The 121,896-nt window shown below is 44.6% G+C and overlaps 2 long non-coding RNA genes across 5 annotated transcripts; both read left to right on the top strand.

Moving 5' to 3' along the window:
- Nucleotides 1-1,212: 1,212 nt before the first annotated feature.
- On the top strand, nt 1,213-64,076 carry LOC144333633 (uncharacterized). Of its 2 annotated transcripts, XR_013402559.1 has the most exons (4): nt 1,213-1,769; nt 21,070-21,163; nt 60,240-62,827; nt 62,998-64,076. It is a non-coding gene; the product is annotated as an uncharacterized LOC144333633 (long non-coding RNA). The 2 variants fall into 2 exon arrangements; XR_013402558.1 differs by having other exon boundaries at nt 60,240-64,076.
- Nucleotides 64,077-65,873: 1,797 nt separating this feature from the next.
- On the top strand, nt 65,874-76,232 carry LOC144333632 (uncharacterized). Of its 3 annotated transcripts, none has more exons than XR_013402557.1 (5): nt 65,874-66,605; nt 66,724-67,366; nt 67,638-67,790; nt 68,783-69,091; nt 73,967-76,232. It is a non-coding gene; the product is annotated as an uncharacterized LOC144333632 (long non-coding RNA). The 3 variants fall into 3 exon arrangements; XR_013402556.1 differs by having other exon boundaries at nt 65,874-67,366; nt 73,967-74,024; nt 74,585-76,232; XR_013402555.1 differs by having other exon boundaries at nt 65,874-67,366.
- Nucleotides 76,233-121,896: the final 45,664 nt, after the last annotated feature.

Genomic DNA, 121,896 nt, shown 5'->3' with positions numbered 1-121,896 from the left:
TGGGGGCTTGCCAGCCAGCGGCTTTTTTTTTTTTTTTTATCATCTTTAATCCTGGGAGAGTTGTTACTGAAAGAGGTAGCATTTGTGCAGCTCAGAAATGCATAACAATCCCCCACTTCAGTGAATCCAAAGAAAACACAGATTACAAAGCACCGTTTGAGGCGGGGATCAGGAGGCAACTAAGACAAATACGTTTCTGTCCATTTGGACAGGAGCTTTGGGGGCTTGCCTGTACTTCCTCTCTCACTGGCTTTAGGTGACTAAACCTTGGGGCTATTCGGTCACTGCTGTGTAGAGCTGGCATCAAGACTGAACCTGTTTCTTCTTCGAAATCTCTTGAAACAACTGCTGCTGACTGGGAAGGTGTGGAGAGGCTTGGCTGCAGTGGGAGCGAAAGGCCGTCTGTCTTGATGGCGTGGCTGTTTCCCAAGTTGAAAACATTGAGGCGTCTGTCTGCAGCCCAGGCACCAGGGGTCCCTCACCACTGCGGCCAGACCCTCCTGTCTTTTGACCCCCTGTCCTGGCGGCATCTCACTGCCACGAGGAAGCTTCTCTGGGTGCGCGGGGGCAGTGGCCCCTGGACAGCTGACCTGTGTCAGGCTTAGAAGTTGCTTTGGTTTTGATTTTTAGTGTATTTGTCTGTGATATGGTTTGGCTCTGTGTCCCCACTCAAATCTCATCTTGTAGCTCCCATAATCCTCACGTGTGTGAAAGGACCTGGTGGGAGATGATTGAATCACAGGGGCGGCTCTTTTCCATGCTGTTCTCGTGAGGGGCGGCTCTTTTTCATGCTGTTCTCGTGAGGGGCGGCTCTTTTTCATGCTGTTCTCGTGAGGGGCGGCTCTTTTTCATGCTGTTCTCGTGAGGGGCGGGTCTTTCCCGCGCTGTTCTCGTGAGGGGCGAGTCTTTCCCCCGCGCTGTTCTCGTGAGAGGCGGGTCTTTCCCGCGCTGTTCTCGTGAGGGGCGGGTCTTTTCCATGCTGTTGTCGTGAGGGGCGGGTCTTTCCCCGCGCTGTTCTCGTGAGAGGCGGGTCTTTCCCGCGCTGTTCTCGTGAGGGGCGGGTCTTTTCCGCGGTGTTCTCGTGAGGGGCGGGTCTTTCCCGCGCTGTTCTCGTGATAGTGAATGGGTCTCACGATATCTGATGGTTTTAAAAACGCGAATTGCCGTGCGCAAGCTCTCCGTTTGCCTGCTGGCATCCGTGTGTAATGGGATGTGCTCTTCCTGGCCTTGTGCTATGATTGTGAGGCCTCCCCAGCCACGTGGAACTGTAAGCCCAATTAAACCTCTTTCTTTTGTCCAGTCTTGGGTATGTCTATCAGTAGCATGAAAACAGACTAATACAGTTTCTACTTGCATTTATTTAACACTTCACTAATTTTCTCACTTGGTATTTATGAAGCAGATGTCTTTAAATTGAGGAGGGGAGAAAGAAGAGGAATGTTTTTTTAAAAACCATAAAACAGGTTACCCAGTGCCTTCAAGACTGAACTTTATCATAGTTTCCACAGCAAGTAGCTGGAGAAAGTGCAACCAAGGCTGCAAAGTGGACGGCCGTGCAGTGCCCAGGGTGCAGGAAGGAAGAGGGGTGGCCTCATGGCTCCTCAGCCCACGAGTCTCGAGCCAGTGGCCGTTGGGGCTGTGGGTTGAAAACAGGCCAGCAGCTTGTAGCACGTCCCTCGCGATACTCTTAACGTTCTCCCGAGGACGCGTCCCTCGCGATTCTCTCCCGAGTTCTCCTGAGGATACACGGCTTTCGGCCATGGCAGCAGGTCAGTACCCATAGGCTAGGATGTTAGCAAGCACCTGGGGGGCTGTGGGGTCCGAAAGGCCATGTGGTGAGACTGGAATGCACCTACTGTGTTTCTTATAGACTCCTCTGTTTAGCTGAATGTTTGAAACATGATAGATAATAAGTATTTTTAATGGTTAAATCAATTCATTTACTTCATTTGACCAAGAGTGGAAATTTTAAACAGGACATTGGGGAAAATTTTCAGTCAGAAAGGCTTTTAATTCTCTTTAAATCAAAACGGTTTACATAGGTGATATTGAAGGCCCTGTCTTAATACAAAAAGCTATTGAAACAGTGTTACAAAGGTTATTGCAGAAAGATTGCTCAGAAGAGCCTAATTAATAAAAGTAGCAGTTAATATTCCAAGAGGAATGTTCTCTTTGATTAGGACAACCAGCAAGCACTCACCAAAAGACAGGATAGGCCCAGAATGTTTATATTTGTTATAGGAGACCAGACAGTGTTTCCTGTGTGAATACTGAATAGTGCTTGCAACTTAGGGCATATGCTTTGCATAACATGTAATAGAGTTCAGATGGGACTTTTGTCTCATGCTGAATAGATGGCTATGGGGCGGAAATGGGTGCAGGAGGGTCACCGCCTACCTTGATCTGAGAGCATCCACGGAAACTCGAATGTAGGTGGCCTGAGGGAGGCCTGGATGGTCCTGAGCTGCCCGGCATGGCCAGTGTGGGAAACGAGTGAAAAGAAATTTAGTTTAAATCCCAGAATAGTGGTAAATGGACGAGTTTGGTTGAGCTGAGTCAAGGAGGAGTGTTATAGAAGGCGGTGCTCGAGCAGCACGAGAGACGCAGACTCGTTTCCTGAGCGCAGCGGAGCCAGGTCCTGACCCAGCGGCTCTGCACAGCTCGCCTCATTCAAGGCAGGTTTTGGTCCCGGCTGTTCCACTAATTAGCATATGACCCCGGCAGCATGACCTCCTTGACCTCTGTCCTGCAAATGTGAAACGGGTGGATCCTGTAGGACCCTTGCAGGCTCTGTGCAAATTCAGTTAGAATGACTCACCATTCCCCCAAGTAAATGGTATTTTTCACTTTTCGGCAACACCACTTTCTCTTGTACAGTCAGAGCTGTCAGCCCACACAAAAGAGGAGAGTCTGAGGCTTTAGTTTGATGAACACGTTTATTATGATGGGATGAGCATCAGAGCCCGCAGCTCTTGGCCCTGCTAGTGGCAGAGGCTTTGTACCGTGTGACAGTGACCTGAATATGGAAGCAGAAGGGAGCTTCTAAGGAACGGATGCTGAGAGTCTCTTGTCCTGGCCTGGACACTGGGGTTCAGGTAAGAGGGTGGAAGGACGTTGGCCAGATCAGTGCTGTGATCCCTACGGCTGCTTCAAGGTCTGGCAGGAGGTAGGCTTCGCCTGGAGGCTCCTCACAGCCCCTTGCACCAGCTTTCAGCAGGGGGATTGCAGGAGAAACACTTGGTGAGTCAGAGACAGGATGTGGTGTCAGGGTGACACACACACTTTCTCAGTTTCAGGAGAACTTTTCTGTCATTTTGGCAAAAAGTTTTTCTATGTTTGTAAAGAGACTGGTTCGTTCTTGTTATACCCGAGGATCCAGTTTCCTGTTGCCCTGCAGCTAATCAGCTTCACCAGACATGGACCTTCAAGCTTAGGGATACATGAATCTGAAATCCAAGCCATGGTTGTAACAGCGATAATATGAGGAAAGAGTAAGAAACCAGATTTTTACATTGCTTTCAGAATAGAGCAACAAGCAGATGCTTGTACAATCTGGTGTCAGCCAAAAAAGAGCCTGTTTCAATAAGCAGAAATAATAAAGTCCTGATTTCTCCCTTTTTGAAAAAGAACTAACCAGTTACAGTGTAATATCAAGACACGTTTATACACTTGCTCTGAATAAACGCGAGTGTGAATGTGAATGAAGGTGGGGAGCTTTGCTGCTGAGCCCACCTGGCTGAATGGCCAGGGAGCCCAGCAAGGATGTGCCCTCACGTGTCCACGTTTTAGGAACGCAGGAGACAGGCCTCGCCGCCCGCGTTCTGCTGCTGGTAGAAGACATCTGCTGGGCATGTGCGTGTGGGCGCGTGTGTGTGAGGGCATGTGTGTGTGGGCATGTGTGTGCAGGCGTGTGTGTGCGGGCATGTGTGCGCAGACGTATGGGCGTGTGTGTGCAGGTGCGTGTGTGGGGTGCGTGTGTGTGCGGGTGTGGGCTTGTGTGCAGGTGCGTGTGTGGGATGCGTGTGTGTGCGGGTGCATATGTGTGCGGGTGTGTGGGCGTGTGTGTGCGGGCGTGTGTGTGCAGGGTCGTGTGGGGTGTGTGCAGGTGCGTGTGTGTGCAGGCATGTGTGTGTGCAGCAATGTGTGTGGGTGTGTGTGGGCACGTGTGTGCGGGCGTGTGTGTGTGTGGGGGCATGTGTGGGTGCATACGGGCGTGTGTGTGTGTATGTGCGGGCGTGTGTGGGGGCACGTGTGTGTGGGCATGTGTGTGGGTGCGTGTGTGTGCGGGCAGAAAAGCACCAACATGTAAATAGCTGGCGCTCACTTATGCACCACCAGGGCTGGAGTGTTTCATCTCCCCTGGTGGCTTAGTAAGTGACAGAACAGCACCAAGATGTGAACAGCCGGCGCTCTGCTTGCAGAGAGGTGGGAGGGGCCAGCCCTCCCCGCGCCACAGCCCTCCCCGAGCCTGCCACAGGGTTGCTTGATTTGAGCCAGCACATCCGGGCCCCATACCCCCTTCCCCTTGGACATCAGGTGCAATCCACGCAGCATGTGCTTGTTATGAAGCAGGAATTAGAACGCAGGTTCCACTTTGGACTGGACTTGACACTTCCAACATCCTGAAGAAGTTGTTCTTTAAGGGTGCTGTGCAGTGGGACTGAGGTTTTAATTAAAGGCAGTTGGGGTCGCCGCCTCCTTCATGTTTAAATTTCTCAGCTACACGGTGGAGGAGGAGAGCTCAGGGAAGGAAAACTTCTGGGTTTTTTTTTGAGACAAGGTCTCACTCTGTCGCCTAGGCTAGAGAGCAGTGGTGTGGTCACAGCTCACGGCTAAGTTTTTAAGAGGTAAATTTCCGGTGGAAACTCCTGATCCACGCTGGTTACCGCAGGACCTAGAGCCTGGGATGCTCTTCCTGGATTTAGGATTCAGGGAGCAATGCCTGGTCCGGAGGAAAAGCGCCAGGCAGTGCCGTGGTGACTCCAGGGAGGGGTTGGCCCGCGGAGAGCTGTGCTGAGAAACTGTCTGCCACACCGCTTTGTACCTTTCATTCCATCCATGGATATATTTTAAAAGTTTGATTGTTATATCTTTTATAAAAGAAAGAAAAAAGAATTAGCAAGCCCTTAGGTAGTAGGAATCCCAACTCTTTTCTGTAAACGTGGGCCACTCTTTTTCTTCCCCCATTTGTCATCAAGTAAAACGAAACAAAAGCAGAAAACATTTTTTCCGCAAGCTTCTACGTCTTTTTTCCAACTTGGTTTGCTTGGTGGGCCTGGGGCACTGTATCTGTATTCCTGGGTGGGCAGATGCCTCCTGACTTCACAGAGTGATGCCAGTTGCCATGGGCTGCTCCCCACACCCTCTCTTCATCTCTGAGCACTTTTCACAGCGAGATTTCATGCTGGAGTTCATGCTTTCACCCCAGTCAAACCTAGCCTGCTGGTCCTGGGTGCAGTGTGACATCTGAATTGCACCTGCCTGGTTGTAGGTTCCAACTAATGGATGCTCATCTTGACCACATCCTTCTCAGAAGTGGCTCTGGAGAGGCTACTGTGGAAATTGTCATCAGGTGATGTGAGATGAGTCAAAATGGGCGATCAAAACTGTTGCTGGCTTAGACCCATATCCATCTCTTAAGCCTGTCAATTCAGAAGTCTGCACATTGGCTGAGAAAGGCAGAGGAAAGGCCACAGCAAGAGAGAAAAAGACCGGGGAGAGAAAACCTCCAGACATTCAGGTCTCCCTGAGGGCCAGTGTGAGGTAGCCCATGTGGAGGTGCTCTGTCCTGCAGCACAGAGTCAACTTCTGCTCCATCTGCAGCAACGGGGACCATGTCTGCAGCTGGAGCAATGGACCAGGCTAAATGGGACAGATTTCCGCTTAGCTCCGAGCCCTCAATAGACAAGGATCCCATCTCACTTCTCATTTTTCTGGTGACCAGCACAGCCCAAGACACACAGATGTATCTCCCATGGGTGCTGGATAATTAACTCCAGTTACGCAGCTTTGAAAGCCCAGGGTCCTGCTCACCCGTGGGTGCTGGATAATAACCGCTAGTGACATGGCCCCGAAAACCCGGGGTCCTACTCACCCGTGGGTGCTGGGTAATAAACCCCAGTGACATGGCACCAAAATCCCAGGGTCCTGCTCACCCGTGGGTGCTGGGTAATAAACCCCAGTGACATGGCCCTGAAAGCCCAGGGTTCTGTTGGAGTCACAGAGTCCCTGCAACTTGGAAATCACCCAGCGCTGACGTTTTAGACAGGATTTGAGACAATCCACTCAGCGCTGATGTTTTAGGCAGGAGTCGAGACAATCCATGAGGTGCTATGGCCTACGTAATAATATCTTTGGTAGAATATTTCCTATATTTATAGACAATAGGATAGCCATGCTATAAAAGAAATTTAAAAGTATATTGAGCATCTAAAATAATATTAATGTTTAGACATTAAAACACACTTACTTTGGATCTCAAAAGATAAGGTAAAAAGTTGTGTAAAAGTCTTTTTTTTTTTTTTTTTTTTTGAGACGGAGTCTCGCTCTGTCGCCCAGGCTGGAGTGCAGTGGCGCGATCTCGGCTCACTGCAAGCTCTGCCTCCCGGGTTCACGCCATTCTCCTGCCTCAGCCTCCCGAGTAGCTGGGACTACAGGCGCCCACAACTGCGCCCGGCTAATTTTTTTGTATTTTTAGTAGAGACGGGGTTTCACCGTGGTCTCGATCTCCTGACCTTGTGATCCGCCCGCCTCGGCCTCCCAAAGTGCTGGGATTACAGGCGTGAGCCACCGCGCCCGGCCCATAAATGAAAAATGTTTAACCTGGTGTCTGACCTAAAGGAACAATTGGTAGTAATTTATCCTCTTTTCCAATGCAACTGGTAGAGTGGTGGTTCTCTTTCAGGCTAGTAGCCATGCCATAAAAGAAATTTAAAAGTATTTACTTCGGATCTAAAAAGATTAGTGTAAAACCTGTCTCTGTCATCACGCCCACCTTCACCTGCTGCACCTCCAGGAAGCAGCCAGGTGGCAAGAGAGGCGAGAGGAGCCATGTGACAAAGAGGGTGCGTGGGAAAGTGGGCCCAGCTTGAGGACTGGCCATTATAAATACCGCTGTAAGACACGGGGCAGGCTCACCAGGGCTGCCCTGCTGCAGAGAGCTCTTGGTCGAGAGCATGCAGAAGGAAGGGCGTTGTGCATGTGATACTTGATTTTGAGATCACATGAAGCAAACAGATAGGGAAAACATGTTGCTACTTTGGCAAACTGGTGAGAAGGATGAGAATCTGAAGATGGAGTGGCAAACCTACTTAAAGGGACGACCAGCTATGGGAAGACTGTCTTCCTGCTGTGGGGCCCTGCGGACCATGCTGTCACGCTCATGTTCCCTCACCTTTTCTACGCCACACCCGGGCAGCGTCAACTCGCCACCCACACCTGGCCTGGCACCACTCCTGTCACCGGACTCCCAGGAACACTCCGCTCAGCAGTCGGCTCTTTGGGATCTCCAGGTGCCCTGTGCCTCTGGTGTTTCAAGGCCGACACTTGAGGGCCTTTTTGTTTGTTTTTCCCCTTATAGCCCTAGGTTTCTTCAGAAGTCAAGTACCATGAATTTCAACTAGAATTCTTAGATTCTCTTCAACAAACTCTCCTTGGTGCTTTGCAGAAAGAACCTGTGAGTCAGCTTCCCAGATGAGCCTCTCAGTGACAATGATGGCGTCTCACGGCTCCTCCAGTTAGGAACGGCACTAAGCTGTTCTGGGCTGAGGGGTAGGCTCCTCCCAGGCAGCCTTCTGAACCCTGAGGCAGGCTGGACACAATAGGCATTGAGAACGGAAACCTTTAGTGCTACAAGGAAAGCTTAGAGACTTCTATTCCTTTTTGGAGTCTTCTTTTGTTGTTGTTGTTGTTGTTTTCGAGCAGGGTGTGGCAGGCAGATGGAGGCTCGGACGTGATCTCCTTCTCTGGTGCAGTGCTCATACCAATGCAGTGTGCATGCCCCTCCCCCTCCCCTCCCCTCCCCTCCCCCCTCCCCTCCCCTCCCCTCCCCTCCCCTCCCCTCCCCTCCCCCTCCCCTCCCCCCTCCCCCCTCCCCTCCCCTCCCCTCCCCTCCCCCTCCTCTCCCCCTCCCCTCCCCCTCCTCTCCCCCTCCCCTCCCCTCCCCCCTCCCCCCCTCCCCCCTCCCCCCTCCCTATCCCCTCCCCTCTCCCCCCTCCACCCTCCCCTCCCCTCCACCCTCCCCTCCCCTCCGCTCCCCCCTCCCCCACTCCCCCTCCCCCACTCCCCCTCCCCCTCCCCTCCCCCCTCCCTGTCCCCTCCCCTCTCCCCTCCCCTCTCCTCCCCCCTCCCCCTCCCTCCCTCTCCCCTCCCCTTCCCTTTCCTTCTTTTCTTTCTTTCCTCTCTTTCCTTTCTTTCTTGCTTTTCTTGTCCTTCCTTCCTTCCTTCCTTTTTCTTTCATTTCTTTTCTTTCTCTTTCTTTTTCTTTCTTTCACTTTTTAAAAATATATTTATTTATTTTTGTGTGTGTGTGTGTGTGCTCAGATTCTGTTTTTTTATTTCAATAGGTTTTTGGGAACAGGTGGTGTTTGGTTACACGAATAAGTTCTTCAGTGGTGATTTCTGAGATTTGGGTGCACCCATCACCCAAGCAGTGTACCCCATACCCAATGTGTAGTGTTTTATCCCTCACCCCCTCCCATCCTTTCCCTCATTTCCCCTAAGTCCATTGTATCATTCTTATCCCTTTGCATCCTCATAGCTTAGTTCCCACTTATGAGCGAAAACAAATGATACTTGGTTTTCCTTTCCTGAGTTACTTCACTTAGAATAATGGTCTCCAATTCCATCCAGGTTGTTGCAAATGCCATTATTTCATTCTTTTTTGTGACTGAATAGTATTCCATAATATATACACATATATACAACATTTTCTTTATCCACTCATTGATTGAGGGCATTTGGGCTGGTTCCATATTTTTGCAATTGTAAATTGTGCTGTCATAAACATGCATGTGCAAGTATCTTTTTCATATAATAACTTCTTTTCCTCTGGGTAGATACCCAGGAGTGGGATTTCTGGATCAAATCGTAGTTCTTTAAGGAATTTTCGTTCTTTAAGGAATTTTCACACTATTTTCCATGGTGGTTGTACTAGTTTACATTCCCACCAACAGTATAAAAGTGTTCCCTTTTTACCACATCCATGCCAACACCTATTATTTTTTGATTTTTTGATTATGGCCATTCTTGCAGAAGTAAGGTGGTATCACACTGTGGTTTTGATTTGCATTTCCCTCATCATTAGTGACATTGAGCATTTTTTCATGTTTGTTGGCTATTTGAACATCATCTTTTGAGAATTATCTATTCATTTCCTTATCCCACTTTTTGATAAGACTTTTTTTTCTTGCTGATTTATTTGAGTTTGTTGTAGATTCTAGATATTAGTCCTTTGTCAGATGCATAGTTTGCAAAGATTTTCTCCCACCTGTGGGTTGGCTGTTTACTCTGCTTATTATTTCTTTTGATGTGCAGAAGCTTTTTAGTTTCATTAAGTCCCATCTATTTGTCTCTGTTTTCGTTGCTTTTGCTTTTGAGTGCTTGGTCATTAAGTCTTTGCCTAAGTCAGAGTCTAGAAGGGTTTTCCCAATGTTGTCTTCTAGAAATCTTACAGTTTCAGGTCTTAGATTTAAGTCTTTGATCCATATTTAGTTGATTTTTGTATAAGGTGAGAGATGAGGATCCAGTTTCATTCTCCTACATGTGACCCAATTGTTGGGTGTTTTAGAATCTATGAGGGCAAATATGAAAATGAATCTCTGCTCACTGAACTTAGCTTAAGTTCTAAAGTTCCATAGTTATGCCCAACAGCTATCATGAGAAGAAGACGGACGAAGAGATAGTTCTTCATAGAGCCAAATTGGCTGGCATAGATTACTCATAGTCCTCTGTCAACTTCTCCACCCCTGTCTTGCAACACACAGCTCAGTGTTTCCAGATGTACTCAGTTTCATAGTTTCTTATTTTCCACACCCTTGGGATGCCTCCTGCTGAACCTGGAACTCTCTCTTGCTATGTCAGGTCCAAGAGAAACATTTTATGGCTCAAAAGTGGAGTGATGGTGTGGGATTGGTGGCATGTGTTAAGTATCTTTGCCATGTCTATCATGATACTGTTTTAGAAGATGAGAGTCATGAAGGTCCCATGAACACACTGTTGAGCTGGTAATTTTTGAACTCCCATGACTCAGAATCAAACCATATCTGTTTGTTTTTGTTTAATTTTCCAAGTTTTATATAGAGTTCCCATAAATAAAACATTGTGCTGTGAGAATGCAAGGGCATGAAAACAAATATAGTTTAGCCAACAGCAATACCTCATTCTGGTCTTTGGAGCTGTTTCTCAGGCACCCTGAATTTTATAGTAAAAAATTATTCTGGGGCTCCAAATATGTTAGTAACATGGAAATTTATATATATATATATATATATATATATATATATATATAGTGTATATATATGTATATGATATATATAAAATAAAATGTTAAATATGTTTTTGTGCAAAATCTTGTTTTATGCCATAATCAGCAAGAACATGGGACTCTCACCAGTATGGATAGCGTGTGACTGCAGTTGAGTGCCCTCTGCACTGGCTGTGGCAAAGTTCTCAGTTTATGTCCTGATTTATCTGCGGGATGGAAGTAAGCTTGAGAGCTAGTTTTTCTCATCAGTGACATATATTGATGACAATGTGCCTATGACCTATATCCACAAACTTACTATGTTTAGACGTATTTGTGGGTTGATGACCAGCAACACTTTTAAAAGGGTCTCATTCTTTCCCTTGGATATTTTCAGGATGACCTTATATTAATATACAAATATTCCCATGTATTTTGATTTTCAGGGCCATTAATTCTTCTCAGCAACACCATAGTCCCTACCTAAGTACTGATTCAATAGTAGACATGAGTGAGAGTTTTGCTTGCCTACGTAAGGTGCTATAATTGATAGAATATTGAAGATAAGTTTTTGAAAGAACGGGAAAGGTAAACGATGAGTAAATATAGTAAAAGAAAAATAGGGCTCCTAATTATCAGAATGAAAGCTTAGGTAGGTGAAGTGGGATGATCTGAGAAAACATGTCATCTCTCAAAGATGGGAAGAAGTCTTAGACATCAAACAATCTCAAATCATCCACTAAGTGAAATTTAGGAAAAATTTATTTTTTTAATCAAAAAGTGGGCTTGACAGATTTTTTGATAGATCCATAATATGGGAAAGTATCAGGCAAAAAAAAATTTTGGACTAAATTAGAGGTGGGATAATCAGAGGAAAGTATAATTAAATTCATTAAACAGTAGTCAGTGAGATAGTGTATCAGTTAATTTTGGTTAAGTAACAAATGACTTCAAAACTTAATAGTTAAAATAATAGTCATTTTATTCAGCTCACAATTACGTAGGTTAGATGGGTGGTTCTTTGGCCACTCTCTGGAGGGCTCTTTCATTCAGTGGATAGTTGGCAGGTCTGTTGGTGGCCAGCGGGTAGCTGATGCATGATGTAGGTTGACCTCACTTAAGAGTCTGCTGTTTGGCAGGGTGTTGGCCAGGGGTTAGCTAATTATTAGCTGAGGTTTTTATTTATTCACCATCTGTTTTTTCACTTATCGGGATAGCTTAGCTTCATTCACATGCCAGTCTTAAGATTCCATTTTGGAAACCCAATCATATCAATAATTATGTTAATTGTAAATGGGCCAAATATTACAATTAAATTGCAGAGATTGTCAGACTGAATAAAAATGTAAGACTTAATTACCTGCTGCCTGCAAGAGACTTTAAATGTAAAGAAACATAAGTTGAAAGTAAAATGATGAAAAAAATATACCAGGCAATCAAAATAAGAAAGTTAAATTGGCTATGTTAGTACCAGACAATGTAAACTTAAATGCAGGAATTATTACAAGAAATAAAAAGGAGTATTTAATAGTTATAAAAATTTCAAGTTTGTAGGAAGACCAAATAATCATTAGTAATGTAGGTAGCTAAATATAGTGCCTCAAAATAAATGAAAGAAGCATGATAGAATGAATGGGAGAAAAAGCCAAATACAAAATTATAGTGAAGATTTTTAACATCATTTCTCAGAAATTGATATAACTGCCCCCAATCTGGAAAACACCCAAATTCTTGGAAATTAAATCAACACATTTTTTAATAACTCATGGGAAAGGGGTGAAAGCACTAGAAACATTTTTACAAATATTTGAACTCTATGAAAATAAACATAGCAATATCAGTGTTTATAAGAAAATCTAGAGATTTTAATGCTGATATTAGAAAATAATAAATGTATTTTTACATCTAAGGAACTAGAAAAAGAAAAAAATTAAACCCAAATAAATAGAATAAGGTAAATAATAAAGAGCTGAAGTAAGTAAAATAGAGAAATGTAAACATTAAAGACAATTATAAATGCTATAAGTGGCCGGGCGCGGTGGCTCAAGCCTGTAATCCCATCACTTTGGGAGGCCGAGACGGGCGGATCACGAGGTCAGAAGATCGAGACCATCCTGGCTAACATGGTGAAACCCCGTCTTTACTACAAAATACAAAACACTAGCGGGGCGAGGTGGCGGGCGCCTGTAGTCCCAGCTACTCGGGAGGCTGAGGCAGGAGAATGGCGTAAACTCAGGAGGCGGAGCTTGCAGGGAGCCGAGATCGCGCCACTGCACTCCAGCCTGGGTGACAGAGCGAGACTCCGTCTCAAATAAATAAAAAAATAAATAAATAAATAAATAAATGCTATACGTTGGTTCTTTGAACAGAAAAAAATACAAGCCTCTAGAAATACCAATCAAGAAAAATGGGAAAACACAAACTTACTATCATCAGAAATAAAAAAGCAGATCTCACTGCAATTTCTACAACATTTAGAAATATTATGAGGGAATATTATGAACAAAGTTATTTGATAATAACTTTGATAACTGGGAGAAATTTGATAACTGGGAGAAAATGGAGAAATTGTTTGACATACAGTTTAATAAAAATGACACAGAAATAAGTTAAAAATTTGAATAACCATATATCTAGTAAAAAATTTGAACCTTTGTGTTAAAAGATATTGAAGTTTATAAAAACAACCTCGCCACAAAGATGCTTTGAGTCTAGATGGCACTATCTAGAATAACGCTGGAAGGAATAACAGAAACTTTAATAAACTCTGATGGAAAGTAGAGGACAGTGCAGGACATGTTGCAGTGTATTCTGTGAGCCCACACAGCCCTGATACCAAACATGACAAAGGCATTATTCTCCAGGAACATAATCTCAAAAGCTTTGTAACAAAATACTGACAGATAAAAGGATAAAAAATATACCAGATAAAAAATATACCACATTATCAAGTGGGATATATCCCAGGAATACAAGGTTGATTTAACATTTGAAAATCTATCAATAAAAATCAGTATGTTAACAGAATAAAGAAGAAAAAAGACATGATCATTTTAATATACATGGAAAACATTTGATTACATTAAACATGCATTCATGTTAAATAAAACTTTCAGCAAGTGTAAACAGAGAATAAAAAGAAACATCCTTAATCTGTGAATGGGAATCTATGAAAAACCTACAGCTCATTTAATGGTGAAATGCTGAAGGCTTTCCTCCTACAGGCGGAAACGAGACAAAGATATTCTTTCTGATTATGTCAAGTCAACATTGAACCAGAGCTTTTAGTCAGTGCAATCACACAAGGAAAAGAAATAAAAAGGTATATAGATTGGAAGAAAGAAACAAAACTATCTTTGCTCACATACGTCACAATTGTTTATGCAGAAAATTCTCAGGAATATACAAAATAACTATGAGAGTTAGTGAATTTAGCAAGGCCGTAAGATACAAAAAAATATAAAAATTGATTGTACTTCCATATGATAGCATCAATCATGTGGAAAATGAGATTAAATGTTATTTATAATAGAGTGAAAAAACAAAGTAATAGGAGCATATTTTATAAAAATGAGCAAAACATATACAGTGAAATTAAAGGAGACTTAAGCAAATGGAGATAACACTATTTTCATTAATTTAGACACTCAATTTTGTTAAGAATTCAGATATCCACAAATAGATTTTTAGATTCAATGCAATCCCAATCAAAATCTCAACAGTATGATTTGAAAAAAAATTACAAGTTAAATCTAAAATGTACATGGAAAGCAAAGGAATAAGAATAACCCAAATACTTCTGATAAGGAAGAACAAAGCAGCAGGACACATTCTACCTAATTTCAAGACTTACTATAGAGCTCTAGCAATGAAGACAGTGTGATATTAGTACACACATAGACCATTCCATCAATGAAACAAGGAGAAGGATGGAATAGACACCCACATGGGAGGTAAATTGAATTCTGGCAGAAGTTCTAGAGAAGTTAAATGGAGAAAGGAATATTTTCTTTTATATGATGCTGGGATAATTGAAAAAAAAAAGTGGAGATAAAACAACCCGTATCCTTACTTCTCACTACACATGTAAACTATGGTTCATAGATCAATACAAAATATAAGCTATCACTATAAAGCTTCTAAAAACATAGGAGAATGTTCTGGCAACCGTGGAGTAGGCAAAAGTTCTTACAGTGAACAAAATAAGGCATTTACCTAAGGAGCAAATTGGAACATTAAGCTGTATTGAAGTTAAAAACTATTCTGTTTAAAACAGATCATTAAGACAACACGAAAGCAAAACAGGCTTAGAGAAAATATTCATAATACACATATCAGGCAAAACATTTCTGTAAAGAACATATAAAGAGCTCCAACAAATAAAAATAAATACAAATGATTCAATGACTTATACATATATTCCACTAAATATATTCATGTTCAATAAAAACATCAAAATATCAAAAATATTAGATATGAGGATAATGTAATTAATGTCAGATGATACCACTTTGCACAGTGTATACCATTTGCTAAGATTAAAAATTCAACCACACTGATTGTTGAGGTGACTGCGAAGCGCCTTGAACTCTTAACAGGTGCTCAGGAAGGGCCATAGACCAAGCACTTTGGAAACTGGAAGTTTCTCATTAAGGTAAAAATACACCCGCTCTATGACTCTTACACTGCACTGGTATTTACCCAAGAAGTATAAAAATAACCATCCACAAAAATACTTGTATAAGAATGTTTGTAGTAGCTTTACTCATAATTGCCAAAGCCTTAACCAATCCAAGTACCCATCAACAGGAAAACAGATTTTAAAGAGATGATACAATCATACAGCAAAATGCTACTGAGCAATTAAAAGGAATTGGACACAACAATACAATCTGAAAAACATGCTGAGTAAAAAACCCAGGCGTAAGTGTAAGTATTGCATGATTCCCTTGATAGGAAGTTTAAGAACAGACACTGTCTTAACAGGAACCAGAACCTTGGTGCCTGCAGGAGTTGCTGGCTGTTTCCTGATGCAGTTGGAGCAGAATGGGATGTTCTGGGACAACAGAGATGTTTACCCATCTTGACTCGTGTGGTCTTCTGAAGAATGGCCTTCAAAGTTATCCAGATCCTAATCCCTGGAAACTGAGAATGTTGCATGGATGAGGGAATTTGCAAATGTGATTGCGTTAAGGAGCTTGAAATTTGTAGATCATGCTGGATTACCCCAGTGAGCCCTAAATGTAATCACGTGTGTCTTTATCAAAGGGGAGCAGAGGGAGATTTGCAGACAGATGAGGAAGAAGATGAGAAAACAATGGACACAAGAAAGAAAAGGTGATGCAATTCAGGGACCCAAGCCAATAAATGAGGGTGACCTCCAGATGCTGGAGAAGGGAAGGAAGCAGATGGGCTCTAGAGCCTCCCCAGGAAGCAGGACCCTGCCATCACCTTGATTTTGTCCCAGTGAAACCATTTGTTATTTAGTTGCCAGAACTGTGTGGGCATAAATGTGTGTTGGTTTAAGCTATCAAATTTGCAGCAGTTTGTTAAAGCTGCCATGGGAGACTAATACAACTGGCGTGGTAGTTCCATGAATGCACACATTCACCAAACCTTAACATGTAATCTTTGGATACTGGCATGATAGGTCCATGAATGCATATGTTCACCCACATACTAACTTGTACCCTTCAAATACTGGTATGATAGTTCTATGAATGCATTCTTTCAACACACACTAACGTGTACCCTTCAGATACGGGCATGGTAGTGCCTTGAATACATGTGTTCACCAAACCCCAACATGTACCCTTCAGATACTGGTATGATAGTTCCATGAATCCATGTGTTCGCCAAATCCCAACATGCACTCTTCAGATATAGACATGGTAGTTCCATGAATGCATGTTTTCACCAAAGACCAACGTGTACCCTTCAGATACTGGCATGATAGTTCCATGAATGCATATGTTCACCAAACTAAAATATGTACCTGATATGGTTTGGCTGTGTCCCCACTCAAATCTCATCTTGAATTGTAAATCCCATAATCCTCACGTGTTGTGGGAGGGTCCTGGTGGGAGGTAATTGAATCATAGGGGTGGATTTTTCCTGTGCTGCTTTCATGATAGTGAGTAAATCTCACCAGATCTGATGGTTTTATAAAGGGCAGTTCCCCTGAACGTGCTTTCTTGCCTGCTGCCATGTAAGACATTTTTTGCTCTTCCTTCACCTTCTGCAATGATTGTGAGGTGTAGCCAGCCATGCTGAACTGTAAGTCAATTAAACCTCTTTCCTTTATAAGTTACCCAGTCTCGGGTATGTCTTCACAGCAGTATGAAAATGGACTAATACAGCAAATTTATAGTGGGAGTGGGGTGCTGCTGTAAAGATACCCAAAAATGTGGAAGTGACTTTGGAACTGGGTAACAGGCAGAGGTTGGAACAGTTTGGAAGGCTCAGAAGAAGATAGGAAAATGTGGGTAAGTTTGGAACTTCCCAGAGAGTTGGAGAGCTCAGAAGACATGAAGATGTGGAAAAGTTTGGAACGTCCTAGAGACTTATTAAATGGCTTTGACAAAAATGCTGATAGTCATATGGACAATAAAGTCTAGGCTGAGGTGGTCTCAGATGGAGGTGAACAATTGTTGAGAACTGGAGTAAAGGTCACTCTTGCTATGCTTTAGTGAAGAGACTGGCAGCATTTTGCCCCTGCCTTAGAGATCTGTGGAAATCTGAACTTGAGAGAGATGATTTAGGGTATCTGGTGGAAGAAATTTCTAAGCAGCAAAGAGTTCAAGAGGAAGCACAGTATAAAAATTTGAAAAATTTGCAGCCTGATGATGCAGTAGAAAAGAAAACCACATTATCTGGGGAGAAATTCAAGCTGGCAGCAAAAATCTGCATAAGTAATGAGGAGCCAAATGTTAATCATCAAGACAATGGGGAAAACATCTCTTGGCATGTCAGACACCTTCACAGCAGCTCCTTTCATGACAGGCCTGGAGGCCTAGGGGGAGAAATGGTTTCCCTGGCTGGGCCCAGGGCCCCCCTTTTGTGTGCAGCCTTGGGACTTGGTGCCCTGCATTCCAGCTCCTCCAGCCATGGCAAAAAGGGGCCAATGTATAGCTTGAGCCATGGTTTCAGAGGGTGAAAGCCCCAAGCCATGGGAGATTCCACGTGATCACAGCCCTTCAGATGTGCAGAAGACAAGAATTGAGGTTTGGGAACCTTGGCCTAGATTTCAGAGGATGTATGAAAATGCCTGGATGTCCAAGCAGAGGGGTGCTGCAGGGACAGAGCCCTCATGGAGAACCTCTGCTAAGTCAGTGCAGAAGAGAAATGTGGGATTTGAACCCCCACACAGAGCCCCTACTGGGGCACTGTCTAGTGAAGCTGGGGTCTAAGCAGACCCCAGAATGGCAGATCCACTGACTGCTTGCAGCATGCACCTGGAAAAGCTGCAGACACTCAGCACTAGCCTGTGAAAGCAGTCAGGATGGTGGGCTGTACCCTGCAAAGCCACAGGGGCAGAGCTGCCCAAGGCTGTGGGAACCAACCTCTTTCATTAGCATGACCTGGATGTGAGACAAGGAGTCAAGAGAGATCATTTTGGAACTTTAAGATATAATGACTGCCCTATTAGATCTCAGACTTGCATGGGGTTTGTGACCTCTTTGTTTTGGCCAATTTCTCCCATTTTGGATGGGTGTATTTACCCAATTCCTCTACTCCCATTGCATCTAGAAAGTAACTAACTTGCTTTTGATTTTATAGGCTCATAGGTGGAAGGGACTTCCCTTGTCTCAGAGGAGACTTTGGACTGTGGACTTTTAAGTTAATGCTGAAATGAGTTAAGACTTTGAGCAACTGTTGAGAAGGCATGATTGGTTTTGAAGTGTGAGGACATGAGATTTGGGAGGGGCCAGGGGCAGAATGATATGGTTTGGCTGTGTCCCCACCCAAATCTCATCTTGAATTGTAGTTTCCGTACCCAATGAGAGGTAATTGAATCATGGAAGTGGATTTTCCCATGCTGTTCTCTTGATAGTAAATAAGCTTCATGAGATCTGATGGTTTTATAAAGGGCAGTTCCCCTGCACATGCTCTCTTGCTTGCTACCATGTAAGATGTGCCTTTGCTCCTCCTTCACTTCTGCCATGATTGTGAGGTATCCCCAGCCATGTGGAATGGTGAGTCCATTAAACCTCTTTCCTTTTTATGTTACCCAGTCTCAGGTATTTCTTCATAGCAGCATGAAAATGAACTAATACAGTACCCTCCAGATACTAGCAACATAGTTCCATGAATGCATGTGTTGTTACCAAACTCAAATACGTACCCTTCAGATACGGGCATGGTAGTTCCATGAATGCATTTGTTCACCAAAGACCAACATGTACCCTTCAGATACAGGCATTTGACTACATGAGCAGTTTACTTCAATGAAAAAGAAAAACCCTGAAAAACAACAATAAATAAAAACAAAAAATAAGTAAAAATATCTAAAAAATAAGTAAAACCACAAAAAATAAGTAACAGCATCTAATCTGTACTTAGATACAGAAATCACACAAAACACACACACACAATAGGAGTCCACAATGTTTGATGCACTCTTTTGAAGGGAATTAAGACATGTTTCTTTTGTGTTTGGTTCTTATGCTTTAAAGTGAAATACACCTTCCGCTAGACCTGTCAAATCTCGCTTTCTTCCAATCATCACATCTTTATTTAATATTCATTCTCATTTTCTGACTCCCCCGCACTGCTGGGTTCCATCCCAGTTTGCATTAACTGGTCAGCTCCCCACCATAGGAGTAGGGGGAACAGTGCTCTGCACCTCCCTCTCCCCTGTACTCCCTCCCCTCCACCCACTTTCCAAACTCCCACAATGACATCCAAATCCACAGCTTCTCTCTTCAGCTGATGCTCTGCAAAGAAGCAGCAGAACCACTGCATCCAAGATGAGTGAAGGTGAAGTTAGAAGGAATGAGATTCTTTGAGAGGAGACCCAGGCAGTGGAGGGGCAGAGGTGAGATCTGAGCACAGCATGGAGGAATTTAAAGGGGAAAGAAGATGCATCCAGGATAGAAGATTCCTAAAGAATGTTTACGAAACAAGATGCTACTCAGTTTTTATTATATGAGAAAGCATGAATAGTGTCCCCTCGCCTACCCCAAATCTAGAAGTGAAGAGGCTCCAGAGTACAGACTGAAACCACCCCCCAGAGGAGGCCAGGCTCAGCACCAAGAGAGAGTGCAGTGGGGCAAACACCAGCAGTGATGCAGTCTGGTTTGTAGGGGGAAAAACAGAGGACAAACTTGAAAAGCTAAGGTGCTGCTACTGTAAGTCACACAGATACAATCACTGCAGGCAGACATAAGCTGGGGCCAGTGCCTCAGGCCAGCATGGGAACAGAATACGAAGGAGGTCACAACACAGGCGATACACTGGGGCCAGGGGCCATGACATCTGGGTCAGGGTCTGGATGGGTGGTGATCCAGGGGACTGTCCACAGCCTTGGCCCTCTCCTGTCTTAGACGTGTCTGTTCCCTGACCCAGGTGTGACCCTCCCCTGACCCAGGTGTGACCCTCCCCTGACCCTGGTGTGACCCTCCCTTGCCCTAGGTATGACTCTCCCTTGTCCCAGGTGTGCCCCTCTCTTGCCCCAGGTGTGCTATCCCTTTCACTCAAGTGTGCCCCTCTCTCCTTGGAGTCAGCTCAGAGGCTTCCCTGCTTGTGGTGGCCCCTTCCTCCTCCATTCACAATTTGCAGTTAAGTGTCCTCTGCATTCCCATAGTTAATGAAGAAGAAAGAGCTTTAAAATAGCTTCTGAACAGTGAAAACCAGAAAAGAGTATAAAAGGTTAAAAATAACCTTGAGCATCTTTAAAAATGTAATTCTATGGATACACAATCTGTAGCTCTCAGCTGGCTCTGCAGAAAAGCCAGTGCTTTGCACTCCACGGCTGTGGTGCCTCCGTTTACTGTGACTGAAGAAAGGGCAGGTGCATTGACTGACAACGCTCCGTGCCAGGCAGCGCAAGGGTCGCTGGACTGATCCTCATTTACAATATTGATTCTGTAGAATGTTCCTCCTGACAGTGATTCTAAAACCCTTTGTGTGCATATGGATTTTATATAAAATTTCATTTTCTCTGAAATCGACCGAGCATCCAAATCTTGTTCCTGTTGGCAGCATCTCCCTGCAGGTGCCTGCCTGGACTTGGGTGGTTGCCAGTGTACTCTGGGTGGGCTGGTGTGGAGGCTTCAGGAAGCTGCATCCTGAGCACAGGGACCAGCCAGCCAAGTCCCTTTCCTGAGATGCCAGCCCGCGCTTGAGCTGTTCTCCACCCCTACACTCTCTCCTCTCCCACCTACACCCACTCTTTTTTTTGTTTGTTTGTTTTTGAGATGGAGTCTTTCTCTGTCATCCAGGCTGGAGTGCAGTGTGCAATCTCTGCTCACTACGACCTCTGCTTCCTGGGTTCAAGCGATTCTCCCGCCTCAGCCTCCCCAGTAGCTGGGATTACAGGTGTGTGCCACCAGGCCAAGCCTCCTACTCCCTTTAGAGAAGTTAAACTTGTATTTTTTCTTTTTTAGCAAGAGAGAGACGCTGCAGGGTGCATCACAGATGATCCTGGGACAGATGGATCTCGGCATCACGGATGGCAGCATTCACTCCACTGGCCCCAGAGTAAGAAAGCTGTGTTTGGAGAGGGGTTAATGACAGCCTCCCAGCCCTCAGGAAGTTGGTCACCTTAAAGAAGGAGGCAGGGAGGGTGTGTTTTCCAAATCTAGTCCTGGAGATGCTTAAAGAGAAAGAACATTGACAGAACTCAGTGTCCAATGAGCAACTGAAGGGAAGTCTATGTTCCACCTCCGAAGGGCTGAATGTGTCCAGGGCCCACTGCAGGGTGGACATGGTGCCTTGGATTGCAGTGTGTCTGTATTTCCTGATCAGTTGGTTGTGTAATACTTCTCAGTTAAGCTAGGAAGAGAGCACCACCAGTCACTGGGCATATTAGGAAAATTCATAGGTGGAAAGATAGAGAACGGAGTAAACAATAAAGAAGAAATACAAAAATTTGAAGACTTTTTAAGCAGAAGAAAACTAAAATACACAATCATTAATATCCTAAGGAGGATTAGAGATGGTATCATAATCATCAAATGAGAAATGTTATTAGAAACATTCAGAGGATAAAGAAGCACTCTTAGAAATTAAAAATCTGTGATCACAACTTAAAATTTGAGTTGAAAAATATTGTTGAAGATATCTTTTGGAAGCCAGAGCTAAAAGGCAAGGACAGAAAATATGAAAAGAAAAACACAAAACTTAGACGAGTAGTATTGGAGCTTCATTATGTTAATAAGGAATCCAGAAGGAGAAGGTAGAGGAAATACAGGGAGTTAAGTCATTAAAATAATTCAATAAAAAATTTCCAGAACTAAAAGACATTATTTTCCTGATTGAAATAAAAAACAAGGGCCCAACCTAAGACACAACACTGGGAAACTTCAGTTTAGTGTGAAAAGTTGTGGAGGCTGCAGGTAAACGCGTGGGCCCAGCAATGAGCCATCTGCAGGGCAGCCATCAGGCCAGCCCAGCATGGCCGTGAAAGGGTTTCCACTTGCAAATTCTACAGCCAGCCCAACTCTCAATCAGCCTACACACATTCTCAGATATTATCAGGCACTTTCAGACAACATTCGCCTCTGTGCCCTTTTTGAGGATGCCGCTGGAGCAGGCATCTCACCAAAGTGGAGGGGAGACCAGGAAGGAAGGAAGCAGGCATTTGGGAAAGGGGAAAGGGCTTTCCCAGGATGGTGGGTCAGGGAGGTCTCAGAATGATGTCTGTGCATCCAGTAGAGGATAGCTTGTCTAGACGCTTCCCTCTTCAGGAAGAAATGGGAGAAATTGCATGTGTCTGAAATCTTTGAGAGAAGATTTAGCATTGTATTAGTTGAGAATAACCAAATTAAAAACAATTATTAACTCTTGAAACAACAAAATCTTTGCTAAATAACAGGCTCATGGTTTATTCCACGTTGTATCTGTCAACTGAATTTGTACAACCACAAAAGTGTAAATGTTGAATATTGATCTAACCCCAGTTACCATGCAACCATTGGAGGATGATGGGGGCTGGGGGCAGGAGCAGGCTGAGTCCTGAGCTGCCTGGGTAGGAGCTCAAGAGAAAAGGGTCATTGCAAGCATGTGATGTAGAAAGAGGGAGCTATTGTCTAAAGTGTTGGTAAAGGGGGAAGAAGGGTTGCCTCTGTGCAAGGATAGCTTTGGTAAAAAGTAAAGATTAAAACTAAAAACACATGAAGACAAATGAAAGATAAACCCTCCTGACAAAGTTGTTTGTGTGTACGTGAGTGTGATTTTATTATAGACTTTGCCTTCTTGTGCTCAGGGATGCTAGACAGCACTTCAGCATCAGGCCTAGGGGAGGCACGCTAGACAGAAATCAGCAACAAAAAGTGCAAAAATATAAAAATATGTCAGGAAATATGCTGCAAAAGTATGCTTGTTTACAGAAGGCAACAGAAGCAAGAGGCAGGCGTGTGAACGTGCATGTGGGAGCTCAGAGTTTTCACCACTCTGCACTTGGCCATGAGTGACCCAGGAAGTGCTTCAAATGTTGATGTTGGGGTTACCACCAAATTCTAGTGAACAGGTGAACTCTCAAATACCTTCTATCCTAGGGCCATTTAGTGGGGTCATTTAGTGCCATTTTCTGATTTCATTTTTCTGTCTGATTCATTTCTTCAGCTTATTTCATACTTGTATAATTTTATGATTTTATTCTATTCTGTTAAAATTTATTTCTCTAGTATATGTCTAAGTAATGCAGAATATATAATATGTTTACATGCAGCATATTGAGAGGAAACAGGCATCACTAGACTAAGTCTCAACGTGTGGACAGTGTTGGTAGAAGCATACTTAGGGAGCTCATCTTCATGAGACACAAATTGGTTTCCTATCCCCGTTACTCCTTTCCCATCCTCTCCTTTAAAGTACTGAGGTTAGTCCCAGGTGGCTCTGTACAACTTCCCACAGAATGGTTATTTTATGCAAGAACAGAATCCTTGTCTGTTTTTCCTTCAAAGTAGTCATTTTAACCTGTGGCATTTATTAGAAAACAAGATTGTCTTAAAAGGAAAATTTTAAAAACATTCAATTTCTATTTATTTATGTTTATGTTTTTATCAAGTTGAAATTCACAATGTATGATCCACCATATTAAAGTGGAATTCAGTGATAGTGCATTCACCATGTTGTTCAGTTTCTAGCAAATTGTATTTTAAAAACGTTTTTATTACCCCAGAGAAACACTTTGTACCTAAGTAATCATGTAATGCAATGAGATGTAATGGGACAGAAACATTCAGAGAATAAAGATGAACTTTTAGAAATTAAAATCATATGATAGTTTGCTGAGAATGATGGTTTCCAGCTGCATGCATATCCCTACAAAGAACATGAACTCATCCTTTTTTATGGCTGCATAGTATTCCAAGGTGTATATGTGCCACATTTTCTTAATCCAGTCTGTCACTGATGGACATTTGGGTTGGTTCCAATAAAAAAAAATTAAAATCATACATGACAAAAAGTTACAACTCAGTGAAAGAGTTGGAAAACATTGTTGAAATCTTTTGGAAGCTAGAGCTAAAAGACAGAGATGAAAAATAGGGAAGAAAAACATACACAAATTAGACAACTAGTCCTGGCACTCCACTATGTTAATAAACCAGAATTCTGCAATGAGAGGACAGGAAAGAGAGGGAATCTCTGCTCCCTGGTAGTCTCTAATCTGCTTTCTGTCTCTATGGATTTGTCTGTTCAAGATAAACCGTATAGAAGAAGTAATTCACTATGTGACCTTTTGTACCTGGCTTCTGTTACTGGGCATAATGTTTTTAAGATTCATCCATGTTATAGCAAAATAATATTTATGACTAAGTAATATTTAATTGCATGTGTACCACAATTTGTTCATCCCTTTATCTGTTGATGGACAACTGGGCTATTTCCATGTTTTGGGTATTGTAAATAATTCTGCTATAAACATTTGTGTGCAAGTTTCTGTGTGGACACATGTTTTTATTTCTCTTGGATATATACCTAGGAGAGTAACTGCTGGGTTATACAATAATTTCGTGTTTAAATTTTTGAGAAGTTGCTGGGGTGTTTTCCACAGCGATTGCATCATATGACATTCTCATCTGCAGCATTCTTGCTCCTGTTACACCACATCCTGTCAACACGTTTTATTCTTCATTTTCTTGATGAAAGCCATTCCAGTAGGTGTGAAGTGGTGTATCATTGTGGTTTTTGATTTGCAGTTCTTTAATGACCAGTGACAGTGAACATCTTTTTGTGTGCTTTTTGACCATTTGTATATTTTATTTGAAGAAATGTCCTTTGCTCATTAAAAAAATTATTTTTGCGTTTTTTGTTAAATTGTTAGAGTTCTTTAAAATTGCTCTAAATATGAAAACTTCATGAGATACATAATTTTGCAAGTGTTTTCACCTATTCTATAGATTGCCTTTTCATATTCTTGATAATGTTCTTTGGTGTTCAAAAGTTTTTATGAAGTCGAACGTATCTATTTTTTTCTTTTCTTGCCTGTTCTTTTCATGCCAAATCTAAGACTTCATTGCCAAATCCAACATCAGAAGGTTTACCTGTGCTTTCTTCTAAGTGTTTTGTGGTTTTGACTCATGGTTAGGCCATTGATTAATCTTGAATTAACTTTTTGTGTATGTTAGGTAGGGATTGAAGAGACTTCTTTCCCTATTCAGTCTTAGTACCCTTGTGAAAAATCATTTGACCATAGATATTTGGGTTTATTTCTGGACTGTAATTCTATTCCATTGGTCCACATCTGTGCCTAAGCCAGGATAACACTGTTTTGATTACTTTCCACAGTGACTGCATCATATGACATTCTTATCTGCAGTGTTCCTCTATCTTGTTCTTGACCTTATGGTGAAAGTTTTGAAATTGGGAATTGTGAGTCTTCCTACTTTGTTTTTCATTTTCAAGGTCGTTTTAGGTATTTGGGACTCCTTGCACTTCCAGATGAATTTGAGAATCACCTTTTGCATTTCTTCAAAAAAGACCATTGGAATTTTGATAGGAATTGCATTGAATCTGTAGATCACTTTGGGGAATATTCTCATACTAACAATATTAAGTGCAGTTCATAAACATGGGATATCTTCCCATTTATTTAGATCTTCTTTAATTTCAGCAGTGTTTGGTAGTTTCAGTGCACAAGTCTTTCACTTCTTTGGTTAAATTTATTTCTAGGTATTTTACTCTTTTGGATACTATCATAAGTGGAATTGCTTTCTTATTTTTCTTTTCAAATTATTTATAGCTGGTGTATAGAAGCATAGCTGTTTCTTGGATGTTGATCTTGATGTTGATTTTGATGTTGAACACAGAAACATCACTGGATTTGTTTAGAAGCCCTAGTAGATTTTTGCTTGTTTGTTTTGTGGGCATGTGTGTGGTGTGTGTATATTCTATGGGATTTTCTGTATACATACTCCTGTCATCTGTGAATATAGTTTTATTTCTTCCTTTCCAATTTGAATGTGATGCTCTTATTTCTTTTCTAACCTATTACTCTTAAGATATCCAGGAAAATATTGAATAGAAGTGTGAAATGTTCATTCTTATCTCGTTCTGGACTTTAGGGTGAAAACTTTCACAATAAAGTATGAGGTTAGTTGTGGAGTTTTCAATTGTCCTTTATCATGTTAAAGAAGTTACCCTCTATTCCTAGTTTGTTGAGTGTTTTTATCATAAAATGCCATTGAACTTTGTCAAATGCTATTTCTGCATCTATTGAGTTGCTTGTGTGTGTGTTTCATTTATTCTATCAATGTGATTACATTGATTGAATTTTTTGTATTGAGCTACCCTTGCATTCTGGGGATAAATCTCCTGTTATCTAATCCCTTTATGGTATACAATCCTTTTGATGTGTTAATGGATTCAGTGTGCTAAGTGATGGTGCTAATCTTTAAAAATGTTGACGTCTTTGTTATGTCAGCTAGATTGAATTGTATTTAAAGACCCAAGGCTAGTTACTTGGATAGCCATTGGTCACACATTTGCTAGTTGGGCATTTCACAGAAATGGATATTAATCAAATTAAAGAAAACAGGCATTGGTAAATGGATTTCTGTTTCTAGACATTTTCAATTCCATAATAGATTATTTACTATACCTGGTCAGCAAGTCTGTAATGCTAGAATGAATACATACTCGGTTTATAGGTTTTAAAAAATGAGAATAGTAAACCATTTATCATTTTTATCTAACTTCTTTTACAGACCATATAGACATATGAAATCTGACTTAATATGAACTGCTACTTTTTCTTTTTTCTAATAGTAATTTCGAATCACATTTAGCTTTTTTCTCATTAAATATTTCCTAATTATTATTTTATTATGCTTTTGTTTTATATGTATGAAGAACATAACATTCATTGACTTTTGATTTTTCTCTGTAACATTATCTTCAGCTATTGAATTAGTTTTCCTTTTGATGTTAGTTTCCATTTATCATTTGGGTTACCAAAGTAACGATTTCTTACAGTTATGTCTTTGTTAATAATATTTAGAGCTTTATAAAAAATAGTATATTTCTTAAAGCAGTTATATTTTCCCAAGATGTTCTTTAAAAAACTGTGGTGCATGCATATATATTTATATCTATTTTCTTTAAGTTGGTATATTCTTCTTTCCTCATATGCTTCTGAAGATATTACAGGGTAAAACTCTTATTTTATACTTTTGAAAGTGATCTCCTCCAATAATAGATGAAAATTGAATACAGTTTTTGATTTCCTTTCATTTTAGGTAATTATCTGTTAGAATTTGATTTATCATACTATACAGTTTTGCTATGAGGACAATTAAAATAATTAAAATGAAATGTGTGTGTATGTAAAGTCTTTTTCCCTCCTTATCACACTGTATCACTGTGAGTTTTTCCAGTGTCTGACACTTGGCTCCAATGTCAGTTTCTTAATTTTAGGGCTGGGTCTTCACCTCTGTCTCCACTTCTAAGTTAGTGCAGGGCTTGGCATGGGGAAATTTCCTTCTTTTCTCTTCCTCATTTTCTGTTTCTTTTCTTCTTATTTTTTCTTTGTTTTTCTTCACCTCTCCCATTCTTTTGCCACCTTTCCTTCCTACATGTTTATTGAAAAATCATGTACCCTTAACTAGTGATTTTGCATCTTATTCCCATCCAGATAATATATTTTAATATATGCCTTTGATTGTATCCTAAAATGCTGTGATATTTCGTTTGCTTGAGTGAATTGAATAATGAATTTTATAAATTCTGCAGTACCCTGGAGGTAGTTCCAGCTACTGTTTGAAATACTTTCCTTTTCATAGTATCCCTATACTTCTCATACAGTATCTTGCAAAATAAAAAATAACATAACTAAGAATATAATAAATGTACCTTGATAATCCTGATTGGTTATCAGAAGAAAATTTGGTAACTGCTTTGCATCCTTTACACTCTGGTTACATCCTCATTCTCAGGCTGAAGCTACTTGTTTTGACAACTGTAATCTAATTAGTTGGGGATTAGAAAACAGTAACATCTCCTTAACACCCAAGAGGGCACCTAGGATGAAATAGACCCTTTCAAACATGATTCCTTGTGGGTGACTGTATGGCTTTTCCATACGTGAGTCAAACACAGCAACAGCATATTTTATCTAGGACATTTCCTTTAGTCACAAAGACCTGTTCGTCTGATGCAAATTTGAGTCATGTGCCTTTGACCTTCAAGAGCCCTTCAATGCCTAGGAGACATCCCTCATTTCTTAAGTTGTTCTTAGAACAAGGAATTCACAAGAGTAACGAATCCAAACCTCAGATGTCAGAGGTCAGACCGAGAGCCAGAGCTGGCTGTATGTTACGCTTGGCCAGACTCTTCCCTCCTCTCCATCCTTCATATTCTCCGAGGATGCAGGCTTAATATCCTCATTATTTTGTCAGCTGCAATTTACCAAAGTCATAAAAAGCCACACCACCCATGTGTCTTTGAAACAGACAAATTCTTTCATAAAAATATACCCTGGAAAATGGGAGCTGTATTTTTGAAAATAAATATGCAAACTCTAAGACTCATATTGAAGTAAAAAATAATATTTTTCCAAGCCTGGCTGAAGATAAATTATCTGATTAATTAAGAATATAATAGCAATTCTTTTTGATGAAGACTATGTTTTCTTTGAATCCTGAAGGAAGGTACAGGTGGAGCGAGAAGAGAAGCCCAGGGAAGAGCGGTGGCTACGTTATAGCCAGACGTCACCATTAGTTCGTTCCCAAAGAATTCAGACGCCAGGCATGGGGGCTCATGCCTATAATCCCAGCATTTTAGGAGGCTGAGGTGGAAGGATCGCTTGAGCCCGGGAGTTTGAGACCAATCTGGGCAACATAGTGAGACCCCCATCTCTAAAAACGTCTATAAAAATTAGTGTTGGTGTGTGCCTGTATTCGCAGTTCTTCAGGAGGGTGAGGCAGGAGGATCACTTAGGGCCAGGAGGTCAGGGCGACAGTAGGCTGTGATCCCACCACTGCCCTCCAGCCTGGGCCACAGAGAGAGACCCTGTCTCAGGAAAAATAATAATTCAAATATATTAAAATACAGAGAACCCGGATCACAGTGCACATAATTTGACTTCCTTTTGGTGACTCAGAGTTGTGCTGCAGGGTCGGCTTCACGCTCAGGAGAAAGCTGGTGTATTTGCAGTGACGTCATCATGCAGCCTAGGAGATCCTGCCTCACCCAAAACCCCAGTGTCCGGTTGTTTACCTAAAATTTATCTCTTCATGTCAAAATAATTTGTCAGATATGCAACGTTAGAAGTAACAGAACTCCAGATGACAAAACCCGGACAAATCAGTTTTTACTGTGTTTTCTTGACTATGATATTATTTTTAAATAACCATTTTATATTGCATTGAAATTAACATTAATTTTTTAATTGGAAAATTTCTGTATTTATGATGGGCAACATGATGTTTGGTACATATTTATATACATACACTGTGGAATGGCTAAATCAAGCTGATTAATACATCCATTGTCTCACATACTTACTATTTTTCTTTTGTGGTTAGAACGTTTAAAATATACCATCTTAGCAATTTTCGAGTATATGTTACATTGCTACTAGTTATAGTCACCGTGCTGTGCAACAGACCTTGGAACTAATTCTTCCTGTGCAGCTGAATTTTGCATCCTTTGACCAACATCTCCCGTGCCCTCTCCCTGGCCCTGGTACCCGCCCTTCCACTCTCTGCTTCTCTGAGTTCAGCTGTCTTGGATTCCACGTTGAAGTGGGATCATGTGGCATTTGTCTTTCTGTGCCTGGCTTATCTGATTTAACATAATGTCCTCCAAGTTCACTCATGTTGTTACAAATGACAGGATTTCCTGCTTTTTCAAGGCTGAATGGTAATGGTATGCCATTGTGTACTATGTTTCTTTTGTCAGTTCATCTATTGGGGGCACTCAGGTGGATGCCACACCTTGGTTATTGTAAAGCATGCTACAGTGAACACAGGACTGAAGATATTTTTTAGATCCTAATTTATTTCTTCTGGATACGCCCAGTAGTGGAGTTGCTGGGTAATATGGTTGTTCTATTTTTAATGTTTTGAGGAAACTCAAAACTTTTCATAATGAGGGCCAGGCGCGGTGGCACACGCCTGTAATCCCAGCATTTTGGGAGGCCGAGGTGGGTGGGTCACCTGAAGTCAGGAGTTTGAGACCAGCATGACCAACATGGTGAAACCTCATCTCTATTAAAAATACAAAAATTAGCCAGATGTGGTGGAGGGGTGCCTGTAATCCCAGTTACTGGGGAGGCTGAGGCAGGAGAATTGCTAGAATCCGGGAGGTGGAGGTTGCAGTGAGCCGAAATCGTGCCGTTGCACTCCAGCCTGGGGGACAGAGCGAGGCTCCGTCTAAAAACAACAACAACAACAACAAAAACACTTTTCATAATGGTTGTATCAACTTACATTCTCACCAACAGCGTGAAAAGGTTCCTTTTCCACCAATTCCTTACTAACACTCATCTTGTTTTTTGATAATAGCCTTTCTCGCAGGTGTAAGATGGTATCTTCTTATGACTTTTATTGTATCTCCTTGATGATTAGTGATGAACATTTAAAAATATATACTCGTTGGCCATGTGTATGTCTTTTTTGGAAAAGTATCTCTTTAGATATTTGCCTATTTTTAAATTAGGTTATTTGTTTTATAGCTATTGAGTTTTTGAGTTCCTTATGCATTTTGGATATTAATGTCTTATCAGATGTATGGTTTTCAAATATTTTCTCTCATTCCATGGATTTTCTCTTCATGCTATTGTTTCCTTTTCAGTATAGAAGTTTTTTTTTTTTAATTTGATGCAATCTCATTTGTCTATTTTTCCTTTTTTTGCCATGCTCTTAGGGTCATCTCCAAAAAATCATTGCCCAGATTAATGTCACACAGTGTGTCCCCCATAATTTCTTTAAAGCAATCTGTAGATTCAATTTGATCCCCGTCTGACATTTTTCACAGAAATAGGAAAAGTAATCCTCAAATTTAATTTGGAACCCCAAAAGACCTCAAATAGCTAAAGCAGTCTTGAGCAGAAAGAACAAAGCTGGGCACATTACATTACCTGACTTCAAGATATATTACAAACCTATAAATATATACATATCAAAACAGCGTGATACTGGTATAAAAACAGACACAAAGCCCAATGGAACAGAATTGAGAGGACAGAAATAAATTCGTGCATTTATAGTTTATTGGTTTTTGACAGAGGTGCCAAGAGTACACAATGGGGAAAGGACAGTCTCTTCAGCAAATGGTGCTGGGAAACTGGATGTCTGGAAGAATGAAGTTAGAGCCTTTTTTTCACACCACAGACAACAATCAATGTAAAATAGACTAAAGATATGAGGCTTGAAGGTAAAAAACTTGGTTGGGATTTTTAAAAAATTAAATTTAGGATGAAAAAGAATCTGGAATTCAATTGTCTTTTTCTCTTTCTTTCCTTCTTTCCTTCTTCCTTCTTTCTTTCTTTCTTTCTTTTTCTTTCCTTCTTTCTTTCTTTCCTTTCTTCCTTTCTTCCTTTCTTCCTTTCCTTCCTTTCCTTCCTTTCTTTCTCTTCCTTCCTTCCTTCCGTCCTTCCGTCTGTCCTTCCGTCCTTCCGTCCTTCCGTCCTTCCTTTCGGATCTGGCTTTTCTATCCAGACTGGAGTGTGGTGTCGTGATCACAGCTCACTGCAGCTTCAAACTTCTGGGCACAAGCAGGCCTCCTGCCTCAGCCCCCCAAGTGGCTGGGACCACAGGTGCCGCCACGCCCAGCTAATCTTTATGTATTAATTTATTGACTGGTAGAGATGGAATTGCTTTCTATTAAAGTAGGGAACCACAACCTTTTGAAAGCAGTGGCCTGTGTCTTAGATTTTTGGTAAGGTATATATTTTAGGGCTAGGTATACATAGTAATCAAACATCAAGGTTTAACATATATTAAAACTTAAAATCTGTCTTCAAAACATCAAAACAGTTTTAAAAATGAATAATGGAGTAATAAAAATATTCATATGCATGACAGAAATGTTAATTTCCATAATATGTAATGAACCATTGCAAATTAATAAGAAAAATTCAAATGAATCACCAAAAATTTCAAAAATAAAATAAATTGCTTTAAAAAGTAAGAAAAAATGTAAGCTTCTTAGAAATAAAATACATTAAAGTTAAAATTTGGCTACATCGCCAAGTGGACGGCTCTCACAGTGTCCTCATCAGTGCTGCAGGACACAGGGAAATGTACCTTCTCATAAACAGCTCGTGGGAATGAAGATTGGTCAAAATTTTGGGAGGTAATTAGACAAAATATTTTTAGAGTCTTAAACATGTCCACACCTTTTGACCTAGTAATTCCATTTTTAGAAATATATCTTGACATGTGCACATCTCTGTGGGTTTATATCAAAGTTGTCCAGTGATGCATTTTTGTAGCCTAATGCATGGAAAATCACCTAGCTGTCCAGGCATAGAAGAAAAAGTAAAAATAATATGGCACAGCTTAAAATGGAATGCTGTACAGACATAAATATTTTTTAAAACCATTTAAAGCCATGTGTAACTGCTCATGGCAGATTGCCTAGTAAAAAATCAGAAAAAATGTATGCAGAGCAATTTTCAGTAAGTTCCAGGATGCCTGCGGGATGTGGCGTTGCTGCTGTGGCTGAGTGAGTCTGTGGTCAGAAAGAGCTCTTAGCGTGGCTCCCAGCCCCCACTCCCTGACTGAATGGAGCCTCGCTCGCCTCCTGGGCCTCAGTTTCCCCATCTGCTACCTGCATCCTCGAATTGCTGTTGGATTAAATGAAATCACAGACCTGGCTTCCAGTGCAGAACAACTCTTCAATGAATGGTAGTTTTTACTGTTATAGTTCTCGTTACTACTATCATTGTTACTCCTAAACCAAAAATATGAATATACCCCAAATATTAGCAATGACTACTCTGAGCAGTTAGCTTACTCTTGTTTACAGTGTTTATTTTTACAATTACACTGTACCTTCTTATTTACATAATCAATGAGTTCTATAATCAATGAGTTCTTTTACTATCAGAGTAAAATTAAAAAATTCTCGTTATGTGTTTCCTAACAGCTCCACAGTCTCATTTTAGACTTTTTTTCTCTTTCAAAGAAATTAATCTTTCTGAAAATAAATTCCTTACAGTGAGTTGTTAGACTCCAGTAGTTATGAATCTTTCTGAAAATAATTTTAAAATTTTTTGTCTATTATACTTAATGCTTTAATTCATGTTATATATTGAGAGAAAGAAATTGTATTAAACATATAAAAACATATATTTCCTTGGGGGTATTTTAAGTGTGTTCTTTTTACATATTTGTCAGTTACTGTACAATTATAATACTTTAAAAATTATTATAACTTTAAAATACATTTCAATATCAGTTTGTATAACAGGCTACTGCTTGCATTTTAAATAATGATTTAGAATTAACTTTTTACCCTGGCCTTTCCTCTGTGCACCTCATCTCCAGCATCTCTTTCTCTTCTTATGAGGACGCCATCCTGTTGGATGAGGGCCCCACCCTTGTGCCCTCCTGGAACCTTTACGCCTTCTCAAGGCCCCGTCTCCAATAGGGCAGTGAGAGCTTCCACACACAAATCAGGGGGAGGCAGATGCAATCCGTTCCTTAATAGACAATCTGATATTTCTCATCGTCTAGTGCGTGATTGAACAGGCTTCTGAAGTCTGAATCTGCCTTCGTAAACAGATTTCTTTAGACATGTCTATGTTAAGTTGTTTTTGATTCTCGCTAGTAATTGTTTCCTATCATGATTTTTTCATTCTTGGTCTCTTCACTTTGATCCATGTCATGGTGGGGGGGAACTTCCCTTAGAGGACACTTCTCAGGAAGGTCCCATGAGTGGGAGCATTTTGAGCAATGCTACTTACGCTTATTGGATGAAACACATCTTGCTGGTTAAAACTTTCTGTAGTCATGCGTTCTCTTCCAAACGTTGGGAGGCCTTATTTCATGACATTTTGACGTTTAACTTTTAGGGGGAAAATGAAGTTTTGGTTGCTGGGTAGGCAGTCGTCCTCCTTGCCCAGTTGCTGGTAGATTTTAGACTTTTCTTGGTTATTATTGTATACACACCTCTATTTGTTGCCAGTCTTCATTGATCTTTTATTTTTGGTTTGTTTTGCTTTTGTCTGGAGTGACTGCACACATTGCTTTTCAGCTCAAGATGGCTGGCTTTTTATTTTCTTATTGATATATAATGTGCATATTTATGGGGCACATGCAATATTTTCACACATGCATAGAATGTGCGATGATCCAATGAGGGTATTTAGGATACCCACCACCTTGAATACTTACTATTCCTTTGTATTGGGAATGTTGTAAATCTTCTAGCTATTTTGAAATACACGATCTGTTGTTGTTAACTATAGTCACCTTACTGTTCTACAGACACTAGAATGTATTCCTTTTATCTAACTGTGTCCATTAACCAGCCTGTTTCCATCCTCCCTCCCCTACACCCTTCCCAGCCTCTGGTATCCATCGTTCTACTCTCTACCTCCATGAGATCGTCTTTTTCAGCTCCCACATGCAAGTGAGAACATGTGATGTTTGTCTTCCTGTGCCTGGCTTATTCCCCTTAACCTAATGCTTCCAGTTTCATCCACATCGCTGCAAATGACAGAATTTCATGCTTTTTTGTGGCTGAATAGTATTCCAATGTGTGTGCATGTGTGTGTCTGCATGCGTGTGCCTGTGTCTGCATGTGTCCTTGTGTGTCCTTGCGTGTGCCTGCATGTGTCCTTGTGTGTCCTTGCATGTGCCCACGTGTTTGCATGTGCCTGCATGTGTCCTTGTGTGTCCTTGCGTGTGCCTACGTGTGTCTGGTGCATGTGCCTGCGTGTGTATGCATGCACCTGCGTGTGTCTGCGTGTGTCCTTGTGTGTCCTTGCGTGCACCTGCGTGTCTGCGTGTGTCCTTGTGTCCTTGCGTGCGCCTGTGTGTCTGCGTGTGTCCTTGTGTGTCCTTGCGTGTGCCTGCATGTCTGCGTGTGTCCTTGTGTGTCCTTGCGTGCGCCTGTGTGTGCCTGCATGCGTGTGCCTGCGTGTGTCTACGTGTGTGCGCCTGCGTGTCTGTGTGTCTGTGTGTGCTTGTGTGTGCGTATGCATGTGAGTGCGTGTGTGCATTTTTTGTGTGTAAATATGTATGTCACATTTTCTTTACCCGTCCATCTCTGATGGACACGTAGGTTGATTCCATGACTTTGTTATTGTGAACGTTGCTGCTATCTTCATGGGGTGCAGGCATCCTTTGACATTCTGATTTCCTTTCCCTGGAGGGATGTCCAGCAGTGGGATTGCTGGATCCTATTTTTTCTAAGTTCTATTTTACTCTTAGTTTCCGGAGAAGCCTCTATAATTCACACCGGACTAGAAACACAGCATCAGATGCAAGATTTTCCCCCACAGAAGGCTAACTAATCACCAAATAAACTATGTGCATTAGGAAAATAAAAAATAAAGGCTTGCAAGTCAGGTGACAACGAGCAGAGCTGTACATTCTCCTAAAGGAAGGGAGGAAATAACTGGGTGCGATCACACAATCCACCCTTCCGAGAATGATTTCAGAAAGAGAAACTGGTTGGGTGTCTTCAAGGGGATAATTTTGCAATAAGAAACTCACCTGTTAGGTTACCACTTTTCTTCTGGCCCAAAAGAGGCTACAGCTGTGGCCATCGGATAGAAAAGTTGCTGGTGCGCCGCCGGCAGGAAGGCGAGTTAATGCCGGGGAGTCGCCCGTCCTTTGTCTGTTGTCTTTCCATGTCTCCAGTCTCTTTCCGTGGATCCCAAGTGATCCTGGGGAAGGTTCTATTTCCTGTTCTTACAGATGCCCACTTTGTTCTCAGGACTTTCTGAGCATGCCTCTTGCTGCTGTGGAATTCTTGCTCGCGATCTCCGCACATCCTACTCCCCCTCTCGTCTCTTTCCACTCCCCGTACACACGTGCACCTGTGGTGACTGTGCCTCCCGGGGTCCGCGCACTGCTGGTCCACACCACCCTCGTGGTTTTCACACACACGCGCCTGCCCAAGGTTTGCTTGAGGTTGTGGCCTCTGAATAGTCCAAGAAAGGCTGTGCAGGCCAGGAGGCAGGTGGTGTTCCGGCTGCTGTGAGAGCTCAAAACACGACAGAATGAGGATGACAGGCAGCTGGACATCGGGAGGGAGATCTGCTGAGAGATTCAAGGCTGCTTTCCTCTCTGCAGCAGCAGGAGTTCTTGGAGGGAGGAGGGACAGCTGGGCATGTTTTCTTTACTGCAGCTCCCTCGGCTGCACGACGAGGAAAGATGCTGTGTGGTCCGTGCCCTGCAGGGTGGACCCTGCCTTCCATGTTCACATTTCCCGCTTCTCCTTTCACTCATGGCTTCATGGGGAGGAGCGGGAGACCTCAGGGAGTGTGGAGAGGTGTCACGATTGCATTTACATCGCTCCGTAAATTCCTACTTGCCACTTCCGTTCACTGTCTTCTGCCCACACCCTTTCTCACTTGCTTGGGATGGGGAATTTAAAGAAGGAAAAGATAATTGAATTAGGTCAAAATTCTATTGATATTTAGGAAAACCTGGGCATGTAATTGTTTGATAAATGTCAGTTCAATATGACAGAACTTAAACTTTTTAAATATTTTACTACATAAAGATTTAAGTGTGTAGAAACAGTAACATTTTAAATTTCTAATGATAAAGAAAAGGCTTTCACTACTTGTTTGAGTTACTTTGTTAATTTGATCCTCCAAGTCTAAAATTTGGGATTTAGTTTACAATCTAGAGAGACCACAGATTCCATGAATAATTTCAACTGGCTGTGTGACTTTTGACAGCTGCATCAGCCTCTCTGGGTTTCTAATTATCTCTCAGGTACAGGCTGCAGCAACTGACTGACTTACATGGGTACGGCCAGCTGCACTGGGCAGCAGGTACTGGACTCATTTCACCTACAATCTGCAACAGCAAGTGGTCTTTTGACCATTCGTGTGGGGGCAAGGACTTGTGTTCACCTTCGTAAGTCTGTGGGAGGGTGAGGAGGGGCTTTCTTCCAAGGGTATGGGGCCTGTGGTCATTCCATGTAAGCCAGGGGTTCCCAACTATGGGCAAGTTTGCCAGGAGACGTCCGGCCCTTTCTGGGGACATTTTGTTTGGGAACACTGGGGGCGGCACTGTCATCTACTAGATGGAGACCAGGGATGCGGCTGAACATCCCCCCACAACAGAGACCCGTCTAGTCCAAATCGTCAGCAGTGCTGAGGCTGAGAGGCAGACATGAGTCAAGGAACTGTGATGTGGTTCTTTCTGCCTTTGATGACTCTGGTGTCTGTCATTTTGCTGAACAACTGATGCCTTTGAATTTATCCTTGATGTAGCTACAAAGCTTCAATAGCACAGAAGACCACTTCAATTTTTTTAGTACGTGTATTTTTTCCACAAATGCTCAAAGTACACGTAATAAAAATGCTTTAGTTGTTCCAAAAAATAATGCAGTTTGTTCCCAAACCCTAATATTATACTTGAAAGTGACCCTAAATCCATATGGTCCACATGGAAAGGGGGAAAGGGCTCTTTCATGAATATTTTTTAGCTTGAGACCTTACCAATATCGTATTTCAAATGACAATATTCCCAGGAATTTCAAAGGGTGGTATAATTAGAATCATGAAAATTTCGAGCTGGAAAAAGATTTAGGGATCATACAGAATTCAAGATGCTCAGCCAGACTGTCCCAGCATCTTAGGTCAAGTATCTGGGTCCAAGAGGTTAAGTCCTAACAGTAAGTCCTAAGGTCAGTCCCAACAGTACCCAGGGCGGAGCCGGGGCCCAGAGCCTGCAGGTCATCTTCATCCCCACCGAGCTGCTTCCTCTGTCCCATCGTGAGAAAAGAGTGTTAGGAAGCAGACTCACTCCTGTGTGTGTCTTCAAAACTAATTCACATTACCTGATCCTAAAATATATGTATTGTATCTGAAAGACACACATCAAAGATGTGGTTGTTGAGAAAATAGAATTTCGTGTCAGGATGCAGTAGGATTTGTAACACAGCTCATTATCGTAAGGATTCCTGGGTTTTACGCGAACCGTTTCCCTGATGTCCTGCTCAGGGGCATTAAGGGAGTGTCGTGTTTGCTGGGGCCAAGATTCAAGATGAAAGGAAGCATTTTTCGGGCTGAGTGGCACATGGCAACGGCATGGAATAAATCTGCTGTGTGAACATTATGATCCAAATTGACACCAGGTATCAGTATTTTAACAGGGCTCGACGACGTGGCTTGTCTCTGGCATTGTATGTTCCTGTACACGTCATTGAGCTCTGCCTTTCCCAGCATCCATGGTGAACCTGGAGCAGCGGTGGCACTGGAGACCCTGGGAGCAAGTCACAGGCTCTGGTCTTAGGGATTCCCAACCCAGTGTTGGTGGAATGTGTTACTCAAATAAAGCCAGAGATCGAGATGTAATTGAAATTTATATCAAGGGCTCTAGTAAACAGGCAGGCGTGATTGGCAGCGCTGATTTAGATCCAGTGGTCAAGGACAGTGCTTGGAAAAAGTGTCACTTGAAACATGAATACAAATTAGTTAGCAAGAGGGGGCCAGAGGGGCACTCCAGGCAGAAGGCATGACATTCCTTGTATTGGGTGACAAAAAATAGAAGCTACTCTTTCACTCTGCAATCAGTGAACACACTGTGATTTAATCAGCATCCTAAAAGTCACTGTGTCCCTCTCAGCTGGGGCTGGTTAGTAGGGCCCAGTGGAAAGAAGTGCAGGCTGTGGAGTGAGGCTGACCTGGGCCCTGGTCCACCTGCAGAATTTGCTCCCTGTGGCATCCTGGCATGACACCAAAGCTGTCAAAGCTGCGTGGGGTGCATAAAGTGGGGTGCTGGAGAATGATGAGAATGACAACCCCTATCTCTCGAGGTCTTTCGAATCAGCTCCCGGGCCCTGTAGGTCTGAACTCTCCCCAACCCCACTAACTCCTTGACCTTGTCTTTGACCTCCCCTGCTGCAGCTGACCTGGCCTGTGCCCTCCCTGAAGCTGCTCTCCAGGCTGTGGATGCCGTGACCTTCCCACTTTCCCTGCTAGCTTTCTCCCAGCTTCAGGTCCACACTCAGAAGCCTCTGCTGCGAGCCCCAGGGCTTGTGTTTTAAACTGCAGCCCCCACTGCCCCACACTCCTATCACCTTTCCTTCGTTTATTTTCCCAGGACTAATTAGCTGTGATTCTCTACATTTTCTTTCTTTATTGTGTCCCCAGCTAGAATTAATCTTCAAGAAACCAGGAATTTTCATTTGCTTTTTAATCAGTGCTAAATCCAGCACTCATAAAAGTAACTGGTAAATAAATTGACACTGAACAGATATTTGTTAAAAGAATAAACTTCCAAGGCTTCTGGGAACCTTAGGGATTATGGGTACAAAGTGTCTGCTGTAGTGCCTGACATAGGGTAAGTGCAGAAAAGTGATAAATATTTTTGTATTTTAATATAAAAATTAGCATTTAAAAACTGGTGACAATGCATCCTTTGAATATTATTTTTTTAAATGAGAACTTTCTGGACAGTCTTCTCAATCAGTGGTGTTGGGAAAACTTGATATCCACATGCAGAAGAATGAAGTTGGAGCCTTACCTCACACCACATACAAAAACGTAATTCAAAATGGATCAAAGGCCTAAATATAAGAGTATATGTCTAAAATTCTTAAAACATAGAGAAAGGCTTCATGATATTAATTTAGCAGTAGTTTCTTGGGTATGACATCAAAAGTACAGGTAACAAAAGAAAAAATAGATTAACTGGACTTTATTAAAATTGAAAACTTTTGTGCATCAAAGGAAATTATCAACATAGTGGATAGGCAATCCATATAATTGGAAAAAATATTGGCAAATTATAAATCTGATAAGGAATTAATTTCTGAAATATATAAAGGACTCCTACAGCACAACAAGTACAGAAAACGACCAGCCTAATTAAACTATGGGCAAAGGAGTTGAGTGGACATTTCTCCAATAAGACACATGGATGGCCAATAACTTTATTGCACATGAAAAGATGCTTAACATCAGTAACCAAAGGAAATTCAGATCACAACCGCCATGAGGATACCACCTCATACCTATTAGGGTGGCTCTTACCAAGCAAACAGAAAATAGCAAGTGTGACCAGGATGTGGAGGAATTGGAACCCTTTCACACTGATGAGAATGTGAAATGGTGCAACCACTGCAGAAAACAGTATCGGGGCTCCTCAGAAAACTAAACATAGACTCCCCACATGATACGGTAATGCTGCTTCTGGTTATATACTGAAAATAATTGGAAGCAGGAACTTGAACAGATGTGTGTACACCGGTGTTCAAAACACTGTTTTGCATGATATTCAAAGGGTGGAAACCACCTAAATGCCCAAAAACGAATGAACGGATAAACACAACGTGGTGTATACACACAAGGGGATATCATTCAGCCTTTAGAAAACGAAGCTCTGATACGTGCTTCAACATGGATGAATCTTGAAGACAATACATTGTGTGTAATAAGCTAGGATAACGTGTGATTCTGTGTGAAGTTCCCTAGAGGAGTCAAATTCACAGAGACAGAAAGTAGAACGAAGGCTGCCAGGGGTTGTGGGGGAGGGGTGTGATGGTTTAACAGACACAGAGTTGTACTTTGGGAAGATGAAAATGCCCTGGGCGTGGATGGTGGGGCTGATTGCACAGCAACGTGAATGAACTTAATGCTGGTGAACTGCACACCTAAAAATGGTTACAATGGTAAATATTATGTAATATCTATACAGTAAAAATGAGGGCTTTCTCACAAATACTATCAATACTTCTGAAGGTATTTTCAACATTGCACTATACATAAAGCATGTGTTTTAAACGTTACAATATTATATGATAGACATTTTGGCAATTCTTTCCTGTATTCCTCTTCTGTATTTTATCTTAATGTATATACAGAAAACATCCAAAGCTTTAGAAAATTTGCCCCTTGGCATCAACTTTGGACTGTCCTAACACAAACTGTTCAATATATTAAAGAGAAAATTGAGTACAGTTATGAGAGTGGGGTAGAACCAGAGGCCAAGAGAGAGGCAGGTGCCTGCCACGGTAGAAACAAAGGTTCACACAGAAGATAAAGGTTCACGCAGAAGATAAAGGGACACGCGGAAGATAAAGGTTGACGCGGAATTTAAAGGTTCACGCAGAAGGTTTCCTTTTACACTTTCTGTCTCCATCTTCAGACATCGTAGTCTGCTCATTCATAACCTGTTCTATTTTACTGACTTGGCTGTTTAATAGGTTACTGAGCTCTACTCGGCATGGTGCCAGGCCCTGGGGGATTTAGTGCAAACCATTCGGATTTTATGCTGTGAGGAACTGAGGACAAGGGCTTGTGAAATGAAGGCCTGAGATGAGTGATTCCTTCTCCGCAAAGCAATTTTAGTATCTACTGAGAAAGACTATTTCAGCCTTCTAAAACAATGACTTCTGTTGGACTAAAACCAGAAAACAATGCCTTTTAATGTGAGCGAAAGTGATGGAAGATGTATTTTAAAGGTACAAGGTATTGATCTTAGAGTCCAGCATCCTAGAAACTTGAAGTTTATTATTAATCTAGAGAGTGGTTTGACAAATCAATGCCTAACTTGCCTAAGCTGGTAATTCTATTTAGTGATTCCACTTTTTCCCTTTAAGGAAATGAAGAGATGAACGTCTGTAATGATTGTGTAGTAGAGATAAACGTGCATAACGATTGAATTGTTAACCATTTTCTATCTTTATATCATGCTGCCTCTGTCTCCTATCCACATTTTGAAAACCGACGACCTAATTTTCAAGCATGGAACGTCCAGAGCATTTAGGATTAGACAGGGAGGCTGATGTGCTTTTTACTCAATTTAGAAACTAAGTTATTGGGGCAGAGTTTTAACCTGAACAATAAGATTAAGAGCAAGAAAATGTCAGAACCTTAAGTCAGCAACTTACTTGCCTCCAAACTGATGTGCAAATACATCATGGGGCTGCAGAAAGTGCATGGATTTGAACAGCTGGTCTCCCGGCTGATGAGGGAACCTGACTTAGAGTGTAGAGATGGGTGGGGAGATGGCTGGAGGAGGACCTCTGTGAGGCTTTCCCAGGCCTCGAACACCAAACCTCACAGCAGATTGAACATCAAATGCAGTAGCATCACATGATAAATACAACTGATGAAGAAATACGTTAGTTGCAATCATGTGGCCAAGATGAAAAAAGTAACTTTTTTGACTAATAAATCAGGTGTTAATTTTAAGTTTGTAGCTTATGTTTCTGGTTTTGAAGCCGTTTTTTAGCTTTGAAGTGCTCATGGTTCTGGGGGTGACGATGCCCATGTTGCCTCCTGGATAAGGCGACCCTGAGGTGAGAGGCCAAATGTTTCCATCAGGTCACACCCTCAGCTATGGGCCCAGTGCCCAGACACTGCCTATCAGTGGATGAATACAAGCCCTGAGAACGGGGTGTGAAATCAATGCTACGTGAGGTCGATTAGCTCCGTCAGTACATCAGACTTCGTTGCAAACATCGTTCGAGCCCTGATCAATGCAGTGCAATCTTAATTAATTATAGAGACAAGCCACAAACAGAAACTGAGAGTCCACAGTTTACAGAGAGAAGGAAACACAGGTAATTTCACCACCAGCAGGGTCTCCAGCGTCATCTTATTCTCTGCCTGGCATTTGAGAAACTCCGATGAGCCTAGAACAGATTTGGAAGCCTGATAAGTCCCACACGGCCGGCCTAGAACAGAGACCTGCGATGACCTAATCCCAGCCCAAGCCGCTCACGTTGCCGATGAGGAAGCCCAGGCCAGGGAGGGAGGGTACGGGGCCCACCTGGGCTAATGCCACATGGGGCACGTCTCTAGGCCTTGGCAGCTCTCTGTGAGTCTTTTTGTTTTCTTGCACATTTATTTCCGTGTGTCGGGAAAGAAGGCATGTTCAATTCCGCATTGCCTCCCCTCTAGGGAAGTGTCAGCACCTCAGTCTCCAGCACTGGTGCTCCAGGCACGCTCGTGTTCGAGGAATTGAGAGTTACAAGAATCACCAGATAGGGGAAGTTAGGGAAAGGACGTAATCGGTATTTTGAGTAAATTGGAAGCGCCGTCCCACCCCAGCAAGCCCTGAGGACGTTGCACGAGGCACTGGCTGCGCCTCCCAGTGGGTTTGTGCTGCTGCGTTCAGCCTGAGGGCAGAAGAGGAAGAGCCTTTGGGTGCTGCTGCCATGAACCGGGTGAGCAGTGTCCCGGCTCCCAGAAATGTTCTGAAAGCAGAGCAACAGTATTTCCGGTCAGATTGGATTTGGGGGGCAGAGAGACAGGAAGGAAGGACGCTCCAGTGCTTGGCCAGAGCACCTGGAAGACGGGAGCTGCCTTGAGCCAGATGGGAGGGCTGCAGGCTGGGGCGAGGTGCGGCCAGGACAGCGTTTAGGTGACTGGATATTCCAGAGCAGAGGCGAGGTGGACAAACGCGTGCTGAGGTCAAGAGTTCAGGGCAGAAGCCCAGGCTGGAGGACCTTGGCTTTCATCACCAGTGGGGGTCCCAGGGGTACCCACTCTGTGCATCCCAATAACAGCAGAGGCTGAGCCAGGGCCGCTGATGTGAGGGGTGGGGGCAGAGGTCAGGTGTGGCGGCTCACACCTGTAATCCCAGCGCTTTGGGAGGCCCAGGCAGGAGGATTGCTTGAGTTCAGGAGTTTGAAACCAGCCTGGGTGACATGGTGAGACCTTGTCTCTACCAAAAATACGAAAATTAGCAGGGTATGGTAGCACATGCCTGTCCCAGTTTCTCAGGAGGCTGAGGTGGGAGGATCCCTTGAGCCTGAGAGGTCGAGGCTGCAGTGAGCTGTGATCATGCCACTGCACTCCAGCCTGGTTGAAGGAATAAAGTATGACATTTACAAAACTACTATATATACAAGGAAGTAAGTTATTTTTAAAATAAAAATAAATTTCAAAAATGAAAAATAACTATGATTTGAAAAATAAATATTTAGTAATAATATAAACAATATGAAGTATGAACAAATATAATAATTTTATTTAACAACAAAAATACTAAAATGTCAAGAAGACACACGAAGTTGAATATTATCAAATCCATATTTTTGGCATCAAAAATGGTCAAACAGCAATTTCATCTGGTTCAACCTAATACATGTTCATATAACTCATATGATACTTCTTGACAGCTGGAGAAACAGCCGTGCTCGGCCTCTTGCCAGCGAGAGCCCCACATTTTCAGTGGCTGGTGAGGAATATTCTCAGCTGACGTGAGACGCCCTCCTTAGCTCTTCCCGCCAAGCCTGTGTGCCCTCACATAGAGGGTCTTGCATGAGCACCTCCTCCTGTGGTCTCGCCCGTTTCCTTTCTAGCTGCCTTGGCTTGTTTGTGTTGCTATAATAAAATACCTCAGATGGGGTCATTTATAAGGAACAGCAATTTAACTCTCTGCTCTGGAGGCTGGAGGTGCACAATCAAGGCACCGGCAGGACCGGGGTCTGGTGAGACCCTGGGGGTTCCACTCAAGATGGTTCCTTGCTGCTGCTGCTGCTTTTGCGGGGGACGGAGGCTGTGTCCTCACATGGAGGGAGGGCCAGAGGGCCAGAGGGCAGGAAGAGTACGGACTCTCTCTGAAGCCTCTTTTATGAGGGCATTAATCACTTTCTCAAAGGCCCCACCTCCCAATACCACCACACTGGGGGTCAAGTTTGATCATGGGTTTTTGTTGTCATTGTTGTTATTTAGTTGTGTAAGTTTCTTATATTTTTTGGATATTAAACCTGTATCAGATATATGGTTTCCAAATATTTTTTCCTAATCTGTAGGCTGCCTTTTTAAAATTGTTTTCTTTATTGTGTGGAACTATTTAGTTTGATGTCTTCCCACTTGTTTATTTGTGTTTTTGTTGCCTGTGCAACAAATAATTGCCAAGTCCGATGTCAAGGAGCAAAACCAGTTGTTTTTCTAGAGTCTTTCAGTTTCAGGTCTTTAATCCATTCTGAGTGTGTTTTCATGTATGTGCAAGATAAATATCTAATTTCATTGTTTTGCATGTGGATATTCAGTTTTCCCAGCACAATTTATTGACAAGACGATCCTTTCCCTATTGGGTCTTCTTGGTGCCCTTGTTGAAAATTAGTTGACCAAGGTTTATTTCTGGGCTCTCTTTTCTGTTCCACTGACATGTGTGTCTGTTTTTATGCCAGTGCCATGCTGTTTACATTACTTTAGCTTTCTAACATAATTTGAAATCAGAAAGTGTGATGCCTCCAACTTTATTTTTCTTTCTTGGTTTGGTTATTTGTGGTCTTTTATGGTTCCATATGAATTTTAGGCCTTTTTTATATCTGTGGAAAATGCCATTGAAATTTTTATAGGCATGGCATTGAATCTATTTATCACTTTGTGTATTATGACTTTTTTTTTTTTTTTTTTGAGACAGAGTCTTACTGTCACGCAGGCTGGAGTGCAGTGGTGCAATCTCAGCTCACTGCAAGCTCCACCTCCCAGGTTCTCCCCATTCTCCTGCCTCAGCCTCCTGAGTAGCTGGGACTACAGGCATCCGCCACCATGCCTGGCTAATTTTTTGTATTTTTAGTAGAAACAGGGTTTCACTGTGTTAGCCAGGATGGTCTCCATCTCCTGACCTCATGATCCACCTGCCTCAGCCTCCCAAAATTCTGGGATTAAGAACATTTTAACAATGTCAATTCTTTTGATCTATGAACATAAAATACCTTCCCATTTATTTGTGTCTTCTTCAATGTCTTTCCATTTTACTAATGTTTTATAGTTTTTAGGGTACATATCTTTCTTTTTTAAATTTTATTTCACTTTAAGGTCTGGGATACATGTGCAGAACATGCAGGTTTATTACATAGGCATACATGTGCCATGGTGGTTTTCTGCATCTATGAAACTGTCATCTAGTTTTTAAGCCCCTCATGCATTAGATATTTGTCCTAATACTCTTCCTCCCCTTGACCCCCACCCCCCAAACAGGCCCAGTGTGTGATGTTTCCCTCCCTGTGTCCATGTGTTCTCATTGTTCAACTCCCACACATGAGTGAGAACATGTGGTGTTTGGTTTTCTGTCCTTGTGATAGTTTGCTGAGAATGATGGTTTCCAGCTTCATCCATGTCCCTGCAAAGGACATGAAGTCATCCCTTTTTATGGTTGCATAGTATTCCATGGTGTATATGGGCCACATTTTCTTTATCTAGTCTATCACTGATGGGCATTTGGGTTGGTTCCAAGTGTTTGCTATTGTGAACAGTGCTGCAAAAATCATACTTGTGCAAGTGTGTTTATAGTAGAATGATTTATAATCCTTTGGGTATATACCCAGTAATGGGTCAAATGGTATTTCTGGTTCTAGATCTTTGAGGAATTGCCACACTGTCTTCCACAATGGTTGAACTAATTTACACTTAGGGTACATATCTTTCAGCTCCTTGTTTAATTTATTCATATTTCATTCTTTCTGACACTATCATAAATGGAATTATTTCCTTGATTTCTCTTTTGGATAGGTCAATATTCATGTAATAAAAATAAAACTGATTTTTGGATGTTGATTTTGTATTCAGCAACTTCACTGAATTCATTTATTACTTCTAATTGTGTGTGTGTGTGTGTGTGTGTGTGTCTGTAATCTTTAGGTTTTCTACATACCAGATCATTTCATCCACAATAGGGATGTTTTTAATTTCACCTTTCTGATTTGGATGTCTTTTATTCCTTTTTCTCATCTGATTGCTCATGCTAGTAATTCCAGGACTATGTTGAAAATAAGTGACAAGTGTGGGCATCCTTACCTTCTTTTGGATTTTAGAGAGAAATCTTTCAATTTTCACCCATTGACTATGCTGTTAGCCACAGTCTTCATAAATGGTCTTGATTATGTTGAGGAAATTTCCTTCTAAACCTGCTTTGCTGAGTTTTCATCATAAAAGGGAGCTGAACTTCATCAAATATTTTTTCTGTATTTATTGAGATAAGAGGGAGTTTTTTATTTTTTAGTCTATTAAAGGGGGGTATCACATTGATTTTAGTACAGTCAATCCTGTATCTGCTGGATAATCCCACAAGGTCATGATGTGTAATCTTTCTAATTTGTTGTTGAATTCCTTTGCCTAGTATTTTATGATGAGTTTTATATCTATGTTCCTTGGAGATAATTGAACTATCATTTTCTTGTGGTGTCTTTGTCTGGCTTTGGTATCAGGGTGATGCTGGGATCATAAAATGAATTTGGAAGTATTTCCTCTAGCTTCAGGTTTTGGAATAATTTAAATGTTGGCACTAATTTTTCTTTGAATATTTGTTAGAATTCGATCCTGAAGCCATCTGATCATGGGCTTTACTTTGATGGGAGATTTTTGATTATTGGTTCTCTCATTTGTTATTGGTCTGTTCAGATTTCTTTCTTCATGATTCAGTTTTGGTAGGTTGTAAGTTTCTGGAAACTTACACATTTCTTCTAGGTTATCCAATTTGTTTTATCCAATTTGTTCATTTGAGTTTTGTTTTTTTTTGTTTTTTTTTTTTAATGTAGGCATTCATCACTAAAAACTTCCTTCTCAGAACTGCTTGTGCTGCATAAAAGTTTTGGGGAGGATGAAAACACTTTTGCCTGTTTCATGATATTAAATATTTAAAAAAAGTTTCTTTGGCCCTTTGGTTGTTCAAGAATGCGTTGTTTAATTTCCCATATTTTTGAATTTTCCAGCTTTCCTCCTGCTATTGATTTCTAATTTAATATCATTGTGTTTGTAAAAGGTGATTGTTATGATTTCAGTCTTGTTAAGTTTGTTAGAACTCATTCCGTGGCCGAACATGCTGTGTCCTGGAGAGTGTTCTGCGTGTGCTTGAGGAGAAGCTGTCGGGGGACTGCAATGTATAAGCACAGGTGGAGTGTAGCTCCTAAGGAGGTTTTACTGATGCGTTCTCATCCTGGGACCCTGAGATGCTGTATTCCTTGTGATTTCATACGCATGCTACAGTTTATGCTACAAGTATTACCTCTGAAAAATGCCACCAGCTGTGATGACTACCTGGGTTCAGGTTAGACTCTTCTCCTTAATGATTAATACAGGTTATTTTCAGACCAATTCAAAGGTATGAAACAGGGCATGGAGCATGACTTCGGCATTGTGTGGACTTGGACTGGAAACCTGGCTTTGCCACTTCGTGGGTTTGTGACTGGGATGTCTCACTTACCTTCTTCACACTGATTCTTTTCACTGAACGATTTGGATAACTAAGGAAGAGAAAGAAGGTTGGATGGAGTCTGAGGGGATTCTGAGAGTGAGGGCTGGGGGTCCCCAGGTATTTACCATTGTATAATATTTGGTCAGATTGTTGATTTCCTTGAACTTTCTTAAGAAGTAGTGTGCTGGCATGCTATTTGGTAACAAAGCTTCTCCCTACAGGAGAGATCTTACCTAACTTTTAAAAAGTGAGGGGTAAATTTACTGCTCAGGGAGGTTGTTTACACATTGGAAGAGTGACTTACCAGATGTCAGGACACGGACAGCATTTAGATGGAGCTGCTGGATGGTATTCACTTGTGCGTGTGCGTCATGAAGTTGAGTGATTTCTGACAAATGGCTCATGTGCTTTGTCAGCAGGTCCCTGTAGTGACCAGAGGAGCATTGTACAAATGTCTGGCAAAGCCATCAGGACCTTTGACAAACTCAGTCTTCCTGACATGCCCCCTCCTGCCGTGTTAACTTTGTTCATTATTCTAATTTTCCTGAGGCACTAGAAAGACTATTGACTAAATCAAAGAGCTGTACTGAGAATTCACCCCAAGGCCCACACTAGCAACTCTAGCTGAACTGTCTTTATTTCAGAGGAATGTTGAGAGTTAAACCTGGTCCAATACAAGCATGAGATGATGGCTGGGATGAGCAGGTATGGAGAAAGGAGTGGCATTAAGAGATATTTAGGTGGAAAATGGACCATGAGGACAAAGGCAGAGGACATGGTCTGTGTAACTGGATGGGGGATGGTGACATCACAGAAGCAGGGAGTTCACAGAAGGTCAGGGGTCATCAGGAGCCAGGTGAAGGTGCTGCACTTGATCAGAGATCACTGAGTTTGAGGTGAATTTGGAATGTCCAAGTGGGTGACTCCCACGCAAGCAGGCAATGCTGTCTGCAAAGGTAACTGATATCGTCTAAGGTCCTTGGCCAGCCTGGACTCAGGTAGGTGTCCTGTTAACATCTTTTTAGTACTTTTAAATTTCTGTATCAAATAACAAAGAGTAAGTCTACTTTCTTTTAGCTTAGAAATCAGTATTTGGCTCAACTGATGTTCATTGTTTGCTTTTTTGACAAACAAGTGGCAAATAGTCTTGTTTTTGGACACAGGATCTTACTCTGTTGCCCAGGCTAGAGTGCAATGGCACAATCATGGCTCACTGCAGCCTCAACTTCTTAATCCCAGGTTTAAGCAATTCTCCCACTTCAGCCTCACGAGCAGCTGAGACTATAGGCATACACTAACATGCCTGGCTAATTTTTAATTTTTTATAGAGATGGTTCTTCCTGTGTTACCTAGGTTGGTCTTGAACTCCTGGGCATAAGCAATTCTCCCACCTCAGCCTCTCAAACAAATTGCTGAGATCACAGGCATGAGCCACTGCACCCAGCCTGACCAGTAATATAAACAACTGCTCCAAAATCACAAATGAACTTGATGGCAGTATTAGGATTGAAGTTATGGTTATCCAAAGCCACTCTGACCCACGAGATGACAGCGTTCCTGTTTACCATATTCCTACACGTTCTGCAGGGCAGAGTGGATGGCCATTGTGTGCTGTGTGCTCTGAGGAAGCTTCTTCAACTGCTCTGCGAACTGCAGCAGTTAGGTGTAGTATACAAGGCAGTTACATGGACAGTGACCCAGATACAGACCAGTCTCAAGATAAACAAAAGGAAGATACCTCATCTGCAACCCATGGCCTGAGTTTTTCATAATGCCCAGAATGGTGGTGCAAGGTGAACACTATGTTAGAAAGCTACCACTGGCTGGAGGACATGCCACGGGGACAAAACCAATAAAAAGCAGGACAGAGAAATCACCTTGCAGGAGCATAAAGAAATCAGCGAATTGAAATTTTTTTGTGATGCTGAGTGAGGTGGAATACTGACCGTATCGCATCCTAATGGCGTCTTTTTGTCACACGTTGTCCGAGCACATTTCCATGAACACACACCCCAAGCGGGTTACACACTTAAGCTGCATCCTTGACTCACCTACATTTCTAAGGGCGTCTGCCTTCTTCAGCAGCCCTCTGTGGCTTCCACACCTCCCACACCAGCCAACCTGAAACAAGGTTTCATCTTCCTCTAGGAAATACTCAGGGCCTCGCTTCCTCCTTCAACATCCACTGTGTCTTCCATACCCCATCCTGAACCAGGTGCCCGAATTCCGAGTTCCGTGTTCCTTCTGTCACACGTGGCTAAAGACCAGCTGCTCCCTAGAAAATCACTGCTTTCCATAGCACCCTGCCGAGTCTTACGTGAAGAGTTTTCTCCTTAGAGACGTGGATTCTGATTCAGATATTTGCTTTCATCATAAGCCTTGGAGCAAAGAGTATAAAGGTGTTTTCTTCTGAAAGTTCCTTTGGTTGACCACCAATCCCCAGCCTCAGCTGGCTCCCTTAGTGTTGTTTGCTTAATGGATCTCTTACAGATGTGTGTCAAATGCAGTTCATAAGCACAAAGACATCTGGAAAACAAAGAGTCGCTATATAAAGACTGAAGACACCATGTTTATATTGAATTAATAAGCTGATTCTGAGATTTTTTGAGAATAACAGCCTACCTGGCATTTATTCTCTCTGAGCATTAATTAATATTTTTCACACCAGTATCCTAGTCAACATCTTTTGAGCTTTGATTTAAGTACAAAACCCTAACACACCAAACTGTGTGTTTTTCACATGGTAAAATATCACACATGCACTAAAGCCTTCAGAAGAATCAGTTTACTGTGGATTCTTTCCAATATTATGAAGTTCTCTTGTCCAAAAACACAGTTTTGAAAGATGAGGTTAGATTTATTAGTGCTGTGTTGGCTGGGATTTCATTAAGTGAGAGGGGTTTTGTAATTTTCTCAGACCAAGCAAATTTTATTGGGCCAAATTATTTTTAGGTAAATCTATGGGAATCTCTCCAATTTGTTACATGCCCTAAAATCTTGGCACACTGAGATTTTTTTTGTTTTTCTTTAGCAAATTCCCTCCCTGTTCTCCCTCTTTGATATTATTCCTAGTAACAATGCATTATTGTTTCCTGTGGGTCTGAGGACAGTGGCAATTCAGGGCATGTTTGGTGTTGTTGGCACATCACGGAGGAGACGTTCCCCACGTGGCCTTCCCTTTCCTGCTATGTTGTGGCCTCGGGCCCTGGAAGTTGAAACGGGGCGGCCAGGCCAAGGACCTTCTGTGCTGATGGCTCCGGTGCCCTCAGTTATCAGTCTCTGTCACGCAAACTTGTTACCTGTGTACAGAGCAGCTGCTAGACACTTTCTCAGACGATGAACGCATTAAGTAGTTTTTTCATTCCTCCATTTGACAAACCTTGACTTACAGCTGAATACATGATCGCGACCGAGCTGAGCATCACAGATCAAACCACACCCAGCTCGCGTCCAGCACTCAATTTACGGTACATTTATCTAAAGCTTCAAACCAGGGTATGCTCAGGGCTTACGTGTAATATGCTAAAGAGTCTGCATATCCTGTTACCAATCTCCTGAGACATAAACTCCCTAAGGAAAAAAAAATTCTTTTTCTAAAGAGACTGGCTTGTTTTCAAGCTTACGAAAACCAGCCAGAGGGATCAGGCTAAGTTTAGACAACTAAAAATAAAGTGAAAGCTTGGGTTTTTAAATTATGATGATGATGATTATTTTAAAATTCATTTTTGAAATGCACTTATATAGTGGAACAACACCAGATTAATGAAATTTAATCGTTATTATGAAGATAAGTCTGTTTTTGGCTCAGATAAAATGAAGAACTTCTGTAATATTTCCTTTTTTTCTCTTAAAAACCAAATGTGCATAATTCTGTTGGAAGAATAAAGATTATAATTGTGAACTTTACCATCATCTTCAATCTGCTTGTCACTTGTTTCTTAAAAATCACTTTTAGCTCAAAAAATTTGATCTGTTTTTGTTTGGCCTGTTGCTGTCTTTTAAAATGTATTTTCAGACATATATACTCTTACAAAATGGATATTTCTGATGTAGATATAAATTTACCAATTGATATTTGATTTTCTTTTAAATATTATACTCTTAACATATACACTAAAATTATAAAGAATTAGAAAAGATTCTGAAAAATAGCAACTCTGGTCCCACTCTTCTACTGTTATGGAGGAAATATCAGATTTTTGTGGCAGGTAGATATAACTGGGAGGTAGGTACTCCCTGTCATTGTTGAAACCACGAATGTACATTTTTTGAATCTCTCTAAACAGGAAGATTCTTGTCAGAACATAAAGAACAATGTAGAAATTTTATGAAGTAGGTGTTGTAAATGTAGGTTATAGAATAAATTCCAGTGAGTTATAAAAATGCAGGGTTTAAAAACAGCTGTATAGAAGAAGTGATGTTAGCAAGATGGTGGAATGGGAGTTTCCAGTGCTCTTCCCCTCACAGAAACATCAATTTGGATAATGATCCACACATGAAAATACCTTCATAAGGGCTAGTGTGAGACACTAAAGTACCTTGTGGAATAAAGAAGCAAAAATGTATTTAAGAAGGTAGGAAAGACAGTTTCATGTTACCCATGTCATTCCTCCACCAAACCTGCACAGCACAGCACAGAGATTTATATCCTCTGTAGCCAGGGGGTTGGTGGGGGGATGCACCAGCCATCTGACTTTGCCATGGGCCCCAGGACCAGGTCCACCTCCAAAAATTTCAGGGCCAGACTAGCCCCTGAAGCCCCAAGCTCTAGGCCCAACAACTCTAAAGAAATGGAGATACATGAACTGCCTGGCAAATAATTCAAAACAATCATCTTAACGAATCTCAATGAGTGACAAGAGGACACAGATAGACAACTGAATGAAATCAGGAAATACACAAGCAAAATGAGAAGTTAGAAAATAGATATAAATCATTAAAAATAACCAAATAGAAATTCTGGAGCTGAAGAACAAAATGACTGAGCTGGAAAATTCCATAGAGAGCTTCAACAGGAGACTCAAACAGGCAGAAGGAAGAATCAGTGAAATCAAAGACAGGTCAATTGAAATTACTCAGTAGAACAACGACAACAAAAGACTGAAGAAAGTCTATAGGACTAAGAGACACCATCAAACAAGTCAATATATGCATGGTGATAATTCCAGAAGAAGCAGAAAAAGAGAAAGGGGGCAGAAAGCTAATTTAAAGAAATAATGATGGAAAAATTTCCAAATCTAGAGACAGAAATGAATATCCAGATGCATGAAGCCCAAAGAAGCTCCAAAGAGGTTAAACACAAAAAAACTTCATAGACACACATGGCAACCAAATTCTTAAAAGTGAAAGACAAATAGAGGATATTGAAAGCAGCAAGAGAAAAAAGTCTCCTCACATACATAAGTCTCCAAAAGCACAGTTATGTTTATAGTAGGAACAAAAAAGATAAAGAGAAAAGAATCAAGCATACCACTGATCAAATCACAAAGAAAAACAGCAAGTGAGGAAGAAAGGAGATACAGAATAGCCAAAACAAAATGGCAATAGTGCATCCTTACCTATCAATAACTACTTTAAATGTAGATGGTTAACTTCTCCTGGCAGAAAGACATAGAGTGGCTGAAGGGATATTAAAAGAAGACACAACTCTATACTGCTTACAGGCCGAAAGTGAAGGAAAGGAAAAAGATACTCCATGCAAATGGTAACCAAAAGAGATAAGGGGACTATACTCACAGACTTTAAGTAGTAAACTGTAACAAGAGACAAAGAAGGGAATTGTATAATGATAATGGGGTCAATTCATTGAGAGGATATAACAGTTACAAATATATATGCACTCAACATTAGAGCACTTTAAATGTATAAAGTCAATGTTAACAGAACTGAAGGGAGAAATTGCAATGCGGTAATAGTAAAGAACTTTAGTACCCTACTTTCAACAATGAATAAATCATCCAGACAGAAAATCAATAAGCAAACAGAGATCCTGAACAACATTACAGACTAAATGGACCTAACAGGTATGTACTGGACATTCCATCCAACAGCAGTGGAATACACACTCTTCTCAAGCACATGAGAAAAATGTTCCAGGATAGATCCTATATTAGGTCACAAACAAGTCTTAACAAATTTAAGAAGGTCAAGTCATATGAAGTATCTTTTCTGATTACAGTGGTATGAAACCAGAAATAGATAATGGGGAGTGGGGGGAAGAAATCAAGAAAACAGAATCCTGTTTATAACAGTGATGAAGAATTAAGACTCATAGGAATAAATTTAACCAAGGAGATGAAAAATACCTACACTGAAAACTATAAAACACCGATTAAAGAAATGAAGAGGATACAAATAAATGGAATGATATCCATTGTTAATGAACTGGAAGAATTAATATTGTTAAAATGTCCATACTACCCAAAGCAATCTACAGATTCAGTGTAACTCCTTTCAAACTACCAATGGTGTTCTTCACGGAAATAAAAAAAGTAATTTTAAAATTCATATGAAACCACGAAAGATGCTGAAGAGCCAAAGGCATCTTGAGCAAGAAAATAGCAACAAACAAAAATAAAAACAGCAACAGAAAGCTGGGTGCATCACACTACCTGACTTCAAAGTATACCACAAAGCTGTAGTAACCAAAATAGCATGGTATTGGCATAAAAATAGACTCACAGACCAACGGGACAGAATGGAGAGCCTCAAAAAAAATACATCCATCTGCAGCCAACTGATTTTTCACAAGGGCATCAAGAACACACAGTGGGGAAAGAATAATCTCTTCAATAAATGGTGTTGGGAAAGCCAAATACCCACATGAAAAAGAACAAAATTGGACCTCTTCTTACATCATACACAAAAATCAGCTCAAAATGATTAAAAACATAAACATAGGACCTGAAATGGCAACACTACTGGAAGAAAACAGAGAGAAAAAACTTCTTGACATCGGTGTGGGTAATGATATGACACTAAAAGCACAAGGCCACAAAGGCGAACATGGACAAATAGGGTTGCACCAAACCAAAAAACTTCTGCCCACACAAAGGAAATGATCAACAGAGTGAAGAGATGGATCTACAGAATGGAAGAAAATAATTGCAAACCATACATCTTATAAGGAGTTAATATGCAAACTATATGAGGAACTCAAGTCAATCACAAGAAAACAAAGGACTAGGCCGGCACGGTGGCTCACTTGTAATCCCAGCTCTTTGGGAGGCTGAAGTGGGTGGATGGCTTGAGTTCACGAGTTCAAGACCAGCTTGGGTAACATGGCAAAACCCCATCTCTCCAAAAATTACAAAAATTAGCCTGGTGTGGTGGTATGCACCCGTGGTCCCAACTACTCAGGAGGCTGGGGTGGGAGGATTGCTTGAACCTGGGAAGCAGAGGCTGCAGGGAGCCGAGATTGTGCCACTGCACTCCAGCCTGGGCAACAGAGCCAGACGCTGTCTCAAAATAAAAGAAAGAAAAAGACCCAAGAAACCCCATTTAAAAATGAGTGAAGAACATGAAAGATATTTCTCAAGAGAGGCCTACAAATGGCCAATAGATGTATGAAAAAATGTTCAATATCATGATCATCAGGAAGATGCAAATGAAAAGCACCATGAACTATTACATCACACTTGTTAGAACTACTATCAAAAAGACAAAAAGTAACAACTTTAGGGGAGGCAGTGGTAGAAAGGGAACCCTTGCATGCTGTTGGTGTGAATGTAAATTGGTGCAGCCATATGGAAAACAGTATGGAATTCCCTCAAAACATTAAAAATAGACCTGCCATATGATCCAACAGTCTCTCTTTTGTGTGTCTATCCAAAGGAAAGAAAATCACTATTTGGAAGAGATGTCTCACTCCATGTTACCGAGCCAAGACATGTAATCAACCTATGTCCATCAAAGGAAGACTGGATAAAGAAATGTGATACATCCACATAAGGAAATATTATTTAGCCTTTAAAAAGAAGGAAATACTGTGATACGTACATATAAGGAAATACTATTTAGCCTTTAAAAAGAAGGAAATACTGCCGTTTGTAACAACATGGAGGAACCTGGAAGACATGATGTTAAGTGAAGTAAGCCAGACACAGAAAGACAAATCCACATGATCACATTTGTATGTAGAATCTAATAAAGTCAAACTCATAGAAGTAGAGAGTAGATGGTGGTTGCCAGGGGCTGGGCTGGGGTGGCGAAATGAGGTGACGTTGGTCAAAGGTACCAAGATTCAGTTACGCAGGTAACTAAGTCCGGGGGATCCCAGGCACAGTGGGTGACTGTGGTTAGTGATGTTGTACTGCATACTTGAAATTCACTAAGAGGGTAGAAATTCAGTGCTCTCATCACACACGCACGCACACACACACACACACACGCACCAAGGTCACTATGTGAGACTATGAATGTCTTCATTAACTTGATTGTGATCACCATTTCACAGTGTACACGTATATCAAATCATCACGTTGCCAATTTTATGCAACAAATCTGGAAAAAATGAGATGATTTTTAAAAAATAAAAAATAAATAAATAAAAATAACAACAATTGCATGGAAATAAATGTGAATACATCTTAGAGCATGAAACAGAGGCAACCCAGTAGCTCCATTATGTGAACGGCCTGCCAGGATTGATGACTCACTCTTAGGATGGTGTAATTTTAAAAGTAAAGTAGATCTTTGGGTCTGCCATTTCCAGATGGTGCCCTGAGTGCTGGGGTGCTGGCACTTTGGCTGGGTCGCGTGCTGCAGCTGGCAGAGCTGGAGAAGTCACAACCCTTCCCGCCGCATGAGGCTGCCCTGCTGCTGCCTGGGTTGGCCAGAGGAACGGTCGCGATTGGAACTCGGTCTGTTTGAAGTTTCCGGATGACCAGTTCGTTGTCATCCCCAAGGGTTCTATGATTTTCTGTGCTGCCAAGGAAGATGATGATGAAAGATTTACTGACCTCAATATACAGACACTAAACTTATAATGGGGTTATGTCTCCGTGTCTCCGTAAACCCAGCATATGCCTTGGAAATGTCGTGAGTAGAAAATGCCTTTAGTACCTCCTTCCTAGGGAGCGTCACAGCCTGGCCTGGCCCACCTTAAACACGCTCAGAACACATATCAGCCCACAGTTGGGCAGAATCATCTCCCACAAAGCCCACTTGATATTAAAGCGTTAGTTCTCATGTGATTCGTGGAATGTTTTACTGAAAGTGAAAAACAGAACAGTTTCTACCGAATGCCTGTCACTTTCACGTTATCATAAAGTCAAAAACTCTAAGCGAAACCATTTTACGTTGGGGAGTCTATACTCTGTTAATGTGCCTTATTCTGGAAACCATTCCGTGTGAACTGAGGAAAAAGTCCAAACAACATGGAGAAAAGCAGGTATTTTCCTATTTCTGATTAAATACAAATGGGCAGCAAAGTGTGGAGAGTTAGCCCGGAGGTGGGAACGGCCTGAGCCGTGTGCGCTCTCCGCCGGCCCTCACAGCTGCAGCCCTGCTCACACGATTTTGCTGTGCAGTCCTTCCCCTCTACCGTGAATGCAAAATCCTACAGAGATCAAAATACACACATTCAATAAAACCGACAATAACAGCCTCTCACTGGGTGGGCCGAGAAGCTCCGGGAAAACATCCTTTTAAAACTACTATTACCTGGAAGTCAGCAAAGTGGAAAAACTGGCAGAGGAGAGGATTTTGTGAACGGCTCCCCAGGAGCACCTGCTTACATGTGGCTTCCTAAATGGGGAGGCCTGGGGGTTGTAGCCTGGGTGGAAATGTTGGGTGTTTGAGATGCAGCACTTCTCAGGCTCCGAGAGACTGCAAAGTAGCACCCAAACCACCAGACAAGCCCCAGGGGAAATGTGGAAAACGTGGCGCTGACGTGCAGTTACCCACATGTGTGTTCCAGCCAGAAGCCTTTCGGAATACATTGTGGACAGTTCGCTACAAAGAATGAAATGTAAACACATAGTTTAAGATATAATAATCCATGACTGTCCATGGAGCTTGGCGTTTCTGTGTCCCTGTGGCCTTCAGCTGGCCACTTTCCTGGGAAGCAGTGATTCTCAGGGCCATCCCTGAAGCAGAAGCTTCTCAAAGCACCTGCACCCTGGCATAGGCCGTGGACTGCCCATCTCACCCAGCCTGAGCCCCAGGCACTGAAACGCAGGAGACTCGTTCCATGTGTTTATTCAAACAGAACATAAATGTGCGGGAATGAGATATTTCATCCTGTGATGTAGGTATTACTGCCCTCTCCTTTTGCAGGTGAGGAAACCCAGCCTGAGACGTGCCGAACAAATAGACTGTGGCCACACGGTCAGGGAGTGCTGGTGGATTTACATGGAAGGCCCTGGACAGAAGCTCGCACACTTCCCAGCTCACCACATCACTTTTCCGAGAGATGCACGTTGATTAAAACACAGAATCATGCCTTTTAAAGGCACCGATGAATAACCCTGGAAACCAGATTCGGCACATAGATACACATGGGAAATACCCATTCATAGCAATGTGGCTGAGAGATTCCAAACCTCACTTTGCAAGAGAAAAAAAATACGTGAAAAAATAGTTATAAAAATAATTGAGAGTTATAAGAAAATAGTTATAAGAACATAGTTAATAAGAAAAACCCAGAGTCAAATATGCAATAAAGCAAAAGAGAAAAGATCCATTACGGTAGCGAGCATCGCCAGAGACGGGACTGAATTACTGCTATTTTACCCGGGAAGCCAAGAGCAGCCTGCAAGGGCGAGCTGAGCTGGGGCAGAGCAGGCGCGGCTCAGGGACGGTCACTGTGTCCTCACACGGGCAGGACGGGCTCTGAAAACGGCCATTACCTGTCATTGGCTCCATTTTCCCTGGTGCTGTTTTCTTTGAGAAAAAAGAGGGCAGCGTTTATCTTGGCTTTGCTTTGTGTCTTTCTCCTAGTTTTCTCCTCCCTGACGCTGTCTTGCGGTTTAAGCCAACGTTGCTTAAGACAGTTCAGCATTCATCAACTATTGATTGCAAGTCTAATCAATAACGTGACTGTGTGAGTGTAATCAAAATACTTGAATTATTTTAAAAAACTATCTTAAATATTTTTTCTGACACACACATACACGCGCGCTTAGACAATTTAACTGCAGTTTTTGTGCTAATAAAATTTACATTTTCTGTGCCCGTTAAAACTACCTTCCGACAGCCTTAACTGAAGATGAAAGTCAAGGAATTCATTTTTCACATAATGCCTGGTAAGAAGCTGCCATGCAGATTTCTACCTGGGCACAGAGTGTGTCTGTCCTTTTAAAAAGGGAGTAGAAAGTTGTATAACTTGATACGGAAAATTATTGCCATCCAGGTTTTCCTACTTTCTGGGTAAACGTCCTGCGTGCTGGGCTTTTTCCAGATGCCGGCAACAGATCCTTGGGGTGGTGGCTTGGTGATGAAGCCAGTCACACCCTGCAGGGGTGGCAGCCGCCTGTGACCCTGTGACACAGCCAGCCCTGTGAGTCTGGCGAGGAGCCCAAAGTGCTGGACTTGGTGCACTTTATAAAGAAGGAAATCATATTTTTAAATAGCTCTTTTGTATTGTGTTGTCCTCTTATGTTCTGAAATAAAATACGGAAAAAGAATTGAGTACAAAACTGAAATCCGAATTTATTCTTTAAGATAATGTGGCCAAATAAGTTTAGAAAGTCCTGTAACAGTTCACAAGCCCTGTGGACATGGTGTGGGGCTCGGTTGGGGTGGGGGATTTCTCCTCCCTCTCTGGAGGGAAGGTGGAGCAGGGGGAGTTACAGTCCTGCCCCTCTTTCCTCCCACAGGGAGACGGCTAATGACCACAGCTGGCAGCATTGCTGCCTCCTCAGGACTTGAGTTACTGGATGTCGGAGGCTCACAAAGTGCTCTTTCTGAAGGAAAAGGTAATTACAGTGTTTAAGAGCAGCTCCAGGAAGTGTGTATGGATTCTATAGCTTTGTTTTCTTCTCTCTGGCTAATAGAAATCATCCAGCCCTCCCAAGGAGGCCGCCTTGGGGCCAAATCCCCAAAGTGGCAGGCAGTCCCCTGAGAAAGCATTTCTTTGATGAAAAAAAAACACAAAAAAACGTAAAACCATTTATCCATTCTTGGTCCAGAGAGCCAGTTTCCCTGAGAGGAGGTGTGACCACAGGGTTGGGCAGAGAGGAGGTGTGACCACAGGGTTGGGCAGAGAGGGATGTGTTTGCTCTGTGCAGTTGTCACAGGAAAAAGAAGCAACGTCTCCTGATTTCGACAGACAGGGCTCACTGGATGGAACAGCAGCTCTCAGAGCTGAACCCGTTCCCTTCTCTGAACTTCAGTTTTATTCTTATTTTAAATTCTTCAGCAATACCTTTACCTTGACAAGAACGAATGATTTGAACATGCGTCCCCATGGCTGACCTCATGAGAGGAGATTTGAGTGAGGCCCCGGGTCCTCCAAGCTGTGCCCAACTTCCTCCCCATTCCCCGGCTCCCCTTCCACGGGGTGCGGTTCAGACCCCTGTCCTCTGTCCTGCGGTGGTTCTGAGTGGCCTGCACTTCATCCTGCAAATCAGCAGGATGCAAATCATCCCTGCAGGTGCCCCACTGCTCACCACTCACCTGAGAGCAGGAGCCAGGTTGGGGCTGGGACTGAAGTTCCCACTTTCGCTAGTAAGTGCTTGGCTTAACTCAGTCATCACACTGTGGCCACTCTGCCCTCTCCCCTCTGTCCTCTGCTCTCTCCCCTCTCCCCCCTGCCCTCTGTCCTCTCCCCTCTGCCCTCTGCCCTCTCCCCTCTGCCCTCTCCCCTCTCCCCTCTTCCCTCTTCCCTGTCCCCTCTGCCCTGCTCCCTGCTCTGTCCTGGGCTTCTGCCCTCCTCACCCCTCTCTGCATCCACTCCAGCTTTTCCCCCTTCACTTTCTCCAAACAGCGATTCTTTGAAACTCTAATATCAACAAGATCAGGACAACTGCAATCACTTTACCCGACCTGTCAGTTTCTTATTTAGAAAATGCAGACTATGGAGTGGGATGGGCTCCTCATGGGACCCATGGTAAGTTCTTAGTTTTTGAATTCACAGTCAGATGATTTGGTTAAATTTTACATCCTTGTGTAGCTCACCCCCTCCACATTAGCTGTGTGCTCCTAGGAGTTTTCAGTAAAATTCAAAATATTTTTAAAAAGAAAGAATTCTAGACTAACTATCACCTACAACTGAATAAAACAAAGTATTTTATTATAGCCAAAGGGTTTTTCTGACTTGTCCAGAACACCAAGGTAATCAGTTGAATTTCTTAATATTTTTCTGTGAATGCCCCTGTCTGAGATGGAGGAAATAGCTGATCATTAGTCTAAATAGCAAGACAACTTCTGGAAGGAAAGCAAGATTAACTTTATGTATATGTAACTGATTTTCAGGAGAAAATGCAGGCTCAAATAAATGTTATTTTTATATTATAAAAACTAGACAAAATAGAAAAAAAGATGAAATCACCTTGAACAATACAAACATCATAATTCAACCATCGCTAATATTTCAGTGTATTGTTTTAATTTTTTCTCTACACTTACATGGCTGTGTAGTCATCTCTATAATATACAGGCAACTATGTATCTGCTTTTCATGTTTATAACTTGATTATAAGCGTAACTCCCTATCGTCACATAGATGTTAAGCCTTCATTGAGAGGAAGAAGAATCCGAGTTTTTATAATTTTATGGTCGGCTTCCTCATGTATTCTTTGCTTTTCTGTGCTCGGCCCCTCCTCACACACTGGCAGCAGCTGGAGGAGACAGAAGTTACTACGAGGACTTCCAGGTTTTCTGAGTTTCAGGCTGACTCAGCTTCCAGAGGCAAATATTCCACCTCTTGCAGCTCCTTCTTCCCTGCTGTGGGCGAGAGGCGGCCCTGGCACGGTCTGTGGCTGGCCGTGGAGGTCGGGGTCTGGTCTCTGAAGTCTGGTGGCTCCTGGTGGGTGGTAGACACCGTTGGGGGCTGAGCACACTGCGCTCCTGCCACTGCCTCCGGCCGGGGACCCTCCGGAGCAAATCCTCGACACCCCAAACTGCCTCCTCAGCCGCTGCATGCGGTCTCCACCAGAACCCCCTGACTTGCTTAGGAATCCTGACTTGGGGCGGCTGCAGGTCCGAGCCGGGGCTGGGGCTTGGCCGACGGGCACCCACCAGGTACCCACGGCCGCTCGGAGGCTCTGCCCTGGATGCTCTGCCTTCAGATTCCGTCCTGAGCATCAGGAAAGAAAAGACACCAGCTTGTGAGCTCCTTGTCCCACCTTCTTTCACTCCAGATGTCCTTCTCCGGCAGGGGCCTTTCTGGGCAGGGCACTTCCTTGATCTCATCCCCAGTTTTCCACCCAGGACTGCGTGAAAACTCCTCCAGGCCTGGCTCTTGGTATGTCAAAAAAAGTTTGAGGGATTTAGACAATACATACGTATATGTACACGTGTATGTGTGTGCGTGTTTAAGGGATTTAGACAGTACATACGTATATGTATATGTACACGTGTGTGTGTGTGTGTTCATACAAGTACTTATTTATCCACTTACTTGTCTCTTTACAGCCATGACTTTTACACGTGTTTTGGTGGGAACTCAGCTATCTCATTCCGTCAGTCAGGGCGGAATGATGCCTCTTCCTTTCATTTGCATTTCCACCCTGACAATCACAGCTCCCTGAGCAAACGGCTATTTCTGTATGACCAGGGGAAAGATCACATATAAAGGAAAATAAAAGAGAAGAGCACATGATTTAAATATGCCTTTAAGTGATCTCTTTTGCACAGATACTCACGTTTTTTATTCATCTTTCCTGGACATGCGTTGGGAACGGGATAAACTGGAGGGTGTGGTACACAGCGGCATTCCAGAGCCGGCTCTGTGAGGGCTTCAGGCGAGAGCCAGTGCCAGGGCTGCCAGGACCTCCGTGCTTGTCGCCGTGACGCAGGGATGCCTGACCTCAGACGGACGAACGCCGCTGTCATCAGCAGTGGAACTGAGCCGGGTCCTCGGCGGCCCTGCGGAGTCTTGCAGGTGAATGCTCCAGTAAGCGACGGCCACCCCCGGCGTGTTCCTGAGATGTAGAGACGGTTCCAGCTGTGCTCCGTGCCGTCTAACACTCTGGGTTCTCGGTGACGTGTGGTGGAGAGATGCTTGCAGCTGCGAGCGTGCCGTCTAACATTCTGGGCTTGTTCCTGGGTTCTCCGTGATGTGCGGCAGAGGGAAGACCCGCACACTTTGGGGTACTTTGTCTTTAAATTAGAGAGGATGACACACAGCTGGGAGGTGGGTGGGAAAGTGGGTGTGGTACGAGATGAGTCAGATGAGAGCATTTTGCAGACACCAGGAGCTGTAGAAATGGGAGTTGTCACTATAGAAGGTCACCTAGATGTCTTCCTGGACAATTCTCTTCCACATAATCGACATAACACTTCTCTGTCACGCCCAAGAAGTCCTGGTATTGTATAGATACAATCAACAAGTTATTTCCATTTTACCCGGACTCAATGTTGAAAGGCCATGGGATGCCAGGACGTTCCTCCTTTGTGCCTGTCCTGCGGTGATCACGGATGGGACGAGGGGATTTCAGCCTTGCTGTGCCTGTCCTGCTGTGATCACGGAAGGGACGAGGGGATTTCAGCCTTGCTGTGATCACGGATGGGACGAGGGGATTTCAGCCTTGCTGTGCCTGTCCTGCTGTGATCACGGATGGGACGAGGGGATTTCAGCCTTGCTGTGCTGATGGGTCCTGAACAAAGAAACACCAGTGACCATCCCCAGAAACAGCAAAGGGTGGCGGGAGTCAGTTAAGGCATCGAGCAGTTGCTTGCCATGTCTCCACCGTGGTCTCCCACCTGCAGGCGACAGGCCTGTCCGTCCCACCTCTAAGCATCTGTGACTCTAGGCCAGCAGGGAAGCTCCTGGCGTCACGCGTGGCTCCGCTATCCCCGCCTCCCAGAGCAGGGAGGACGAGGAGCACAGAACAGGGGTCCATCAGGGCCGTGGCTGGTGGAGGTGGGAGGCCCTGGGCGTGGACTCCACAGCCAACCAGGAGCCTTGAGCTCCACACAGCCCGTGAGTTAGAACCAGGACTGGCAAGAGTCAGACAATCTCCCCAGCATTTCCAGGTCTCGGTTCTGAAGAAACCAACCAACAAGACACTTGAGCCTTTGCAGTTCCCACGTGCCAGAAAAACTGATACATGCTTGAGAAGCGTGGATGGACAGAAGAGAAAGCGTCTCCGGTGGGGTCACCGCAAAGAAGAAAGGGCGCGTGCAGACACAAGGCACAGATCCACGGGCAGCACCTGGACGGTGCATGCTGCTCCCAGGCCAAACCTTCACTCAATGCTCCTGGAAGCTGGTTTCCGTGTTCACGCCAGCTCACAACTGACCTTCATGCTACACTTCAGGTCCCGTGAGGGCAGCTGCTTCCCCCATCACTCTTGGGCAGCTGGAGCCTAACACGGAACCTGGCATGTGGTAAGCGTGAACTCAAATTTCACGGCAGGCTGAGGGTGCAGGCTCGTGCTTCCCACACACTCAGACTTCACAGCGGGCTGAGGGGGCCTGATCCCAAGCGATCTCCCGCAGCCTGCACTCAGATTCCGCATTCCAAAAGTGCCTGCTCATCTGCTGGGACGCCTGCAGGGCTGGCTCTGATCTGCTTGTCCTGAAATGTGTTAACTGCCTTTCCCTACCTTTTCTCATTGCCATGCCAACTGTGAAAGACTCCAGCCCTTTCAGATGAGGCCCCCAGCTCGGAGATCCACCGTCCAGGAGGTGCTGGACAGACACGTGGGGCGGCCTCCGCCTCCAGCTTCCTCCCTGCTGCCTCCCGCTGCTTCTCATTCAGAAAGAAACGTGTTTCCGGAAGCTGTGCCGTTGCCATGGAGCCTGGATGGCTTTGTCAGTTTCCTTATTTGCAGCCACATGTCATCTCCGGACCCACTGGGCTCCTGGACCCCTGGCAGTCCCAGCTGTCACCTTCACGGTGGTCTGTGGACACCTGCACTGAGCCTCGTGTCCTGTGAAGTCAGGCTCCCAGGACCTCCACGGCCTCCTCTTACCAGAGACCGCCGCATCTGCCGCGAGTGTAACCTAACACTCAAAACCGTTCTCTGGCTTCGGCCACCTTTTGAACATATTCTGTTGCTTTGTAGTTCCTTTTACCTGTCGTACGCTTCAGTTAACGGCACAGTCCACACCTTCCCCGTGTTGGAGTATTCTATCCTTCCACGTCCAGGTCGTGTGTTTTCATGACGTGTCTCTGACTCCCCCCGCTCGGGCCTGCATCTCCTCTGTGCCTCCTTGTTTCACGGTCTCTCCACGTTGCCTGAATGCCCACTGTGTGCCTGGCTCACTACAGCACCCTCCACACTGGCGGGCGCCTGGCTCAGCTGTTTCTGTAACTTTGATTATATTTATTACTTGGGAGGATATTAGCCTAGCCTAATTCTAATTAACTATTAGAATTTAGTTAATCTATATTACGGCATTTTACTTTTTTCTTTCTCTTTTTCTTTTATTTCATTTTGGAAACAGCCTGGGCTTTGTGACCCACACTGGAGTGCAGTGGTGATCTCGGCTCACTGCAGCCTCTGCCTCCCAGGTTCAAGTAATTCTCCTGCTTCAGCCTCCCGAGTAGCTGGGACTACAGGTGCGTGCCACCACACCTGGCTAATTTTTGAATTTTTAGTGGAGATGGGGTTTCACCATGTTAGCCAGGGTGGCCTCGAACTTCTGGCCTCAAGTGATCCACCTGCCTCGGCCTCCCAAAGTGCTGGGATTACAGGTGTGAGCCACCACACCCGGCCTGTGTTGCTGCATTTTAAATGTCCAGTCGCGAAGCTGTGGGTGCAGTAATGGAGCTGATTCTCAGCTGCTTCAGCTGAGTGATGTCCAACAGCTGAACACAGGAAGCCTCAACGCAGATGCTCAGGCGGGGGCGGCCGTGGAGATGGAATATTCTCTGGCCCTTCTGTGGTAAGAAAGCCTTCAGGTTGCTGATTATAGAAATGGATGTTTTTAGTCAACAGCGCAGCTCCACCCTCGAACGGAAGAAAATCCTGTTTTCAGCACCACGTATGCCTAAAGCATCATTATTGCACTCCCAAATCAGCTGTGTTGCCACCACACTGAATCTGCTGTGAAATAACAGTGTCTGCCAGCAAGTGGGTGTTTGGTTAATTATTGTCTTTTTATAAAATAACTGCTTTTCCTTTGGCTTAAGTCATTAATGATGTGTTAGTCTGGCCTTGTCATGGATCTGTCACTGGAATTGCACTGCAGGTGGCTTCTTTTTGGAGTGACAGCAAACGGCATTTGAAAAGTGTTGATACTCACGCTGTAGCTGTCCCAGGGCCACACACTGATTGGACCAGGGACGGGTGCCCCACAGACCCTCATGGGTTTAAGCCGAGTCTGCCTAAGTGTGGAACCGTAAGTAGAGAACTAAGGAAAACAAAACCTGAGCGTTTTCTCAGAGTTAGGATTGTTCTTTTGAAAATCTTGGGCCAACTGGGATGACCGAGATTTTTATCCTCTTACCAGTTTTTTTTTTTTTTTTTTTAATGTTTTCTATTTCTAGTGAAGAACTAGAAGGAAAATATGCCCTTAAACGGACAAGTGTGTTATGGATGGAATGTGTGTGTCGCTCTGAAATTCGTAGGTTGTAGCTCACCCTCGGGGGAGGAGATTAGGGTTTGATGAGGTCCTGAGGGCGGGGCCTCGTGCTGGGGGCTGGGGTGAGTGTCCTTGTGAGAACAGGCACCAGATCCCACAAGCTCCCTCTCTCTTCCTGGGCCCACACAGAGAAGCCAAGCCCTGTGGGTGCCGTCATGACAGAGGCTGCGGCCCCCGGAGAAGGTGCCTCAGGCGAAACCAGCCCTGCCGGTGCCTTGGTCTTGGACCTCGGCCTCCAGACCTGCGGGAAGTGAGTGTCTGTTGTTCAAGCTGCCCAGTGGATGGTACTTTGTTATAGTATCTTGGGCTGACTAGGACACGTGCCTTGGGAAGTTTGCTGCTGAAATTCTGAATGGAAAGAGTGACAACCAAAATTAAAATGATCTGTGTGAAGTGACATGCTTGTTCATCATTCAATTTAACATAGCATTAATAGACAGAGTATTGCAATTCTATTATCTTGATTATTCCGTAAATCTTGGGCAGAAATAGGGCAGATAGGATTTGTTCCTGTTTTATAGACAGAGAACCTGAGATGTGCATTGCACACGGCCTGTGCCTTCCTGCAACGGAGGGGCAAGTGGAGCCCTCATCTTCCCAGTCAGCATCCTCCCCACCCCGCCTCCGGGCATGGGAGCCATTGCCACAGCCTGGGACCCCTCTACCTGCAGAAGGTAAGGACGGGGCAAGTTAGATGAAGGATGGCACAGGGAGATACTGGAACGCTGTGCAGCGACTCACTGTGATGCTTTCATATCATTTTAATGTGGAGCTGTGTGGACGCCTGTGAAATGTTTTACACCCTGCATCTTTCCTTTTGAGAATTTTAACCTGCACCTGGTGTGTGTATGTGTGTGTGTGTGTGTAAATACATGCACATTTGCACTTGTATTTATATTTATACTATTTATATTACTATTTAATATAGTTTGGCTAATAAATTTTTTTCTTTATGGTTACAACGTTTGTGTTTTGTCAGGAAAATTTTTTTCTTTCCCAGTATAAAGGCATTTTCCAAGGTTATGTTGTAGGATCTTTATTTTTTCACCCTCCCTGTTCATTTCCACAATCCACCTGGGGTTTGTTTTGTGTGAGCCTGAGGTGGGTTGAGTCTCCTTCTTTTCTCTATAGGCGTTTGATGATCCAACGCTGTGGGCTGAAGTCTCTCGGAGACATTCCGTCACGGGTGGGTGTCCCCGCCTGCCTGGCTGCGGGACTTCTCCACGCACCCCCTTTGCTGGTCTCGGTGTCAGGACCTTCAGGGCACGGCCAGCGCCCGGGCCCCTTTCCCAGCCCCTTCACCTGTCCTTGGCTTCTGCAATTCCATATACATTTCAGAATTTGAAAAACTTTACAAACACAAATTCTGGGCAATTAATGAGAATTCATTGAATCTCCAGATTTATTTGTAGTGAAAGAGATCTTCACAACGTTGAGTCAGTGGCCCTGTACATAGTTTGCAGATTTGTTCCAGATATTAAATGTTTTGTAGTGCTGTTTTATTTTCTGTGTGTTTCTGGATTATACAAATAAAATTACATTTAAAATTTTGACCTTATATCCAGAAACTTTACTAAATTCTAACAGTTTATCTTAATTTGTTTTGGACTTTTAACATGCATAGTCTGTCATTTGTGGCTTAGGTTGATTTTCTTTCTTTTCTCAGCGAATGCTTTTATACTCCCAAGTGCATATTGAAAAGCCAAAGCTGCAGCGTTGTGCAATGTATTCCATCAAAGTTTGGCGCGTTTTTCTTCAACGTTACGGTGCGGGTGACTGAGGACAGTTGTTGCGAGCGCTGCTTCTTGGTTCCCCGAAATGGGAGGCGTCTTGTGCGGCTTCCCGGAGGCCACCTCAGGGAGGATCGTGTTTCCATGTGCAGTGAAGGATTTGGGCGGGTAAATCAAATCGTCACAGCAATGGCGGACTCCTTCAGGACACAAAGCCAAAGGACAGGGATCTTTTATTCGTTTCTGTAAGTTTAGGCTTTTGCTATGAATTCTTTTACTTTGATTCTGGAGAAAGTAGTACAATTAAAGAAACCACTTTGCCAAGTGTTTAAAAAATGCAGGATGCAGTAGCCATCCTCAACTATTTGTATGCTCAGAAATTATCATGTGCTTCAGGAGGACATGAGGCATTGTTCCATCGTTTTTCCATTTGTGAATCAAACGCTACCCAGCCCTTGGGCATCAGTGAATTTCCTGAATCTCCTGAATGCCTTCGAGCATTTCTCTTGAGAAACAGATGACTGTGTCGTACTGGTTCACTGCACTTACATTCCCAAGATTCCAGGTATTTGCAACATGACCAAGGCAACATTCCAAACTATATTATAGTTTGGAACTATATTATAGTCCAAACTCAAACTATAATATCTGAAACTCAATTAATCAAAGGCTCAATGAAAATAATTGCTCTTTTTATTATTTATTCATTCAACAAATGTGAATTAAGTGCCCACTATTTGCTGAGCTCATTGGGTGTTTGTGTGGTCCTCATACAATTTCAGGGTAAATCGCCACTTGATGTCATTGCTAAATGGGATACCTGAGCTATGATGATTTTGCCTGATTGCTAAAGTTAGTATTTTAAGAACAAGGATGGACAAAATAGGTTAAAATTGTAGGTAAAAGGCACAACATTTCTGAGTTTGCTTTTAATACTTTAAAAGACATTATAAAGCTGTTGTATTATAATAGGAAGGATTGTTACAAGAACAGATTCGTCAGAAAACAAAAATGCATCTTGAAATGGAAAATGAAAATTAACTACACTTCATATGTATGTGTGCATGAAATTTATATATTTATATTAAATTTTTTTTTCAATGAGTGAAGCTTTATCGGTGACCTCAATCCTAATAATTGTGCATTTCCACCTTCTGTGTTTCCCTGGAGAGCAAAGCCATTCTGACTAAGCGCCTGCCGGGGCTGAAATACACTAACCAATTTTGTCAGCAGGCTTTTAAAAATAATGTTCTTGGGAATCTAACATGATCAACAATTCTATTGCTTTGGGGAAATAACTCATGCTTCAAACCTTGAAATTATGTTCCCAAGAAAGCCTTGTTTCTGAAGCAGGCAGCATCTGTTTTTTATTGGGGTCTTGCCTCTACCTAATTGTGTGGCTGCTTTGAGAGATGAAGAACATTTCAGATAATCTGGCTGAGATAACAGGTGAACAAGAAAATTCACTTCCGTGTGAACCAGAGAGCTCTTAGAGGCAACTGTGGTTCCCTTGCTGCTGTATTAAGCCGTATGTACTGCGATGTCACATTCATTCACAAAATAATCTTATCAGAAAAGAGAAGTGTGGTAAATTTCACGAAACCTAATTGCAAACTGGGAAGTCCACACTTTTCTACTGTGAGATGTACACAAGGCAAGAGAGGAATTTATCCATTTGTTTGTTTCCTTAACAAACATTTGCTGAACACCTAAGAAAGTGCCTGCCTACAGGAAGCCCAGATTAAAGCAAGCAAGACAAGCACCCTTACCAGGGCTAATGCCGCACAGCTCTGTGGGCAGAAGGTCAGTGTGAGCACCAGGCGCGGATCGGGTGTGTCAGCCTCAGGACAGAGAATTTGCTCTTCCTCCTCCTGTTCCCTTATGAGCATTTCCTGAATGACCCCAAACGCTGGGACTCCATATTGCCGACTCCAAACATTGCTTTCCATGATTGTGGCCTCCCCGCCCTACAGACCCAGGTCAAATCCTGTATATGTGAAGTTGCTTCTGAATTTCTTCCCATTCTTCACCCCAGTGGTCATTACTTAACACAAGTGCAATGACGTACCAGACACGTCCCACCCAGATTCCCCCCAGGCTGCCTGCCACATGAGTGAGTTTTCCACCTTATACGTGGGGTGCTGAGTGACCTTCATGACTCTCCATAGCCCTTAGGATAAAGCTTATACTATTTAGCTATATTTATCTAATTTGGTGTATTTTATTCACAGAAATTATTTATATTCTGCAAATATGCCGTGCATTTACATACATTTGTGTCTCTAGAAATGGTATTTCCTTTTCCCAGAATGCCAGTAATTAGTGTTTTCACCTTGTTCGCTTATTTATCTCCTTTAAGGTTTCTCTCAAGCTCTACTTTTTACTAAACCCTCCCGAAGCACCTAGTCTTGTTTGGACACCTGTCCCTACAATCCCGCTGTTTCCCTTAGCGTAGGGAAGGGTGAATGTTTTGGTTGTTTGCGTGTCTAGTTGGTTGGTGTTATTATTCGTATTTTGGTTTTGGTCTGTCTCGGTAACATTCTTAGGGGCAGCTGGGGCTACATTTAATGTATCTTCATAGTCCTGTGTTCTTTACAGAAAAGCAATATATTTTGTAAAATGAATGAATGAATGCTTTCCTGTGTCCAGTAAGAGAACTGTGTCCCTGGGAGGGTAAGATGTGAGCAGTTTATCCAACATCCCCACTGTGTTATGGTCTCCATGACTTCATGGCACACGGTGTGTTCACGGCCACTCCTCGATGTCCTTTCAGATTCCTGGTCTTTTTCCTGAGGAAAAGACAGATGTACGCTGCAGCATCTGTGAATACACATGCATTCAACATAGAATCCTAAAAATTATAGGATTGAAAGTGTAGTATTATGCAGCCATAAAAAAGATGTGATGATGTCCTTTGCAGGGACGTGGATGAAGCTGGCAATCACTACCCTTAGCAAATTAACACAGGAACAGAAAACCAAACACCACGTGTTCTCACTTACAAGTGGGAGGTAAATGGTCGAGCACAGGGACACATAGATGGGAACAGCAGACACTGGGACCTGTCAAAGGGTGGCAGGCGGGAAGAGGGAGAGGGTCAGAAGAAGTAACGAATGGGCACTAGGCTTAATACCTGGGTAGTGAGATAGTCTGTACAGCAAACCCTCGTGACACAGTGTACCTGTGTGAGAAACCTGAACTTGTACCCTGAACTTAAAAGTTAAAAAACAAAAGTATAGTTTACAGAATCTATTATAGTATCACACAAAAGTCAATGCTGTCCCGCCACCCGTGTGCCCACAGAACCCAACTGAAAAGCTCGCAGTCCCCAGTCTATGGACTTCCTGACCTTCGTGTTCTCTGAGAAAAGCTGGGTTTTCTATCTCCTTCCTGTCTGTGTATTCATCACTCGGGATTTAGCCTTCCCCCGCCTTTTTGTTTTTTGCTTTTCTCTTTGTTGTTGTTGAAGTCCTGTATAGAAATTGGAGTTGTAGAAGCTCTGTCAGTCCCTCAGTTCTCTGAAGAGCTGTCTCTACATCCATGACAAGACTTTCTAGAGTTAGCTGAAGTTTTGAATTTTAAGCTCCCAGTTCTCAATATTTCTAGGCACATTTTTGTAAAAACCAGGTCATGAGATGAGGCTGGCTTGGGGATGCTGCAGTGAATCCCACTGGGCTTGAAAGCCTCTGAAACCAGAGGACATGCCTTTAACATCCAGGCTTCTCTTTCCTCCGAATGCTGAGTCCCCTTTAAAATACAACTGCTTGCTAGGAAAACAGTCAGTTAACATAATCTCCCAGGTCTCTCAGTCTGCTTTTGAGACTGAGACAAATTGTGAGAGCTGACTCACAAGCACTTGCTTTTGAATCTGAAAATGCTACATAATTTTAAGATAAAAGACCCACGGTATAGCATTCACAAATAACTTTTAAACCATATGTGCCCAGATACATTGTAAATTACACTCCAGATGTGTCCTTTCCATGAACTGTAACATGTTGGAGACCTTGAAACTGAGTTACTCAGTCCAATATAAAATAAAATTCCCAAACCAAAGAAAATTAAAAACTTTTGCCTGGAGACATTGCTGTGCACGGCCTGCAGTTGGACGAGGTTCACGTGGGTTTTGCTGTGAAGGGGTCTGTCCAGAAGAGGGGATAGAGAAAGGGTGACTCTTATCGCTGAACAAGGCATGTTGTTTTAATCTCACCAGAAGTTTCATCTAATTTGAAATAGAAGGCCAGGCGCGGTGGCTCACGCCTGTAATCCCAGCACTTTGGGAGGCAGAGGTGGGCAGATGATGAGGTCAGGAGATCGAGATCATCCTGGCTAACACGGTGAAGCCCTGTCTCTACTAAAAATACAAAAAATTACCCGGGCGTGGTGGCGGCACCTGTAGTCCCAGCTACTTGGGAGGCTGAGGCAGGAGAATGGTGTGAACCCAGGAGGCAGGGCTTGCAGTGAGCCGAGATCGCGCCACTGCACTCCAGCCTGGGCGACAGAGCGAGACTCAGTCTCAAAAAAAAAAAAAAAAGAGATAGAAAAAGTTTCACTCGTCCATTCATACTTTTTAATAAGTTAGAATATACATAGTGACTGCTTGCTTTGGGCCGGGCATTCTTCTAGTCTCTGTGGATTCAGAGGTGCAAGGTATGGCCCTGGTGTCCAGGAATTCAGTGTAGGAAGCGGGTAATTACAAGCCATAGATATGCACATGCTTTCCTTCTAGAAGGCACGTTCACGAGTATTCTCAGTTTACCTTCGCGAAACTGTGGAGTCACACCGCACGCTGCATTTATTGTGCTGATCAGGAAATGAAGGGTCTGGGAGGAATTGCCTCGAGGGGCTTCCATTCCCACAGACCCTCCTCTGCCCTTTCTTGGCTCTGCAGGGCTCAGGGTTCTTGCGAGGCCCAGCTTAGGCATGGCTGCCTCATTCCTGCCTGGGTAGGGCTTGCTGTGTGATGTCACGTGGCCTTCGTGGTGAGGGGCAGATGAGAACTGTATTTCTTGTTTCTAATTTTGCTTAGTGTTATTTCAGTTGTATTAATCTTGTGTCCCCAATTCAACTTCACACTGCCTGAAGGTGAGTTCATGCCTTGAATATCCTTATTTTTTCAGATCGAACACTGCAGATTGAAGCTGGGTGCCTGATGGACACCTGCTCACGTGCTTCTCTGTGAGTATCTGCATTGTCTCAATTGCAAGTGTGCATTTTGCTGAGAATCACTGTTGCCCCCGATGGGGTCCTGTCCTATGGACTATCCCTGTCTAGCTGGGAACTCGGTGCCAGGAGCTCAGCTGGCTCCAACGCTTCCCATCCTGCTAAGTTCTACCCTGACTACATTGGTAGGTAACACCTGTTTTCCTGCAATACTTAAATACTGTTTCTACCTGCACCTTCGGCAGCTATGTGGCAGACATTTAATCATTGTTAGGCAAAAAAGACCTAAAGATATTCTGTGAGCTACTGCACCCTGCCTGGCCACATGTCTTGGAGAGCCCTACACAGATTCAGATATTGTTATTGCTTCTATCCACTCTGCTAAACTAAGTCATGGTTAATAAAATATGAGAATCAGTAATTTCCAAGTTTCTAAGAGTTTAAAGTTATAGGAAATAAAAGACATGATGTATTCCTCAGAGTAGACTCACTATTGTAATAACACCTCCGAATTTTAGTGGCTTACCAAACTAAGAATGTATTGTTCACTTGCATGGCTGTCAAACATGGGCCAGATGAGGGCTGTGCTCCACACCACCGCCCAGGAATCTGGGATCCTCCCTTGGGCTCCAGTAGCTTCGTGGACGTCTGCACATGGATATAAACGAGGCAGCTGAGGGGAACTGGTGGGATTTCAGAGGAGGTCTAGAGGCGGTGGCCATCGCTCTCCCTCACAGTCTCCTGGCCAGGACTTGGTCACACAGCTGCACCTCACAGCGAGGGGCTGGGGAACGCAGCCTCACCCCGTGTCCAGGAAGAGGAGTGCCATGCCGTGGTGAGAATCTCCGCTCCTGAAGAGCACATGGTTAGTGATTTACACATCCTGATGTTGTGGTTTAGGGTCTCCTCCCACCGTGGGCGACAGCGGAAAACAGTGTGCATTGCTTACGGTGAGGAAGCTGGTTCCTTGGCTGGTCTGTGGGTCACACGGCTCATCTCCATGGGGACAGCGGCCACTCTTCACCATGCATCTTGTTGCTGGATTGCAACGGGAGCCATGCCATCGATGCTTTGGGCAGAATAGCTCATGTGTGGCTCCTCACCAGCTGTGTGCAGTGGCACAGATGCCCCACGAAGCTTATAGCTGGGTGTCTTCACCTCACAAAGCCATTTCCAGCTGGACAAGCCGGCCTCTTGGTGCTAATGCGTCTGTAAAAGGCGAAGACCCTCTCATCATTCCGCGAGCCACATGATGGTGCTGTGTTTTTATGCCTGTCTCCCATAACAAGTGACACCACTGAGAATGAGTAGCAGGGGTATCCAATAGCTGTTACTTTGAAGTAAAAGGATTTCACCGATCCAGCTGCAGTGGGTCCCTAAACCAAGGGTTGCTTAACACACAAACTCACAGGTTGCATCATGGCCGTGGAGTACACTAGACTCAGCACCAGGACCCCGTCTGTCCTCACCAGCTGTGTGTATGCCTTGGTGAGCTCCTTAAATCTAAACACTTGAGTATCCTTATTTGTCAAAAGAGGATTCGAATTTTAACCCTGGAGAGCCAAAAATACAAGAATTACTTAATGAAGGGGTTGTTGAGAAGCGATAAACTGAAAGGTAAATCAAAGCCCCATGGCAAATGCGAATGGCTTGAAAATGCAGGAAATGCTTTCATCCTGGAACATCTGCTGTCCTGCCCAAGTCAGGTCTGTGTCTCTGGAGGTGCACACGGAGCTGTCCCTGGTGGCAGCTTCTGCCAAGGACTGCATGACCCTGGGGGCAGCCTCTGTTGAAGGCTGTGTGTTCCTGGTGGCAGCCTCTGCTGAGGGCTGCGTGGCTCAAGTGCACATCCTGCCTCTTCCTGACTTCCTCTCTCTACTTCCCACTCTTACCCGGCACGTAATAAAATGTAATCTACATGAATATTAGGATTTGGATTTCTATCTGGACACATGTGATTTACCCGTTAATCAGACACCACCCACATGAATTATTATTAGAGAAATATTTAACAAAAGCTACATAAAAACAGTTTTTGAAACTATTTGGACTTCTCATAACATTCTTAAAAACCAAAGTTCAGTGTGTCTCCCAAAATGAAATAAAATTACCCTGTTTTACAGATGGTTTTGGGTCACTAATATAAATTGAAGGATCCATTTTCAAGCCTGAAAGGCAGTGAATGTATGAAACAATTTCTTAATAAATTCATTTATTCACGCACCCATTTCTTCACATGTCCATCTGTGCATTCATCACTTACTGGACGCCTCCTGATCACTAGCACCCACGACAGGCGCTTCCCATCCGGCGAGGTGTACGGCCTGACTCACGCCCACGGGGACTCCTGGCCGTGAGAAAGTACATACAGAAATAACATTCTAAAATAAGTTCCATGAGCTTATTCCATGAACCTAGCAGGTTCCATGAGCTCATGTTGCAGGGGTTGGAGACTGACTGAATTGGGAGCGTTGGCCCTCGGGGTACAGAGTCCAGTCAGGGGTCAGGGAGACTGCTGGGGCTGCTTCTGCTGCTGTTCTGGGGCAAATCTAGGACTCAGCAGGAGACATTTTAATTTTCCTTCCACTTGAGAAACCCTCATTATTGCTCAAATGCCTCCCCCACCTCAGCAATCACCTCTATGGCCAAGGTGGTCAGAGTGGAGGGGGCAGCTTCCTCCTGGAACCCCGTCATGGCAAAGGACAACCACGAAATCCTGGCCGGGTCCAATCCAGGCTTATAGCGTCAGGAACAGCAAGAAGCAGCAGAGTCTGCAATGAACATGTAAAAGTGTGGAGGCTGGGAAAGGGGTCAGCACAGCGAATAAAGGAGGAAATGTTTCCACTGACGGGCTGTTTCTCAACTGAGACGTGCCTTTCAGATGTGTAAGCTTTAGTCATGCTTATCACAATAATGAAATTTTACAGATGAAAAAAAATGGGCCTAAAGAGTTAGGTGAGTTGGCCGTGGAATGTGGTTAGTTCATGGGGAGGATGGCGTGGATTGAAGCCTGTCCTAGCAGGAAAGTTTATTTATTTTAACTGCTCATGATGTCTCTCCAAAAAACAAGTATCGTGCTTTCCACGTGTTTTATCTTTCTTTTGCTCTCCTTCCCTGGCTTCCAACAAAGACCTTTTCTCCTTTTAAGTCGTGTCTTAGCTCATATGAGTCAGACAGCAGGTGGCATAAAGCTGTGTTTTCCCCAAATTTCCCGTCCACTCGCTCCTTGCCAGGCCTGAGTGTCCCCACGATTTTGTTGAAGCTTAATCTCCAATGCAGTAGCGTTAAGAGCCGGGCCTTCAGGGGGTGATTAGGTCATGAGGGCTCCTCCCTCGTGAATGGGTGGAGCTTATACATGCTTACAAAAGAAGCTTCACACAGCACTGGGGAGAAACCTGTTCCATGGTGAAAAGTACAGCTTAACACACCTGTGTGATGGTTTGAAGGCAGGGTTGGAAGCCTCAGAATGTGGTGTTCTCGGAGTGAGTTCACCATCACCCACAGCTACGATGGAGTAGAAGACTCAATCATTAAAATAACAGATTTTTTAAAGCCAAATTATGGAAGCCTGAGGCCATAAAGGCAATGTTGAAAATTCACTTTTCCCCTGATTGTTATACAAGAACACAACAACAAAGTTGAACAGACTTGAATGTAAAGTTTCTCACCATGACTTATTGTAAAATATTACATCATCAAGGAACATGCGAATGAAATGTGTTTTTCTAGTTTTTCGGACGCCATTCTCTCAGTCTCTAAGGCTTGGGAAGTAGCCAGCCTGAAGGACAACGAGGCAGTGTCTGATCATGGGGTGCTACTGAAAAAAGTGACAAATGTTGGAATGATGTACGATGTCCCCAGCGCTCTGAAATAGAGGAGAGCTGCCTCCATTTCCAAGGCGAGAGGTGGGTATGGCCGAGGTGGGCCCAGGGCTACGCCTGGCGCGGCTGTGGCCTAGCATTCAGTTGGTCTCTTCACTCCGGGGCCCAGGCCTTGCCTCTGCTCCTTGCCTTTGCTTTCCCTCAGAGCCGAGCCCGAGTCTCCTTCTCAGCTGCTCTCTCAGGGCAGGGATCCCACTCAGCAGCAGGGCGCCATGCCGGCATAGCACCACGTCACCAGGAGAAACAAGACGGGGTGTGCCTGGGAAGCCTCTTCTGGGGCCCTGCTTACTGCCATCACAGGCACCCTAGGGGCATCCTTCGGGGTGCTCTCACGGGCTCTAGCCCCGCAAACAGGGTTGGAGCCGCTACCACATCTGTCCAAGTGATATTAAACCTTGCAAGTCTTTCTTTTCTACTTTAGTGCGTGGGTGAAATGAGATAACCTATCTCATGCATGAGAGTGCCAGTGGGTGTCCCTGTAGTTCCCTGGCAGGACGGTGGCCCCATCTCATGCATGAGAGTCTTGATGGGTGACCCTGTAGCTCCCTGACAGGGCTCCGCAGGCACGCACAGGGCCCCGCAGGCACGCACAGGACCCCGCAGGCACGCAGGGGCTCCGCAGGCACGCACAGGGCCCCGCAGGCACGCAGAGGCTCCGCAGGCACGCAGGGGCTCCGCAGGCACGCACAGGGCTCCGCAGGCACGCAGCGGCTCCGCAGGCACGCAGGGGCTCCGCAGGCACGCACAGGGCTCCGCAGGCACGCACAGGGCTCCGCAGGCACGCAGGGGCTCCGCAGGCACGCAGGGGCTCCGCAGGCACGCACAGGGCCCCATAGGGACGCAGGGGCTCGGCAGGCACGCAGGGGCTCCGCAGGCACGCAGAGGCTTCGCAGGCACGCACAGGGCTTCGCAGGCACGCACAGGGCCCCCGCAGGCACGCACAGAGCTCCGCAGGCACGCACAGGGCCCCACAGGGACGCAGGGGCTCGGCAGGCACGCAGGGGCTCCGCAAGCACGCACACGGCGCCGCAGGCACGCACAGCGTCCCGCAGGCACGCAGGGGCTCGGCAGGCACGCACAAGGCGCCGCAGGCACGCACAGGGCCCCCGCAGGCACGCACAGGGCCCCGCAGGCACGCAGAGGCTTCGCAGGCACGCACAGGGCCCCCGCAGGCACGCAGAGGCTTCGCAGGCACGCAGAGGCTTCGCAGGCACGCAGGGGCTCGGCAGGCACGCACAGGGGCTCCGCAGGCACGCAGAGAGCCCCGCAGGCACGCGCAGGGGCCCCGCAGGCACGCACAGAGCCCCGCAGGCAAATGTGAGATTTGTCCCCACCCAAATCTCACTTTGAATTCTGGTCCGTAGTGTTGAGGCCTGGTGGGAGGTGGTGGGGTCATGGGGGTGGAGTTCTCATGAATGCTTTAGCACCACCTGCCTTGGTGCTGTAAAGTGAGTGAGTTCCCACGAGATCTGGTTTTGAAAAGTGTGTGGCACCTCCCTTCTTGGTCTTCCTCCCGCTCCAGCCGTGAAAGGCAAGTTGGCTCCCTCTTCGCCTTCCGCCATGATCGGAAGTTCCCTGAGGCCTCCCCAGAAGCAGAAGCCACCATGCTTCTTGTACAGCCTGTGGACCTATGAGTCAATTAAACCTCTGTTCTTTAAATTACCCAGTCACCAGCATTTTTTTTAAAAAGCAATGTGAGAACAGACTAATACACTGGGCCATATTCACTCATCCTCTAGGCAAGACATGTCTCGTAACCATCATCTAAGATTACATTTGGATTTTAATTCTATTCAGCAAAAGGTGTAGAAAGCGTTGTGCCAGGTGCTGGTAAAGACAGGAAAATAACTGAGCCACACAGGTGCTCTTGGGCAGGAAGCAGCACTGCATGGATCTGACCCATGCAGCTGGCTCCCCGCTGCCCTTTGGCCAGTGGCTCCAGCCCTGCCCCGGTTTGCAAGGCTTCCACCCCACTGTTTGAGGAGGGCCTGCCAGGGGCACAGCAGAGCGAGGTCAGCGGCCGCCAGTGACGGTGGACAGGGAGACGTGGGCATAGGTGAGCCATGCTCATCTGAATGCCACTGAGTCAGGGAAAACAGCTGGTGGAAAGGAGAAGGACAACATAATGGAGTAAAACACTGCAAATCGAACTTTGATGGAAGAACTCTAAATAGCAGGCGGTAAACAGAAATCTCTTTTATGAACGGGCTGTGGGCCGGTGGCAGAGACGGCAAATGGATGGTCCAGGCAAGGGCTGGTAAACAGGAAGCCGCAGCCACCCCGAGCGTGAGCTTGAAGGGCACACGGAAGCATCGCTTTCCCCCAATTTCTATTTTTTAAAATTTGAAGTAGAGCTGCTGTAATAACCAAATCAAACTAGCGGACAAGGGAACATTTTGTTTCATTTTTATGTGTAGTGAGTTCCCTTATTGTGCACTGGATGACCTATAGGAGCAATGAATTCCATGATAAAAGACTCAATCAAGCCGTACATTTTAGTTTTAATCGCTGTATTTTTTGCTTGTTTTCTTCACTGGAGAGAGGAAGTCTGGTTGTCACAGCCTGGTGTGTTCCTTTCCCTGGCCACACGCTTAAATACAAAGATCCAGAGCGCAGGCCCTCGTCTGGACCATGCAGGAGAAGAAATAAGACTCACTCGCATCCTGAGCTCAGGATCCTGCAGCCTGCGGGGTGACGAGATACACACAGGACTGTGCCCGCGCCAGGGGGAGGTGACGCTGCAGGCAGGAGCAGGAGGGGCCCCGCAAAAGGGCCCTAAGCGGGCGCCACTCCCAGTCGTGACCCGTCCCTCCGAAGGTGCTATTAAAACCATGAGGGCACAGAGAAAAAACACAGTACTCAGCCCCTGGGAAACTGAAATTTTCAGATAAGCTACTATCTGAGTTTAACAGAAATTTCAGAAAATAAAATAGGGATGAAATGTAATCGTTAGTGGATCACACAGGCTTCAACTCGTGAGAAACAGCTTCCTGTTTTTCTCTTAAATTCTCTGACCACCTAGAAGAACAGAGTGGGACAGGACGTCCTCGCACACATCCTACAAGGACAGCTCCAGGAACCACAATGGGCGAGGAGGGCTCAGGCGGCCGCTGACTCCCACGGCTCTGTGGGTCTCAATGCGCCGTGAGAACGTAGCCCAGCTCATAAAAGTGACTGTAAGATCTGTCTCCTCACAGCAGAGATGAAGCAGTGCCACCAACTGTGTGTCTCTTGACTCCCTATTATTTGGGGAAAAAAAGTCTCCACATATTTAAGATGCTCCAAGTTGGGTCTTCTGTTCCACAAAGGTGAATTATTTTTTACTAATTCAAGAGGATAGAAGCATTAAATAAAAAGTAACCATTTTGAAATCTAAAAATATCAAACAACTTTTATAAGCATAACGTGAAGTAATTGGATAACCAAAGTCAATACATTTGACTAGATAGATGTCAGTTCACAAGCCCTGATCTGATGAAGGTCACCCATGCATGACGCTGGCCGGGGGCCACGCTCCCACACTACTCGGGGGTGGCCCTTTGCATGATCACAACTCAACGTGCATGATCACCTGAGCTTGCATACCTTCTCCTACCCTACGTTTCTATTCCTAAATATACACCTGAGAAAAATTCTAGCACACTTTTGAAATGAAAAATACAGATAAAAAGAACTGCTTTTAGGAGTACAATTTGTAATGATTTACATTGGTGAAAAATATTGGGACATCTCAGAATATAAAAAGAGGATATATAAATATTTTAAGTACATTTACACAGTATAGTAGTATACATTAGTGAAAAAGAACGGTGCTGAGGGGCACCTTTGTCACCTTCCATGATTTTCATACAAACATTAAGACTCGATCATCGTACAATACATGGGGTCCCTAATTGAAAAAGTGTCAATGTGCCGTCTTAGTATGGCGAGGTTAATGGAAGGCACTATTTATTTTTTAATCTGCGTGTTATTTTGGGTAAAAAGCCAAAAGAAAAACTTATCTTTTGAATATTAGTCCTTCTCGAACTTGAATCCTCTCAAATGTAGGAACCTCCTGAGTATTTTGTTAAAATTTAGATTCTGGCTCAACAGGTCTGGGTGGGTTCTGAGATTCTGCATCTCCAGCCAGCCTCCAGGAGGGTTCTCGTGCCACGCTTGGAGTCACCAGGCTGTGCACAGAAGCTCTTCAGAACGTGGAGAATTCTAGCCCCTTCCCACGTGAGCATAAGGAACGGTGTTTAGTGAAAAGACAAAACTGGACCCATTCCTCACAGTGTATCCTAAGATAATCTCCAAATGGATCATATTGAAATGCAGGAGATGAACCTCTCTACAGAAACATAGATCTATTATTTTATTCCGCATGACTCAAAATCCAGAGGCAATAGAGGAAATGTGGTAGGTTTAATTATATGAAAAATATCTGCATGGTAAAAAGCATAAGCTAATGATAAATGGAAAATATTGACAAGTTATATCACACACAAAGGGTTGGCAGTCCATCTACATTAAGAACTTCTAAAACCACAGAACAGAAAGATCAATAAGCATATAAAAATACATTAAGTATATGAACAGTGTTCATAAAGAAATGTTTTTTTAAAAAAAATACTGAACTTCATTCATTGCAAGAAAAACACAAATTAAAACTAAATTAAAATACAATCATCTCTTTAAAAAAGTAGCCTCTTCTGTTGACTATAAGACAGGGCGTTCTTTTACAAGCTGGTGGGAATGCAAAATGCTAAACTGGTGTGAGTGGGAAGTTTTGCAATATCTGGCCAAATATTATATCACTTTTCTCTAGAAAAAGTAATCCTACCTCCGGGGATTTAGCCTCCTGAGGACAAATAGTAGACGATGTATGGGGCTCAATTTGCAATAGAATTGCAAGTAAACAAGCTAGAAAACAGCCTGGCTGTCCCAGGTTGTGTCCCAGGTGTGAGATTGAAGAGGAAGAGATACAGCATTTTCACACAACGTAAACATATGCAAAATTTACAAAATGAGTGAGAAATATCTCTAGCGTATGCTAAGGGAAAAAGCAAGATGAAGAAAAGCATGTAAAGTATTGGAAACATTTGTCCATGAAAAGAAGAAATATACATGCTTATTTGCTTATATTAGAAAACATGAAATGGTAAGTTGCACAAACTGTTCCCTGGAACCCATCACCCTGTTGTCACGGCTGTGGATCCACAGTTCCTCCAGCTTCATCCGTAATTCTCCCTTCATTTACTGGAGAAGACATGTCAGGCATCTATCAGTCTCCTAGGTCTGCGTGAGGAATCCCCGCAGACGAGGTGGCTAAAACAACAGAAATGTATTTCCCTTCAGTGCTGATGGCCTGAAGTCTGAGATCAAGGTGTTGGCAGGGTTGGTTCCTTCCCAGGCTTTGGGTGAGAACCTGTTCCAGGCCCTGCCCAACTCCCAGTGGCTGCCGGCCATCCTTGGAGCTCCCTGACTTGTAGACGTGCCCTCCAGTCCCCATCTCAGCCTCCACACAATGGGGCTTCCTGCATCCTCTGCACCTGAGCCCAAATTCCCTCTTTTTATTAGATACGACTGGAGAGTCACACTGGAATTAAGGCCCACCCTGACCCAGAGGACCTCATCTCAACTTTATTACGTCTGCAAAGTCCCAATTTCTAAATAGTCACATTCATAGGTAACATAGGGAAGGTCTTCAATATATCTTTTTGGGGAACACAATGGTACCCACTCCAGACATCACATTATTTCATCTGTACTTTTGTATATAGTTTAATTCTTTCTTTTTTGTTTTTGGTAGAGATGAGGTCTTGAACTCCTGGCCTCCCAAAGGAGGGACTACAGAAGCATTTAGCGATTGTTAATTGCTTAATAATAGTTGTTATTTGTTACTGTAGTATTATCATGTATCAGTTGCAAGTTAAAAGTGTACATTTTTAGAAGAATGGTATTCTTAATTTACTATTTTAAATTTACCACGTTTTCTTGCTCCACAGGTAAATTGGCAATTATTCTTTACTTGGCCTTCTTACAGGAATGCTTAAAATCTGATTTTATTTTCTGAAAATTACCTTGCAATAATATTCATACCAAGAGTCATTCACGATTTTGCAAGTGTGTTGGTGGTGGTTTTGTTTGTGGGTCCACAACCACATATTCCCTTCCTCCTTCGCTGCATCCTTGCTTCCTTTCTAAAGGCACAAACAATCATTCTTGGACTAGGTTCACTTCTCTCATCTTTCCTATTTCATGCTCAAGATTTCATTAAAAGCAAAAGCACATTGTGGCTTTACCATTTACAGTCTGTCTCTTTTCTAACGACCTCTTAACTCCCCTTTGTTCCTCCACAGTTCCAGCAGCAGAGTTGGCTGGTCTGCTGCACAAGCTGGGCCCCTCTCTCTTGGGCTCATATGGGGTTCCTGCTGTGCTTGGCACCCGTGGCCACTCACCTTTCTGCACCCTGCTCTACGTCAAAGACCATTTTCAGTTAATGCTTATGAACAGCTCAGTGATGATGATGATTTTCTTGAAATTATTTTTAAAGCAACAACCAATACTTGGAAAGTGATACATTTCAATGTTGAAGACACTGAAATTCAGTAAACTTTATTAAAACATATTGCATGACTTAAATTTGCACTTTCCAAACAAAAATGTTACACCTAACAGTTCATACCTTCGACCATTTTTAATCTTTCTTTCTTTCTCTTTCTTTCTTTCTTTTTCTTTCTTTCCTTCCTTCCTTTCTTTCTTCTTTCTTTTCTTTCTTTCTTCTTTCTTTCTTCTTTCCTTTCTTTCTTTTTTTCTTCTTTCTTTTCTTTCTTTCTTTTCTTTCTTTCTTTATCTCTCTCCTACTCTTTCCTTCCTTCCTTCCTTTTTTCCTTCCTTCCTTCCTTTTTCTTTTTTTTTTCTGAGACAGGGTCTCACACTGTCGCCCAGGCTAGAGTGCAGTGGCACAATCATGGCTCACTGCAGTTTTGACTTCTGGACTCAGATGACCCTCCCACCTCTTTCCTGCTCTCCCACCTCCCCATGTATCTGGGATAGAGTGAGACTTTTTCTCAAAAAAAAATGCGTGTTACAATATGTGAATTTGAATATTAAATATATTTTAAAACTCAATAGTAACCTCAACAGTTATTTTGAACTTATGCTAACAAAAGGCCTTTTTAGGGAGCAATACATTTTTCTTGGCATTATTTAAAAATCTAGTACATAAAGCAGAGAATCCCAGCTTTTAGTTAGTTTTATTACTGTTTTTAAATGATTGACAGAGACTCGCCCCTACTGCTTGCATCCTGGGTGGGCTGCACCCACCACCAGCCCCCTGGTGGGTAATAAAGCAGAGTGTTCATAGAAGATGCAAGACTTTTCTATGAAAGAAAAACCTAGAGTTACACATTATTTTCTTATGACTTATTGGAAACTGGGTCAAAGTGTACAGACATTTTCTGTAAAATGATAGCTAGCACTACAGAAGTGGTTTTCAAAACTTGTATACTACTTTATAGAGCAACTAGTGTGCATTAAATGAGCCTACCTTCATCAACACAGTTTTAAATTTTGTTTTATTGATTCCATATCCTTTGTTACCTTTTGATTCATTGTTAATACCATTTAACTTTATAGATAAATTGACATTTTTTTCCCCTGTACCTGAGATTTAGGCAAGATTATCTTTTTTTTTTTTTTTCAGGGAGAAAACCAAGACATGGAAAAGTTGCCTCACAGCCTGGGTCTTGCAGCTGGTTCATGCACGTCCAGTTTCATGACTTCTGCCTTAAGTCTCTGTGCACAAAGCTACTTGCACCACCAAAAGTCTGTTCTTAATTAGTGATCCGTTTCCAATAGCAAAGTACAATTCTATTAATGGGTCTCCTTGGGACATTAATGTGATTTCTGCTCTGCCATTTCCTTCCTCTTGTTCCTTCAGACCATTTAATATTTCATATTGGTAATTAGCAAATTCTTCTTATTTAGTGCTAATTTTAAACATTCCATCTATTTTTGTAAGACCCTTTTTCAGTAAATAAGATAACCATAATTTCTTCTAAATGTTCACTATGTTCCTTTTATAGACACAAGACTACTGTGTTGCTCTGAAGTCACATAGACATCTCCCACTGTGTTTTTTTCTAAAGTGGTTGAGTTTTCCCAGTCAAGACTCCGCTCCACTGACCATCTGTCATGTACCACTGAGCTCTCACTGTGTGCATGGATAGAGCTCCCACTGTGTGTGGATAGAGCTCCCACCGTGTGCATGGATAGAGCTCCCACCATGTGCATGGATAGAGCTCCCACTGTGTGTGTGGATAGAGCTCCCACTGTGTGCATGGATAGAGCTCCCACTGTGTGCATAGATATGAGCTTCCACTGTGTGTATGGATAGAGCTCCCACCGTGTGCATGGATAGAGCTCCCACTGTGTGCATGGATAGAGCTCCCACCGTGTGCGTGGATAGAGCTCCCACCGTGTGTATGGATAGAGCTCCCACTGTGTGCATGGATAGAGCTCCCACTGTGTGCGTGGATAGAGCTCCCACTGTGTGCGTGGATAGAGCTCCCACTGTGTGCATAGATATGAGCTTCCACTGTGTGCATGGATAGAGCTCCCACTGTGTGCATGGATAGAGCTCCCACTGTGTGCATGGATAGAGCTCCCACTGTGTGCATAGATATGAGCTTCCACTGTGTGTATGGATAGAGCTCCCACCGTGTGCATGGATAGAGCTCCCACTGTGTGCGTGGATAGAGCTCCCACCGTGTGCGTGGATAGAGCTCCCACCGTGTGTATGGATAGAGCTCCCACTGTGTGCATGGATAGAGCTCCCACTGTGTGCGTGGATAGAGCTCCCACTGTGTGCGTGGATAGAGCTCCCACTGTGTGCATAGATATGAGCTTCCACTGTGTGCATGGATAGAGCTCCCACTGTGTGCATGGATAGAGCTCCCACTGTGTGCATGGATAGAGCTCCCACTGTGTGCATAGATATGAGCTTCCACTGTGTGCATGGATAGAGCTCCCACTGTGTGCATGGATAGAGCTCCCACTGTGTCTGTGGATAGAGCTCCCACTGTGTGCATAGATATGAGCTTCTACTGTGTGCATGGATGTGAGCTCCCATTGTGTTCATAGATATGAGCTCCCACTGTGTGTGTGAATAGAGCTCACCCTGTGTGCATGGATAGAGCTCCCAGTGTGTGCATGGATATGAGCTGCCACTGTGTGCATGGATAGAGCTCCCACTGTGTGCATGGATGTGAGCTCCCACTGTGTGTGTGGATATGAGCTGCCACTGTGTGTGTGGATAGAGCTCCCACTGTGTGCATGGATATGAGCTCACACTGTGTGCATGGATATGAGCTCCCACTGTGTGTGTGGATGTCTCACTGAGCTGCCACTGTGTGCAGAGGTATGAGCTCCCATTATATGCATGGATATGAGCTTCCACTCTGTACATGGATATGAGCTTGATTATGTAGGTATAAGCTCTCACATAATGAGCTCTCACTCTGTGCATGGATATAAGCTCCCATTATGTGCATGGATATCATCAGCTCTGTGTGCATGGATATCAGTTGCCACTGTGTGCATGGACATGAGTTCCCACTGTGTGTGTGGATGTGAGCTCCCATTATGTGCATGGATATGAGCTTCCACTGTGTGCATGAATATGGCTTGATTATGTAGGTATAAGCACATAATGAGCTCTCACTCTGTGCATGGATATGAGCTCTTACTTTGTGCATGGATATCATCAGCTTTATGTGCATGGATATCAGTTCCCACCGTGTGCATGGATATGAGCTCCCACTGGGTGCATGGGTATGAGCTCCCACTGTGTGCATGGGTATGAGCTTCCACTGTGTGCATGGATAGAACTCCCCCTGTGTGCATGGATAGAGCTCCCACTGTGTGCACAGATAGAGCTCCCACTGTGTGCATGGACATGAGCCTCCACTGTGTGCATGGACATGAGCCTCCACTGTGTGCATGGACATGAGCCTCCACTGTGTGCATGGATAGAGCTCCCACTGTGTGCATGGATGTGAGCTCCCACTGTGTGCATGGATGTGAGCTCCCACTGTGTGCATGGATGTGAGCTCCCACTGTGTGTGTGGATGTGAGCTCACACTGTGTGCGTGGATGTAAGCTCCCACTGTGTGCATGGATATGAGCTCCCACTGTGTGTGTGGATGTCTCACTGAGCTTCCACTGTGTGTGTAGCATAAGTAGTGGGGTAAGCAAGGTGAAGGGAGCTCCTAATTAGCACAGATGGAGCCAGATTCAAGACTAAGGAGGAAAAAAGGATCTAACAATCCTTAAGAGCCTACTATGTTCCAGGCACTTTCCTCACAATTCTTGTGAACTACTGTGCTTTACCCTGCTTCTGTGGATGAGGAAACTAAGGCACAAGGAAGTGAAGGACGTTGGTGGATTCGACATCCACCTTTGTGCTCCCAAGCAGTTTTTTGTTTCTCACCATTAGAATTGACCACCTTGCATTACGTTTTGTTTCTAAATTATCACAAATCCCATCTCTGTTTCTCAGGTTCTCAACCAGAGGCAATCTTGCCCCCAGGGAACATTTGGCAAACGGAGATATTTTTGTTTGCCCCAACTGGTGGAGGAATGTGACTGGCATTGAATGGGTGGGGCCAAGATGCCACTAAACACCCTACCGTGCACGCAGTTTAAAACAAGGTTAGACAAATTAAATTTAACAGAGTTTAAGTGAGCAAAAACGATTCATGAGCCAAGAATCACTGAGGACAAAAACAGGCGCACGGTGGGCAGGGAATATTTATAGCAGAAAGCAGAAGTGACTGCAGAGATAGCCTGATTGGTTACAGCTCTGGCTCGCTGAGACGCAGCCACCTGTCACCGGAATACACGCCTGTGTCAGCTTGCAGTTTGTTGACATGCTGAGTTAGGCTGAGGCCTCAAAGTACGGAGGCAGCTTTAGCCAATTTAACCCAATTTAACACCACGACGGTGCCCGCCACAAAGAAACATCCAGCCTAAACTGCTGGAAGTGCCAAGGTTGGAAACCCTGAAATGTGCATACATATATCCCATTTAAACTTCCTGTCATTCTCCATTTAACTTTCCAGAGTCAAGTACTGTCAGTAGTTGGAGTAAGCCCTTCCCACTTTCTGTCTGCTATGTTTAATCTCTATTCTCTCTCCAAATGTATTTCTGATTAAAAATGAGATCATGCTATGAATACAGGTCTGTAACTAGCTGCCTTTTTGCTTCAAATGCATCATCGACATTTTCCATGGAACTCTTTCATCTTCCACTCGTTTTCTGGGGCGCAGCGTGTGCCATTCCCTCAGTTCTGCGTAAGCTGACCCAGCTGTTCCCTGCTGGTGGGTGTGCAGTCCGTTTCCCTTTTGAAAGCTGCCTCCCACATGCATCTCCAGGTCCTCATTTGGCGGGTCTTGGGGCAGTGTCTCTGCAGGTTCCCTTGCACGAGGCACACACCTCACAGCTGGGCTCTGCAGGTTCCCTTGCACGAGGCACACACCAGGTGAGAGGAGCGCCCAGCCACAGCTGGGCTCTGCAGGTTCCCTTGCACGAGGCACACACCAGGTGAGAGGACGCCCGGCCACAGCTGGGCTCTGCAGGTTCCCTTGCACGAGGCACACACCAGGTGGGAGGACGCCCGGCCACAGCTGGGCTCTGCAGGTTCCCTTGCACGAGGCACACACCAGGTGGGAGGACGCCCGGCCACAGCTGGGCTCTGCAGGTTCCCTTGCACGAGGCACACACCAGGTGGGAGGACGCCCGGCCACAGCTGGGCTCTGCAGGTTCCCTTGCACGAGGCACACACCAGGTGGGAGGACGCCCGGCCACAGCTGGGCTCTGCAGGTTCCCTTGCACGAGGCACACACCAGGTGGGAGGACGCCCGGCCACAGCTGGGCTCACACCTCGGTGCGGGGCTGCGACGCTTCTGCTTCTGGGAACTGTCTTCACCTTGGGTTCTCCCCACTGGATTGAATGCATTTCCCCCTGTCGAATGTCGGGGCTCGAGTCGTTGAGAAATTTCCTTCTGCCTGTTGTATATGTTGCAGGTTTCTCTCTTCATCCGCAAACGGGGCATTTTCATGGCCTGTTGATTGCGTTTGGCTACAAGATTGGGCTTTTCCATCGTTACATTTCCAGCATCAAACATGAGACCCGGCACGTGGGGGGCACTGGCAAATTTTTATTAGGTAAATGGACAAAGTTCCATGTCAGTGGAATAAGACGTTCCAGCCCCCCTGGCTCCAAGGCGGTCTGCAACAGAGTAGAGGCAGTGAGGACGCAGGAGGCTCAGTGCGGTGTGCTCCGGGTGGCCTCTGACAAAACGCAACACGCAGGATCTTTATTATCTTTACTTGGATTAGTATCCCCTGCACATGCTGGGCCCCCTACCGCAGGGAGCGGTAACTTGAGATCAGATTGCTGCTGACTTCTGCCAGTTGCTGGTGTTGCCTGGCACGTGGGTTAGCTGGTATTAGCTCTTTCGAGCCAACAAATGGATACGCCTCTGCAAGGGAAAATGTACATAATGTTGAAAAGAGACACACACATTCTGTTTTTATCAATAATTTGCAATGTAGATATGAGTTTTCCGACTCCTTTTTCTTCAAGACTCTTTACATATAATTAGAATCTTTGTTTTTAGCGTTCTATATATTGCATCAAAATACCCAGAAATATGGAGAAGGGGAGGTCTGAGGAAGAGAGGAACGTCGAACGGTATGTTTAGATATTTCACAGCGGAACTCTTAGTGTGACATACGCATTTATAAAAAGTACCACTTTCTACATCATCTTGCTCTAACAGTGAGGGGAAACAGGGTTTCTGCACAGCTCTCAGAACTCAGGGCTCTAAGACCTTTGTGACCTGGACACCAGGGAGACAGTTGGGCTGAGCCGCCTCGTGGGAGAAGTGGCCGCTGGTGCAGTGGACAGGGCAGGAGCCCTGGAGGCACAGAGCTGGGTGCTAGGACCCTGCATGGGGCACTGCTGGGCCAGGCCAGGACAACTGGGGGCTGCCATGCAGGGCCGGCTCCTCTGAGCCAGAAGATTTGGATGCGTGCGGCCACCACTCCAGGCCCCCCACTATAAAGCTGACCGAGGTGCTTTTGTGTCCCGTTAGTATCGTTCCCTACTTACTAACTGCACATGAGCTAATTTGGGTCTTGGAGATACTCTCTGTAGCAGAACAAACTGTACTTTCGAAATCCTCACAGACTCCTGGGAACAAAAGGCCAGCCAGCGTGAAGTACAGCATGAGCCACACTCGCACCCTGTTCGGGTTGCGCAGTTCAAGAATGCTGGCTGCAAAGTCTTGCCAAGCTCCTTTTCCAATAAAATGTTCTTTTTGGTCTTAGAATGACCATCCCATCATGCAGCAAACTAAGCGTGATGGTCATTTCTGCATCTGCTGGGCTGGGCTGCAGTGCCAGTTACTTAATCAAATACTCTGCTAGGCATTGCTGTGCGGGTATTTTGCAGACGCGACTGCCTCTGAGGGGGCTGACCCTTGATAATGTGTGTGGGTCTCATCCAATCAGCTGAGGCCTTAAGAGCGAAAACCGAGGTTTCCTGTAGAATAAATTCTGCTTCAAGACGGCAGCGGCATCCTGCTGCATTTCCAGCTTGCTCTCTCGCTCTCAGACTTGCCAGGCGCACCCCACGATTGCACAAGCCAATTCCTCAAAGTAAATCTCTCTCTCTCTCTCTCTCTCCATATGTTTACATATTCTCTGTATGTACATACACACGTTCACTCTCTCTAAATACATACATATCCCTCTCGTGGGCTCTGTTTCCCTGGAGCACCCGGGCACCCTAGCCTAACGGACTGCCACAGTTTTAGTGCAGACTCTTCAGTGTCTCCTGCCTGTGATCTGCTTTTCTGAGAGTGGGTCTACAGCTTTGCTAACCCAACGAATCTCCACACCCAGTGCTGTTTACAGCAAGTGCCACCTGCTCAGGTGAGTCGGCAGCAGGTAGACGGAGCACGCAGAGCCCAGGCCTCAGGGAAGCAGGTGGAGCGGAGGGTGGGGGGTGCTCGGGGATTGAGGACAGGGCGCTGTCTGTTCCCGAAAGACACGAGATAGGAGCGTGAAGACCACCCTTGAGAAATGGGCTGTGGGGGCTGTGCCCAGCAGGACAGGGAAGCTGCTGGGTGGGCTTCGGGGCTTGTGGAGACCACCGGCAGTCTCAGACGGCAGACATTGGTGACAAGACGCTCCCGCCCCATCTCACCTTCGCCCCATCTCACCTTTCAGCCCTTGGAGCCCTTCTCCCATTTTCCAGGCCTGCCTATGGGCTGGCATCTCCATGCTTTCCTCTCTTACGAGAACCTGGCCCACTGCAGAGCATTGTGACAGTCACGGGAGGTCCTGAATGACGGAAAAGAAGGCGACCCTGTCTGGAGGTTCCCATCATATTTTAGCATCTTCGTGGCTTCTCCAGGCCCCAAGAGTCAGGCTCTGCCCAGGTCCAAGTCTGGCTCGGAACAGAAGCCTTCACAGACATTTCATGACAAAGGTGTCCAGTTGCCCTTTTGATTTCATCCTGCTGCCCTCACCACCCTGACCAACATCCCGGCGAGGGCCAGAGAGGAGGCAGCACGAGTCTGTGTCTGTGCAGTGCCTTGTTTTGAAAAATACGACATTAGCTTCGGAACTGTGTGTTGAAGTTCCGTAGCCACTTACAGGCAGCATCCCTGGGAACCGTGTTCCTGTAAGGATGCAGACAGCCACAAAGACAGGTCTGGCTTTTCAGAGGGAAGCACGTGGGGAGTGCCGTGCTCTGTGTCACTCAGGTTTTGCAGCCCTGCAGCCCCAGCTCGGCTCTCTCCCTCCACCCTCCCGACAGCCCGACTTCCAGGCCAGTTTCCACACACAGCCCCTGTTCACTGTGGCGTGAACTCTGTGTCCTGGAAGTAACATCAAAACTGTGCCGTACTGTAAAAGAGCATTTTCACTCATAAAGAAATTAGGAGAAGCAGGGAAATTATCAAGGGTCAGCTTCTCAGAAGCAGTCACTTCTGCAAAATACCGTCATAGCAACACCTAGCTGAGTGTTTGGTTAAGTAGCTGGGGCTGCAGCCCAGCCCAGCGGACACCGAAACGACCATCAAACCGAGTTTGCTGTGCTATGACATGGTCACTGGGAGCTCCCCCCACAGCTGTGTGCACACGGGTGAGTCTTCAGTGGCACTTTCCACCCCCACAAACTGCCCCTCCCCACCCACCTCCTCGGCCCTCACGCTGGTCTCTAAATTGGCTGGGGGATTTGAGGAGGGAACTCTGCCAATCACTTGGATATTGACTTGGAGAATCACAGACAGACCCACAGACGGCCTTCCCTGGAGAGGGGGCCACTTCCCAAGTCACCGAGCAGCGTGGTGAGCAAGGTGAGGCCCTGGCCTTCGCGCCTCCAGGCCGCCGACTGTCACCTCCACACACGTGCGGTTCTGCTCCAGACCACGCCTCCCTTCACTTCCAGGGTTCCCTGCGTCTCGTCACTCACAGCGTTTCCACATTGGCCAGTGGGCATCATCTTGGGCCCCTCCTCAGATCTACAGACCGGAACCTGCCTGTTAGCAAGGGCACCGGCAGCTCCTCTGCAGACTGAAGTCTGAGCCGCTTGGCACATAGCACTCGCTTGGCCCATGCCCAGCCTGCACTGTGGGTCGTGTGTCTGTCTGTATCTTACCAACCCAGGTGGGGCCAAGGTCTGTGCAGGAAAAATCCCACCCCAACTTTTCCAGTGTTTGTTCCATGAGGTGTATTTGAAAGCCGTTAGTACATGCATGGTTTTAAGTGACTTATTTTCAAGAGACAGTCTTTTACATCTATTATTAAAAAAGCAGCTAACTTTTCTCAAAATGCACACATAATACAGAAATGGATTGAGGTGAAATTAAAGGTAATTAGAGAACTTTGTACATTATATTTTAATTTGCAGTAAACGGTTTCTCTTTCATTGTATAGCCCTTCAAAAACAGAGTTCACACTTAAATGCCAAACTTAATAGAGCTCAGCTTCTGTAATAGGATGAGAAACCGCCGTGATAAATCATTCCTGTCACTGGGAGAGGGCGGGTGCTTCCCGTTAGCCTTTCTGATGGCTGATGGTTCCGTGGAATTCTTCTAGGAAATACTCAGAAGGTTTCTGAGTGTTGTGAAGGTAAAAAGGATGGTGTTGCAGTTGCAACAAATCATCACCCGCAAAATTGGTTTTTAAAATCCCAGCCCAAGGAGTTTTTTCTACACCTGTTGAGGATTGTGCAGCCCGAGGAGAAACAGGATGCGCCCACTTCCCTGACGTCCCATTGTGGGGGGCTCTGCTCAACCTTTCTGAGTCTTCTGGGCTATCTTTGAACTCACGTCTTTTTAACAAAGAGAGGTACCTGTTTGTTTTACTTTTCAGAGTTAGGCACACAATACCAGCTACTTTAAAGTGACTGATAACAGCATTTCCCTGGCATTCTCTATGCACCGGCCTCCGTGCAAAATGCCCGGTGGGTTCTCTTTTGTTGTTTATGTGCACTGCTTTGTTATAAACGGTCTACAAAGGATACAAAGGAAAAGATGCCAGGGCGAGGCTCGTGGGCGGGTGCTGAGTTTCCACGCCCTTTCCAGCCACCCCAGGAACCTCCAAGTGCCCAGCTGTCCTGAGCTCCATTTACGTTCTCTTTACAAGTGTGGAGCTTAGGTAACCTGAAGGCCCGAGGAAGTATTGCATCCTTTTTAAATGGAGGAGGAACCCGAGACAGCCCTGGCAACTTGGCCAAGGCCGCCCACTTGCAGCAGAGGCGGGATTTGAACCCAGACACGGCTCCAGGATTTGCTCTGCATGAGGTAAAGATGGGCTTGGGTGGAGCCTCCCGTTCCATGTGTGCCCTGCCTCTTCCACCGTCAGAAGCTACGTTCCCCCCATCAGGCTGGAGCCCCTGCGCCCTCTTCTCCCTGGACCCTGGCCCTAGAGGTGAGGGGCAGCATGAGAATCTCAGTGACATGGCAGAGAGTGTGGGGCAGCTTCGCACGCATGTTTCAGACCCGTGCTCCGCTGTGACAAGGAAGTGTCCCCACGTCCTACACACGAAGACGCGCCCCCGGGAAGGTGGACACGCCATACTTAATTCATGGCAGGAGTGAGGTGCTGGAGCCCACAGCCCGGGCCTCCCACCGGGCCCTGCCCACCTCCATGGGAACAGTGCAGGCCCAGGGCTCCCGAGTGCATGAGTCCAGGTCACCTCTGTCCTACTCTGAGGCTGTGGGAATGTCATCAAGCACTGGTGATCCTCACAGATGCAGCAGAGGTCACGGTACATGCCCTGCACAGGGGAAGGCATGGCCAGTGGGCTCTGCCGCCTGCCCAGAGCCACGTTCCCCTTGGATCTGTTTTCAGCATTTCACTCTGCATCTCTCTAGCGTCTCTGCTTCCAGAACCGCCCCACAGGATGCTCACCCCACACCCGTGTCACCGTTCGAGTCTCTTCAAAAGTTACCAGCTCTCGGTCTTTCCCTTGGCGGAGGTTAATCTAACCGAGGAAGCAGGCTCGATGCTTTTCATGTTCCCACAGCATTTGCATTTTCACAGCGTTTGTGTTGTTGGTTTCTGGGAAGACCAGGTTCGGGGCTGGTGTCCGAGCAACGTGTGGCCCTGGGAACATCTTACATGAAGTGGGGTGTCCACCCTTGGGTGGGTCCCTCTGACTCAAGGTGAGTCTTGTGGAGGGACAGTTCACGCAGTCATCATCGTCTACACATTTGTGTCAGGGGCGGGTGGTGCCAGGTGAGGTGGAGGCCCAGAGAAGGTGAGATCCTGAGATGAGAAAGGAAACACAAGAAACATTTCTGAGCGGCAGGTTCGCTTTGCTTCCACCAGAATATCATCACACTTTTGTTGATGTTTGCTGTTTTCAAAGTATGAAGTTTGGTTTATGGGTGGCTATAAATTTTTAAATCTAATTTTGCCTTGGACAAAATTCATGATTATCCAGGGGAAGAAAAAACATTCTTTGGATGTGAAAGCGCAGGAATGAGGGGTTGGATTCTGAGGCCTGGCTCTGGGTTCTGTGCTTCTCAGGGGACCACGCGGCTGCGTCCTGGGATCACACCTGTGCTTGGCCGGCCACTGCCACGTGCAGAGCTGCGGGAAGGCAAAGTGGGGAGGGAGGGCTGGGCCTGCTCCATGTTGCATCTAATTAAAAACTCGTCTTGTCACCATGAATCTTCTCGCAGCAGCACAACAGGCTAATTGCACCGATTACGAATTCTTCATAATATTGTAAAACCAGTAACAATCTATTTCATTGTTAAACTGAGTTAATAAAAGGTTTATGCCTTTTTTCCCAGTGTGCTACATATGAAGACAGTATCTTCTTGGAAGACAGAATGAGAGTTTCAAACAACTGCATTTTCTACTCCAGCTGATAAGACTGCATCAGCCTCTACACGATGCAGTCTTTACCGAATGGACGGCTTCCTAACGACAGGGCTGATCACCACCCACGCATCCCACATCTCTAGTATAAAACAGCGTCTGTGACAGAACCAGGGCTTTGTGAATAATGCAGAACACACTGCAATTGTTGAGCTTTACTTCAGAGCGATCTGATTTTTCTTACAGCTCAGGGCTTAGACGTAACCCACATCACAAGGGCACTGCAAACGTCCACAAGCCCAGAGCAGGCTCCCCCGGAGTTATCTGAACAGAGCTCCCCAGCGGCCCTCGCTGCTCCTCGTGTATCAGGAATCTCCGTGGCTGCCCCACAGCACAGCTGCGCCCTGAGAGAGAGGAGACAAGGACGTGGAACCAGGGAGGAAATGCAAATTTCTGCCATTCTGACCACATGGTTAAAAAGTATCATCCCTGCAGTCATCAAAGGTTCGATTAATGAAACACTGATTTGAATTCAAATGTAATGCATTACAGTCTTGCCGTTTGAAACTTTTTCACTTTCATCTGTTTCTACAGCCAAAGTTGAAAACATTAAACTGGGATTATAACAAAACAAAAATTTTAAAAGTAACAGTTTTTTAAAATCCGTATAACAATCCTGGGTCATTTGCTGAAATCCGTTAAAAAATAAATCTGTACTTAGAAAATGCAAAACTGGTGAAAAATAAATGTGACTGTTGAAGAGGAACCAGCAGCCGTTGCTCTGTACAGGTCAGAGCCCCTCCCCTGGTCCCTTGTGACCTCCTCGAAGCGGCATGTCCGAGACGCTGCGAACATCCTTCAGGGCTGCCGCCTGCCACACTCAGACACGGAGGAGCGCGGGCAAGGCCGTGGCCAGGACCCACACGCACAGCAGTTACCTGCCTTTTACACGGAGGAGCGCGGGCAAGGCCGTGGCCAGGAACCACACGCACAGCAGTTACCTGCCTTTTACTGCTTGTTTAGGTAAAAAGTTCACCATTAACTACAAGTAACTGATAACGTGCTGTTTGTTTGGGAGCCGACCGCTAAGCCTTTCCCCAGGCAGAGCTGGTGGCTGAACTAACAGAGGCCCTGACCATGTCACTGTGGCGAAGCCGGACAACGGGGCAGATTTGTTGTCTTTTCACCTCCAATTTCGTGCTGTTTCCTGTCTGTCTTTCTTCCCTGAAGTTCTTCTCCTCGATGGCTGTCCTCGAGTGGTCACTCGGTTCCCTTCGTGATGCTGCGGCTCTCAAGGAAGCATTTCCAGTTCTGGGCCGACTCCTCTATCTCGGAGGACCCTTCCTTGATTCCTGCAGCCAAGCAGGAGTGGACTCAGGGCCAGCTTGCCAGCCTTGGGAGATACCACTGGTGTCCCGAGGCCACGGCACCAGGTCTCACAGCCTGTCCATTTGCAGGAGACACAAAGTCTGGCACCTCACCCCCCACAGTGCAGACACAGCCACGCCCGGGCTCTGCCTTAACCGGCAGGGGAGGGTAATGCTGCCAGGAGCAGTGGGGTGACTGGGCCACTCATCTGAGCTTGCCCTGACTGTGGACCTGGACCTTGAGGCAAGCGTTGGGTGTCCTGAGTATCCTCTGAGAACAATGACAAATGTCCATGTAAACTCAGGGTTCACTCTGCATCCCGGGAGCAAGAGCGTCACGTGGGCCTTTACAAGTCCATTGTCAAATATCCACTATGCGTAAAAGTTGCCTAAGTCCTGCCTGTCACTTGCAAATGGAAAATGGCCAGCAAGTTGGAAGAGAGGGCATGCCATCTGCTTCACAGGCACGGAGATGATGACCGGCCCCAGGAGGAGGCTGCTGGTGAAACGCTGGGTAAAAATGTCTAAGAAGCTTTCATTTCAGACGATTTTCATTTATCAGAGATCCAGTGCCAAATTACACCACAATTTTGATTGAAAAACCCTTTTACAGAAAGACAAACAATGCTTGCTGTTTCTAGTCGTGACCCTGTGGTCTGTAATTTGGTTTTTCAGAGCCTCACCTCCCATCTCATCTACCAAAGAGTGATAACATTCTGCTGTGGGTCTCGCTGTGGTTCTCAACTTCCAGCTCCCTCCCTGCCCAGCAGATCACACGTTAACATCCTTCACCAATACCGACGGGTATTAAGAGCCCAGATCCAGGAATTGCCCCTCCCTGATATTCAACTTGAGTTATGCCACAGAGCACTGGGTAATTAACTCACTGTCACCTCTGATGAACCCAGATTCTCATTCTTTTAATTACTACCCATGGGGTGGCTTTAATGTGTTCTTGTCTCTGTTGAACATTGAACGAAGACCACATTTGCACTTGGTATTTATTAATGTGGAGAAGGTATTTGCTGTGTCTCAGAGTGGAAGCAGAAATGATACTAGGGTAATATATTTTAGGTTGATAAGAGAACATTTTACCTGTTTATCTAGCTTTTCAAATGAAGTGCTAGCCCTAGAATGTGGCTCTGGGACATGGATTGTTAGCATAGCATTACATGACCAAATCCACTGTATTTCCCGGGTGCGATTACGTGGACCACATCAGCTACTTCAGTGTTGATGCAACTTAAATACCCTCATTTTTCTCCACTTACATAATGGGTCAGTGTTGAAAGCCAAAGATTGCAATTATTTTTCAAAGAAACATATTTTCATGGCCAAATATCCCATTTTGGAATACATGTTAACACACTGAATTTTGATCTGGTGTAACGGGACATGTGATTTGGGATTCACATGTTAATTTATTTATATAAAACATTTACTGTGATATTTCTGTATATAATGATCACGCCCAGTACTAGCAACACAGGAATCAGTGGTGGTTACACTCAATCATTTCACGGCCTACAGCTGGGTGTCTCGGTTCATAGCCTGTAGGCCAAATGGTGTCCGTTCCTTTGCTGAAGGTAAAAGCAACACTAGCCCTCTGTGCTTAAAGAGCGAGACTTGTTATAACGAGTCGTGATTCTTATCATGGGAGGGGACACCGTCATCAGCAGGGGCCCCTCTAGCTCATGCAAGAGCCAATTTCAAGACCCTGAGGGCCAGACTGCTCTGGCTTTGGATCTGAGCCTGTCCTTGGTGAGGAAACATATGCCCATTGACAGTTCTCCTGGTACTGCCAACATTTGTGTTTTGATCAGATGTGTAGTTTCTATAGAACTGAAAGAATGGCCTTAAAATGACTCTCCAACACGTCCTCATGAGTGAATCTCCACATTTTCAGTGTTTCCGTTTGTCGCTGGCAGCCGTCTGTGGGAGAGGGGAGACCAGGCGGCTTCCGGCTGACGACACCTGACACCCCGCAGCCCATGGAGGCTGCACGTCACTGCCTCACTCGTTTATGGGTTGTCGGCCTCCATTGGTGGAGGGACAAAGTTTACTTTCTTTTTTTTTTTTTTTTTTTTTTTTTTGAGACGGAGTCTCACGCTGTTGCCCAGGCTGGAGTGCAGTGGCGCGATCTCGGCTCACTGCAAGCTCCGCCTCCCAGGTTCCCGCCATTCTCCTGCCTCAGCCTCCCGAGTAGCTGGGACTACAGGCGCCCACCACCGCGCCCGGCTAATTTTTTGTATTTTTAGTAGAGACGGGGTTTCACTGTGGTCTCGATCTCCTGACCTTGTGATCCGCCCGCCTCGGCCTCCCAAAGTGCTGGGATTACAGGCTTGAGCCACCGCGCCCGGCCAGTTTACTTTCTTTACTTGCACGTCAACAATGCTTGGCATATATTTGGCATTTGGTAAGTATTTGTTCAATGCACGAATGTGCGGATGGCTGAGGTGTGTGTAATCAGCTCTAGGGAGAACAGCACACTTTAAGCAGAGCTAGCATTCCCATTGGTGGTCCGAGGCCCCAGCTAAACTGACTGTGCTCCTAGGTAACTTCCCAGTCTTATGATTGGAGGGCGGGTCTTCACTGCTAATGAAGACAGACATTTCAGGTCCCTATTCTCTGCCGGCTCCCCACTAGAAGAGTGGGGAAGAATGCTGTTGAATATGGGTGCTGGAGGATGATGACATCAGCAGGTGGTTTTGCTTCTGAGGCTCCACTTCAACCTGGGCCCCTCCAAGGCGGTCACCGTCGACACCACGGAATCAAGGGTGTCCAATTGTGGAACAGTCATGGTTAAGAAAAACTGCCCTCTTTAGAATTTCCTTTCTACATAGAACTATTTTTATTTGTATTGGTAGTTCAAAACAGAACCTTATTTTGTTCTTGGCATTCATTTCTTAAAGAGTGATAATACATTACTAGAAATCAGACCATTACTACCTTAACAATTTGTTTAACTATAGGTTAGAAACTTATAAAACACTTTCAACTGCTTTTATTGTGAAAATATTTGTCACATTTCTTTCTACTACAGAAGCACTTAACTTTAAGTACCGTATGCTTTCAATAATTTCAAAGGTGGGGCTTTCTTTTAAAATACATATGGTCCATGTGGTTCCAGAAAATTCCAGATTTGATAGACACTGCATGCCTGGAGCTCTCCTGTTTGCACAGATACAGCCTGAGCGCGCTTCTCAGCAAACACCCCACCCAGTGACAGGACTGTCCTGGGGGCTGCAACTTCCTGCTGTTCTGCGACGGCTGTGGGTGCCGTCTGGGCTGAGACTGGTGGTCAGGCTGCCCAGAGCACCCAGGTGTAACTGCACGGGCCCCAGGTGTGGAGCTGGGACACCTGGACCACTGCCCAGCGCTGCCTGGGGACTCCATGATCCATCTCCCAAGTCAGGCAAATGCTCTTGGCCTCGTGCGCAATCAAAGGCCACTGTGCTAGGTGGCCATGAAATCCGATTCTAGTTCGTGTTCTTTACCTTTAGTGTTTTATCTAGTCTTTTCATTAATTAAACTGATCTCTGAAATTAGTCTGAAAAGTGAGAATTTGTACTAATTTTCTTGCTAGTGACTCCTGAACCGTCACCCTTCATAAAGGTTTTAGCTTTTTAATATCCACCCAAAATAGCACCCCATGCAGTATTTTGTTTTTTACCTTTTTGATAATATATGTTATTATGGTTATTGATTATCAATTAGCATATTTATTTAAAAATTTATTTTAAAAATTAGAAAATCATACCTAAGAAGGAAAAAATTCTCATAACCCAAAGGTAACTGCTTTTTTACAATTTTGGTGCATGTTTTTATATCTCTTTCTATCTATCTATATTCACACATAATTTTTGTACTAAAATAAAATGAGTTTTACACTGCGTTTGCACATACATTGTACAGGGAATGATTTTACATACCTGGCTATCTAAACATAAAATGATGTAGGAGAGAGGAGGTCAGGCCTGCAGAATGGGAAGGTCTGTGAAATATCCTTGGCCACCATCTCTGAGGACAGACACCTGGACTCAGGGAGGAGCGACACGGGAGGAGCCACACAGGAGAGCGCACAGTGTGACCTCGTGGCCATAGAACTCCCACCAGGAGACTCGGGGCAGGAAAGGTGGACTTAAAATTGGGAGTAGGAAGACTGAATGTAACCGGCAGAAGAATAAAGTTTCCTGGAAACAGAGGGCCCTGGAGGAGAGAGGGAACTGCGTGTCTGACCACAGGAGGAGGCCGCTGGCACGCTGGACACACCGGCAGCCCCCGTGGAAACACCCGGGAGAGGGAACGACCGGAGGGATGCAGGGACAAGCCTTCATGTTTGTTTTAAGGCCGCTGCGGCGAGAATGGCCTTGCTTTAGATGGAAAATAATCCAGTGCCGTGCAATCATTAAAAAGTCAGGAAACAACAGGTGCTGGAGAGGATGTGGAGAAATAGGAACACTTTTACACTGTTGGTGGGAGTGTAAACTAGTTCAACCACTGTGGAAAACAGTATGGCGATTCCTCAAGGATCTAGAACTAGAAATACCATTTGACCCAGCCATCCCATTACTGGGTATATACCCAAAGGATTATAAATCATACTACTATAAAGACACATGCACACGTATGTTTATTGCGGCACTATTCACAATAGCAAAGACTTGGAATCAACCCAAATGTCCATCAGTGACAGACTGGATTAAGAAAATGTGGCACATATACACCATGGAATACTATGCAGCCATAAAAAAGGATGAGTTTGTGTCCTTTGTAGGGACATGGATGCAGCTGGAAACTATCATTCTCAGCAAACTATCACAAGAACAGAAAACCAAACACCGCATGTTCTCACTCATAGGTGGGAACTGAACAATGAGATCACTTGGACTCAGGAAGGGGAACATCACACACCGGGGCCTATCATGGGGAGGGGGGAGGGATTGCATTGGGAGTTATATCTGATGTAAATGACGAGTTGATGGGTGCTGATGAGTTGATGGGTGCAGCACACCAACATGGCACAAGTATACATATGTAACAAACCTGCACGTTGTGCACATGTACCCTAGAACTTAAAGTATAATAACAAAATGGTAATGATAATAATAATTATAATCCAGTGCTGTGGGGCTGCAGCCTTAGCCTCGCTGGCACCAGGGATGGGTTTCACGGAAGACAGTGTTTCCGAGGACGGGACGGGGGTGCTGGGTGGCAGTTTCAGGATGATTCAAACATATTACACTTATTGTGCACTTTATTTCTGTTATTATTACATGGTAACATATAATGAAATAATTCTACAACTTACCAGACTGTGGAATCGGTGGGAGCCTGAGCTGTTTTTTCTGCAGCTAAATGGTCCCATCTGAGGGTGATGGGAGGCAGGGACAGATCATGAGGCTTTAGATTCTCATACAGAGCGCGTGGCCGAGACTCCCGGCATGCGCAGCTCACAGCAGGGTTCATGCTCCTGTGAGAATCCAATCCGGCTGCTGAACTGAGAGGAGGCGGGGCACAGACGGTGATGCGGGCAGCAGGGAGGGCTGCAAATACAGATGGAGCTTTGCTCCCTGCCCGTCGCTCACCTCCTGCTGCAGCCCAGTTCCTCACAGTCCAGGGACCAGGACCATCCCGGCTGGGGGGCTGGGGTCCCCTGCCAGAGTATCAACCTGTGCTTGTTATAGAACTGCCTTCAACTATGTATCTCACCTCTGGTAGCAAGCTTACGGGTTAATACTATTTTTATTTGACCCTAACACTTTGCAAGCTAAGTTAGGGTACATATTTATTACTAATTCCCATCAAATAGATCAGCAGTTACCAAATATTATTGGACTGCATGCTGTATTATTTTTAAATGCATTTAAAGGACTTTGTTTTGGAGTGGTTTCCAATATTATTTTCATTGTAAAACTCACATAAAGACATAACAAAAAACCTGAAATGGTGCGGTTAAGAATGACTTTTAAACATAGTTTGTAATATTTTCTCCTTGCAGCTCTGTCAGGAGATGGCTTGTAGCGATGGCGTCTCTGATTCACAGGTGGACAGAGTGTCTTCACGTCACACAGGCGGGGAGTGTGGGGCTCGGACGCGGTGTCTCCAGGCCACGCTTCGGGCCCCCTGCCACCCACTGCTCTCCTCCACGGCTGTGTTCACACAGAGGCTACCAAATGCAGCCTTGGTCAATGTGTGTTTTTCTTCTTAATATCCCATCTAGGACACCAGCAAATTGAGGTGAGGACAGCTGATGTCACAGTGTCTCCTGTACATTAAGAGCCAAACTGGAACATGGAGCTGTGAAGCCTGCAAGGGAAGGTTGGTCCCTGTTAGAGTTTCTTGACCCAAAGGCTTGGGAAAACAGGACAGCCTGGGAGGGGGCAGCACTGCCTGCGGCCGCCTGCAAACCCACGGGCACCGCCCTCGGCTGCCGCAGAATTGACTTGATTCTGCGGTCCTCTGAGGCACACTGGCTAAAAAGCCATGCGTCCTTAGCTGCCTCACCACCCAGTTGACTTGCTTGTTGGGTGCAGGATGTGTTCAGTTGTGGGGCTTAGTAAATCTTTTACAGCCTGTTCATTCCTTACGTCTCTTCATACCTCAGTGAGTTTAAAGTCAACTTGGTAAAGTCACTCAGCTGAATTTGTGGGTTGAGGAGGTGGTAAGAGCTCGCACATTCTTAAGGAGACTACATGCCATGGGCCTTCGGTGCAGGCTGCCTGTGCCAAGAAGTGAAATGTCAGGGGGTTGCCCTTCATGCACATGCGAGGGACCAGTGCCAGCCCTGGTGTTGCTGACGACCTGTGGCCCTAGAAAAGACATGTGTTAATATAGAATCACTTTTAGGTTTTTGTCTGTAGATGATGCTATGATATTACTGCCTAACCTAATTCCAGGGGTAAGATAATTGGGTAAACGTGTCATAACTTGCATGTTCAGTGCAGATCTAATGAACAGGAGTCGTCCACTCCTTCGTTACTAAGGACCTCTTATGAGCCAGGCGCTCTCCTCAGCGATGGGGGTCACAGGACTCAAAGTACCTGTAGATCACGGGAGGAGAAAATTATGCAAATACTCATGGAGGCCGGGGAATGTCCACATGCTTCTAAGTATTTGGTATATATCTTAATTTCACACGAAATACTTTGATATCTGTTCAATCATCCTGCTTGATAAATAAGGAAATTAAGGAGGTTTTTAAAAAATTTAAGAAAATGCTTAGAACTTGCCCTAATTTATACTTAAGGTAGAACTAAGAGAAAGATATCCCTGCGACCAGAGTTTTTTAAATACCATTCTAATTAATCCTACCTAGGAGTTAAGGGACTTTTAAAATAGGATAAAAACTCCCGTCCCCTCTTCTCTTCTCTTCTTTTCTTTTTCATTCTATTCTTTTCTTTTTGAGATAGGGTCTTGCTCTGTTGCCCAGCCTGGAGTACAATGAACCTATCACAGCTCACTGCAGCCTCGGCCTCCCAGGCTCAAATGATCCCCCTGCCTCTGCCTTCCAAGTAGCTGGGACCATAGACACATGCCACCACGCCCAGTGCAGTTCGTAGAGGCAGGATCTCCTTACAGTGTTCAGACTGGCCTTGAACTCCTGGCCTCAAGCTATCCTCTCACCTTGGCCTCCCAAAGTGCTGGGGCTACAGGTGTGAGTCACCGTGCCTGGTCCAATTATTCTTGAGAGGCTTAGCAAACAGGATTCTCATAAAACATAACAAGGAGCCATAACTGCATACACAAATGTGAAAAATCTTGTTTAATCAGTATAATCTGACCAAATAAGTTTAGAAGCAATATCACACTCAGTAATGATTTAAGTGGATAATTATTTTTAAATTAAATTATTGGAGTAGAGTAGATGTTTAGCTAAAAATAGTTTTTTTCCTGCACAGAAATCTAACCAATAGAAAACCCTGATTTTCCCCTAACCAAACCTGTGTCTGTGTTGCCTGCGGGAGGCCAGGCAAGGGCCTGTGTAGTCACGCTATGTCCTCAACACCCAGAGCGATGCTGAGCAGGTGGGGGGTTCCCAAGACAGTGAAGCTTTCTAGTCCAGCAGAACTGTATTTGTAATGAAAAGAGTCTACACAAAGCTGTGTATAGCATTGGATTAAAGTATAATGGCGATCTCCAGAGATACCAAGTCCCAAATTGCAAAAAGTACAACATGATCAATAAGTGCCATCAAACCACAAATCTCATTCGGGATTGAACGTTTTCTTTGACTTGCAAAGGATCCGGTGTCTAAGGGTGCCCAGGCCACCCCGCGGGTGTGCAGGGGCCTTGCACACAGCGCTTTCTGCCGTCCTCAGAAGCTGCTAGCCGCTGCCTGGCTTTCCCTTTGCTCTGCCCTGTTTTCTTTTTTTCTTTTTTTTTTAGCATGTTTGTAAAAATTATTATTTCCTTTTAGTTTTCAAAGTTGTGTAGCTTGGTGATTTAAAATCAGTTTTAAAGGAGAGCGCTTCCTGAAAATTGCAGAATCCTTTTGTTTTCTGAATTCCTTATAAGATTGGTTTCGTAAGCAAGTTTAATTTTTAAAAAAATTATTATTATACTTTAAGTTCTAGGGTACATGTGCACAACGTGCAGGTTTGTTACATGTGTTTACATGTGCCATGCTGGTGTGCTGCACCCATTAACTCGTCATTTACATTAGGTGTATCTCCTAATGCTGTCCCTCCCCCCTCCCCCGTCCCCGCTCTGCCCCGTTTTCTACACTGTGGGGTCTCCGAACTCTGCCTGGCAGTGTGTTGATTATTCTGTTTCATCCGTAACTTTGTGATTTCATGGTTCAGTCAGGGGTGGGCCAGCATTTCCTATAAGAGTTTCTCATGAAAGACTCGTGTGCGTGGCTGCTGTGAGAGGGAACCTGTCGCCCTGCAGAGCCCGCTTGTGTGACCTTTGTGGTTTGGGCGACATTGGGTCAGCCACACGCTGCTCCACATGCAGAGGAAACCTGAAACCCAGGAGGAAGTCGAGCTGTCCATCCCATGTGCGGTGCTTCCTCGCTGGGACCTCCACTCACTCAGGAGAGCCGTTGTCTGTGGATGCAGGTTTCTCGTAGTCACATCTGTGGCAGATAAGAGGGATCCAGGGTTAGGACTGAAAAAAAGAAGCAAAACCATAGAGCAGTGGTGGGCTGTGAAATACTGCCTTTAAATAATGTGTTTAATGGAATTTACCTGGAGACAGTTTCCAGAGAGTGAGTTACAAGCTCAGGATTTCTGCCACTCTCCCTTACTCTCCTTCTCCATAGCTGCCTTTTCCTGAATGAGCTGTGACATGGCAGCCCTTCTATGCCAGTTCTGGGGATGCCCTCTGTCAATAACTCACTTAAAAACCATTAATTTGATCTTTTACTTTCTGAGATTAGAAAACACTGTACAATTACAAGTTTAAAACAAAGTTTAATCTGTGTAATACACCCTGTGAATCTAAGTTTACCCACAGGATTTCTAAAGCACCGAATTGCTCATATTTCTAGGTAGAGCCTGAAATGTTGGCAAAAGAAATTCAAGTGACAAACAAGCATATCTTGCACACATCCTGGAGAAATTCTGTTGTAAGCCTTATAAAAACTTGCTTCAATGAGAATAACCATTCTTTCCAGGCTGTGGAATTTGCTAAATAATTACACCCTGGAAAGGGGTGTGCTTGTAAACAGAGCACAGTAATTGCAGAAACCTTGAGCCTGGGCCTTGTGTTACCTCACTGAACAGAAAGACCCCTTAGTCCTACCTCAGCACTGTGGGCATGGATTTCCCTAGAGTTGGGGAACATGGAATTGAATGTGTTAGGAGGGAGGGAGTGTGGAGGAGAAAGGTGTCACCAGAAGGGCGGACAGAGAGGCCAGCATCCCACCCAGAAGACACCAGAAGGGTGGACAGAGAGGCCAGCATCCCACCCAGAAGCCACCAGAAGGGTGGACAGAGAGGCCAGCATCCCACCCAGAAGCCACCAGAAGGGCGGACAGAGAGGCCAGCATCCCACCCAGAAGTCACCAGAAGGGCAGACAGAGAGGCCAGCATCCCACCCAGAAGTCACCAGAAGGGCGGACAGAGAGGCCAGCATCCCACCCAGAAGTCACCAGAAGGGCAGACACAGAGGCCAGCATCCCACCCAGAAGTCACCAGAAGGGCGGACAGAGAGGCCAGCATCCCACCCAGAAGTCACCAGAAGGGCGGACAGAGAGGCCAGCATCCCACCCAGAAGTCACCAGAAGGGCGGACAGAGAGGCCAGCATCCCACCTGGGAGAGGCGGGCTCAGCACAGGTGCTGACTATGCCGTCCTAAACAGGGAGCGAGAGCAGCGTTTTGTTAAAAGACTCAGGAAAGAACACTTCATACCAATATTTAATATCATTTATAAGTGCTTGTATTAATCCATTCTCATGCAGCTAATAAAAACTTACCCAAGACTGAGAAATATGTAAAGGAAAGAGATTTAATTGGCTTACAGTTCCACAGGGCTGGGAGGCCTCAGGAAACTTATAATCATGGCGGAAGGGGAAGCAAACATGTCCTTCTTCACATGGTGGCAGGAGAGAGAAGTGCAGAGCTAAGGGGGAAAAGCCCCTTATAAAACCATCAGATCTGGTGAGAACTCACTCACTATCATGGAAACAGCATGGAGGTAGCCACCCCCATGACTGAAATACTTCCCACCGGGTCCCTCCCACAACACATTAGGATTATGAGAGCTACAATTCAAGATGAGATTTCGGCGAGGACACAGTCAAACCATATCAATGCTTGCTTAAAATCCTGCAGAAGACACATCGCCTATCCAGTCCAGAAGCCAAACAGCCTGCTGGGGGTGGGGGCCATAGATTCAGCTGAGAACGCTGCAGAGGCCGAACTCTCTGCTACCATCCTCTCTTCATTGTCCCTTCACGCTACAGGAACTAATGTAGCAAAACCACCATTTAATGGAATTACAAGACATCAACTAGTCCATGCATATTCCAACTCAAAGAACAGCCAATAAACACAGTGAAGTTTAGACCAAACCAAGGAAGATGCCAAGAGCAGAAGCATTGAATGCATTAACAGAGTGCAAATGCCAATGCTGATGTTTTCTTCAGAACAGAGAGAATTAGAGGCTTCTCTTGCTGTAAAACTGTCCCTCACCATGTGGTTCTGTTGCCTGAGTTTCAGATGAGTGGGACCTAGAGGGGAAACCTTACTGCCCCTGCATCCCTGTGGAGCAGTCCAGAGGCGGGGTGGGGCAGAGAACACCATCTGGGAAAAATTGGAGCTTAACAGTATTGGTGCAGAAAAGTAAAATAAAGCAACACCATAAGCAGAAAGCATGCATAACATGAGACTTTCCTGAGGCTGATGCAGCCACATGTAGAAAGCATGGACTCACTGCGGCTGGAGCTCTCAGCTGACTCATCTGAACTGCTTCGAAGCCAGCCTCAAACCTCCACACCTACCATCCTCCTGAGAAAACAGCAGAGCCTGTGCTGCATGCATCTAACACAGGAAACAATTACTAGAAACAACAAAATAAAATCAAAGGAAAGTAATTTAAAAACTCAAGACACATACAAATTTACATTAGAAGAAAGATCACACTATGATTTCTTGGTGTGGTTCTTCAAAACTGGTTCTTAAGGAAAATTTCTGCAGTCAGAGATAGGGAGGCGAGATCTGAGAAAACCAAACAGTCAAAAAGGGAAACGATGAAGAATCAATTTAACCAGAAAATGATAGATATGGAGAAAGGGAGTCCAGTATACACTTAATCGATATTCTGAAAGAGTATAGCAAGATAATTGTACCAGAAAAAGTAGTGAACTTAGACTTGAAGATAAAGGATCCTTCTGGGAACCAGGCAGAACAAAACCCAGCATCCCAGTCATTCCCGTACTAGACAGACAATCGTGCTTGTACCAAACTTGTCTGTAAAGGACAAGTAACAGTTGAGCTGTTCGGGCCTTCAGAAAAAGAAATGTGAGTCAGTAGGCTTACATCTGACCAATTTGTCATTTAAAAAATAAAAGCAGGGAAGACAGTCTCAATTCTCAAGAACTAAATGTAGCAACCAAGAAAGCCTCTTGAAAAATCGTCATTTAACAAAGTTAAAGTAACCAACAAATCAGGAGAGCTAGGATGGCGAGAGATTGAGAAGTCACGGAGGGGCCTGAGGCTGATTCACTCACACACAGATGGCAGCCGAGCACCTGTGGTGGTTGCGGCCGAAAACTGAACACACTTGCTACAAAGCAGAGACATAAAAAACAGACAAATGGATGCTGGTATAAAGGAGGAAGCAAAACGTGATGAAATGTGCTGGCGTGCCAATTTTGCCATTTGTCAGGTAGAATTTTTATACATAAATCTAAAATTCATGAATAAAAATTTAGAGAATATTATTCAAATTTGCCAGGCAACAGTTAAAGATGATAGTCAAAGTCGGAAACCATTGGGGGTGAGAAGCTTTGAGAACATCGTATGTCCACTCAGTCTTACACACTGGAAAGCTGAAAGTCTGTTTGAAGATGACAGACCAGGAACTGCAGGCTCCAGTGTGTTCTCAAGTCTGTCCTGGGGGCTGGGGGAGGGAGCAGAGGAGGATGGCTTGGGGGATAAAGGAACTCCCGTTGAAAAGTGACACCGCACGGATGACTGTTCTGCCAACTTTATCTGACATTGTTCTGGAGGGTTTTTTCTGTGAAATTAGACCACAGAAAGAAATAAGGTCTAATTAAGGAGGAGGCAAAATTATTATTTTTGAATATGATATGGCTTTCTACAAGAAGACTTAGAAGAATCAATTGAGAAAGAATAGAATCAATTTGCTGGCTGGTAAATATGTATATATGCAGTTGACCCTTAAACGATGCGGAATTTAAGGGCACTGATCCCTGAGCAGTGAAAAATCAGCATGTAACTTTTGATTCTCCCAAAACTTAACTACTAAGCCTACTGCAGACTGGAAGCCTTACTAGTAACACAAAAAACTGATAAATACATACGTTGTATCTCATAGGCTGTATTCTTGCAATAAAGCAAGAGAGAGAAAAGAAAATGCTATTAAGAAGCCATAAGGAAGGGAAAGTGTATTTATCATTCCCTAAGCATCAGTTGACTGTCATACAGGTCTTCATTCTTGTCTTCATGTTGAGCTGGCTGAGCAGGCAGAAGAGGAGATGGTCTTGCTGTCTCTGGTGGCAGAGGTGGAGGAGGCAGAGGAGGTGGACGGGGACACAGAAGAGGGAGGCTCCCTCAGGGCAACTTCTACTGAAAAAGTTTGGTGTATCAGTGGATCCGCACAGGTCAAACCTGTGTTACTCAAGGGTCAGCTGTATATTCTATATGTAAAACAACATGTTTTAAATACGCCAACTGCAACCAGATAGAAAATACAGTGAGACCAATTTATAATGGCAAATACATAAAACAAATGAACAGAAATTAAAAAGATATTGTGCCTAGAAATAAGATTAATTAAAAACATTTCATATCTATACAAAAACATTTGACCTTCGCATGCAATCAGCGGAGGGATCCTAATCTCTCTTTTATATCCTTCTTTCCCTGAATACATTTGACCTTCACATGCAGTCAGCGGAGGGATCCTAATCTCTCTTTTATGCCCTTCTTTCCCTGAATTTTCACTGGATCCATTTTGGCGGTTCACTATTTTTTTACTCAACAATGTCTAATCTGATTTTTAATACATACATCAGGGTTTGAATTTTAAATGTTATGTTTTTCTTGCCTAGACTTTGAATTTGGTTCATTTCCAACTTTGTTTGCATGTTTTTAGACAGTTGCTCTTGGTCCATCTGCAGTCTGTTCTTTCATTATTTTAAATCCTTCAGTCACAGGCTTGTCACAGTCTCAGATGACTTCTGTGACTGGAGCTCCTGTGGCTCTGATCCTGCCAACCTGCTGCACCAAACCTTGTTCCTAATGCATCTCTCGATTTTGGATGGTTAGTTCATTTTTCCTGAAACTTTATCTGTGGAAATTCTTTGAGCTCAGATTTAAGTCAGGTTTGCTTAAGAGTAGACTTATTTTTGCCACTGTCCTGTATATTCAGGTGAAATAAGTTCAGCGTCACTTTAGGATAAATTCTCCATTAAACTTCCCATGTGATTTGCCTCTGTCAATGCACCTGGATTCCACTGGGGCTAGAAACTCTGGAGGAAATTACTTTTCAGAACCTCGATATGAAGATTTGAGTAAGGCAGTTTTCCTCGCCATAGTTTGGAGTTAGAGGCATTTTTGTTTCTGTTTATTTTTAAGCCCAGAGTGTTGCCCCTGAGGGTCCAGGCTTTGAGAAGTAGGTTTGATCTGAGACGATCCTGATATTCACTGCTTGTGCCTGCATTCTCCAGACCTGAAAACGGAATTTTGTTTTCTCTCTGCTAAGGTGATGTCAGGGCTGTCTTTACCTCTTTGGGTTCCAAAGTGAAGACCGTGAATCTATTTTAATTTTTTGGTTTGCAGTTTTGATTGTTAAGAAAATACAATATTTCTCTGAGCAATATTTCTCTGTTCATGTTAGTCATCCACATAGAGCTTGTGTGAATTAAATTATCTGATCAATTCTAGGCAGCTTGTTTTAATAGGAGGACTGTGAGGTCACTGAGAGGAGAATGTGTCCAGTTGTGACATTTGTCAGAATCAGACTGGAGACACTTATGTCAAAACCCTGAAAAACAGAGGCAGGGCTGGCCATGGAGGGAGGGGTCTCACAGATGAATGCCTGGCAACAAGAACCACCACAAAAGACAGGAAACCACAACCGTGCACAAAAGCCACCACAACCTTACCCAAAAAATACTTCTGCAGGTCATCTGCCCAGCAACTGCTGGTGCAGCCTGGATGGGGGCCACCCTTGTTATTAAATCTGCCCAGCAACTGCTGGCGCAGCCTGGACTGGGGCCACCCTTTTATGGATTCTTGTAGCCAAGAATAATAAATCGTCTCAAAACAATCGTGTGGTCCTCATTTTCCTTCAAAAATGTTTGTTGTCGCTGACCTCTCCGAGTACATGCAGGTTGCCATGGCACTTGTGTTCCTACTGCAATGCCCATTCCAGAATAAAAGTTATTCTCATTTGGAGATCCTTTCTCTGTTTGTTATGTAGGTTGACAAAATCCAGGAGAGAGGTAAGAAAGAGGGCAGGGCAGGGCAGAACAGGGTGTTCCCAAACCCTCAGGGCATACAGACCAGCAGGTCAGATGGAGAGTTGGTGGGATGGAGCCTGGCCGAGTTCAGGATGACCTGGGCAGTCCCCAAGATATGGAGGGGAAGAGGCTGCAGACAGACATAGAAGAATAGGCTGGTTTAGGGCCATTGGGAATGAGAGTTCTTCTTCCCAGAGCTTTGTCTCAAGGAAAAGAAAATCTGCTCACTAATTAAGGAATTGTGAGTCTTTTTCATATCTTGTCTAAGCATGTGATTTACTGACTTTAGTCACGAATATTGGTAAGTGCCAAACTGAAGAAAACTTGTCATTCTTTAGCACTCATAGTTGGCATGAAAAATTAAAAAAATCTATTTATCTGTCATAAGATAAATTTTATGACATTCATAATGATGAATTCTCCCTGCAATCTGCAGAGCCTCCCACCTGTCTGCCCTTCCTTTCCTTGGCGTTGTGGGATGAGCCTCCCTGGCCGGGCTCTGCCTCCAGCCTGCACTCACTACTCCCGCTTCCTGCAGGGACTCAGGAAACACTTCCTCTCCCTCACACCCACCCTCCTGTAGGAAACTGTCCTTCACCTCCACTCTGTATTCTTCAAACTTCAAACTCTTCAGCAGGCTTAGAATTCTTTCTTTTCAACTTTCTCCTATGTTAAAAAATGTTATCACAGTAAGAACAATTACAGTCAAAGTTTTATGATTTTTCAAAAGTACAAATAAAAGAGGATTCGCAGAACATATAATTTTGATGGGTTTAATAAATATGTAGGGAACTGATCGAGATGGGCACTCCCTGGCCAGACCATGAATTCGTGGTTCAGAGTCTTGGCCAGTTCCTGGGTCAGCATTTGTGACAACTGCCCGGTGTTACTTTGCAGCAGGCGGTCCGGTGACCTCGTGTTGGGAATTATTGTCCTAAGGCTGTAACATGAATATTTTTGTTTCAATTTTTTAAAAAGGTTCTTTTCTTCAATTTCGTATTTTATCTATTGAAGCTGCATCTCTAACAATAAACATTTTGGTTGTGCCTATTTTTGGCTTGTTGAGTGTGTGTGTGTGTGTGTGTGTAAACTGAATCATACACCAACTATATCCCATTCTCCAACTTCTTTCACTTCATATCCTTGCGAAAGGTATCCAACTCCCTGAAGCCCTTCCTGTAAAAAGTTTCAGTCAAATTTCCTCCTCAGCTGCAGTGAACTGGAGGCCCACGTGTTTGATAATAGAGATTTCTCGAACTACTTGCAATTTTCACACTAAGGCTAATCTTGGTTCCATATGTTTCTTGATATTTCAGATTGAGATAAATAAGTATGACAAACTTGGTTGGTTGATCTAGTCAGTTATCTGGTGTGGTTTCTTTAATTTTGTTATTTTCTGATAGAATATAACAACAATCTAGGTTTTCAGTTACTTGTTTATTTAATTCTGGTTTATTGAAATGTTCTTATAAGATTGATTTTCAGAAGGAATTTTAACAATATTTAATAATAGCTAAACAACTATTAATAATGTATCTGAGTTTATTATATGAATTCATACTTATACATGTTATAATTGAAGACTAATGAGGTGAAGATACCACAATAATTATATCAATTCACATATATCTGGCGATCTATGTATATTTTCATGTTTATTTATTAAATGTCCTTCCTTTACTGTTTCAATTATAGACTCTCCCCTTAAGTGTAGTTTGGGTATTAATAAACCCAGAATTTATTGTGGAAGAAAGTAAACCGTTTGATACTGGAATGATGGAAGCTGTTTTGGCAAATGCAGAACATCATTACATAGCATTTTCCAGGTGCTCCTGAAGATATGCTCCTGTAGGGACAGCAGGGAGTTGGAAAATCGCAGTTTTCTTTCAAATAGCTTCATGAATTTTCTTTAATGTTTAATGGAACGTGCTCTTTTGTTTTTCTTTTTAATTGTATGAGGGAAAAGGAGTTTGGATTCTAACATTTTAATGAATGAGTGATTTTTTAGAAACTAAAGACTTCAATGCCCACAATTGTTCCCTGAAATGTGTACAAACCACTTCCAAAGGTTGTAAAAGCAATAATGAAAAATTCCCCAGTTTATGGTCTCAAAGAAAGGGTCATGGCAGTTTGTTTACAACCGACCCAATTAAAATGAGAAAGCAACGTGAAGTTATTTCCTCATGTAAATTACATGAAATCCTAGCGACACAGCTGTTCTGCAATGGGAGAGTGGGGATTTCTGCAGTGTTGAAACCTCTTTTGTATTTAAGGTGCCTTGCAGCTCTGTTTTCTCATTTCAGATCCTCCTGCTGGTCTCGTGAACAAGGCTTTATGGAAATATGAGACAGAGTTTCAATAAAATCAAAATGCACATCAACCTTTACTCATCTACTTTTCCAAAAGTACATTAATGTATTTCCCTTTTTTTTATTTACCTGAAATAAAATTACTATTTATTTGACAGGATAACTACTAATCATTTATCTTAGGTAAAATAACTTAAACATTATATAATTTACTGGAAGGTTACAGCATACCACAAACAGAACCAAATATTTCTATTCTACAAAACAGAGTAGTTTCAAAACCACATATGAGAAGTATTTTGTGCTAGGACACGACATGAAAGGAAGACCTTTGGTCCCGATTCCAGAGGCTGAGTTTCTCATCCCAACTGTCCGAAGCCTGAATAAGTCACTGAAATTCAGTTGGGCACAGTTCTTGTCAGCAAAAAGGTAAAATGTATCTATGTTATCTCTGTATTCTAGTCCAAGACTTTATGATTATAAGTTAATGTGAGCATGGAGCCAACAATGTCCAATTTTTTTTTCTTATTTGGACATTTTTTTCTAACTGTGCATGAAAAGTGGTCACAGGAATGCCCTGCCAGTGATGAGGAAATGTGTTTGTCTTCACCGGTTCCTGGTTCCTCCACTTCCTGTTCCCTTCACTCTCTTCCCTGGGTCGGCCCTGAGCTCCCAGATGCTGGGATGTGTCCCGCTTCCCTCCTCAGGCCACGCATCTTCCACGCCATCTCCCAGGTGTGTCGTTCACGAGCAGCCACTCCTGAGAGATGCCTGACACTCGGCTGCCCATGGGACGATTCTTTTCTGCCCACGGCTGGTATTTTATGTTCGTATTCCTTATGGTGTCAGGATTCACTAGCAGATCTCAGAGGTGAAGCTAGGACTTCTGGCCAGTATTTGAGGTGCTTCCAAACCTGCTGGAGAGGCTGGAGGGGCAGGTCTGGGATGCTAGAGCCTGTGTTTCCTGGGTCAGAACCTGGCCAGCACCTCAGCCCCTGGGCAGCATCTGTGCCTCATCAGGCAGACACAGAGCTAAGCCCCGGCCGCTCTGCCTCGGTGGAACTCCAGGGGCAGGAATATGGGGCCGCGATCTGGCTTCAGAGTCTCACGGAGGCTGCCCGTGTCCCAGGGACACTCCCCATCAACACACCTGTGCTTATTCTGGGAGGGTGCAATGTGTTTATTTTCACATACCTGCTTAACCGGCAGCACATTTGTGAGTGGCTGAAAGATGATTGTATTGACTGGCAGTGCCGAAATTGGGGGTGCTCAGATAATACACAGAACCGGACACTCAGTCGAAATTACTTGGCAAATTCTGTGTCCTCACAGGGAAGCAGGCTTGCCTCCTCAATCCACAGAAAGAGGGCATCCGCTGGGTTTCAGTTCCTGCCTGGGGGTTTCTCCACACCCAGCAGGTCTCAGAGCCCCCATCTGGCAGCGGCCATGGGGCAGCAGGGGCAGTAGAGCTAACTCATTCGGCTGGTTTTGGGCTCAGTGAGGGGCGGTGAGTGGGACCCGCCTGGCTGGCACTTACTTAGTCCATTCCTAGCCCTGGAATGTGGAATCTATGATCATGAGACAGCCACCTCTCTAATTTCACGATTATTCCCAACTTCCGTTGGGTCCCCATTAATCCAAGTCTTAAAGGAGGGTTTATTTTTACATGAAAGCGTCAAAGTTGCAGGGTGGGGGGTGTCTGTTTTGTTCTCAGAGCTCCTGGCCCTTCTCAGCGATGCTCTGTAGTGGTCGGTCATCAAACGTAGGGGCTGAAGAGCGAATACGAAGTAGCTGGCTGTGTGGATGCCCGTGACTTTGCCCACCTGAAAAACCTGGGTTGTGCTTATTTTTCTCAGCCGTCTGTATGCTCAATAAAGAATTTAATCTGTTTCATAACAATTCTAATTATGACATATGGCAGAAAAAGGTCACACAATTTGGAAACCAGGGTTTCCAGGTGTGTAAGCCTCCACTAGGCTCAGGGTCTGTTTGATCCGCTGGCTACATCCAGGTCTGTGGTTTTGCAGAAGGCTGTTTGAGAATATTTGGGGAAGCATACAACCAGGAAATTTATTTAAAACAAAGAAAATGGCGCTTGTGTTATATATGATGAAAACTGTAAAACAAGTCCATTCTATAAAAAGCCGTCCTGACTTTAGTACTTTTCTACAAATAAACGTGTTTTTACAATGCTGTCCCACCACAGCATGTGCACGAGGTGGGCCCATCACACCACATCCCTGTCCCTAGGACGCTGAGAAACATTTTAATCAATCCTGAAGTTTCTATATTTCGAAGCAACTGTTTTAATCATTCTCTTAAAGGCTGGCAATAGGCGAGACACCTGTTTTCTAGTTCAGGGTTAAAAATAGCTTGAATAGCTGGTATTTGCAAAGGATTTCACAGATTTCCTGCTGTTTCAGCCGAGCCACACATTTCCCTTGAGAAGGAGACAAAAAATGAACGTGTCCATTTCAGTCATGGAAGAAACGGTGCCTCCCAGTCACCAGAGGGACGGGAATCTCATGACGCTCAGGCCCTCCAACACCCAGCTGTCTATTTTTCACCATGGAGGTCATCTCTGATGACTGTAGCCCCTGATCTTCATTCCTCATCTGTAAGGGGGACCTGAGGACGGTTTTTTTTTTTTTTTTTTTTTTTGCTGGAGTCTCGCACTGTCTCCCAGGCTGGAGTGCAGTGGCAGGATCTCCACCTCCCGGGTTCGCGCCATTCCCCTGCCTCAGCCTCCCAAGTAGCTGGGACCACAGGCGCCTGCCAGCACACTCAGCCAATTTTTTGTATGTTTAGTAGAGCCGGGGTTTCATTGTGTTAGCCAGGATGGTCTCGATCTCCTGACCTCGTGATCCCCCTGCCTCAGCCTCCCAAGTGCTGGGCTTATAGGTGTGATCCACTGCGCTTGGCCCTGAGGACCTCTAAGGTAACGTTTCACTCGCTAGGAATTTCCAGTTTCTTCCGTGTTCCAAAGGTCCGTTCATGGGACTGTGAACATCTTGCCTTCATCCTTCTTCACTGTCAACCAACACATTATTGTGTGACTATTTCACCATCTATTTATCTATTTTTCTGGCAATGAATTTTTTTCTGCCTGTTATTGGATCCCTAACTCACACTACAAACAAAAGCCTACGTTTTAGATGAAATATTTTAACATTTTGAATAAAATACTGGAAACTATTCAGAACCACCAATGACATCAGATGTACTGGCTGCCCCACTCCCTTCTGCACTTGCCCCTTAATAAATTCCTTTAATCCTTGAAACAATCCCGCAGAGGGATTCTGGCATTATTTCATCTTAGAAAAACTGAATTTGAAATGCAGAGAGGTGAACCCACGTTTCCAGCTCTGCTCTGCGAGTGGCAGGCATCCGGGTGTCCCCATCAGGCAGCTGCAGGAACACGTTCTCTCTCCCACCTGGGCGCTGGGAGGCTGCTCAGATGCGGCTGGAGCCGTCAGGGAGCAATCCCTCTCCCGCTTCTTCTCTTCCTGGGACTGCACAGGCTCCTCTGGGGTCCCCGAGGGCCTGGCCCCAAAGCCTCCTCCTGTTCACCCCTCCTGGCAGCCCACCTGCCAGGGCGAACAGCTCCTGAGCTGTGGGGAGTGGGGAGGCCGCCCCCCGCCCGGAGCTGACTCTGTGGCCCCGGCATGGGTGGGGCTGGTGCTCTGTCCGCTCAGCAGAGGCACCCACCCGGGGCAGAGAACACGCGTGTGAATGAGAGATAACTGGGCTTTTCCTAAACTGTTTAAGAGTAAAGTACCATTTACACAAAGAATCCGGTCTCGAGATTTGTAAGTGACGCCTGTCCAAAAAACGTATTATTCCGTGCAGTTTCCACATCACGTGGACTTTTATCTGGTTCAGCAGTGGCCACAGTAAGCCCTGCCCTGGGGCATTAGTTGGTGCCCTTGTACGCGCACAAACCAAGCATTTTACTGCATGATCCAAAATGATGCAGCCTGTGGCCTGTCGGGAGGCGCTCCCTTCTTGTGGAGGAAGGAAGGTCAGGAAGCATCTCCGTGCAGACCAGGGTTCGCAACGCCCAGAGACCTGCCCAGAGACCTGCTGGGCGCCGGGGCGCATGGCCGAGTCATCCCAGGCTTCCGTGGGCCGTGATTCCCACTCACGCCGGGGACGGGCAGGCAGAGAGGAGTTAATGAGCGCACAAGTGCAGGCGGTCACCCCTGGGCCTGCAACTCCCGCGCTGTGCGAATTATTCAGGGGCCTCGTGGCTCTCAGAGGCGCGTCCCAGGGGCGCACACAGCACCTCGGGCTGTGCAACTCCACCGGGTTGGGGAGAGCGGGTGAGGGAAGGACGCAGAAACAAGGGCAGAGGAACCGCGAGAGGCAGGACGGGGCTGGATGGGCCAGCGAGGGGGTCGACACTGAGCCGGAGTGAGCGCAGGGCCTGGGGCGCAGAGTCTGCCCGGGGAGCCCGGAGATGCCGCACAAGCCCCCCTCCCCCGACAAACGCGATGACCGAGGACGCGCGGGCCAGGCCGTCCAGGGAGCGCTGGTCCCTCAGCTGCACCGGACTGAGCCGAGACCGCTCAGCATGCGCTGCTTATAAATCAGGGGTGCTCCTCCCGAGCCCCAGGTGAGATCCCCTAAGTCAGCACAGCCTTACGAGCTGCAAAGCAGTGCGCGCCTCCGGGGCAGCGCGAGTCTTCCCTGGCCCCGGCCTCCCGCATCCTCCTGCAACGACCTGGAGCTCCCTGTGTAGGACGGAGCCGGGACCGGGGAGGGTCTCAGGCGGCTGCGGGGCGCACGCCCACCTCCTGCCTCCCCGAGGCCCTCAGGGCTTTCTGCAGGGTTTAGCCGGGAGGTGAACCGGCCTCGTCCTGCACCGCCACGGTGCGCCCGGGCTGTTCACCATCTGTGGCCGCAGATTCATACGAACTCCTCAATACATTGGCTCGGAAATGTACAGTCATAGGCAATTTACAAAACGGACGAAAATTATTCCGCTAATGCCAGGAATAACTGAGGATTTTCAGAAAGAAAAACAGGAATATTTTCTTGTGTAAATAATAGATAAAGAATAAAAAAGTAAATGAGTGTAATCCAGCAGCAATCCCCTTAGGGAGTAATAAAACCCGAAAAGTCCAATTTGCACAGCAAGATCCATTAGGCAGGAAGCGAGGAAGCCCGACGCTGTCCCGCAGCCTGAAGCGGGGAACTCACTGTGGGGGTTTGATGCCTCCAATCAGGAGCTGCGGAAGAAAGAAATTTCACTGTTTCATTATTGTGCATTAGTTCAGTGTGAGCAGGTTTTGTATCCCAGGTAACTTCTTTAAACCTGCAATCGCACAGAAAGGCCAGGCACGTGTCTCGGAGCCATTTCCGTCAGACCCGCCCTGCGAGGTGCAGCCCTGAGCATTGCGGGGAGCTGGGCCCTGGGAGGGATCCCATGACCCTGAGCCTGGGCCTGCCTGGAAGTCGGCGTGCTTTGTGAATTCCCAAATTCTCAGGCTTTAACTGTGCCGCTTATTCTTATTTTATAGGTAACTTTTCTGTAAAGGTGAATATTGTATTGAAAAAAGTTCTTTTTTTTTTAAGCCTCAGGGATAGGACAGATTTTAAAAACATAAATTTAAATCATCGTCAATATAAATTTAAATTTAAATATAAATTTTAATCATCATAAATTGAAATCAACATCATCATGGTGTTGTAAGCCTTGCACCTTTCTATTACCTAAAAGTAGAAAATTGGGGGAGTTTAAACCCTTATCCTTACCGCAGTGGACCGTTTTAACGACAACTTTCACCTGGTATTACTGATTGTGAGCCTGGATTTCAGGGACTGTAACTGCGGGCTCCGTGTGCACACAGGGGAGCCCCGCATGGGTGAGTTCAATGCGCTGTTCGTCGTGCTGACGGCGGAACTCATATGCGATGGCGTTTACTTTTCCCCTGATGACTATGAATTTTCCCGGATAATCTGAGGCCAGAGTCCACTGGTGCAGCAGGTGGGATGCGGCGGAAGGCGTCCCTGCGCTGGGGAGGACTCTGCAGCTCCCTCGGTGATGCTGAGCCCGTCTGGGCATTCATGTGATACGCAGCGCTCTCTTCTGCGGGTCCCATCTACAACAATGTTTATTCCACAGGTGCTGAATTCTCATAGCACAACTGGACTAGCTGAGTTTTTAAGGTAATTAACCAGAATAGACATGATCATCATAAATTCTGTCTTGTTCAATTTGCTATCAGTGTGCCCAATTGTATAATGATGTCTACCGATGTCTTCCCAGGTTTCAAAAATGGCTCAGGTAAATGAGGTGTAAACTCATTTGGCTTTGTCTGGATTGTAAAATATACCTGCACACCTCACCGTGTTTGACTTTTTCAAATCCAGCAGCGTGCTTTGACAATCTGAGGAGTTAATTTTTCTCCTTGTGCTGTCCTTTAAAAAATATCCTTGGTATGAAAGACACATAAAATTACACTGCACATCTTTAAAATAAACTATTTCTGTTACTAAATGACTCAGCATTAGAGTTTGCTGGGGTGCAGGTGTGCATGTTAAGAATGACAGTGTTACTTTATTTTTTACCTGTAGCATGGGAAAATCCTTAGGGAACATGAAAAACGGGCAATTAGGACATTTTTTGGTTAATGATATTAGTTGTTTTATGAATATGAGTGTTTCCTATGTGTTCAAAACAGTTAGAATGTGGGCTTATTACAATATCTTTTATAGATCAAATTTATAGCTGTCTTCAAATAAAAGTTTATGGAACAATACAATTTATTGAGCATACACAT

Source organism: Macaca mulatta, chromosome 13 (genome assembly GCF_049350105.2).
Source record: "Macaca mulatta isolate MMU2019108-1 chromosome 13, T2T-MMU8v2.0, whole genome shotgun sequence".
NCBI lineage: Eukaryota > Metazoa > Chordata > Mammalia > Primates > Cercopithecidae > Macaca > Macaca mulatta.
This window is presented reverse-complemented; position numbering and strand designations above follow the sequence as displayed.